This window comes from Artemia sp. Qi Xiang Cuo, chromosome 9, assembly GCF_049724085.1.
Source record: "Artemia sp. Qi Xiang Cuo chromosome 9, ASM4972408v1, whole genome shotgun sequence".
NCBI classification, from domain to species: Eukaryota; Metazoa; Arthropoda; class Branchiopoda; order Anostraca; family Artemiidae; genus Artemia; species Artemia sp. Qi Xiang Cuo.
Window position 1 is genome coordinate 15,298,029 of NC_142802.1, and position 144,179 is coordinate 15,442,207.

General features: G+C 35.9%; 1 protein-coding gene across 1 annotated transcript; it reads left to right on the forward strand.

Moving 5' to 3' along the window:
• Nucleotides 1-10,215: 10,215 nt before the first annotated feature.
• LOC148948355 (uncharacterized) lies at nucleotides 10,216-110,706 on the forward strand. The gene is made up of 9 exons (XM_089094305.1): nucleotides 10,216-10,244; nucleotides 49,392-51,515; nucleotides 58,194-58,375; nucleotides 78,165-81,221; nucleotides 84,741-84,878; nucleotides 94,772-94,980; nucleotides 97,280-97,425; nucleotides 102,137-102,300; nucleotides 107,396-110,706. Exons 1-9 carry the CDS (start codon nucleotides 10,238-10,240, stop codon nucleotides 110,558-110,560), a joined length of 9,192 nt encoding a protein of 3,063 aa, XP_088950431.1. The 5' UTR covers nucleotides 10,216-10,237; the 3' UTR covers nucleotides 110,561-110,706.
• Nucleotides 110,707-144,179: the final 33,473 nt, after the last annotated feature.

The following is a 144,179-nucleotide window of genomic DNA, read 5'->3' on the forward strand; positions in this document are numbered from 1 at the left end:
CATGTAGACAAATAACGCGTCATTCACTAAAGGTTTGAAAACTCTGCAGAAGATTTTTGGAAATCCTCACGAACCATACGTCACGTATAACACATTGTAGAATAAAAACTCCTTCTACTTGACTTCCAAAATCCTTTAGAAAGGATATGGGCTCCTTTTAGTTTAATGATTTGTCCTTTGATTACTGAATATTTTATTTTTTCTTATATGTATCGCAACATTCTTAAGAAAATTGCCGGCTACTGTACTTGTCAGTGCCTTAACCATTTGGATCACAGAGACTTGTCTAGAGTTATAAACTAATGGAATAATGATATATAATTTATTTTTGGTTTGGAATTTTGTTTAATAAAATTATCAACTAATAAATTGAGAAACTTTTAAGCGAAATGAAAACGGAAAATAAATACAATCGAACTATTAAGAAAGAAGACTTGGATCTAGGAGTTGAATACACAACGATAGGAATGAAATGTGTAGAAACTAAATATGGAAATAAACTCGTTATTATTTTTTATTTTAAAGGTGAAATGGTTGACATATTTGCACCGAAAAGTTTTGATTATAAAGCAGCTGATCTTGAAAAGAATTTAAAAAAATCAGATATAGCTATGATTTTAAAGGTTGTTGAAAGAAAAAATTAAGAAAATATACATTATTTAGATATTGATATTGAACTATCCACTAAAGATTAGATTATATTGAATTATTACATTTTATCATTAGTATAGTAAGAAATTCTTATTTCATAAGACCTTTTTTGATCTTAAAGCTCGAGATTCGAAATTGCAAAAATGTCTGAAGTTTTCATTTAAAATGGTGTGAATTCAATTGAAAAGGTGGTAAATTAATGGGGTGATCTCGAAGAGGCAGAAACCCGTGTTCATATTGTGAAAAGTATAAAAATGGGACCAAATTTGATTGCCAAGAACCTGTTTTCATTTTTAATGTAGAGATAGAAAAGGTTCAAAATGAGAAACATTTGATGTTAAAATGATGTAAAATAGACTGAAAATGATGGAAATTGATGGGCGATCTAGATGGTTCAGAACATACATTCTCTATACTACTCACCTTCATAAACTTAGCCTTAATAGTACTAGTATCATAGTAGTAGCAGTGGTAGAAGGAGAAGCAGTAGCAGTAGTAGTGTTGTATTAGTAGTAGTAGTAACAGCAGTAGCAGGTACATGTTGCCTTTTGGTCAGTTTAAACATCTCCCTCATGATGCCTTAAAAGTTTCTTCCTGATACTGTAAGTAGTTCCAAAAATATTACTTATAGGCCTGTATCAATTTGTTAGCAATCAAATCCTTAGCAATCTGTTTGCACGTAGTATGTTTTGGGGAAATGATTTTCCTTGGAGGGGTGGGGGAAGGGGTTGACGGGTGGCCCTAAAGTCACTTCTGACTCTTAGAATTTGCACTAGAACTTCCAATTTCCAACCAAATAAACCCTTTTCTAAGTTTCTACGACAATTTCTTCTATACGCAGTGCCTAGGTCAGAAAAGACAAATAATAAATTATACATTATGCCCCCATCGCTCTTTACTTAGGCAGCACTTTTGCGCTGCCTATGATTTTTATTATAAAATTTTGGGTGGACTTATGGTAAATCTTTCTAATTTAGTTAATTATTAATTGAGTAAAAATATATTAAGACGCAAAAACAAAGTTTCAAAATACCACTTTTTAAGATATAGATACAAATCGTGGAATTTGTGGGCTTGGAGGGAACTTGCTCAATAATTAATTTTTTGGCTAAATGCGTCAATGTACCGGAAGTACGTAGTTGGTTTTTCATACATGTACCCCAATTTTTAAGACTGAAGGCAGACCTTTTGACTTGCCGGGTGAACCTCTACCCATTTATTTTCTCATTAGAAATACCTTGGGATTTTGTCGGATCATTGTAAGTGTCTGTATATTATCATATATTATTGTAGTTTTTTAGACTTGTGGTCTACTTGGGGCAGCCAGTCCCAGTAGCATATTTATATCTGTAATTATTACGTATAAAGTAAATAAAAGTATTGTGTTTTAGACAGCCTCTCTACGATCTACCTTTAGCCCCTCGAATATACCCAGTCGGTACGCCTCATTAGTTCGGTCATAGCCTAAGGCACGCTACCAAAGTTTATCTCCCCTATAAAGGGAGAATAAAGCCATCTAAGACTACAACACCCAAATACCACAAATAACACTTCACAACAACTGGTGGCTTTGCGAGAAAACTGGGTCGAGGAGACTAAATAAGGTTGCAAAATAATAAAAAAAAAATCGAAATGGCTTTATAAGAAGGCGTAAGCAAATTGACATCTTTTTTAGCGGCGCTCGAATTAGCAAAACTTCGAGAAGCTTTACTTGAACTTTGGCTATTAGAAATAGATTTGTGTCCCCCCAAAGAGTTGGGTACAATAGAAAAAATGGAGAAAAGGCTCAATCAAGAATTGTAAAATGAAAAAAATATAGTATTCAGTATTTAGCAAGTAGAAGTATGTGTATTGTTAGTAGTTTTATTAGTGTTAGTAATAACTGCAGTGTAGTAGTGCCGTATATACCTAAATAATAAAGTATTTGTACCGCGAATTGAAAGAACAAAATAAAAAAATAATATGTAAAAAAAAAAATATAACTGGACTGATGAAACGCTGGTATAAATAGAAGAATTTTAGACATAATAGTAGCAAATAGGGTCCTATGTCAGCCTTACTACAGGCAGAGGATATAGACTTATTGTTCAAGGATAACAGTGCTACAATTTAGCAAAGGAAGCACACAAATTGTGGTCCGAACAATCATAGGTTAGAAGCTGCCATTTGCGAGTGTTTTTAGGAGTAGAGACGCTTCAAAAATATGGCATTTTACGACATAGTAAGCATTAGACCTTTATTAAAGCTAACCCGAATACTAGGTTAGCTGTACAACATCACAAGCAAAGGGAAGATAAAGATAGATAAATATATAATTAAAGTGCTTGAGGAAAGGAATGGAAAAAAAACGAGAAAAGTAACCTTATAAGTAAGAAAACAAATGTGGAAGCTTAGAAAAAGTCGCCGAAGGAAGCAAAAAAAAGAGTTGTTTTCCATCTGTGATGGGAACTCTGCATAAGGCGAGAAATTCGGTGAAAGAAACCGTTAATCACAGAAAATGGAGGCATGGGGATAGGTCTTAAAAAGGTTCTCCTTTACCTACACAGATGACCTTCATCTGAATAATGGTGTTAGAAAAAGTTCAAATTCTGAATTAGCTCTGCGAAATGAGTCACAAGAAAGTTCAAATTTGAATTTTAAACCATGGCTGCTTTTGAGCCATGTAGATGAAATACAAGCCAGTGTTCATGCTTGTTTACAAAGAATATAAGCCTACATTAGGACAAACAGAGAAGGCAATGCATCCTTTTGGGATAGCTAATATTGATAACTCTGGTCCGCTATTACGCTTACTCAATGACGAATCATCCTCAAGTCTAGTCTGATTATAAATCAGTAAAGTTTAGTCGAATATCATATAGAGTGTATATCAGATAAAACACGGTCTGATAGTAGAAATCAAATAGAGTGAAGCCAATAGTCTCTTATATTCAAATTAGCCTACAAGTAGATTGTATCCAGGAGCTAAATAGAAATAATATTACAGAAACAATTACACAGGACATTACAGTTTATATTACAATAATTAACGTTCAAATTCCTAACTTTATACGGGTTAAGGTAAACTTAATAAACACTATATATTTAGAATCAGCATTAAAAGACAATTCTTTTGATATATATATTTTAAAAAAAATTGTGGGTTGTGAAAAAAAACGAAGGAGGGTAGTTTACTAAAATGGGGTCATTGGAAGCTAGCAAATTTGGAGCAAGCTCAATCACTGCTGCTCTCTCGTTGTTAAGTACATGCAATGCATCTACTGATCTCTGCCTGAGGTGACACTTCCAGTAGAATTAAAAAAAAATGTTTTGAACAAATTTAAAATAATTATAATGGGAAAAACAGCAAGAGTTTACATTAATTGCGCAATACATGTACAAGCTAGCTGTAGTCTTATTAAAATTAGTTATAGTATAATATAATAATTTTTTTATTAGTTACACTAGGTGAAAAAGAAAAAAAAATTAAAGACAATAATTAAGCGCTATAAAGATTTAAGCGAAACTTAGAATAAGCTTAGAAGGAAAAAAATGGGTGCTAAGTAAAAGGAACCGAAAGCAATATAAAAATAAATTATAACCTAAAAACTTACCAGGAGGTAAAAGCCAAGGACAAAATCCATTAAAAATAAACCAAAAATTAAACCTCATCGTCACAAGCAAACCACAGTAGTTCAAGATAATAATTTTAACTCTAGCGATGCTTTGGATCTGAGAAAACAAACTGGCACAGGAGAATCCTAGTTTAAACAATTGGTTTTCACCTGTGCCAACCCAAACACCCATATCCCAATCCGGAGTAAAAACAAATAATAATTATTATGTGTTTTTAACAATTAAGTTATGTATCAACATAACTTTTGTTAATATATATATATACACATATATATATCCTAAACTATCCATGTAAATAGAGTGAATTAAAAGTTGAGTATTTGTGTTTTTTATTTTTATATCATTCAAGAATTATTCTAAATTAATACTTCATAAACAATTAACAAAACAATAATTGGAATTAATTCCAATGCTTATTTATACCGTGTATTATTTTTTTAATGCTTTAAGTTTTAAACAGTAGTTAAATATCCTATCTAGTTTTGCCAATTAAAAAAAAAATACTTGTGTAAGCTATTACACAATGCTTATATATATATATATATATATATACTATGTTTTTATCAACTTTTAGTTTTAACTAGTGATTTAATGTTATATGTAAATATTTGACCTCGAGTCAGCGTATTAATAATTTTTATTGTGAAATAATCCGTTTAGTATTAAGTTTGAAAGAATAATCCAGGAAGAACCATAATGCTTCGATTTAAGCGCGATATTATTTTTGGAGTAATTAAAAAAGAGGAGAAAGTAATTAAAAGTAATTAACTTTCAAATGCATTTATATATACAGAAATTGAGTGCTTCATTCTACTATATATATCAAAATATATACTTTATATGTATAATAATGTAAATATTTATTTTAGATAAAGTCTTAGCTATTTTTTTTTTTGGAAATCAAATTTTTCATAACATCTTCTTGGATCCATTTCTCAATCATTTCTTTGACGCATTTTTGGAAAGTAGCAAATTTCAAAGCCAGTTCAATTATATCCTGATACCATCAGAAACCAAACCACACTTGATCAGCTGATATACTACAAATTCATCAAAAGTGAGATAAAATCAGAACTTAATTTTGGCCTAGCTATTGTGCTACATAGCCCAGATGGCTTATGTTATTGAAATATGTGAAAATGCTTTGTGCTGGAAAAATATGTGAAAATTTAAAAATCCATAATGTTATATGTAATTTATCCAAGATAATTCTAAAAGGAAAAATAAACGGTATATTAACCACATCACACAGATAAATTAAATTATTATGGGAATTAAATCTAAACTCAAAAAAATTCATAAAACTTTTCTAATATAAATCTAATTTAAGCAAAACCACTAATATAATGTTTAAGCCGCTTGGGGTCAAGTTACAACAGAAGACGCATATGAAGAAGGGTAAAAAAAAGTATTTTTCAGTCCTAGAGACAGAGAAAAAGAGAAACAAGGATAAATTTCGAATTGAAATCCTTCAACAGAAAAGAACATGGCCTATATTGGACCAGAAACATGACCCTAAGGAAACCCATTGAGGGTATATGCACATAATGACCCAAAGATGGCAGCATAATAGCTGTAAACAAAATTAAGTTGTTTTAAAAGTAAAATATTGAGAATTGGGACAATTCTTCTTTTGAATGGGGAGTATTATGGTAAAGCTTTCTAATTTAGTTAATTATTAATCGAATAAAAATATATTAAGACGCAAAAACAAAGTTTCAAAATACCACTTTTTAAGATAAAGATACAAATCGTGGAATGTGTGGGCTTGGAGGTAACTTGCTCAATAACCAATGTCCCGGCTAAATAAGTCAGGGTACTTAAAATACGTGGTTGGTTTTCCAAATATATACCCCGATTTTTGGGACGTAAGGCAGACTTTTTGACTTGCCGGGTGAACTATTGCCCGTTCATTCTATCCTTAGAAATGCCTTTGGATTTTGTCGGATCATTATATGTGTCGGTATCCCTATTATATATTATTTTAGTTTTTGAGACTTGTGGTCTACTTGGGGCAGCCAGTCCCAGTAGCATATTTATATCTGTAATTATTATGTGTAAATTGAATAAAATTATTGTGTTTTAGACAACCTCTCAACGATCTACCGTTAGCCCTCGAACATACCCAGTCGGTACGCCTCATTAGTTTGGTCATAGCCTAAGGCACGCTACCAAAGTTTAATTACCTTAGGGCCAGAGTTTATCTCCCCTATAAAGGGAGAATAAAGGCATCTACGACTACAACCCCCAAATACCATAAATATACACTTCACAACAGACTGAGAAGGGTATTATTGGGTAGAAAATTTAACATGACATGTAATCTTCTTAATCTTCTGTAATCTTCTCAACTTTGAAGTCATCACAACCTCTACAATAGGGTGCTTTGATGTTGAAATACATTATATGCAAATGTTTAAATACATTTTAACTCTGTAGGAAATATTGCCGCTTAAAATTAATAAAAACATATCTTCTGGTAATACTTGCCAGCCCCCACCCCCTCCAAGAAATTTCATCTCGTCTTTTCCATCTCAGTGCCGGTAGGCATGTGAATGTAATATTTGATGCTACATAGAAAAGGTTCCTTGCAATAAGACGGGCACTATTACCCTTCCCCCTCAGTACCAATATTAAAGGCGTAAACAATAATTTTTCTTTCCGGAAATCAAGAGGAATAATATACCAATTTCTATTCCCCCCCCCCAAAAAAAAAATGTATTTATCTAAAAGCTCAATCAGAGTCATGAGACTTTGGCATTAAAATACACTCTCCGAGGCATCTGCCCCCCTTCCCCACCTACAAAATGACCCACTGCCCTCCTTCATTATTGCTGATGTGCACTTATACATCATTGTATTTATTTTTATGAAACATGAAGAAGCAGTTAGTTAAATCATGCTTTATAATAAGCGTCAGAAACTTTTTTCTGCAATAAGAAGAGAGGTATCACCCCGTAGCATCCTTATTCAGGCTTAGTCTAGATGAAAGGAGCTGAATGATTAATTCATATTCCCTCTCTGTACCCTTTTCATGGATATTTGCGCTATTTTAGGTGTCTGGCAGTCCCCCTCCCCTCCTACACAATAAACCAATGCCCCTGTTTCATAATAGTTTGTGCACCAACATGATTTCATAAGAAATCAAGTAAATCAACTTGGTCAAATCAAACAGTTCGTGGTGGCGAACTTTAAGTAAGGAGCACCTCGGCTCAATAGTAACCACAACTCTAAAAATGGGGGGGGGGCCGGCCCCCCCCCCTAGAACTTCAAATTTACACTAGATATGGTCGAAAAACCAGATGGTTAAAAAGCAGTTGATAAAAGGTAGATGGTTGATAAAGCTAGAAATACAAAGCTGGAATGACAGAATAAAAGTCAAACAAGAAGCAATTATCCATAATGTCTTGGAAAGATTTAGCTCTAATTCATGAGGATTAATGCTGAATTTTATTGATGATTTTTGGTGATTACTTATTAATAAAGATTTCATATGTATGATAGAACTTGCTTGCAATGTAAGGTTTTGTGAACTGACAATATAACTTCAGCTTCCCCCCCCCCACCCTTCATCACAGATTCAGCTGCCCCCCCCTAGACAAGAAACTACGTACGCCCAAGGAAGTATACAGACATTTTTCGGGGGTAGGGGGATTTTGTGCTTGGTTTGGATTTTCATAGGGGAAATCTTCTTTGGGGAGAGGAAATTTTCCAGGGAAAGTTTACATTGGGAGGATTTGACAGAATTCTGATACGAAATTCTTTTTAGTTGTCTTTCATTCTCTTTGCCAACTCAATTTTGCATACGGAGATGTTCCGGGGAAATTAACCGGGGGCTATTTTCCGCGTGTTTTGATTTCCATAAAACTGTTTCCGTGGAAGGGGGCATTTCCGGAGAGATCGAAAAACCGATTAGAAATTAAAGTCTTTTTCAAATGAAAGTATGCTAAGGAGAATTTTTCAGACTGAATCGTTCGCAAGAAATTTTACAAGTAGGGGGAGGGGGGGGGGTTCAGAGAGGATGGAACTGTCTGGGGTTGGAGGAATTTGATGGGGGAGAGGTGTACTTTACGTCGGATGAATTTTTTATGAAGGATTTTTCCATGAAGAGGGGGTATATTTCGTCGACAGTTTGCCAGATTCACCGGCATTATCTGAAAAACGGTCAGAATTTATTTTAGAAAAACAAGTTTTTTTTAACTGAAAGTAACGAGCAAACATTAAAACTCAAAACGAACAGAAATTATTCCGTATTTGAAGGGTTACCCTCTCCTCAATACTTAGCTCTTTACGTAAAAGTTTTACTGTTTGTCCCAATTTTTAAGAACGGCTACTGAAACACAGGGGCCGTTTAATTAGAATAGGAAGTTTTTTTTTTAAAGTGTTAACAGCTTTAGCGTAAAGAGCAAAGTATTGAGGAGGGGACAACCCTTCATATACGGAATAATTTCTGTTTTTTTAGTTTTAATGTTGCTCCTTACTTTCAGTTTAAAAAAAAGGTTGTTGTTTTTATTTAGTCAAGCGTTAAGACAAAATTCCATATTAACCATCTATCTTGCATGGATTACGACATTTTCAGGAACGATTGCGCCGCCGTGCTGCATTGCTTCCCCTGCAACTTGGAAGCTCAATTTATAATTTTTTGTACTTATAAATCTATAGGCTATGTCCAAATTTTCAATTTTTAGTGACTTGGTCCTCCATGGGGCAAAATCGTAATTTGGTGCCACAAAATGGTAAAAAACGCAATTTTCCCTTGGCATTTTTTGGGTCACTTTTTAAGGGTCTAAAACTTTTAATTTCTGTTTGAATGAGCCCTATTCCAATCTTCTAGGACCATCGGCTCGGTAAGGTTACAGCCATGGGATAAAAATACAAAATAAACACAAATACATCCGGGATTTTTTCTTGAGGGGAAAAATTCAAGTTTACATTTTTATAGATAGGAGCTTATAACTCCACAATAGGGTTCTTTGATGTGCTGATTCTAGTGGTGTGATTTTATTTAAGATTACTTACTTATGAGGGGGGGAGTGTTTCACTCTTTTTTCAAAAATGAAGCAAATTTTTTCAGGTTCCTAGGTATTGACATCTAAAATTTTGTGGAATTTATAAATTTGGAATCAGCCTGAAAAGCCAATTCTTTTGATGTACTATTTTTTTTTTTTATCAAGATTCCTTTTCTTAGAGTTTCACTTACTTTCCGTGCTACACGGAGTTGATAGCGGGAGATAGAATCGAAAGACAACGAAAGCAGTAGAGCTCTTTCATAACATTATTACAATAATAAGAGAAAGTACTACACGATCTCTTGCAGCTTCAAAAGCAGGAGCTGACTGGGGTCTAGAAATCATTCTGCAGCCTGGGGTAGCTTCTGATTGTTGTAGCCTTTAATCTTATCTTCATAACAAGAGCACAGTTGGGAAATTCTTCAAGAGGGCCAAGTACTACTTCTCTTACGTTTAATGGTGTATGTTATGCTATAGTGAAATACTGTTCAATGATTCGTCACATTCCAATAATAAAAAAAACAGACATGCTTCTACTATTGGCAAGCTTGAAATATTTAGCCAAACAGGTACAAGTTAACGTATTTACGGATGATATGCCAAGTCCTATCTTCATTTGCCTTATTTGAACAAACTCTGCCAAATCGCATCAGTGCTTAATGATTAATCAATGCACGCCTTGACGGATTGAAGCTTCTGATCTAAGTGTACCTTTAATATTTACCCATTTGGAATTACTTGGCCAGCTTTATCTGAAAAAGGTGAAACAAGACAGGGATTGCCAACGTGAACCTAAAAAAGTAAATACATTTGTTGCCTGTGTTGTGTGTTCTGTTTTTGTTGAACAGATTCTGGTCGTAAGTTTGCAGCTTAGTATGGTAGCCTAGAAATATTACCTGCCATCTACTTTTACATACACCCAAACAAATTCAAAAGATATCAGCATTAAAGGTTGAGAGCAAATGCAAGGTAGCCTAGCATATTCATTTGATAATTATTGAGGCTTCTTACTCTGAAAAGCTATTAAAGGGGTAAAATTCTACTTTCCGCTATCTTGGAAAGGGGCTAGCTTAGGAAAATGAAACTTTCAGAGATGGGTCTACAGGCTAAAGTAGGCTATGGCCTGGAAGGTATTTTAAAGTACCTATCTGCACTCCTCCTTCTAGAGGGTCCTGAACTTGGTCAATATCTACGAAATCATATTATTGAGTTAGGACAAAAGTGAATACACCATTTGATGCCTTTTTTTATGCTGATTACGAATATAATAAGTATTTCTATTGGAAATGAGTTTCAGCCCCCTCTTATATAGGCCAGTTCAGGGTTAGGTTATGTTAGGTATAGCCTATATAGGGGGGGACTGAAATTCATTTCCAATAGAAATGCTTATTACATTTGTAATCAGCATAAAAAAAAGGCATCAAATGGTGTATTCACTTTATTCCTAACTCAATAATATGATTTTGTAGATATTGACCATCCAATAAGAGAGTCATGCATACTCCTGCAATTTACCCAGCCCCCCCCCCCCCTAATGTAGAAATATATACCCTGAGTTGGCATATTTAGGGGGGGGCAAAATTCATTTCTGATAGAAATGATTATTATATTTGTAATCAGCATAAAAAAAGGCAGGTAAAGTTCTATGAATTCATATTATTGAGTAAGGACTAAAGTGAATACACCATTCAATGCCTTTTTTTATGCTGATTATAAATAGGCCTATAGCCTAATAAGCATTTCTATTGGAAATGAATTTCAGCCCCTCCCCCCCTATATATACCACTTCCGGGTTAGGTTAGCTTAGGTATCGCCACAAGAGGGGGGGGGCTGAAATTAATTTCCAATATAAATGCTTATATTTAGAATCAGCATAAAAAAGGCATCGAATGGTGTATTCAATTTAGTCCTAACTCAATGGCCTAATATGATTTTGTAGAACTTTACCAAAAGGCATTGAATGGCGTATTCACTTTATTCCTAACTCAATAATATGATTTGATATATATTTACCTAAAAACCTGTATGTTATAAAAGTGAAACCTTACAAAATAAATCTTCTGTTATAAAATTCTGCCTTAGCTACTTTTGGCTATCTTGGAAAGGGGTTAGGTTATGAAAATGAAACTTTCAGGGATGGGTCTATAGACTAAAGTACGTCCTGGGAAGGTATTTTGAAGTTCATATCTCCACTCTTTCTCCCTCTAGAGGGTCCTGAAATTTGCCTAGCCTACATGACCTAAAATTCAAAACCTATTGAAATTTTGACAAAACAACATTTTACCTTAGTTTTCAGTTATCAATTTCTTTTTCTATGGCTTAAAGGGCTAGGCACATGTAGCTGATTTCAGGAACCAATTTCAGCAAGGGTGTATTCCATGCTGAGCCATTATAATTAATGAAGCTAAGAGGTAGGGCTTAGTGACATTTTTTGGTGGTTAATCATCATTAATTACATTCTAGACAAGGAATGTACTAGGGTTTTAAAGCTTTAGGCATGTAATTAATTGTATTGCATGATTATTGTAAATTAATAGTAATTAATGATGATTAATCACCAAGAAACATCCCTAAGCCCGCCTCTTAGCATCATTTATTATAATCACTCAATGTGGAATACACCCTTGCTGAAATTGGTTCCTGAAATCAGCTATGTGTGCCTAGCCCTATAGTTCTGAAAATACAATTCCTGTTATTTTAGCAGAATTTTAAGCCATATTAATGTTTTTTTTTCAAAATTTAGGAAATATATTTTCATATCTTTAAAACCTTATAAATTTGGGATTGAGCAAAGTTGTGAAGCTGAAAACAATTTTGGTATACTTCATTTAAGCAGAAGATCTATTTTGCAAGGTTTCACTTTTATAACACATGCATTTTTAAAGGTAATCAAAGGTCAAGTCCTTTTAGACAGAAAAGGAGTAGAGTTAGGCACTTCAAAATACCTTCCCAGGACATAGTTTAGCCTGTAGACCCACCCCTGAAAGTTTCATTTTCCTAACCTAACCCCTTTCCAAGATAGCCAAGAGTAGCTAAAGTAGAATTTTACTATATAATCCAATTCAGGGTATTTATTTGCAGTTTAGGGGGGTGGGGGGGGGTAAATATGGATTTGTGATAGAAGTAATTAACATATTTGTAAAGAGCATAAAAAAAAGGTATTGAGGGGTATGCTCACTTTATTTGTAAGTCAATGATATGAACTGCCAAAAATTTACCAAATATTGAAATGTTTATATTAGCCTGCTTAGCTAGGAAGAAGATGAACACATCACTTGACACATCTTTTTATACTCTTTCCAAATATAATAATTGCTTCCATCATAAATTCCACTTTTACCCCTTAAAGAGGTCCTAAAAGGTGACTTATTTTGATCATTTCAAAACAAATTACCACCTCTAGAAATGGGTTAAAAAATCAGTTAAAAATATGCCTATTTGTTTATGATCAATTTTTTAAGATAATATACTTCAAAAGTATTGATTTATAGACATTATAAATTCATGAATATATGAATAGCCTAGACCTAGGATTTATAAATTCTAGTTAAAAGTTTCAAATACTTTTCTAATGTCAGTATAAAAGGGCTCATATTCTAAGCAATAATAACATTACAATAGCAAATTGAAAAAGCAAGTGAAAAATTGCACACTACTTTCTTTCCACAAAATTTTGGGTGAAAGTCTGGAATTAGGGCTATGAGAAGGGAACATTTAAGAAAATAATATTTATTTCATACTATGTGGAATAATTGTTGCTAATACATTTTGACTGCAGCTTCACTATACTGTGCCCCCAACTCCCCTAATGTGCAAATATACAACCCAAATTATATATTTCTCATGCATTCTGCCATCTATCACATTTGATTCAATTTACAGGTACATGGATTGAAACAAGAGAGACACATGATAAAATGCATGTGAAATATATAATTTGGCTATATATTTGCACATTAGGGGGGAGAGGTAGAGTATGGCAGTGATGTGGTCAAAATATGTTAGCTAGAAGTATTCTGCATATTGTAAAGTAAGAGTTGTTTTGTTAACATGTTTCTTTCTCAGTATCCCCAATTTTTTTATTATAACCTTTTTCTCACTTTTAGTAGATTTGCTTATTGAGTTTCACAATAGAATGATAAGATTGGTGAATATTTTGAATTTCCCTTGCTTTCTGTAGAAATCTTGATGCAACTTTTTGGAGTTGTGTTCTGTTCTGGTGTATTCACTTTGATTTTGTTTGTTGCTGTTCATCATCTTGAATACTAGAATGATGTCTCCCCTATTTCTACAATATGTTAGGGTAGGGATATCAAGCTTTTCTGGTCATTGATAATAGGGGATGTGTTGTTTGGCACAAGGAAGCTTGGATGCTCTGTACTGAACCATTTCAAATGACTTTGTGTCACACTTGATGTGCAGGCTTGCAATTGAAATACTAAATTCAAGATGAGGACAAGCAAGGACTAGGTAGAGCTTTTTGATGATTCTAGGGTGGAAACTCATCACTAAACACTTGATAAAATCAAGGACCTTGTTTTTCTTTGCAGCTTGTATCCAACAGTGGCTGTGAAATTTGAGCTTGTCATCAGTAATTACCCCAAGGTCAAATTATTCCTAAGTACTCTGAATTGGAGTATCAGTACCTGCGGATATTACCATCTGTTAGCTCTACCAGGGGCTGTTTTGACCAAGATGCAGGATTTTGCATAATCCAGTGACAAACAAACCCATATGCATATGTAAAGTGCTGATGTCTATTTTTTGGCCCTTCAGCCAGGAAGTGCAATAGGGGGAGAGGGCACCCATCCTGTGCTTTCAAACATCCTTCCTGTTTACCTTCCCCAGATTTCTCCAGGTACCTTTTTAGAGCTGGGTCAACTCTGGCTGAGTTTATAGCGACTCTGGCTTTGAGTCCTCACTGACCCCCATCCCAAGCCAAATAACCAGCAGCACCATGACTTGCAACCCTGTCCTTATGAACAAAGTATTTCAAGTCTAGCATGCTAACCACTCTACTAGGAAAGCTAATTAGTAACTATTTTGCCTTAAAAAATGCAGTATTTTCTATTGTGTAGCTTGTTTCCAAGTCCTTGATTTTTCTTAATTCTCCTGTGATTCAGCATTTACAGTTTATTTTTTCATGGTTGACATTGCAGGGTTGCCAGCTATAATTGAAATTTTAGGAAAAATTGTTTTGGAGATTTTTTTTTTTTATCTGAAATCAGCAAAATTGTTCTTAATTTGGTAACAGCCTATGCAGAAGAGAGTGGTAAAAAACAAGAAGAGCTTATGGGAAACCAGAATCATGTAGAAAGATGGCTGACATTCAAATGTTGGTTCAGGATCATCTACAACTTCCCATCTGCCAATGTTTTGATGCCATAGCAATTGGGAAACAACCCACCAAAACCAGGTGACCACCCTATGCCTGTTCTTTCCCTCATAGACAATTACAGGATCAAAAAATAGATTATGATGAAATCAAGAGAGCTAAAGGGGATGTGCAATTTCACTTTGATTGCACCAAGGCAAAAAGACAGAAGTGAAAACAAAATGAAGATGCCAAAAAACAGGGCAGCAATGGATCACTAACTCTCTTGCCCATTGATACAAGCCCAACTGTAAATAGTTATTTTGCCAGTTGTGTCAGTATTGTTGATGATGATAATAGTGATGGTTTTCTTTTGTGCTTGATACATTAGCTACAAAGGTTTACCAAAAGTGAAATGTAATAGTAGCTCATCTAATGGAAAGAAAGTATTAAGAATGTTTTACACAAACAATGATACAATGACAAACAAACTCCCTAAATTGAAACTTGCACTAACCACAGAAGATTACAGTATCCTATGTATTTGTAAATTACCTTAGACCTTAGTTCCTCCAGGGCCAGGTGTGGCGCAGAGGGCGTTTACAAAGCTTCGCCAGACGTCTCAGACCAGAGCTGCAGCAGTGATGTCCTCCCATTGTGGTCAAAGTGGTAGCTCTGTTGTCCTCAAGTCCCAGCAGTACTGTTGTCTCAAGGTTTGTTTTGTTCAACCTCTTCTATGCCTCCCCTCTGGGTGCCACTTGTATACAGTTCTTGGAAGTAAGTCCCCAGGCATTCAAATGACATGACCAAGGTAGATCTATCTCTTTTGCTTCAGGAAATTGGTCATAAGAGGCTGACCAGTTTGTTGACAAACCACTATATTTGTAACCTTCTCCTGCCATGGTATGTTCAGGAGTCTTCTAAGGCACATATTCTCAAATGCTTGGACACACTTTTCCAGCTGTAAATTTCCCCTCTTTTGCTTCAGGAGATTGGTAATAAGAGGCTGACCAGTTTGTTGACAAACTTCTATATTTGTAACCTTCTTCTGCCATGGTATGTTCAGGAGTCTTCTAAGGCACATATTCTGAAACGCTTGGACACCCTTTTCCAGCTGTAAATTTAGTTCCCAGCACTTGCTACCGAAAAGGAGAATGGACATCATGTTATTGTTTAGAAGACATAGCTTTAAGTGTAGTGAGTATTTACTACTACGCCAAACTGGTTTCAGTTTGTTGAAAGATGAAGTTGCTTGTCCTATTTTCCTTTTTATTTCACTTGTGATTTCACCATCATGTTCAATCCAACTCCTGAGATATTTGAATTCCTGGACTTGTTGAATATCTTTATCCTTGCATCTCAGTGTCAGCAGTGAGTTAGATGTGGCCATACTCTTTGATTTATCCATGTTTATGGCCAGTCCCACTTTCTCAGCCTTATCAGTTATGGTGTCAAGTAGTAGCTGCACTTGTTCTTTTGGTTCTTCTAAAAGGACTATGTCATCTGTGAAGTCAAGATCCAACATCTGTCTGCTGCTAATCTATGCTCCACAACCCAATGACTGCCATAGAACGTAGGCCATTATGATTATAAACAGAAACGGAGATAGAATGCATCCCTTTTTAACACCAGACATTATCCTAAAGAACCATGTCTCCCCATTTTTTGTTCAAACACAGCATTTGCTAGGTTCATAAGGAGCTATTATCATTTTGACTAGTTTCTCAGGTACTCCATAATACTTTAAAATCTTCCATAAAATATATCAGTCAATAGAACACTTTCAAAATCAATGAACAGTAGGTAGAACTTTCTGTTGCATTCTCTAGACTCTTCCTCCATTAGCCTGAGGATGAAAATTAGATCAGAACAGGATCTACCAGGCCAGAATGCATGCTGCTTTTCCCTGAGGTGCGAGTCAAGGGCTGCTGTTAGGTATGCAGTATGACTGTGGCTAATAATTTACTAGGAAACAAGGTTAGATTGATACCTCTCCAATTGCCACATATTAGGGCATCTCCCTTCTTGAAAAGTCTAACTAGAATTCCTCTAGTCTAGTCAACTGGAATCTTCTTGCTGTTCCAGATACTCACTAGGAGGGCAGTCCATATAGCTATACATGCTCGAAGGGATACCTTTAGCATTTCTGATGTGATTCCATTGGCTCCTGGTACATGCCCATTTTTCAGCTTTTTTGTAGCTATTATTACTTCTTTGGTGCTGGGAGGGTCAGCACTTGTGTCAATTTGTAAAAACGGTGTGTCAGGTACTATTTGTTGGTCGTCAGGTTGGGGTCTATTCAAGATTTTCTTGAAATATGACACCCATCTCTCATCAACTTTCTGGGGGTCAGAGATTAGTTCTCCATTTTCATCTTTTATTAGAGATGACCGGTTTATTTTCTTACCAACTATCTCATTTGTCAAGCGATAAACCATTTTCAAGTCCCTTTTTTTGGCAGCTTCTTCAGCAAGTGCTGCTTTCTCCTCAATCATTTTTCTCTTGTCTCTTCTTGCACTTCTCTTGACGGCTTTATCTTCCTCATTATAGCAGAGCTGTAACCGTTCTTTTTGATCAGGGCTCAATGAACTCAAGATAGCTGTTTTGGTTTCCTTTTCTTTCCTTATGTATTCCCAAGTTTTATCAGATATCCACTCTTCTTTCTTTGTTTTCTTGAATCCTACGGTTGTCTTGGCCATCTCATGGTATATTGTCTTGATTGAGGCCCAGATACATTCCACGTCTGTGACATAATCAAGTGTGTTTAAGGCTTTGAATCTGTTTTCTAGAGATATGCAGAAACTTCTGTGTATATCCTGATCCTTCAACTTGCTGCTGGCAAATTATTTGGAAATCTTCCTGGCTTTCTGTTTCTGAGCTTTTAGCTTAACTCGCATTTCAGCTACCACAAGGATGTGATCTGAATTCACGTCTGCTCCTCGAAAGCCACGTACATCAAGCAGGCTGCTTCTCTAGCATCTTGATATAAGGAAGTGATTGATTTGATTTCTTGTTTGACCATCTGGGGACATCCATGTGTATTTATGAATTGTCTTGTGCTTGAACAAAGTCCCACCTATTATTAAATCGTTACTCAGTGCATAATCCACAAGAAGTGCACCATTATTGTTTATTTCTCCTATGCTGTGACAGCCTAGTACCTGTGGACAGTACTGGCGGTCCACACCAACTTTGGCATTTAGGTCACCAACAACACACATTATATTGTGACTGGGGACAATTTTAGTAACTGCCTGCAGCATGTTGTAGAAATTGTCCTTTTTGTCATCATCAGCTTCATTTGTTGGTGCATAACATGCGATTATAGTCAGTTTTGTGTGGTTGGAGACAAAGCAAACTGTCAGTAAACGTTCATTGACTGGGTTCCAGCTCGCCATTGCCTCTTGTGTGCTTGGCGACATACTAACTCCCACACCAGCCCAGTGCATCAAGGAGTTTCCCCTATAGGTCATAGTGTATCCATCACTAAACTTCTCTAAACTACTTCCAGTCCACCTTATTTCGCTGAGAATCAGTATGTCAATCAGATACTGTCTCATCTCTTTAATAACTTGTTCTGTTTTCGAAATCTGGCCCATGGTTCTCACATTCCAATAACCCATCTTCAGTGTTTCTTTTGCAGTCAAAAATCGAGTCTGGGGGCAAGCAGGGGTCGTTATCTGAGAGGAGGTTGTATCTGAGGTAGTTGTAGACGTTTCAGTTGCAAGGCTTTTTCCCCTGAGGATTTCCCCTCAAGGTCCAGGATGTGGGTTGCAAGCCCACAGCCCAACCCTCTTCACTTTATCCATGCTTGGGACTGGCTACTGTGCACACCAAAGTACTGTGTGCAATAACCAATTGGAAGACAGCCAAATCAGAATACTGAGATAATGCCCATTATCAAATCTTTCTACTTACCCAAACAGAGACACTGCCATCTAGATAAAAGATAAAATACAGGTTAGAAATCTATCATTAAGTCATGAGTGTTCCCCATGGGTTTGGAGTGTTTTTGTCAATATTATTAATGAGGGGAAATCATTCCTAATAGGTTGCATATACAGAACCCCAAGCTGGCCAGCTGCCCCTGCCTTGTACCAAGCACTAATTCAGTTGGTTGAACAAGCATCCAATCAAGATAGTCAAGATTCTATTCTGCTTTGAGACCTTAATCTACTGGATGTCAAATGGGTTGGCTTAGGGTATAAACAAAGCTCAATTGCCAGTAATCCATTTGTTGAATATTTTGGGAACAATAGCCTGTATCAAGTAATACACCAACTGACCAGTATAATAATAACTAGACCCCATCCCTACTACATTTGACAATGGCTAACAACCCAGGTTTGTTAGTGAACACTAAGTACCTCCTTCCTATTGGTGTCAGCACCCACCTCTGCACCTGTATGATCTGCTGCTAAGTCAACAAACAAAAACTGCACTAAATGAATATATACAGACTGCAGCAGGGTTAAGGAGTTGCTACAGTTCGTAGCATAGAACCAAGTGATTGTCAAGAATGATATCAAGTTAGCCTGGCAAAGTATTAGGGATAATCTGCTTCAAGCTGAGAAGATGTCCACTTCAATTTCATTTGTGAAGGTGCCTAAAACACTGCCTCATCTGGCCATCAAAAGGGCCATAAACCATAAGTAGGAGGGTTTCTGAAAGTGTAAAAAATTCATATGCAAATACCAGTGAGAGTGCTTTGCAAAGGCAAGAAGTAAGATAAGGCAGCTGACTAGACACCGCATAGCAGATTATGAAGACAGTGGGAAATCAAAGGTAACCCAAAGTGGTTCTGGAGATAGTTTATGTGTCTGACAAAGATAAGACTTGACAGATTATGCTATTCCCAATCAACTCTGAAGGCAGAAAGTTGGATGATCCAGAGGACATAGTAAATTTACTGAACAGCATATTTGCATCCAACACCTTAGTAGACCACCTCACTAAGTCACCACGCCCTACCCTAACCCAGTTGAGTACCCAATACCAAAAATTCACATTACCACAGACAAGACTAAGAAAAGGTTGAGCAAACTAGACCCAAAAAAAACTAGGGGGCCAGATGGCTTACATCTCCAGCTCTTTAAAGAACTTGCTGATATAGTAGCTAAGCCACTCTGTTTACTGCTCAAGCTGTCTCCTGAAACTAAGAGCCTACCTGCAGACTGGCAGATGGCCATTATTAGTCCTATATTTAAGAAACAATCGAGATTTCAACCAGAGAACTACTAAATATTGGCCTTACCTTAGTCATGGCTAAGCTTATTGAATTGACAGTCAATGACACCATCATAGAAAATATGACAGAGAATGACCTTTTTATTGGTCAGCATGGTTTCAGGAAAGGCATATCCATTGAAAGAAATCTATTTACAATCCTATGACTCTATAACTGACGTGTTGGAGCAGGGTTTTCCTGTTGATGTATTCTTCCTGAACCAGGTTAAAGCTTTGACAGAATGTCTCATCATTACCTGATGGTGAAGCTGTCTGTATACCAGATGTATGATGATGTTGCCCATTGCATCTATAGTGTTTTATCTGATGGATCTCAATTTGTTCCTGTATATGATGATAGAAGTGACCTCATCTACTTCACACCAGTTTGTATCAAGAGTGGTGTTGCCCAAGAAACCAAACTAGACCCAACGCTGTTTAAATTCTATATAAACGATGGTTTTGAGGTGGTTAAGAATATCTTAGAACTATATGCAGGCTCTTTGGATCCACAGCTTCCGCAAAAAAATTCTCTTTTTGACAAGGAGATCTCATAGACCTCTGTGTATGGGCAAAAACATGAACACTTGATTTTAACCCAAGCAAATGCAAAACATTCTTTGAACTTTGAAAGTTGACTTTGATCAATATAAACACACAAATAAAACACAACTCCAGGAGCTGATCAATAATTCCTTTGAGAGTAATCTCCGAAGAACTCGAATATTGATACAAATACTATCATTAATTATTGACAAGCAACAAATTGAAAAACAAACAAACTTTTAAAAAAAAAGAAGAAGACTTATCAATTATCTCTAGGGCCTAATTGTAATCCCTTAAGAACTCGAATATTAATACAAATACTATAAATAATTATTAACAACCAACAAATTGACAAACAAACAAACTTAAAAAAAAGGAAAGGCACTGGACACTACATAAAAAAGAGAGATTCCTCCTAAAAACTATTTATTTGTACTAGTAGAAAGAAGATGTTTCTTATAATTATATTTAAATGACGGAACTGAAACAGAATCTTTTATTTCCAGCGGAATACTGTTCCATAATTTTACTCCAACGTAAAATTTGACAGTCTTGTTTGTTGGTTCCTTAAAAGAAAACATCTTGATAAAATAAAAGTAGTACTATTTGATTTCTTATTCTGTACTCTTTCTAAATATCATCTTTTCATTTCTGACAACACACCGCCCCCTCCCCCCACTGATGGTCCTAGATATAGCTTTAGAATATATAGAAAACTAAAAGAAAACAGCAAAACTATTAAATTCTTACTGTATAATATACAAAATGTTTCTGTTAATCAGATTATTGTGTTTCCTTCCATTGTTGTCCTGATTTTTAAATCATTTTCAATAATATTTTATCCTCAACTCTATTTCAATCACTTCAAAAAAACTGGATTTCAGGATGTTAGGACTAAAGCTGCCTGTTAAAAAAAGCATCACAAGATGAAAAGCAAATTAAATAAATATATTATTAGAGTTGTGTACAGGACTATAAGAGGGGGGGGGCAGGGTGCATTGTCAGAAATACAAATATGATATTTTTAAAAAGCTTAGAAGAAGGAAACTAGTGGTACTACTTTTATTTAGGCATTTCCATCTGTACAGCCACAAAACTAGAATACTATGGTACCAAAACAATATAATGACGCAATTGTTATTTAAGTTTTATATTAAACAGATTTTTTTGGTTGTTTTTCACTTTTATTCATAATTTGCACTATATCTTTTTTTTATTTCAAATAGCCAAGCCTGATATGAATATTCGGTGTTAATTTCAATACACTTTTAGTGGTTGACCACTTCTAAAGGAAACGTGCTGATAAGGCAAAAGTTGTATCATCAGATTGCTTCCTTTATGCTCATTCCAAATATCATGGTCACTTTTCTGTCAATGTACCCACCCCAACCCACACCCCTATGGTCCTGGATTATGTCCTAAATGATAGATTTCTTCATTGTGTATATCCACTGATACATCATGTCTTCTTTGTTAAAATGAATTTATTATATTCTTGAACCATAAAAACCCTGCTGCTTAAGCGATTTCTGCAGAATTGTTGGCCATGGATATAGTTAAACAATGATTTAAAAATTTGAATAATAATGGAAAAAATATGTTGCCATGATAACCTTATGTAGGCCTACTGAAGCATGTTACATATTATAAAGCTAGAATTTCATTGTTTTTATGTTTTCTTTTACTTTTGTAGGTCTTAGGGCTGTATCTGGAACCATCTTGGGGGGGGGAGGGGGATTGATCCTTCGAAAGTGGTCAACCACTTGAAGTTCACCTTCATTTTTCCTTTTTTTTCCATATTTTTAATATTAAGTGCCATTTATTTCTGTCCCAACCAAGATTCACAAATAACTATTTCAAAGATTTCATAATTTCTGTAACTACATGTTATAAAGATTCTATAATGCTGCAATTTTGTAGGTACAACAATCTAATTATAACCAAAACCTTATTTGGTCATAAATTGCCCATAATTTTACATGGTATTCACATGATGGTAAGACAGCTAACCTTATTGATTATGTTATTATAAACTGAAGACTGGCAGGGTCAATAGAAGATGCTAGGGTATAAAGGAGTGCTTTTATAGATGTTAAAAGTAAAAATTGTCCTCTAGTAGTGTCTAGTGTTTATGCTGAAATTTAGGAAGAGTGACTACCTTCCAGGAAACTATGAAACTTTGAGAGAAACTTTCTAGGAAGAGTTTTATACTAAACTGGGGAATTTAAAATTTGACATTGTAGAAGATGGATGGAACTATTTTAGGAAAACCTTTTTTTTAGTTGCTGATGTTGTCTTAGGGAAGAAAGGTAGAAACACAGCTAGGAATATTTGTGAAAAGGCTTTGTGTTTTAATAGAGAGGAAAAGGGGCTTGCAAAACAATTATTTGAGTGATAAATCATATGAAAATAAGAGGATTGCAAACAAAGTAGGGAAAGTATTAAAATATGAATTAAGGGACTACGGATAAAATTCCTGAAGATCTGGAAGATGCAGTCAAATGGTATAATAGTAAAATATTATTATGGTATTTTAATAAATTGAGAGGAAATTTTCAATCTGGCCTTGTCATAGATAAGGATAGAAACAGGGCTACAATTAGTGATAAGAAAAGAGTTAAAGAGAGATGGGCAGAACATTTTGAGGATGTGCTAAACTGTGATAGAGTTACAGGAGAAGACATTTTTGTGACACTTTAGATTTGAAGAAAGACTTATTTTGTGAAAAAGAATTAGTAACAGCACTAAAAGGATAAAAAAATAATAAGGTTCCAGTTGCTTATAATGGGGTAGCCTAAATGTGTGTTGTTGTTTTTTTTAATTTAGTGGTTATGAAGTTAAAGATAAGCTACTGAAGAGAATGAATATGATTTTTAAACAAGGGAGAATACCTAGTGATTTTAGGAAAAATTTAATTAAACCCCTCCATAAGAAAGGCAACAAGAGAGAGTGTGGTAGGCCTATTATAGAGGTGTTAGCTTGGTTTCTATAGGAAGTAAATTACTTGGTATGATTTTACTTTTTAGACTAACAGATGCTGTAGGCAAAGTTTTAAGAGGAGGACAGTGTGGTTTTACGAAGAGGAGAGGATGTGTTGACCAGATTTACACTCTTAGACTAATAACTGAGAAGTGCTTGAATCATCAGACCCCTTTAGTCCTTAATTTAATAGATTATGAGTGAGCATTTGATACAGCTGATATGAGCTTTAATAAAGGTCCCTATCCTTGTTTGCTATACCAGATAAATACATTAAAGTGATTAGTGTTATGTATGAGATTAACATTATTGCTTTCAAAAAATCTTTTTTGTTACATTTTTATACAAATACCTAAACATGTTTTATATAATTTGTTTTGTAGAAATGAAACAAATATGATATATACAAAACATGAATGAAAGTGGAAGCAACCCAGAAAATCCCTATAACATAAATTTTCTGCATATTATAAACAGCATAAGTCAGTGATTTCTGACCTTTATTTTACCATGGCATCCTAAAAAATATTTGTTCAGATAGTACCTCCCTTCCATTTTATAAAATAACACAAATACAGCAACTTTTAGTACGGAAAAATTTATTAAGACAAACTCTTACAAACAAAGAAAGCAAATACCAATTTTATATTATTGTCACTTAATGAGATGGCTCTGCTTGCATATTATGGCAAAGTTTGTCAAATCTTGGGGCCAGTTGTGAGGTTGTTACACAAAGCTCCTTTTCTACAACCCAACAAACGCTATATTTCTATTTCATTTCAGTTAGTGCAGAAAATCCTGTTTCATGTAAGATGTTGCAAATGGTAGCAATACTTTAGAAGCTTTATTTGATAAAATACTATTGTATTCACTCTGAACATCTAGCCAAAATTGAATTAGGGATTTATTCTGAAACTTATAGTATTCTTTTTTCAGATTTTCTGCTTAAAAATAAAAATAGCTTATTCTAATTTTAATTCTTAAGTCGCATAAGATAATCTGAACATTGGATTTGACTGTATTTAACATAGTTATTGCATAAATCTTGTTCAAGTTGAAATCAAGATTTGGGATGGTTCTTGGACAGAGCATTTGATTCAGCAGCAATATTTAAATAATATACTCAAAAGAATCTTCCTAGGAGAACGGAGGATTCTTGGGGAATGAAAATACAATAAGGGAATAAATATAAACACATATATAAAGTATATGTAAGAGCCATTACTCAGTTCTGTGTATTTGTGACTCTTTAAACTTTTTCATTTGTGACTCTTACGTGAGCGCATACGTGGTGTGATGTGAAAACGAGGTCATTTTGGCAACTTGAATGCAAATAATATCTTTTGGTTCAGTTCAACCCCCCCGAAAGCGTCAACTTAATACCCTTAGCTGTTGTGGGATATTTGAAATTATGAGTTCTGGAAATTATGTCTTTGAGGATGACAAACCCCCCACACCCCTCAGGGCAAGGGTTGTAAGTTATACCCTGGGGGCATATAAGGTTTTTGTAAATAGTGTTCTGGTAGAAACTTCAAAAAGGGCTCAGTCAATTGGAAACTGAAAGGGCTAGTTCACTTTTTAATATTCGAAAGTAATTGGAGGGTAACTTATCCCCCTCTCACGCCCACCATTTCCCCAGACACATCCAAACAAAATTTTGAGATAGCCATTTTGTTCAACGTATTTGAAAGGTCTTGAAATTAGGTCTTTGGGGATGACAACCCGCCCACAGCCCTCAGGGTAAGGGTTGCAAGTTATGCCTTGGGTGCATATACGTTTTTGTAGAAAGGGTAGTCGTAGAAACTTCAAAAAGGGCTCATTTGATTTAAAATTGAAAGGGCTAGTGCCCTTTTTAAAGGGAACACAGTAGAAAATGATTGGAGGGCAACTAACCTCCCTCTCACGCCCACCATTTCCCCAAACACATCCAATCAAAATTTTGAGATAGCCCTTTTGTTCAACGTAGTTAAAAATTCTAGAAATTATGTCTTTGAGGATGAGAACTCCCCCACAGCCCTCAGGACAAAGGTTGTAAGTTATGCGCTGGGGGCATTTAAGGTTTTTATAGAAAGTGTTGTTGTAGAAACTTCAAAAAGGGCTCATTCGATTTAAAATTGAAAGAGCTAGTGCCCTTTTTAATAGTCGAAAGTGATTGGAGGCAACTAACCCTCCTCTCACGCCCACCGTTTCCCCAAACTCATCCAATCAAAATTTTGAGATAGCCATTTTGCTAGTGCCCTTTTTAATAGTCAAAAAGTGATTGGAGGGCAACTAACCCCCTCTCATGCCCACTATGTTTGGCATGTTTGATGAATGTATTTGTTTTATTTTATTTTATTTTTTTGTCTTGTTTCTCCCCTGTTTTTTCCTGGCCATAGAGCCTTACGGGGGAGAATATATTGAAGCATTTGTTATTTTATTTGTAATTTACCGTCGATTTTTGTATTCATTGAATCGATTAACATGCATCTAACTTTCATAAAATGTGTTAATTCGATTTGATATTGATATTCGATTTGATATTAAATGGCCAAATTATTTATGTAGAATTCATAAATTTTCGAAACTTTGGAGCGTGGATTTATAAACTAGTACTTCTTAAATTGACGTTGATTCTAAGTCACATTATCGTTTTATAAGCCAAAAATAATTTTCTTGTCTAAATCTATTTTTTTGTCAGCGTATAGTTCTTTTTCTTTTTTTTTAGTTGTTGCTTATATTGATTTTGTTGTTGATGAATCCCCCTTGTATCCCTGGCCTTGGAGCCTTTTGAGGGGTAATAAGAGTGTTGTATTTCAAATCTATAATAAACTTACTGAATAAACTGGTGAATAATCTTACTTACTTACCATTTCTGCAAACACATCCAATCAAAATTTTGAGATAGCCATTTTGTTGAACGCAGTTGAAAGTTCTGGAAATTATGTCTTTGAAGATGTCAAACCCCTCAAGGCAAGGGTTGTAAGATATACCCTGGGGTCATGTAAGGTTCTTATAGATAGCGTTGTCGTAGGAACTTCAAAAAGAGCTCATTCAATTGGAAATTGAAATGGCTAGTACCCTTTTTAAAAGTCAAAAGTGGTTGGAGGGCAACCATTTCCCCAAACACATCCAATCAAAATTTTGAGATAGCCATTTTTTTCAATGTAGTTGAAAGTTCTGGAAATTATGTCTTTGAGGATGACAAGCCCCCACAACCCTCAGGGCAAGGGTTGTAAGTTATACCCTGAGGGCAAATAAGGTTTTTATTGAAAGGGATGTCATAAAAACTTCAAAAAAGACTCATTCGATTGGAAATTGTAAGGGCTAGTGCCCTTTGTACTAGTAGAAAGTGATGGGAGGGCAACTATCTCCCTTCTTACGCCCACCATTTCCCCAAACACATCCAATCAAAAGTTTGAAATAGTAAATTTGTAATTTACTGAAAAAATTATTTTAAATGTTTTCATTTTATAACTATAAGAAATCAAAAATTAATTAAGATTTTAAGGAATAAATATCAGCATATGTGTATTAAACTGACAATGCACATTTTTTTTCTGTAAATTTATTTGAATTTTTTCATTAAAGTACAAATTATATTCAGGCTTTTAGAAGCATAGGGTTTTAGAACCCTACTCATATTAATTTCTGTTCGTTTTGAGTTTGACTCTGTTATTTATTTTAATTTCTGTTTGTTTTGAGTTTCATTTATTTATTGATACTGGTTTGGAATAGTTGTATGCTTCGTAGATTATTTTATTTTTATTCATTTTTGGTTTAATGGAGTTCTTTACTTTTTTTTGAAAAACTTATTTTGTGGAAAAAGTTATTTTAAATTATTACAAGAGAAGAGCACCCTATAGGGTTTTTACGAATTGGGGATGCTGGTGGCTCTACGCGAGATCGCCTTTATAACCCCACAGCCTAAATTGGAGAAAATTCAAGCTAGAAGACATCTCGGGATATCTTTAGAGCCGTCTGGTTTCCTGGATGATTCATTGTCTAGCTGTCCTGCTGTCTAGATTTTTGTAATTATCTTAATTAGCAGTTGTTCCTTTGAGACGTGAAAGATATTAAAGAAAGGGAAAAAGAATAAACAAGCTGAAAGGGGCTTTAATGAGGAACAAAAAGGGATATTTAGCTAGTAATTAGGACCAGAGGTCAAACAATGAGTTTAAAGAGGAAATAATACAAAGTAACAAAAAGAACATTTATCTGATAAGTTGGGCCAGGGGCCAGACACTACACTTAGCTGTTCTTGGGATATTGCAGATTCGCCCTTTTGGCAAACTGGATACTCATAGTGTCTTTTTGTTTTGTTCAACATGCCCCACTACATTCTCTGGAAATTTTAAGCTGTTCCTGAGACATTCCAGATATGCTCTGTATTTGTGACTCTTTAAACTTTTTCATTTGTGACTCTTACGTGAGCGCATGCGTGGTGTGATGTGAAAACGAGGTCATTTTGGCAACTTGAATGCAAATAATATCTTTTGGTTCAGTTCAACCCTCCCGAAAGCGTCAACTTAATACCCTTAGCTGTTGTGGGATATTTGAAATACGCCCTTATAACAGCTCGGATCCACACAGTATCCTTTGATTTAGTTCAAGATCCCCCTCAAAATTCCCTGAAAGTTCTATCTTATGCCTCTAATCGTTTTCAAATTACTTCAGGTGCGCCATTTTGACAACCAGGATCTACGCAGTGTCTTTTAGGTCACTTCAGCACCTCCTCAACATTCCCTGAATGTTTAAACTTAACACACTTGGTTGTTATTAATAAGTTTCAACTTAGTACCCTTAGCAATTCCTGGGATATTGCAGATATGCCATTTTCTGGATTCAAAAAGCTTCTTTGGCTCAGCTCGTTATCCTCCTCAACATTTCCCGATAGCTTCAACTTAATACGTTTAGCTGTTCCTGAGGTATTGCAGACAGTGTCGTTACTAGCCAAAATGTTGGGGGGGGGGGAGCAAGAGATTTTATCGACTATTTTTTGTCAATATAATTAGCATAATGTCTGTTTCAAATACAATACATAAAATCGCTGCTCGAGTCGGTAAAACCACTGCATTTACCAACCGAGATTTAGGTTTCGGTACATTTCATGTCACTATTTTAATGCTGTTTATTTAACCAAATAGAAAGTTGTGAGTAAAGATGCCTCAGGAGGTCCGAACGGGAGTCCATATATGGGCATAGAGTCATTAGGGAGAATGATTGCGTAATCGGTCAATGACCTCTTTTTTCCAAGGGTGTTGTTGTTTTTGGCCAATTGCCCGGTAGGGGAGAATGTTATGATCCAGAAATAGGAAATAGTATTTGTAGTTGCAAGTGTATGTTCGAGGCAAATGTTATGATCTCGAAATAAGAAATAGTATTTGCTGTTGTTGTTGTTGTAAGTGCCTGCTCAAGACAAATGTTATGAGTTTCCAGAAATAGGAAACAGTGTTTGTTGATGTTGTTGTTGTAACTGTATGCTCGAGGCAAATTTTATGAGTTTCCAGAAATAGGAAACAGTTAGATCACGTGTTTCCTTCTCAGCCAATCAGCGACCCGTTACATAACAATTCACCCTTGAGATTTCGTATATAATGGGCATGCAATGTGATTAAATTATCAGAAAGTATTTTGACATAGTTGATGACACAAGAATGGATTAATTTGACTCTTTAGAAGCCATGCCAACTTCAATTTGCAATGTAAGTTCTGATTTAATACATTTTCATTTTTATTTTCAAAATAAAATTATTTTCCTTGGTCACCCTCCAGTATATAAAAGCCCCCCCTACCCCAAAACATCACTATGCTATTTTTATACTCGATAGAAAACATAAAATATGTTCTTTTTTACTACCTAACCTCCCCTCAAAACCTTCCACTGTTTTTACAAGTATAATTCCCACAATATAAATAATTTTATTCTTTCTGTATCCTAGCTAAAAGCGACCACTTATCCCCGTCAATTCTCAAAGCATTATACCGTTCTGTTTTGACATAATGCTCTGCGCGAGGTTAAAATTAGCTGTCACCCTTTTCCTGTGTGTTTACGAACGCGGCGCCAAGTCAAAAGAACTGTTTCTCCGTCAAAATTAAAACACTTTGAGACATTTGCAATATTTAAGCGCAGACCTATGCAATGCTCTATTTTGGAGAAGTGAAACGTATCTTTTTCAATCTTTCTTTCGATATATTTTCTTTTATATTCCCAGGAGGGGAGCGTGAATCCAGTATTTTTGTTGGGGAGGGGGTTAGCACTTTTAATAGTGACAAAATAGAAATGAAAAGATAATTTTTTTTACCATAATTTTTTTCGAATTCAGTGTCTAACCATATCTCTTTGACAGTTTAGTGATTTTAACTATAACATTTGAATAAAAGGCAGTAAGATATATTCTTTATTGATATGCCTTGCGCTTGAATATATCGCAAGATTAACTCAATGAGAGGGTACACCTAGGGTGGGTTAATTTTCTTAAATTTAGGGGAGGGGCGTGAATCCAGGATTTTTGTTGGGAGGGGGGGGTTAGCACTTTTAATAGTGACAAAATAGAAATGAAAAGATAAGTGTTTTTACCATAATTGTTTTTGACTTCAGTGTCTAACCATTTCTCTTCGACATTTTAGTGATTTTAGCTATAACATTTGAATAAAAGGCAGTAAGATATATTCTTTATTGATATGCCTTTCGCTTGAATAAATCGCAAGATTAACTCAATGAGAGGGTAGACCTAGGGTGGGTTATTTTTCCTAAATTTAGGGGAGGGGGGCGTGAATCCAGGATTTTTGTTAGGGGGGGGGGTTTAGCACTTTTAATAGTGACAAAATAGAAATGAAAAGATAATTGTTTTTGCCATAATTGTTTTCGACTTTAGTGTCTAACCATTTCTCTTCGACATTTTAGTGATTTTAGCTATATCATTTGAATAAAAGGCAGTAAGATATATTCTTTATTGATATGCCTTTCACTTGAATAAATCGCAAGATTAACTCAATGAGAGGGTAGACCTAGGGTGGGTTAATTTTCCTAAGTTCAGGGGGGGGGGGTAGACAAAATTATGGTTAGTGGGGATACTAATTTTCCTTCTTTAAAAAAAGGGGGAAATTATTTATCATACTAACTTTTTCTCTTCTTTAAGGCAAATTGTGAAGAATATCCGTCGCCACCCAGTAAGAGAGCAAGGGATAATGCAAATAGTGAAGAATGCCCGTCGCCTCCGAGTAAGAGAGCTAGGGTCCAAGATAAAACCCATGTGAGGGAGTCAGTTGTTCAATATGGCCGCTGTCCGATGCCCTCTAGCTCTACACTACCGGCCCAAGCTCCATCTGCACAGGCAAATGAAAACCCAAAAGAGAGTGGATGGATACTTTCAATGCCGCAGTTGCGGAAAATTGTGAGGTAGCTTACCCGTCATCCTCTTATCCTACATTGGCGTGGGTCTCAGGAACTATACAAAATAATGAGGTTGCCCTCGAACACACGCTACCTGGACCATCCGGCACCCAAGTGCAGCCAGGATTTGCAAATGCGAGCATTTTTACTACCTATCTTATAGAAATATATATCTATTTCTTCCAATGTTTTTTTAGTCTTTTCTTTTCACTATTTTTCAACACTGTGTAAAAGTGTATCTCAGAGATATTAAAATATTAACCCCTCGCCCCCAACCATTATTTTCTCTGCCCTCCCTCAGAGATATCTAAATGTAATTTTTTTGCTTGTCAAACCGCTCTTTTTTTCTAATCTTTGCTATTTTCTCTGTCCCCACTGTTGCTATCTCTTCACTATCTCATAAGCGAATATTTTTCATGGGTAATTTCTAGTCAATTAATGTTCACCGCCTTTGAAACTCTGTGAATGCTATTTTTTTCACAATTGAATATCACATAGTTTTAAGAGAAGAAGAACAGAGATTATCCCATTTATCTATTGCACATATGGATCTCATAATTTGCGCAAGGATATTTTTAAAATAGCTTGCCAAGATTTTAGCGAGGGGAAACATTGTTGACGGTTCCCGGCATTTAATTGTGTATTTTCCTCGTCTGAAGTTCAGTCTTGGAAATTGGAACACTCGCGCGGTGGCTTACAATAATTGAGAGCTAGTGATGAGTTCATCGAACATGTAGGGAATTAGAGAGAAATAGCGACTTATGCACTCTAAGCGAATATTTCAACTTTTGGCGGACATTATGTAAAGGGGGCTGGGAGCCACGCGGTGGGGGGTCCGAGAAGCGCGGCGGGAAGCGCCGCGGGCCCGAAAAGCTCCGCGGGAAGCGCCGCGGGCCCGAGAAGCGCCGCGAAAAAAAAACCACAGTAGGGCTGATTTGAAATCTTTGAAAATAAACTATTTTTTGAACAAAATCAAATTGCCGCCTTCTACGTAAAGCGATGTTTTAGATTGTAAATATCTTATATTAAGTTGGAAATTGACTGCTTTCAGAATATCAATAGTTGTGGGGGGGGGGACAATGAATTAACCAAATGCTACTATGGGCATACTACTAAGCGCTGACTTTAAATAATAATCCAAATTTTAACAGTAGGGATGATTTGAACACTTTGAAAATAAGCTATTTTTCATTTGTAGGTTGGAGCATTGGTCCCTTATTCCTTGTCACCATCATCATCAGTTAATGAAGGAGAAGAAGAAATCGCGTCTATGGAATTTCATGTTATTCAGAACAATTCACATATCAATGAATAGGATGATATTGTTAATTCCGATGAAACATCTTTTAATATTAATAATTTTCTAAGTAATTATTTCAATGTAGAACCTAGCACAGTTGAGTAAGGTAATGTTCCTAGTTCAGGCGTGGACTTGTCATTGCTAGGTCCAAACACCTTACAAAATTTTAGAGGATTTTACAAACAAATTAATAGGGAACCCTCCTCTATCCCCCACCGATTTCCTACTTCCACTACACACAACTGATGTAGAGCATCGCCCAAATATTTTTGACCAAATGGAGGGTGGAGAACATATCCACGCGGGGGAGGGGGGTACTACTTTCCCAGACTTTCAATTGTCTAATACAATATTAAATAATATAGTTGTTTTCACTGCGACTTTTGGGGATCCTTTTAAGTCACTTATGGGGGGAAATTTTGTGTTTGATCCCTTAGAAATTGTGCGTGCCTATGTAGATAAAATTCGTGCACTACTGAAGAACCAAATTCAGCTGTGGGGAGGTAAGGATTTAATTAAGGTTTCTATTGTTTTGAAGGTTTTTATTTAAATGAGGGGAAAAGGGAAGTTTTAATATCATTATATGCATACCGAGATTCGCGTGATTTATCCAAATTTAGAAAATTTGGAGGGTGTTTTTAGCGAGTGGGTAGGACAAATTATTGCGCATCTCGAGAACTATAACGAAAATGGGAGTGGGTCTGTAGTTTTATTTATTGAAAATTTAAGTGTGAATATCTGTAAATTTAAGAAAGATTTTATGTGAAGAGGAGGGCATATGGATAAGGGTACAGTTTTAAAATATAATCCAAATCTAGTAGGATGTAAAGTTGTATAGTGGCTCTGTTTTGAAAATGATCCAAAATGTTTCAGGTATGCTTTACTCATGTCAGCATTCCAGCCTCTAGTAATTGAGGCTACCAAGACGAATTTAGATGATTGGGCTGTACATGGGAAGGAAGGGTCCGATTTCCCAGTTGTAGATTTTTCTTGTTTAGAAGGAAAATACCCAGTAACGCTTCGATCTATTGATATTTTTGAAAGGGCTAATGCCCATTTAAATATCGGCGTTACTGTGGTTCAGTATGAAACTGAATTTGGAGATGGGGCTCGTTCTAAAAAGAAGGGGGTGGTTTTCCCTGTAAGGGGCCCGACAGTTGATTTGGTCAAACACTGGGTTTGGTTGTTGTATACACCACCTAGTGACCTTACCAATTAAATTGGCCATTTTAACCCGATCACAGACATTAGTAGAGTTCTGGGGGAGGGTAAAAGGGGTACGTTTCTACTGTCCAACATGCCTCTCTAGATTTTGGAGTGAATTAAAGCTGCAAAATCACATGAAGCATTGTAGACGACATGTCTATCAGACAGTGGAAACGGTTTCAGGGGATAGGTCCATTCTACATTTCAAAAATTTCCAGAACACCCTCCTCCAATGCAACAAAATATCTTTAGACTGTGAAGCTAAGCTGGTGGAGGTTAACGATCCACAATTTCAAACCGAATAAAAGAACATCAAGCTATTGCAGTGTCCTATGCTCATGCGCAAAGAGACAGTTCTAACACCATGCGGTTGCTAGAAATAGTAGAAACAATGGATGAGGGGGACGAGTGTATGGTCAAGGCACTGACTAAACTAATTTGCAAGGCTAATGGTGCTATCTCTCGATTGAGAAATACTCATTATCCAATGGAGCTGTCTGCAGAGGATCGTCGCGCGATTAAAAATCAAAAAATATGTTGGGTTTGTAAGGGGGAGTTTGAAGAGGGGGATAAATGGACTAAAGGGAAAAGAGGGGGGAGGGGGAAAGTCAGAGACCATAATCACCTGGGGCAGGAAAGACCATCTGGGGGTAGTAATTTTAGAGGGGTAGCACATCAATCATGTAACTTAAATGTTGGCCAACAGTTTTTTATCCCTGTTTTCATCCACAACTCAAATTACGATTTAAAATTTATTTAACCGGCACTGGTACGGATGCACAGAGAGGGAGGGGGAGTAGACAGTCTATGGGTAAACACTTCATTTACCTATAAATTTATTCCCAAATCGGCCGAAGTTGTTGCTTCTCGAGCTGAAATGGCAGACAGTGGATAATGGGCATACGTGTTGGAATACAATCAGGTTTTTAAATTATTTTAGTTTTTTTTCCAAGGCATTGAGTCAATTGATTCAAGTGCAGAAAAGTGACAATCTTGATAGCTTTCCCTTTCTTAAACAGCACTTTCCAGACAGTGAAATGTATGACCTATTGACCTGTAAAGGTGTATATGCATACGACAATTACTGTTCTGGTGCTCGCTTAAGCAAGGTGAAACTACCGCCAATTGAAGCATTTTACAATTCACTGACCAACAGTGAATGCACAGCCGAGGAGTATGAGTTTGCCAAGAAGGTGTGGGCTAAGGGGAATTATAAAAATGGGTGGGATTATTGTAGACTGTACTTGGCCAGTGACGTTTTAACTCTGTTGGATATAGTCTGTAAGAACACAGACCAAATCTATTCAGAGTTCGGCTTAGATATAGGCTACTATTTTTCCACACCACATTTGGTGATGGATTTGATTTTAAAAATTAGTAGGGAGGAAATAGGCCTAATCACACATGTAGATCAGTATTTTTTTGTAGAGCGTTCAATGAGGGGAGGGTATGTTTTTAACGGGGACCACGTCTTGTCAACCAATCCGAGTGGACAAAGCACCTGTGTAAAGTCATATGCAGTGTTATTGGACATAAGCTCAGTGTACCCCTCGGCAATGTCCCACTACTCTTTGCCGTGTGGGAACTATCAATGGCTTGAGAATCCTTGTGAGTTCCCCGACATTACCACCGTCGAGGACAATGGGCCACAAGGATGGTTCTTTGAAATTGACGGGCACATTCCTCTGGCGCTTCACGACTCTGTCAAAGATTTTGTTTTTCCCTGTATCAATCGACCAGTGACCAGGGACTCGCTGAGCCCCTATATTTGATCATTGTTTGAGGATATGGGGATGCACTGGACTCCCTCTAAACAGAAACTGATTGCTGATTTGGACCCTAAGGAGAATTTCGTTGTTCACCATGACCTTTTGCACCGGATGGTGAACAATAGTTTCAAAATCACCAAAATACATAGGGTCCTACAGTTCAATCAGCGACCATATTTGAAAACGTTTATCGACACCATTGTCGATAAACGCTCTAGGGCAAACTCCAAGGTAGAGAAGGAATTGTACAAACTCATCCTAAAATCAGCGTTTGGCAAAATGTGTGAAAGTTTACGCAACAGATCTCGCTGCCACGTCGTGACTGACCCTCTAGAATGTGCCCGAATTATTACCGATCCCAATTTTACATGCTTCACGAGCATAAAGGCTGGCATGGTGCTTCTACAGTGGAAAAAGTAAAATATGTTACTTAACAAGAATATAGTGGGTAGCTGTTCAGTACTAAAAATTTCCAAAAGGCTCCTGTTGTAATTTTTTTATAATTTTTGTCAGGTGAAATGGCTACGGGAGGGGGAGGTTCAGGTTTACGATTGGGATACGGACCCTATACTGTTAAAGGTAAATGGGACCGAAGATTTATTGGGTGATTTAGAAAAAGGGGAACACATCAGCTCGCGGATGGATTTCACCAACTGGAATCCGTCCCTCTACCCCGAGTTGGTGAAACGTCCCCCCAACCAACTATTAATGTTAAAATCAGAGACGGGGAGTGATTTGATATCCAGGGGGGTGTTCCCGGGTCCCAAAGTTTATTGCGTTAAAACACATAGTGGGGATGAAAAGAAGGCGTGTAAAGGGGTGCCTACACACTTTGTAAAGAGCAATTTCTACATGAGCGTGTACAGAGACTGTGTAGAAAGTAGCCTAGTGCCGAGAGCACAAGTGCTTGCAATTCGCTCTCTACAGTATAGAAATTATACTATAAGAGTGAAAAAAAATGCAATGTCATGTATATCTTACAAAGTCTATGTGCTCGAGAATGGTGTGAGTGTTCTGCCTCATGGCCACTACCGTATTTCAGACCGAGTTGAATGCATAGACTATCGCAATCAACTTGGTCTGGATAAATTAACCTAACCAACTAACCTACTCATAAACAAACTAACCACCAACCCGTTCATAAATTAACAATGACCTCAACTAACCCAACCTAACCTGCAGTGACGACAACTATTGTATTGTTTTTCCAACGCGGCTACCGGGGGGTGGGGGGGGCCCTTCCCGTGGCTGGCTCCGGGGGGGGGGTCCCGCCCGCGGCCGGCTTTCGGCCCCACGGCCCTGGGGGGGGGACCCAACCTTTAAATTCACTGTAATGTTCAACTGTGCTTAGTTCATGTTCCAAGTGTTGTTTTCAAGTGCTCTTGTTTTCAAGTTTTTTCTTGTTGTACAAAAAAGTGTGTGTTTGCTGCATAAAGTGTTGTTGTTGTACAGAAAAGTGTTTAAAGACAATAAGTGTTGCTGTTGATGGACAAAAAGTGTTTTATTTTTGTTGTACATAAAGTGTCATTTTTATCATTGTTCATGTTGAACAAATATTTGTTTTCATGTTGCCGAAATAAATGCTGCCATGAAATATTGTTTTTGTTGGTCTTGAACGTAGATAGATCAATGGGAAAATGATTGCTACTACTTATTCATTGGACACGTATGCTTTACAGTTAGTTGTAGTCCGACTGTTGTCAGCAGCATGTATCAATTTAAAACACCCTTTAGACCGTTTTAGTATGGTCCGTCACTGTCAGTGAAAGCGACACTCTTAACTAGAATAGTTAAAGGGTGTAAGAAAATATTTGTGACGAAAACAAAAAAAATCTACTATTGCCTTAGTATTTATCTTTAGTTATACTATAAAATAAAAGCTATTACCAAATCCTTACCAATACATTTCATACAGGTACTTGATGCTTACAATAGTATTTAATCGAACTCATGGATGATTATCGATGATTTGGCTGAATCCATTGAACAGTTCTCAAAGGAAATGCTACAACTGTTCACCGTTCGCTCCCATCAAGAACACATTTCCATAACCCTAGTTCTACACAATCTGTTTCATTAGAGCAAATGTATGCGTACCATTGCTTTGAATTGCACCATCTATATTATCTATCGAGTTGTTCGTGATTCTAGCTCGCTCATAACTCTCAATAAACAGATATACCCTGGCTCCCCAAAATTTCTGTTGTCAGCGTACACTCAGGCGACTAATAAACCCTATGGTTACATTTTTCTAGATCTTAATCAGAGCACGCCTGAGGACCTACGTGTAGTCACCGACATTTTCAACAATGAAATTACAGTATATCTTCCGGTGAACAGTAGAAAAGACTATTAGTTGCCATTATCACACTGAAGAAACTACACGAACAACGGCATTTATGTTCCGTTTCAAGCACTTCAAACCCCTTGCTTAGGAAGTCTATACTCAAATATGGTGTCGACAATGATTTCATTAATCTATTATCTGAACTTTGTTTAAATTTAACAGAGGGCAATTTTCAACAGCCAGACGGTGTTAGACAACAGAAAAAGCAACATCGTTCCACTGTACGCGATTTGTATTTTAAAAACAAGGGTAACCATATAACACTAACACAGCTCCATCAGGCGGGTAGTAGGTTTTTTACACTTTTATTACCAATAATTGCAGGTCTTGTAAGCAGTTCTCTCGAGATAACAAACCCCTATAAATTCACACCATATGAAATTTACCTCTCACCCGTTGAACATTTTGAAGACAATCTAAGCAAATGCATTAACGATGAGAATATTGCCGATGACAAAAAACTGCTTTTATTCCAAGATGCATTGTGACGTGTGGACAAGCATAAACCTTATCGTGAGAGACCCACCGCCGCCACTGTTACCTATCCCTCTAAACAGAAAACATCTCAAGATTCTGCACAATCAAAGAAGAAGAAATTGAATTCAATTGTATTGAAAATTGGAAACCTATTGCCACTGACCTATCGAGAACAGAGTAAAAGAGTATTATCTTATCTCATGTTGGAAACTGGTGATCAATTTCAAGTCGACAGCACAGGGAAACGAATTATAATTCGGGGAATGATTTATAATCTAGTTGATTTGATTTGTGATGGGGTGACGAATCGTAAAGGACTTTTATCATTTGACAATAATCCATACACCTTTCTAAGTGTATCAAACTTTTCCAAAATTCCTTTTGACAATAAGCAAATTTTTAAAAAGCTAAGAAAATATAGTCCTCCAAAATCACCAACACCATTTAAAAAGAAGAAGATTCGATATTTGAAAGTACTAGCAGCATTGATTTTACAACACTTGTGGCTGCTAGTCAAAAGCGAAGACGAATTGATTCACCCTCCAGTGTGCAAAACGGGAGTGTAAATTACACCACGTGTTTACGTTCAAAAAGGATGAAGTTCTGAAAGTTTTATATGGAAATATTGGTGAATTGGGAAGTTTAAGTTCTCCCAAAACGCTTTCTAGAGTTGTCTCCGGCACCACATTGAAAAATGCAAAAGAGTATCTAGAGAATGAACCGAGTTACACACTGCATCGGAATCACAGGCTTTGTGGTAAACAATATCGACAAACTAAAGCCTTTTTCCCTCTGCATATAATGCAAATGGATCTTTTAATTCTAGACGCAGTTCAATGGTGCCAAAATGCACATAACAAATATATTCCGGTGGTAATCAGTATCTTTAGTCACTATGCATATGTCACTCCATTACGATCAAAGAGACGTGTTGAAGTTGCTCAGGCCATTGAAATTTTTTTCGAACAGGATTCATATAGAAAAATTCAATCAGATCGTTGTAGTGAATTTGTTAATCCTCATGTATAAGAGGTTCTATTGAAATATAATACAACACTTTATCATAGTCACAGTCCGATAAAGGCTGCATTGGCTGAACGATTAATGGCAAAAACAATTATCTTTTCATTTCTATTTTGTCACTATTAAAAGTGCTAACCCCCCCCCCCCAACAAAAATCCTGGATTCACGCCCCCTCCCCTAAATTTAGGAAAATTAACCCACCCTAGGTCTACCCTCTCATTGAGTTAATCTTGCGATTTATTCAAACGCAATACAGATCAATAAAGAATATATCTTACTGCCTTTTATTCAAATGTTATAGCTAAAATCGCTAAATGTCGAAGAGAAATGGTTAGACACTGAAGTCAAAAACAATTATGGCAAAAACAATTATCTTTTCATTTCTATTTTGTCACTATTAAAAGTGCTACCCCCCCCCTCCCAACAAAAATCCTGGATTCACGCCCCCTCCCCTAAATTTAGGAAATTCAACCCACCCTAGGTCTACCCTCTCATTGAGTTAATCTTGCGATTTATTCAAGCGCAAGACAGATCAATAAAGAATATATCTTACTGCCTTTTATTCAAATGTTATAGCAAAAATCACTAAAATGTCAAAGAGAAATGGTTAGACACTGAAGTCGAAAACAATTATGGTAAAAAAAATTATCTTTTCGTTTCTTTTTTTTTACTTTCAAAACTACTAGCCCCCTCTCCATCAAAAATATTGGACTCATGCCCCCCTCCTGGCACTATAAAAGAAACTTTATCGAAAGAAAGCTTGAAAAAGATCCGTTTCACTTCTCCAAAATAGAGCATTGCATAGGTCTGCGCTTAAATATTGCAAATGTCTCAAAGTGTTTTAATTTTGACGGAGAAACAGTTCTTTTGACTTGGCGTTGCGTTCGTAAACACACAGGAAAAGGGTGACAGCTAATTTTAACCTCGCGGAGAGCGTTATGTCAAAACAGAACGGTATAATGCTTTAAGAATTGACGGGGGTAAGTGGTCGCTTTTAGCTAGGATATAGAAAGAATAAAATTATTTCTATTGTGGGAATTATACTTGTAAAAACAGTGGAAGGTTTTGAGGGGAGGGGGGGGGGGTTAGGTAGTAAAAAAGAACATATTTTATGTTTTCTATCGAGTATAAAAATAGTATAGTGATGTTTTGGGGTAGGGGGGGGGCTTTTATATACTGGAGGGTGACCAAGGAAAATAATTTTATTTTGAAAATGAAAATGTATTAAATCGGAACTTACATTGCAAATTGAAGTTGGCATGGCTTCTAAAGAGTCAAATTTATCCATTCTTGTGTCATCAACTATGTCAAAATACTTTCTGATAATTTAATCACATTGCATCCCCGTTATATACGAAATCTCAAGGGTGAATTGTTATGTAACGGGTCGCTGATTGGCTGAGAAGGAAGCACGTGATCTAACTGTTTCCTATTTCTGGAAACTCATAACGTTTGCCTCGAGCATACACTTACAACAACAAATACTGTTTCCTATTTCTGAAAACTCATAACATTTGCCTCGACCATGAACTTACAATAACAACAACAAAAAATACTGTTTCCTATTTCTGAATCATAACATTTGCCTCGAGAATACACTTACAACAACAAATACTGTTTCCTATTCCTGGATCATAACATTCTCCCCTAGCGGGCAATTGGCCAAAAACAACAACACCCTTGGAGAAAGAGGTCATTGACCGATTACGCAATCATTCTCCCTAATGACTCTATGCCCATATATGGACTCCCGTTCGGACCTCCTGAGGCATCTCTACTGTTGTGGCACTATCTGTAAAATCACGGCAGGGGTCGGTAAAACTGCCGCTTTTACCCATCAAGTTCGAAATTTTTGTAGATGACATGTCAGTATTTTCGTGGTCTTTATTGAACTGAACAAATAATTTTAGCGGCGTCAGAAAAATCGTGGCGCCACGGTTTTACCGATTTTTTTTTACTGAGTGACCAAAAACATTGGGTGGAAACGTGAGATATCTCAGGCACGCCTTTTTGACAAGCTGGACAGAAGTAGTATCTTTTAGAGTTCAACATCTCCCTCAACATACCCTGAAAGTTTCAATTTAATACACTATTCGTTCCAAAGATATTGCATATACACCGTTTTTACAGCCAGGACGTACATGGTGGCCCCCTTAAATAACCCCCATGACATTCCCTGAAAGTTTCAACTTAGTACACTTAACCGTTCTTAAGAAGTTTCAACTTAGCTCCCTTAGCTGTTCCTAATATGTTACAGATACGCCATTTTCTGGAGGCACAAAGCATCTTTTGATTCAGTTCATTCCCCCCCCCCCAAAAAAAAATGCTGAAAATTCCAATGAAATACCCATAGCTGTTTCTTAGAGGTTGCAGATGTGCTCTTTCGACAAACTGAATGCAAATAGTGCCTTTTGACTTAGTTCAGCATCCAGCTCAGTTTTCTCTGAAAGTCACAACTTTATAACCTCAGCTGTTCCCGAGATATTGCTTCTGCACCATTTTGACAGCCTAGTTGCACATAGTGTTTTTTATTTACTTCAGTATTCCCCTCATCTTTCCCAGACAGTTTCAAATTAATACCGTTACTTGTTCCTGAGGTACTGCAGATACACCCTTTTGTCAAACTGAATGCAAATAGTGCCCTTTGATTTAGTTCAACATCTTGCTCAATTTTCTCTGAATGTCCTGACTTTATAACATTATTTGTTCCCAAGATATTGCATATGCGTCTTTTTGGCAACCAGGATGCACGTAGTATCTTTTAATTTACTTTAGCATTCTCCTCATCATTTCCTGACAGTTTCAAGTACATATCCTTGGCCGTTCCTGAGATATTCAAGACATACCTTTTTGACAGCCATGATTCATATAGGGTCTCTCGATTCAGTTCAACACCCCCTGAAAATTTCAACTTGACTCGAGATACCCTAGGTTCTTTTTAAGAAATTGCAGTTTTCCCTTTTTGACAAACTGGATCCTTTGATTAAGCGTCCTTTGATTAAGTTCAACATCCCTCCCACCGTTCCCTGAAAGTTCCAACTTAATTATCTTAGCTGTTCTGAGAAATTATAGATAAACCCTTTTAACAAAATGGATGTACATAGTGTCATTTGATTCAGTTCAACATTTTACTCAACATGCCCTGAGAGTTTCAAATTGATACATTCTGAATATTTCTGAAGATATCACAGATTTGCCCCTTTGACAAACTGGATACACATAGTGTCTTTTGATTGAGTTTAATATTCCTCTCAATGTTCCCCGAAAGTTTCAACTTAATACTTTTAGCCGTTCCTGAGTTTTTTAGGTACACCCTTTTGACAGCCTGAATGCACATAGTGTCTTTTGATTTAGTTCCAAATTTCCCGAAAGTTTCAACTCTATACCTTTCGCCGTTCGGGAGATATTAATGATACGCCCTTTTGACAATCTGGAACCACAAGATTATGCGCAACAGAAAATCCTACTGTAGATGTTTCAAGCTCCTATCTGCAAAAATGTGGAATTTTGTATTTTTTGCCAAAAGAAAGATCACGGATGCATGTTTATTTGTTGTTTTTTTGTTGTTTTTTTTGCTCCAACCAAATCATATAGAAAAAAATTTTGTGGAAAACTTGTTAGGGGTCACTCAGTCACAAATTAGAACTTATATTTTTCCTTTTTATGGGTCAAAATCTATTGGCAGACAGCCAACAATGGGGCAGCAAACATTTTTTTTTATGGTTTTTCCCTATTCTGCTTCTTTCCTGTGGTTTCCTTATAATTACTATATAGTCCCGAATTTCCAGGTGGGAACCATGGAACCCCTGTCCCCCCCCTTGCTGGTGCCCATGGCCTCGTTAAGCCAAAAATGAGTAAAAATAAATTTAAATAATTTTACAAGCATACCTAAATCACCATTTTACTACCATAAATCACCATAAGTAAATGAATTGAACCCAAAACGAACAGAAATAAGAATAAATAACCTATTCAAACTCAAAATAGCAACAATTTTAGCATGAGTATGTCTCACAACCCCCACACCTCCTCAAGACCAGAAAGTAGTTTGCACTTTACTGAAAACAAAATACATTTTAAACGTTTTCAATTTTTTGACTTCAACAAATAAAGAAGTATTAAGACTATAAGGAATATATATCGGAATATGTATATCAAACGGACAATACACGGTTTTTTTTGTTTTTTTTTTTATAAGTAAAGTACAAATTATTTTCTGGTCTGAAGAAGACATGGGTGTTGTGTTGTCAGCCATACTCCTTTTACTTTTTGCTCGTTTTGAGTTTGACTAGGATATCTATTGTAATTTCTGTTAGTTTTGGGTTTCATTTATTTGTTAATGGTGATTTGGGGTAGTTTTACACTTGACCATCAGGGCAAGGGTTGTAAATTATGCCCTTGGGGCATATACGGTTTTGATAGAAAGTTTTGTCGCAGAAACGTAAGAAAGGCCTCATTCAATTTGAAATTCAAGGGGCTAGTGCCCTTTTTAATAGTCAAAAGCGATTGGAGGGCAATTATCTCCTCCCTCTCACGCCCACCATTTCCCAAAACAAGTCCAATCAAAATTTTGAGATATACATTTTGTTCAACGTAGTTGAAAGTTCTGAAAATTAAGTCTTTGAGGATAACACCCCCCCCCCCCACAGCTCTCAGGGCAAGGGTTGTTAGCTATGTCCTAGGGGTATACAACGTTTTATAGAGAGCGCTGTCGTAAAAACTTCAAAAAGGTCTCATTCAATTGGAAAATAAAAGGGCTAGTACGCGTTTTAACAATCAAAACCGATTGGAAGTCAACTAACCCCCCTCTCACACCCACCATTTCCCTAAACACACCAAATCATTATTTTGGGATATTCATTTTGTTCAATGTAGTTGAAAGTTCTGGAAATTAGGTCTTTGAGGATGATAACGCCCTCAGAGCCCTCAGGATAAGGGTTGTAAGCTATGAAATGGGGACATATAAGGTTTTTATAGAAAGCGTTATCGTAGAAACTTCAAAAACGGCTCATGTGATTGGAAATTGAAAGGGCTAGTGCCCTTTTTTAATAGTCGAAACTGATTGGAGAGCAACTAACCCCCCTCTGACGCGCAACGTTTCTCCAAAAACACCCAATCCAAATTTTAATAAAGCCATTATGTTCAACGTAATTGAAAGTTTTGGAAATTTTGTCTTTGAGGATTACAAACCCCCTACACCCTTCAGGGCAAGGGTGTTAAGTTATACCCTGGGGGCGTATAAGGTTTTTGTAAATAGTGTTCTGGTAGAAACTTCAAAAAGGGCTCAGTCAATTGGAAACTGAAAGGGCTAGTTCACTTTTTAATATTCGAAAGTAATTGGAGGGTAACTAATCCCCCTCTCACGCCCACCATTTCCCCAGACACATCCAAACAAAATTTTGAGATAGCCATTTTGTTCAACGTATTTGAAAGGTCTTGAAATTAGGTCTTTGGGGATGACAACCCGCCCACAGCCCTCAGGGTAATATACGGTTTTGTAGAAAGGGTAGTCGTAGAAACTTCAAAAAGGGCTCATTTGATTTAAAATTGAAAGGGCTAGTGCCCTTTTTAAAGGGCACACAGTAGAAAATGATTGGAGGGCAACTAACCTCCCTCTCACGCCCACCATTTTCCCAAACACATCCAATCAAAATTTTGAAATTGCCATTTTGTTCAACGTAGTTAAAAGTTCTAGAAATTATGTCTTTGAGGATGAGAACTCCCCCACAGCCCTCAGGACAAAGGTTGTAAGTTATGCGCTGGGGGCATTTAAGGTTTTTATAGAAAGTGTTGTTGTAGAAACTTCAAAAAGGGCTCATTCAATTTAAAATTGAAATGGCTAGTGCCCTTTTTAATAGTCGAAAGTGATTGGAGGCAACTAACCCTCCTCTCACGCCCACCGTTTCCCCAAACACATCCAATCAAAATTTTGAGATAGCCATTTTGCTAGTGCCCTTTTTAATAGTCAAAAAGTGATTGGAGGGCAACTAACCCCCTCGCATGCCCACCATGTTTGGCATGTTTGATGAATGTATTTGTTTTATTTTATTTTATTTTTTTGTCTTGTTTCTCCCCTGTTTTTTCCTGGCCACAGAGCCTTACGGGGGAGAATATATTGAAGCATTTGTTATTTTATTTGTAATTTACCGTCGATTTTGGTATTCATTGAAGCGATTAACAGGCATCTAACTTTCATAAAATGTGTTACTTCGATTTGATATTGATATTCGATTTGATATTAAATGGCCAAATTATTTATGTAGAATTCATAAATTTTCGAAACTTTGGAGCGTGGATTTATAAACTAGTACTTCTTAAATTGACGTTGATTATAAGTCACATTATCGTTTTATAAGCCAAAAATAATTTTCTTGTCTAAATCTATTGTTTTGTCAGCGTATAGTTCTCTTTTTTTTTTTTTTTTTAGTTGTTGCTTATATTGATTTTGTTGTTGATTAATCCCCCTTGTATCCCTGGCCTTGGAGCCTTTTGAGGGGTAATAAGATTGTTTTATTTAAAATCTATAATAAAATTACTGAATAAACTGGTGAATAAACTTACTTACTTACCATTTCTGCAAACACATCCAATCAAAATTTTGAGATAGCCATTTTGTTCAACGCAGTTGAAAGTTCTGGAAATTATGTCTTTGAAGATGTCAAACCCCTCAAGGCAAGGGTTGTAGGATATACCCTGGGGTCATATAAGGTTCTTATAGATAGCGTTGTCGTAGGAACTTCAAAAAGAGCTCATTCAATTGGAAATTGAAATGGCTAGTACCCTTTTGAAAAGTCAAAAGTGGTTGGAGGGCAACCATTTCCCCAAACACATCCAATCAAAATTTTGAGATAGCCATTTTTTTCAACGTAGTTGAAAGTTCTGTACATTAGGCCTTTGAGGATGACAAGCCCCCACACCCCTCAGGGCAAGGGTTGTAAGTTATGCTCTGGGAACATATAAGGTTCTTATTGAAAGCGATGTTATAAAAACTTCAAAAAGGGCTCATTCGATTGGAAATTGAAAGAGCTAGTGCCCTTTGTACTAGTAGAAAGTGATGGGAGGGCAACTAACCCCCCTCTTACGCCCACCATTTCCCCAAACACATCCAATCAAAAGTTTGAAATAGTAAATTTGTAATTTACTGAAAAAATTATTTTAAATGTTTTCATTTTATAACTTTAAGAAATCAAAAATTAATTAAGCTTTTAAGGAATAAATATCAGCATATGTATATTAAACTGAAAATGCACAATTCTTCTCAATAAATTCATTTGAATTTTTTTCAGTAAATTAAAAATTATATTCTGGATTTTAGAAAGCATAGGTTTTTAGAACCCTACTCACATTAATTTCTGCTCGTTTTGTGTTTGACTCTGTTATTTATTTTAATTTCTGTTTGTTTTGAGTTTCTTTTATTTATTGATACTGGTTTGGAATAGTTGTATGCTTCGTAGATTATTTTATTTTATTCATTTTTGGTTTAATGGAGTTCTTTACTTTTTTTTGAAAAACTTATTTTGTGGAAAAAGTTATTTTAAATTATTACAAGAGAAGAGCACCCTATAGGGTTTTTACGAATTGGGGATGCTGGTGGCTCTACGCGAGATCGCCTTTATAACCCCACAGCCTAAATTGGAGAAAATTCAAGCTAGAAGACATCTCGGGATATCTTTAGAGCCGTCTGGTTTCCTGGATGATTCATTGTCTAGCTGTCCTGCTGTCTAGATTTTTGTAATTATCTTAATTAGCAGTTGTTCCTTTGAGACGTGAAAGATATTAAAGAAAGGGAAAAAGAATAAACAAGCTGAAAGGGGCTTTAATGAGGAACAAAAAGGGATATTTAGCTAGTAATTAGGACCAGAGGTCAAACAATGAGTTTAAAGAGGAAATAATACAAAGTAACAAAAAGAACATTTATCTGATAAGTTGGGCCAGGGGCCAGACACTACACTTAGCTGTTCTTGGGATATTACAGATTCGCCCTTTTGGCACACTGGATACTCATAGTGTCTTTTTGTTTTGTTCAACATGCCCCACTACATTCTCTGGAAATTTTAAGCTGTTCCTGAGACATTCCAGATATGCCCTTTTGGCAGCCTGGATGCACGTAGGGTGTTTTGATTTAGTTCAACATCTCCTGAAAGTTTCAACCTGATACATTTATCATTCTACTCCTAAGAAATTACAGATAAGCCCTTATGTCGACCTAGATCCAGACAATGTCTTTTGATTAAGTTTAACATTGCCATACCATTCCCTGAAAGTTTGAACTTAATGCCCTCAAATGTTCTTGAGATATTGCAGACAAACCCTTTTGACAAGATGTATGCACATGATGTCGTTGGATTTAGTCCAACCGTTTTTCTCAGCATAGCCTGAAAGTTTTAAATTAATACCCTGCATTGTTTGTGGTATATCGCAGATACGCCGTTTTAATTTCAATATCCCTGTCAGCATCCCTTGACAGTTTAAAGTTAATATTCTTGGTCGCTCCTGAGAAATTCAAGGTACGCCCTTTTGACAGCCTGAACGCGCTTAGTGCCTTTTGATTTAGTTCAAATGCCCATGCCCCTAAACTTCCCTGAAGGTTTCAACTTAATACCCTTAGCCGTATCTAACATATTGCAGATATTAACTTTTGACAACCCGCAACGCAGATTGTGTCTTTTGACCCAGTTCAATATTTTCTGAAAGTTTCAACTTATTGCCCGTTTAGCCAGTGTAGCTTTGGGTGATAATTATCTCCTAACCAATTGTGGATCCGTTTCTTCTCACTTGAGGCTTGCTTTAAATCCATGGGTGGTATCACTGAGAAACTACCTGTAAAAATCTCCTCGACTTAAGACCTTTCCTTTCGGTTTAGAGGCTTAAAATTTCAAACAGGAACACAGGGCAACCAATTGGGTTTTAAAAGGACGAAACTTTCTTGCTTCTCTTTCTGACATACGCTCATGGGCGTAGGCAGCATATTGTCTAAGGGGGGGGGCAGTCAATAGTGTGATGGTGGGCCTTCTATCAACTGCTTTTCCAACCATCTGCTTTTTCAGCCATATCTAATTTAAATTTGAAGGTCTAGGGGGGCAGCTACCCCCCCCCTCCCTACGCCCATGCATACGCTTAAGGAACAACGTGACTGGCTTATGGAAATACGTCACAATAAAATTAAACACATTTTTACCACGGAATTATAGGAAAGTCATCTCCTTCTTTCTTCGGGGGTAATCTGGCCGCATTTTTCTTCTGTAGATTTGAAGAGTCTAGTAGATTTAACTTTCAATAATGGACCAATCTACAAATAAATTTTGGAAAATTAAGCTTCAAATAGTAATCCGTAGATCCTCTGGTAAAGTCGTGGATTTGAAACCTCTATGATTGACAATTGGGCTTACTGCTTAATACCTCGATCGTTATAAACAAAAGTCGCTGTGGGTAAATTTAAAATTCTAAGACTACACTGGAGGAAAATGACGTAAGAATAAACGCAGAACAAATAAACCAGGAAAAATTTCAGCCTGTGGGATCCAGAAAACAATACAAAATACAATACAATGCCCTCTTTGTTCAACTGTCTAGCCTATTTCCCAAAATATTATGGCGTCTAAAGAAGCTTATAAGTTTATACTTTTTTTCATGTGCAATATTATATCCGTCTTTTCACTTTTAGAAATAATTGCATCTTGAAACTTTCAACATATATGCTTTTCTTCTTTTTTTTTCAGTTTTGGATCCATAAAAAAGAAGCACTTCTTTTTAGGAACTACCCAGATTAATAATGGAAAAATTTCCCGAACCACATTTTTCTTGTTCCCCCCTTCCTCCCCCGTTTAAACTTTATTATGATGCTTTGTCATTGTCAGCATTATTTTTTGCTAGCGTTGTCTTTATGTTAAATCAATGTGTTTTTGGGACTCCTGTATTATTCAGAACACACTTGAAAACTGAATTTAGGTTAATTATAATGAAATATACCAAAACATGATAAAAATATAATACTTTAGTTTATAGAATAATTTAATTAGGGCTATATATTTGCACATTAGGGGGGAGGGGGTAAAGTAACCTAAGGTAACCTAACCTTACCCCCTCCCCCCAATGTGCAAATATATAATTCAAATTATACAAATCCAGTGCATTCGTCACCCGTCATTTGTATTTTTGGCTATGAAACCAGTTTTCATAAATCTTTCATTCAGTAAAATTCTCGAGTGTGTTCTGAATAATAAAGGAGTACCTGTTTTTATTACACCGCAGATCCGTAAAAACAGAAGTCTTTTTTAGGAACGACAGGCCATTTAATAAAGAAAAAAAAAACCTGAGACTATTTTTTTTAGATTCGTCTCTCCTTGTAAGTTTTGTTGTGTAACATAACAACTTTTGAACTGCTGTACACTGTCTGTTCGAACTTATGCTCTGTACAATGATTTTTTTTCATCCTGTTTTGTATAATAAACTACTTTAATGTCTTCTGCCGTTAAGCTCCTTAATGTTTTCATTATTCATATTATTTTCTTAATTTTATTATATTTACAATATTTCTTTTTGTTTGTTTTTTAGGCTTAGAAGACAAGGATATAAGATATTCACCTCAAATTTTTAGAAGGAAAATAGCGCGTAAATCTCGATTCGATCCAAATGTAGATTTTAGTTCTAGAATTATCCCAGAAGCTAATGACGTTAATCCAAGGACAAATTTATCTTCGGAATTTGAACTGGGAGCTGATGAAAGAACTTTGAGAGAAAATCCTTTCCAAAAAGATGCATCTACTCTGACAAATCCTGTATTTGAAGGAGTGCAAGAAGCAACCCAAACAGACCAGATTGATAAAGTTTGTTTGTCTTTAACTTCTTCTACTCAAACTGGGAAAGAAGCTATCTCATCATCAAGGCCATGCACTGTGAATGATGGCAAAGTACAAAGGAGAGGAAGGTCAACAGTAAAAATAGCAGTATCAAAAAAGAAATATGGTCTGAGAGAAAAGAAAGCAAAAACTCTTTCAAATGAAAACCCAAATCGAAAAGAAAAACAAAAAAAAGCTTTGCCAAAATCAGACCAGGGTCCTTATAAATTATGCAGTCCTGAAAAGGCAAAAACCCACAAGAACTCTTCTCTGCGATCATTCGAAGATTGGCTAGAAATCAGACCTAGAGACACGCCCTGGTCAAGAAGTAAATCACGTGAGTATTTGCTTGAGTCTTTGCCAGAACCAAAAATAGGCCATGAAGGAACTGATTCAAGAAAATATGACCACTCAGTTAAAAATTCTGAAGTTTTAAATCAGGCAGAACCCGTACAAAAGGCAGATTTAGTTGATCATGTTGGTAACATTCTTTGTCCTGGTGACAGTTTGACTTCTAAACCTGTGGGAGAAACCTGTATGAAGAAAGATGAGTCCACCATGACTAATTATGTATTTCAAGGGGTACAAAAAATTCCACAAAGAGATAAGAGCGAGCAATGTCCTTTGATTGCAGACTCTTCTACCCAAACTGGGATGAAAGTTGCATCATCGGCTCATCCAATCTTCCAGTTCATCCCAGAAAGTGGAAGATCCGAAATAAAGGAAGAGGAATTTAAAACGAATTATCGTCTTGCAGGAAAGGCACCGAAGCGTGCATTAACAGAAAGATCAGAAAAGAAAGGAAAAAGGTCGAAAGGTTCACAAGAATTATGCTATAATTTTCATAAATCACCCTTGTCTAAATCGTCAAACATTCCGAAAAATTCGTATCTATATTCTTCGGAAAGTTGGCTAGAAAAGAGACCTCGAAACACGCCGTGGTCAAGAAGCAAATCACGTGAGTGTATGCTCAATCTCCCACCACAGCCAAAGTCATCACATGATGAAATGTGTTCCGCCGAATCAAATGAAATGATTGAAAATGGTCATCTGGCCGATCCAGTAGAAAAACCCGGCCTTGTTGATCACGTTCGTTATATTCTTGGCTCTGTTGAAAATTTAACTCCCTCGTGTACTGACCATGTGACAGATAAAATAGGACATAGTCAAATAGGTAAAAATCTGCGTTTGCCTGATGAGATACAAACGGCGGAAGGCCCAGGCTCTTTTGATCAAACTAATAGTGTACTTAGATCTTCTAGAGCTGTGACCAGTTCTTCTGCGCGGAATGTAGCTGAGTCGTCATTAAAATATGGTCAAACATGTGCGGATAATACTGTTTCAAGTCGAGATGAGTCTGTTAAAAAAACAGGTTTCAAGGCTTCTGAAAATTTGACATCAACTCCGACCTCAGATCCAGTGACAAAAGGACTTAAACACCATACTACAGGTGTACCTACAGTAAATGAGCATTGCAGAGCAGACAGTGTTAAGAACTTGTTACTGCCTGATCGCATTCTTCCTAGTGTTCATCCAAATGGGTTGCTATTTTCTAATTCTGCTAAAGACAACAGAGGCTCAGTACATCATCATCAAAGTGTAAAGCTGCTTTCACTTGAGGGGGACAAGAAGCTTCACAAATTAGATACCACAACAGTTTTACCTGATGGTTCCGAATTTAGCATTTGTCCTGATATAGGAGATCCAGTTAAGAGTAATGAAACAAATGCACGAAGAGAAAACGACATTTCATTTATACCAATCAAACCGCCAATTGATGATATTGGGATAAACGAGGGAAAACAAAAGCAACTATCATTTGGTAGCATGACGAAAACAGGCAAGTTTTCAAATTTTTTAATTTTCAAAATTTAGACTTTACTTTTGTTTCCTACTCTTTTTTGGTGCAAGTTGAATCGAAAAACGAAGTGTAAACTGCACCAAGTCGTCTGGCAGCACCAGTAGCTCTATTCATACCGATTTTGATGAGATTCTGGTTTCCGTATTGCCCCAGCTGTATTTGCCAAGAGCTGTAATTTTTAGTTTGCGATCAACCATAAAATATGACCCAGCCATCTTAACTTTTGTTTAATTGTAGCCCTAGACAATGGTATCGAACTGCGTTTTTCCCATGACTGTTTGTTTATTACTCAGTCGTTTAGACAAGTATCTAAAGCAATTCGCAGACAATTCCTCTCGAAAACATCTGCTATATTATCTTGAAATTTTTGAAGTGCCTAATTTACGGAGCTATACTTGATCTTGCTATTCTTTTAAACTATAGTCAACTGTGGAGGAGTAACCTGTGTCTTGGTTCTTCTACTGTATTCTTCTTCACTGTGCCCACCATTCTTACGAATAATGTTACCTTGGTGTAGGAAACTTCCCACTCGATCAATTTACTCGGCACCTAATAACACTGCTTTTTCCTTGTTTATTTATAATTTAAGTTACTTATTAACTTTTAAATCTATTTGTGTGCCGTAAGCTCACAAAACTTCCAGAAGTTGTTAGTTTCACTAACATTTTCATCCAAGACACTCAAATCATCTGCAGAGTCAAAGTGTGGGGGGTATTTATTTTCCCATTTAGTTCCATGTCCTCCCATAGCCTTTACTGTTTTCCTCAGGAACAAATCCATTTACAGTGGTCAGTATAAATGGCGATAAAACACAGTGCCGCTTAACTTCTGATTCCACAAAAAAATGACCACACAAATCATTCTTGCACATTGCAAAAATCACTTTAACGTATTTTTCTACAACGCAAGAATAGTACCTTCAGTAAAGGTAAATGTACCGGAAATAAATGAAGATTTGGACAAATTTACACAGATATGTTACCCCTTGCCCTTGAAGAGGAACTTGCTTTACGATTCATCATACAAGTCACTATTTGAGATAGCTGAACTGCAAAATTTGACAAACGTTTCCTTGGCTTTCGGTACCCTCCCACCAAATTTAAATTAAGAGGGACGCTTAAATGTATTTTTGAGAATCTGGAATGGGCTAAAACTCCCCCCTTCCAATTGACGCCCCTTTGCCTACCTCTCTGCTGGGAAGTTGGTGACGCCAAGCTATCTCGGAGAGCCCAGTTTGTTCCTTTGATTATGCAGATGAATTATTTACGATGAGAGAGGAGGAGGTCTTCAAGAGGTCAAGGGCCCACTTGGTATCGGATATCAAGCTTTGATTTAAACAAGTTGCATCGTGCCTACACTTCTACTGAAAAGTTGTAAGTGGTATAGACTTTGTGCCTTAATCAATTTGGATTGAAAATTCTTACTCGATTCTACTTCAAATAAGGTGCAGTATTTCTACATTTCTTCGTAAAAGTTGGTGGGAAGAAGAGGGTATTGGACGGGCTATGGGCCTATTTTCTGCCTCAAATTATTTAGATTGGAAATCATAGCACGTATTCAAAACAAGTTGTAACATACCTATTTTACTGCTAAAAAGTTGGAAGAGAGGGGAGTGATGGAGGGGCCATGACCACTTTGATCCTCCAGTCACACATGTAAAAAGTTTTTTCTTGATTCTGATTCAAACAGGCTTCAAACGTGCTTACCTTTGTATTAAACAGTTGACAAAGGTGTTTGAGGAGCCCCTTGCTTACTTTAGTTTTGAATCATTACGGTTAATACTCTTGTGTTATTCCGGCACTACTAAGGCGCAACATGCCTATAACTCGGCGAGAAAGTTGGTAGCGGGGAGGATGGGTCACGGGACCAACTTATGCCCTCACTAATATGGATTAAAAATCCTTGCATGATTGCACCCCAAACGAAAGGCAATATGCCTGTCTCTCTGTAAAAAAAAAATGACTGGGAAAGAGGGTCTTGGAATGCTAATGGCTCCTTCATTTTGCCTTCAGTCAAACTGATTTCAAAACCATTGCATACTTCTGGTTCAAGTGAACTAAAGCATGCTCAACTTTATGCTAAAAAATTGACGGAGGGGCGGGGGAGTGTTTTAGAAAGAGGTCCAGCTTTGGACCTCCAATCATTAAGATTAGAGATTATTTTATGATTTCATTCAAACAAGGTGCGCCAAGCCTACATTCGTGCCAAAAGTTAGCAGTGGGAGGGTAAGGGCAACATTGCAAGGCTTTACTCCCACTTTGGTTCTCCAGTTATTTGAATTGATAATCCTTACGGAATACAGGGTGCAACATAACAATCTTTCTACCAAGAGCTTGGTTATGAGAATGCCTGCCTCTCTGCAAAGAAAAGATAATATTTGGGAGGGTGATTATATACTAATAACACTAACTGAGATCCTTATATGGTTTCAGGTCAAACAAGGCGTAGCATGCCTGATTTTTTATTAAAGTGTTGGTGTTGAGGGGATCGTTGAGGGGCCAATGGCCCACTTTCATCGTCCAGTTATACAGATTGATAGTTCCTGCGTGTATCCGCTTCACACAAAATGCAACGTGCCCACAATTGTGCTAAAAGTTAGCAGTGGGGGAGGGGGACGGGTGCCATTAGAATTCTTTGACTCTTCATTCGTACAAATTGAAAATCCTTGTATATTTCTGATCAAAAATGCACAATGTGTCTGCCTTTGTGCCAGAAATTTGGGTTAGGGGAGAGGGTCGAAGAGCTGCGGGTTAAGTTCTTGTCTCCAGATTTTTTTGGTAACTTAGGTCTAAAATTGTTTTTGAGCAGATTCATTATCTTCTCTTCTGGCTCATAACAAAGAACTGACCCTCGAAGTTTTCAAAATCGTACAAAATTCTCTAAATTTCAATAGTTATTTTGTGTCAAAAAATGATGCAATTTATGTTGCTCCGCTTTTCAAGGAATACCGATCAGAGCTAAAAGCAAGATTGTTTCTCTCTTAGTTCCAAAATTGATTTCTTGTCATGGGCCTATTTTCTAATATCTCTATCAAGAAAAGGAGAAACCCCAATTGCTTTATTTGTGAAAGAATTATAAAACTTTAGGAGGCAGATTTAATACCGTTCTTCCACCTGAATCCCATACTCAGAGATGAAATCACAAACTTGACAGAATCACAAACAGAAATGGCTTGTAAAAGTAGATGGCAGTTCCATCGGACTCATGAGAAAAGTCTCCTCTTTTGGATGTAAAGATTCTTCTATTACTATTCTCAGAAAGTGTCTTGGCAATGAGGCCTTGGAATTATTGCACATCTTGGGTGCTTTAGTGTTTTAATCCACCTTTAATTTAAAATTTTGGTTGCTTGGTTAACGGATCTTTAATCTCGAGAGCAGAAACGCGACTCGGAGAAATGAAAGCCTGGTGGAACAACTTCAGATAGGTTTCATTGATATAGACTATGAAATTCCACTTTAATTCACGCGCAGTTCGCTCTGATTCAAGCGAAAACCATCTTTCTCGGCCCTATGTAAGAATTATACGCAGCTTTCCAAAATAGAATGTCACATTCGGCCGCAGGCTCATATTTCCGTAAGAACAGCGGAGGTTGTATTTTTACTAATTTCTCACAATAAACTGAAATTGGTTGCAGAGGGGAAACAAAACCGGACAAAACGAAAGTGTTTCTCCTGCAACACAGCTGTTTTATGGTGTATTTCATGGTCAAATGCCATATTGTTTATAACTAGATTATTGTACAGATCTCTACAACAGTCATCCAAATCACAACTGTCTTCCTTAGTTGGCTCCACTGGAGCATTAACCGCTATCACTAATACCTTGCAATTTTGAGTTATAAATTTTTCAACTAGATTATTATTAATACCTTCCCAACCTGAACAAAACTTGGAAGCTTCCTTATACAGCATACATCAAAGTCTGAATGCTCCTTCTTACGTGAATAATTAAGTCCTATAGTACCTAATTCCATATTTCCTAACCTTTAAAGATTGTTCGGTGCAGTTCCGAAAAATTCTTCTTGAAAACACCTAAATTTGTCTGTCAAAATCTCAGTTCGGTAGCTGCTTTCAAGCGTCATAGTTTTCCGTATTCCAATTTCTATGTTGTTTATATTATTTAAATTATTAGGGCCTCAAGGATGGAAAGCAGCCCTAACTGTAGAAAGCAAAGCCTCTCAAATCATTTTGATTGGTTCGAAATATACTACTACTATATCTACTAATCTGTCGCAGCGTTAAGCTGCCTGAGGAGGACACTTTGGCGGATACTCTTTCCCCATCCCGACCTAGTCTAAGCTTAGTTTTAGCCACCTCTCTAGATATTCCAGCAAAGTTGAAATGATTTTTCATTGTCTCACTCTAAACTTTCGTGGTACCTGTCTCTTAACATTAAATAAAAAAAAAAAGTTTTTTTTAACTGAAAGTAAGGAGTGACATTAAAACTTAAAACGAACTGAAATTATTCCGTATATGAAATCGGCTGTCCCCTCCTCAACGCCTCGCTCTTTACACTAAAGTTTTCTATTGTCTAAAAAATAGAGTTGTGAAAAAGAGTCAAACTTTAGCGTAAAGAGCGAGATTTTGACGAGAGGACAACCCCTTTCGTATACGGAATTACTTCTGTTCGTTTTAAGTTTTAATGTCGCTCCTTACTTTCAGTTAAAAAAACTTGTTTTTTTATTTAATTTTTTAATGTTTTTGAATTAATGCAGGTTTTGATGTTGGCTCACCGTAGATCAATAATTAAAACAAAATTTGCATATTAATTTTACTTTTATTTGGTTAAATGGTTTTCTCGAACGTTGTTTAATTTTATTCATGAACGTTTTTGTTAGTAATAGATATACATAACTTGCGAACTAACTGCCATAAGAAATTTCTGTATTCATATCTTTTCATTACGTATACGATGGGGTTTGCGCCCTAGTCAATACTACAATCTTTACGCTGGATTTCGAATTTTGTTCCGATTCTTTAAAAATGACTCCATGAATCACAAAGGCCGTTAATTAGAATAAATAGCTCTTTTGAAAGTACTAAAACAAAATCTTTGACTTAAAGAGCGATGTATTGACTAGGGGGCGAACCCAATCATATACGTATTAATTTCTGTTCGTGTTGCTCCTTACTTTCAGTTGAAAAACTTTTTTATTTAATTTCTGATCGTTTTTTAAATAATGCTGGGAAATCTGGTGCCCCCTTCATAGCAATGTCCTTCCCCCCATGAAAACTTCCTCCATGGAAAGATCCTCACACATAACCCCCGACCCACCCATCCACTCACCCACCACCAGAAAAAATTCCCCCTGAAAACGTCTGTATACTTCTCAATAACCAATACTATATGTAAACATTGGGTAAAGTTTATAACTTTCAGTCCTCCCCCCGGGGACTTTGGGGGATTCAGTTATCCTAAAAGACATAGTTATTATATTTTCGACCATGCTGAACAAAATTGCTGTCTCAAAATTTCGATTGGGTGACTTTGGGAAAAATATAAGCGTAAGAGGGGGCCTAGTTGCCCTCCATTTTTTTGGTCACTTAAAAAGGGCACTAGAACTTTTAATTTCCGTTCGAATGAGCCCTCCTACGATATTCTAGGACCACTGGGTCGATACGATCACGCCTGGGGAAAAAAAACAAATAAACACGCATCCGTGATCTGTCTTTTGGCAAAAAAAAACAAAATTCTACATTTTTGCAGATAGGAGCTTGACACCTGTAAAGTAGGATTCTCTGATACGCTGAATCTGATAGTGTGATTTTCATTAAGACTCTATAACTTTTAGGGGGTGTTTCCCCCTTCTTTGTAAAATCAGGCAAATTTTCTCAGGCGCGTTACTTTTGACGGGTTGGACTAAACTTGATCAAACTTATATATTTGAAATCAGCATTAAAATCCGATTCTTTTGATGTATCTTATTGGTATCAAAATTCCGTTTTTTTAGAGTTTTGGTTACTATTGAGCCGGGTCGCTCCTTCTTACAGTTCATTGCCACGAACTGTTTTAACATTTTCCTGGATATCTAATAGATCAGTTTTAGGTGTAAATAACCTTCGTTCACCTGTATAACATGACAAAACAACCTAGTCTACTCTATGCATATACTGAACAGGATCGCCCCACCTCGCCTCAGAGTCTTTACATTATATATATATATATATATATATATATATATATATATATATATATATATATATATATATATATATATATATATATATATATATATATATATATATATATATATATATATATATATATATATATATATATATATATATATATATATATATATATATATATATATATATATATATATATATATATATATATATATATATATATATATATATTATATATATATATATATATATATATATATATATATATATATATATATATATATATATATATATATATATATATATATATATATATATATATATATATATATTAAAGACTCTGAAGTTCTTTACGCCAAAATTATCAAAGACAAAGCGCATTTTCAGACGTTAACCTAATTTTCACTTCATTTCTATAAGATCAGTAATTATAGTCATGCTATATTTGTTACGCTGTTAAAATTTTAGAAAACATTCTAACTAAATATATCACCTTCAAATTTTTTTGAAACTAATGCTGTTTCTTTAGGTGACCGTCAAACTGAAGGGCTAAAAGCGTATATGCAGAGAAAGAAACTTGAGACAAAGAAATTGCAGGAAATCGAGAAAAAGCTTGCTGAGGAAGTAAAACTTCGAAAGCAGAAAAACTTGGAAAGACTGGAAGAAAAAAGGAAGAAATTAGCTGAAGTTCCCATCAGGAAATTGGTAAAAGTATGGTTTGCTTAACTGCTTAAGAGGTTTTTTTGTTTAGGAATTCCAATTTATGGTCCCGTGTAAATGAACCCTCGTTTAACTGATTCCCGGGCAAGTGAAGCCATTTAACTGAACTCTCTTACAATTCAACCCCTGTTTAACTCAACCCCCTGTTAAGCACATGTCCCGTTTAGCTGAACCCCCATTCAACTCAACCTCCTCGCGCAACTCAACCCCGTTCAACTGAACCCTCATTTGACTCTATCTTCATATAACTCTCGTTTAACCCAACCCTATTTGGATCAACCCCCATTCAGCTCAACTCTTCAAAGTAACAATATAACTAGAAAATGTAATTCAGGCCTTTTTTTTTAAAGAGTTAAAAGTTGACTGGAATGAAATGGTCTTTATTCATTTTTTCTTTTCATTTATGCTGTTTGACCTATCTCTCCTTCTCCCCTCTAAAAAACAAAAAATCATCCTTCTGTTTTATATATTTGAAATTAGCAAAACATTTCAGGACCAGGGCCTGAACACACTTGAATATTAGGGTTGCGGCAATAGCTGCAATCTTGTACAGAGAAAATCACTGCCCATAATAGCCAAAAACATAAAACATGTTTAAAAGAAAAACTCTGTCTCGCAAGAAAAATTTGCCGTTAATTAATTCAGGAATGATAGCTATTATTTTGATTCATCTTAATAGGAAAAGTTTATTAGGGAATAAATTTATAGGAATTTTCGAAAGAGCTGATATTGCTAGTAAGTCTCCTTTCCTTTTTTTTTCTCTGCTACTAATACGTCACTTGGCCATATGAAAGCTAATACTCACATTTAAGCACTTATTTATAATTTCGTTTCATTCAGCAAATTTTTAGCGTTATTTCTGAAGAGTGATTGCTTGAGAGTTCAGATCATGAAAGGTCTATCATTGAAATCTCCCTTATAATAACCCTTAAAATGGTGTTTAAACCTACTCTTGAGTACTGCCCTTCCTAGTTTCATTTAAAAATTGAAAAAGAGTTTTGAAAAAAACTACCAAGTGAAAAAAAATTCATTCATTCCTGATAGATGCTATTTATATTCATCTCAACACTGAAATTAATTACGAAACAAATTCTTGGGAATTTAGAAAAAGAGCTTGATATCATCTTTTTCTTTCTTTTTTCTTCAGAACTAGCGGGTCATTGGAATGTCGTAGGGATGTTGATGTAGGTTAGGGTTTTGGGTTAGGATTTTGATCTCTGGATTACGGTTTTATCTCCCCCCACCCAATAAAGATGTGCATTAACGGGTGACTGATTTTGATGCTACATAGCATACTTCACCCAAAAGTTTCAAATAAAAAGACAGTTTATTCACTATTCACAGCTGCTTCTAAGTATAACAATTGCTACCATTGCAAACAACTTTTAGAAGGTTTTTTTAGCAGAAATTTTAAGCCTGTAAAACTTTGGTTTCTTCCCTATGCCTCTCAATTTTTCTTCAAATATGTCTTACTATCGTGTATTCCTAGCCTAGAAACTACATCCTATTAGAATTTAAGCTCAACCAGGGAAAAAGCTATTTCTAATTTTGGAACCAAGGCCCAAATTCAACTACTCTCCGTCTTCCCCATTCACACATTTTAAAAGAAGCCGATCAGCGACCGAAGCTTGAAGCAAATTTTGAGCTTCTAATCACCACTAGTTCAAACTTATTCTTAGCCATTGGGTTGGATTGAATCAAACAGGGTTTGATTTAAATGGGGGTTGAGTTCATGGGCGTCCATAGACTGAATTGTAGGGTTGCTTAACTGGTCTAATCAGCACTTCCAATGCTGTATAATAGAAATCTTAAAAAAAATATCATAGGGAGCATCATAGTGCTGCCAAAGTAAAGAGCGACATGGGCACAATATATTACTTACTTTTATTTTTTTTTTTAGATCAAGGCAGTTCTTATTGGAAGAAATTTCATAGAAACTTCAAAAAGAGCTCATGGAGGGCAACCAGTCCCCCTCCACTGCAATAATTTCCCTAAACATATCTAATCTAAATTTTGGGATAGCCATCTTATTCTGCGTAGTTTAAAGGTCCGGACATTATGACTTTGAGGATGACACCCCCCCCACAACCCTCAGGGCAAGGTTTGCAAGTTATGCCCTGGGGGAATATAAGGTTTTTTATATAAAGGGCGTTCGTATAAACCTTGAAGGGGGTTCATTTGATTGGTAATAAGAAGTTTTATTGCCTTTTTAACAGTCAAATGTGATTGGAGGTCAACCACCCCCCCCTCCTTCCTACACCTATCATTTCCCTAAACACATCCAATCAGAATTTTTGAGATAGCCATTTTGTTCAGCGTAGTTGAAAGGTGCAGAAATTGTTTCTTTGAGGATAACTCCCCCCCCCCCCCGATATAGCCCTCAGGTCAAGGATTGTAAGTTACGCCCTGGGGCATATAAAGTTTTTATAGAAATGATGATCGTATAAACTTTGGATTGGGCTCATTGGATTGATAATGAGAAGTTATAGTGCTATTTTTAAGAGTCAAAGTGATCAGAGGTCAGATACCCCTCCCCTCACGAACAAGCACGCACACACGTCGTATTTTCCCGAAACGCATCTAATAGAAATTTTAAGATGGCCATTTGTTGTCGTAGAAACTTCGAAAAGGGCTCATTGGGTTAGGAATTGAAAGGTACCCTCTTTAATAGTCAAAGTGATTGGAGGGCAACCATCCCCCCACGCCCATCATTTCCCCGAATACTTCAAATCTAACTTTCGAGATAGTTAATTTTGTTTGACATAGTTTAAAAGTCCAGAAATTATGTCTTTGAGGATGAGACCCCCCCCCGCCACAGTCCTCAGGACAAGGGGTATAAGTTATGCCCCGAGGGCATATAAGGTTTGTATGGAAATGGTGGTCGTATATACTTCGGATGGGGATAATTGAATTTGAAATCGTCAGTTTAAGTGCCATTTTTAAGAGTCAAATCTATTGCTATACCCACCCCATGTTATATTTTCCCTAAATCCATCCGATAGAAGTTTTGAGATAACTATTTGTTAAAAAATAGTCCAAAAATCTCATAACACGGCATTTGGGATTGACACAACCCCTCAGAGTATTGGGGTAACTGTTGTAAGTTATGCCTCGGGGACATGTAAGGTTTTTACGAAGGGGTGGTCTTGTGAACTTTAGAGGAGACTCATTTGATTGGAAATGTATGGTTCTAGTTCCATTTTAAGAGTCAAGCTTGACGGAGAGAAAATAGCTCCCCCCCCCCTCTACCCATTCCTAATATTCTCTTTTCCCCAAACACATTCAATCAAAATTGTGAGATAGTCATTTTGTAACCAATAGTCCAAAGAGAATATAACAATGTCTTCAGTAACCAAATATAAGAAATATTTAGGCGGAAGTTCAACTAAATCAAAACAAACTATGAGCATGTGGACTTTCAAAAAGGTGACAAAAAGGAGAAGCAATATCTCAAGAAGCCAAGAACAACTTATATTATTAAGTTAGACCTTTAAGATTAAGTTGTGGGGGATTTTGAAATAGCCAGAAGGCACTATGTGTATACTTTTAATACTACTACAACATTAGTAGGAACCCATCTATTGATTCGAGACGAACGTCCATATATGGGCATTGAAGAGATTTAATGTCCTTGGTAAAAACTTGGGACGAGATTTAATATCCTTGGTAAAAGTGTTATTTCTAGACTAATCAGATGCCTAGAATCCCTGTACGTTCAAGACCACACCTCTTTCTAGACCTGTTTGATGGTTATGTGGTTTGAGGTTGTTTCATAGTTCTGTTCTGTTTGTTGATGGTTATGTGGTTTGATGGTTCAATGCCTATTGAATACAGACAGAAGTTTACATCATTGCCAGATAAGAGCGTCTATGGTTATGTTGTTTGATGTTGTTTCTTAGTTCTGTTCTGTTTGATGATGGTTATGTGGTTTGATGTTTCATAGATGTTTCTAAGCCTAATGGATACAGACAGAAGTTTACATCATTGCAAGATAAGAGCGTCTATGAATATTTCGTTTGATGTTGTTTCTTAGTTCTGTTCTGTTTGTTGATGGTTATGTGGTTTGATGTTTCATAGATGTTTCTAAGCCTAATGGATACAGATGGGAGTTTAAATCATTACCAGATAAGAGCGTGTCCAACGGGAACAAGATCACGTCTCTTTGTAGGCCAATCATAGGAGTCGGAAACACTAACGGAACAAGATCGCAGTGAATATAAGGTAGGATTTTTGCTATAGTTGTTATTAGTGTGAGAGTAAAATTCAAGGAGTGAGAACAGTTTGACTCTATTCATTAAGATATATTTGCAATAATGAGTGGAATGTTTACACTATTAGAAGTTGATAGTGGAGTTGGTAGCAGCAGCAATGATACAAGAGCACCAAACATTGCGATAGAAATCACAGGAGGATCACGGCTTTGTCTTGAATGGGATTAAGTATATGCAAGATATGTGTTATCTTTGAGCTAATTTAAAATGGAGAATCAATTATGCTTCGCTGCAAAAGTTGATATAGCACATGTTAATAGACTTCAAAGTGCTTTAAATGCAATAGTGAAGCATATAGAGGACAATGAGTTATATTGCTAATTGTACATGTGTAATATATATTATTGGTGTATTTAAACACGCTGAATAAAACTGTTTCGAAATCAAAAACGTCACCCTTTCTTTATGTTAGAATTTTAAGTTATCGAAAATTCTTGAAGTAGAACAAATGATGGTTAGTCTAGAGTCAGCAGTGAAAGTGATAGTATTGAAAAATGAATAAATTTGAGAAAGAGAGAATTAGGTCGAATCTTGTGATTATGGAAAAACTTTTGATTCTGGATGACGATCTTCTCGAGTTATCCCTTCAACGGAAGATATTCTCACTGGGGACACTTGACAATATAATGGGGAATGACTCTCCCCCATTGGACTATTGTATGAAGCTTTTACGACGTGACTCAAATGCTTTTACTCAATTTATTGATATATTAATTGAAATAAAGCAGAATAATATCGTGGATATACTTTTGAAAACATTGCCTTAGATTATATGTAGATGGCTACCTCTTCAAAAGAGGTTATGTAACGCCTAAGAGATACTCCTCTCCTATCCCCCTCTGAATTTATCGAACAAGGATCAGTTTCTATTTAGCTGTGAGAGAGTTGACAACGGAAACAAAAAATAAATGTTCTATACATGTCCACTATGCATGTACACTCTTGCCAGCTGGTCATTATGTGAGAATTGTACAATTATTGATGAGTGTAATGAAAAGTGCAAATTATGCAATGTAAATTACATTGCAAACCCTATAAATTACATAGAGGATATGCAGTACAAATTAAAGGCTGTAATTCATGTCTTGAAGAGATTTGTGACTCTCACCCTAGAGAACATCTGTGCTCCAATTGCCACTATGACAAATGTGGTCAGTGGGAGAATACTTATCCCGGTATGATTGGAAAGAACCCCAAACGTGATTTTAGTTTATTTCTAGGAGATTGGTATCGTCGTGGCTTTAAATTATTTTGGTGGGAAGAAACAGGTCTACGATTCAACTGTTGGGGTAACAAGACAATATGGTTTCTACGTCATCGTTGTGACGACACCGCCTATTATGACTGTAAACCTAGTGATTTTATTTGGCTGTTACCGAGTGTGATTCACCATTTGAAAACACTGTATGTGATATTGCTTCAAATAGACAGATTGAAACACGTGAATTTCACAATATGAATGCAAATAGTATCATTGACTATACAAAGAGATATGACAAGAGTGATGTTACATTATACTGTAGAAAATATGACCCTGAATTTGCAGCCAATCAAGATCTATATACAGTGAATTCAAATGATCTACCAGTATTAGTAGTTCTCGACAGTTGCCTATACACCGAAGAAGAAATCTAAAGTATAGAATAAAGACATTTTTGTATATATGCATTTTTTCTTTATTAATAAACAAATCCACATACATATTTTAAGCACTTTCCTCGTAGGGCACTAAAATAAATATTATACACGTCTGAGAGAATATTTTCCACCATAAAGTCGTTCAGACGTGGATTTTCTACATAAATGTTGAGAAACTGCTTGTAAGTATAACAGCGACATCTGAACACGAAATAAAGCAGCGCATAGAAACCATAGCTCTTAGTCGTCAGATCCTGCACTTTTCTCCTGATTTTGAATATTAGTTTTCCCACTGCTCTCAATATAGTTACTGATATGTGGGGTGTAGAATGTATATGGTAGGCCGAGAGGATCGAAAAATTCAATCGTCTTCATTGTTTGAAAGATGTACAACTAACGGCCGGTATTTACAGTCGACGGGCTGCTATTAAGAATGATTATGTTATTGATTGTACCTTAAATGTTTTAAAGAAAGTCCGAGGGCAGAGAAAAGAATCTGTATTTGGACATGTAGGGGTCCATATTAACCACATTGATTATTTGACTGGTGTTCTTGGTGCAAGGTCTAGTAGAACACTGCCTTCGGGAGTGATTTCCCAATAGGTTTCAAATTGATTTAGCGAGATTAGTGCAATACTCTCAGCTAATGGGTCGGAAAATGTACACTTTAAACGCACACTCCGTTCGTACTATACTCATATCCTGGTTGCCAGACAGGTCTAGTAAGATGATACCATGTGTTTTAGCGAACAATTCTTCGGTTATACCATTTTCAAATAGTTGGGAAACATGATCTAGGGTTTGCATGGTCAACTCATATAATGCCCCATAGGATTTATCAAAAGATAGATTGTAGAGTGGGATTCCATTTATTTTGCAGACAAGAGATGAAAACCCAAACATTTCAAATTTATGTGGGCATCCAGTCCACGATCCTATTGCACTAGCGCTTTTTACAAATGCCAATGCTAATTTTGACGGAATTTCGCTATTGATAAAGGATGAGTCAGTGAAGGTGCGTGAGCCTGTGGCAATATGTCGTTGATTGGTAATTTTATAAAGAACGAGTAGTTAAATTTTATTTCTACTGGCTCTCAGTTTTTCTACTGCCAAAGTAACAGAACTCATAACTTGTTGTTTGCGTGCATGGATTATTGCCGAGGTGAGGGAGACAGTTACATCAGGACTGGCAGGAAGTTCTTTCGTAAAATGAAATTAGATGGAGAAAACGTCAATTTTATATCCACCTTAATATTTGGTGGTAGCCATTGGGGTATATTAAATATTTCATGATATATTTTTCCAACTAGATGTAATTCACTAGTTGTAGCCTTTTTAAGTGCATCTGTACTATCAGTATTAGTAATATATTGATATCCATTGGAGGTGCCTCTCAATTCCTTGTATGACTTGGGTGTCATCAGCATTAATTGCTTATAGCTTGTATAATTTGAGAGATTCTTGCTTGTGCTCACCAGTGTGCTATTTATGTAGACACTGATTTGACGAAATAAATTATGTAATATACAATTTTCATTGGATATTCCATCGGGAAGAATTGGCAATGTATTGTCGGATTTCCGGACTTTCATTTGTAAATCTACAAATTTCGAAGACATGTCCATAAAGTAGTCTTCATTGGAATAAATTTGAAAGTGGATAATATCGGAGAGGGGTTGTTGTGGATAAAATTGTTCATACTTTCCATGTTTTACACTCAGATCAACATTTTCTGCATTGAATAGATTTAAAGATGAAGGGATTGAAGGTTGGGAATCCTTATGCGGTAAGATATGCCATCTGTGAAAAGAAATCCAGTTTCGATCTAACATTTCTCTACCTGGGGCTTCTTCTTCGACTGTTTACTCTATGTGTCATCTTTTTCTTTCTTTTTTTTGACAGGGGTGATGTCTTTCGTTTCTGACCTGAGTAGAGACTGATGAGTGGTGCACTGTTTCTCGATCTTTTTAAACCTTTTCCATTTTGTTGAAATTTCAATTGTTCGCCAAGGGTTCACTGTTTCTCGACCTTTTTAAACCTTTTCCATTTTGTTGAAATTTCAATTGTTCGCCAAGGGTTCGCGCACTGGACCTAAGATTTTCCGAAGCACTTTTTCTAAAATCCTTGCCAGAGCCCCAATCGTATAGTGTAGAGGATATGCAAAATCTGTCGCAGCCGGTACAATATATTCTCTAGCCAAGGGTAGTGAAGAGCAAAAAGCTTAGCAAACCAACTGTCAAGACCATAGCCAGACATTGATGAACCACCTTTGTAATAGTCCATTCCATTGACCTGTTGTCTTGGGCCAAGAGTATTAACATAGCAGTCAATAACAGGACATATGAATACCACTTTTCTATTAGACATCTTGTTGTTGTTTTTTTGAACACCGACAACGATGAGTCGAAAATAGCATGTAACCACAGCCAAACCTTTTTATATTGCTAGGGGATAACCTAATTCAGTTCTTAATGTTAACTGGCAGAGTTCCAAATAGGAAGTGTTTACGGGGATATACTGAAGATGCTTTAATTGTAATGGTGAATATGTTCTTTATTGGTTTTACGTTCAAGAACTCGTAGGAGGGGTACATTGCTATTGGAAACTCCGAATATTTCAACAAATGAAGCATAGAGAAATATACAAGTGTCGGTTGAGAATTGCAGGAAGGCGGGTAGTCGGCAAAAATTAAATTTGTGTTTCCGGCACTTTTACCATTGATTATATTGAGTTTAAAGCCAAGAACATCTTTTAGATTATAGAGAATAACCTTTTCATCGGCAATGGGTGAAATAATGTAGATCTAGCTCTTCTCCTTTGAATAGTTAAAATGAAAGGCTCCTTTTTTACGAGCGGAAATTCTTTTATTGATAGAACGACATGAATCATTCATACAGTTGAGTTCTTCGTAGGGTAATTCAATATATGGACAATTCATCCAATTGATCATTTGAATTTGTTCTTGATCACCTGGGGTGGCGGCCAATCATAGGGTCTAAATTTTATATCATATTTGCGATCTTTTCTCAGGACGTCATATGTATTTTGAGAATACAGTCGACAAGAGCCGCTTCATACGCTCCATCGAATTTGATGGTGGGTGAGTTTCGTCCAAAAATCACTTGTTCTATTCAAATCATTGTAGAGAGGATCGGAAATATTGGACATGAATGTCACATAGAAATCATTGGGCATTGTTAATGTCTTCAACTGCAACCCAAGAATCAAAATCAGAGTTGTATCCTAGCCAACGAACAAGCAACTGTCTCTTGCCCCTGCTAGTACGGCTCTTCAATATCTTTTCAATTTGATAAATTTCACTACTGTTTCTAACTTTTTGTAGTTCATATTCATAAAAACCGCCGAGAATCTCATCATCTTTGGTGTCTCGTAGCCGATATGCCTTGGGTTCAGTGTCTAGGATTTTAGACACTTTAAAAAGTTCAGTGCTCCATAAATAATTCCCCTTTTCAAAAATATTGGTGGTTCTATTAATTCGAACAGTATCGCCAACATTGAATCTCTTCTTCACAATTTGTTTTCGCTGGAATATTGCTTTAGAAAAGCATCAAATGTATTTTTACTGCAATGAACTTCCTGAGGGCTAACATTGGACAGGGATCGATGTGGTCATTGGTTATATATTTGCATGATTTTATCTAAATCATGAATAAAAGCAACAATATTTTTCAGTGTGCAATATTTTGAAATTTATAGACGAATTGTTCTTATCAATCGTTCTACCAATGCAGCCTTTATCGGGCTGTGAATATAATACAAATTTGTATTACATTTCAATAGAACCTTTTGCACATGAGGATTAACAAATTCGCTACCGCGATCCGATTGAATTTTTTTACAGCAATCTTGTTCAAAAATACTTTCTAAAGCCTGAGCAACTTCAACACCTCGCTTTGATCGAGGTGTTGAATGGCATATGAATAGCGACTAAAGACACTGATTGCCACTAGAATATGTTTGTAGGGTGGGTTGTGACGCCGTTGAATCGCGTCTAGAGTTAAAAGATCAGTTTGTATTATATGCAGAGGGGAAAAGGCTTTAGTTTGTCGATATTGTTTGCCACGAAGCCTACGATTCCGATGCAGAGTGTAACTCGGTTCATTTTCTAGATACTCTTTTACTTTTTTTAATGTGCCACCACCTATGTCAGAGGCAACTTTAGAAAGCGCTGTGGGGGAACTGAGACTTCCTACTTCACCAACATTTTCATAGACATGTTTTAAAACTTCATCCATTTTGAACGCAAACATGTAGTGTAATCTCCACTCCTTTTTTGCGCAATGGAGAGTGGTGCTTGTGACGGTGAGTTGATATCGATACGTCTTCGCTTTTGTCTAGCCGTCGTCATTGGTGTTATCAAATCATTGCTTCTGCTGCTACTAGGAGTTAGTATTTTGAAAGATTGAATTAAAATCTCCTTCCTCTACTTTTTTAAATGTTGTTGGCGTTGTTGGAGGACTAACACATCTACTATATTCTCTTAATTTCTATAGAATTTGCTTATTGCCAATTAGACTTTTGGGGAAGTTTGATGCATTTAGAAAGGTGTATAGATTATTGTCAAATGATAAAACTCCTTTACGATTTGTAACCATATCGCAAATTAAATCAATTAGATTATAACTTTTTCCCTGAATAAAAACTTGTTTCCCAGTGCTATCGACCTGAAATTGATGATAATGATCACCACCACTTTCCAACATGAGATATACTAGCTTTTTTCAAGACTATTCCCGATAGGTCACCGGTAATAGGTTTCCAATTATTATCAAAGTGGAAATCAATTCCTTCTTCTTTGATTGTGCTGCTGCATTAACTTGAGTAGATATTTTCTGTTTAGCGGGATCTGTGAAGGCGACGGCGACGGGTCTCTAACGATAAGCTCAATGAATATCCACACGACGCAATGTATCTTGAAGTAAAACCAGGTTTTTATCATCGGCAATATTTTCATCATTAATGAATTTGCATAGATTGTCTTCAAAGTGTTCCACGGGTGAGATGACAAGTTCTATTGGAGTCAACTTAAAGGGTTTAGCCATCTAGAGAAAACTGTTTACAAGTCCTGCGATTATTGTCAGTAAAAGTAAAAAAGCTACTGCCCGCTCTAAGGAGACATTTTCTTTTAAATTTTTTTTCCTTTGTTTTTGCAAGCCAAGGCACGTACCGTGGAACGCTGTTGCTTTGTCTATTTTCTAGCACCTTCTGGCAAGTGTACATTGCCCTCAGTTAAATATAAACAAAGTTCAGATATTAGATTAATAAATTCTTTGTCAACACCATGTTTGAGTATAGCCTTCCTGAGTGGGGGTTTTTAAGTGCCTAGAACGGAAAATAAATGTCTATTTTCGTGTAGTTTCTTCAGTGTCATGATGGCAACTAATAGCCTTTGCTACTGTTCACAGGAAGATATACAGTAATTTCTTTGTCAAAAATATCTGTGACAACACGTAGATCCTTGGGTGTATTCTGATTAAGATCTAGCAAAATGTACCCATAGGGCTTATTTGTCGCCTGACTGTACGCTGAAAGTAGAAATTTGGGGGCACCTGGATATATTTGTTTATTGAGAGTTATTAGAGAACTAGGGTAACGAACAACTCGGTAAATAATTTAGATGATGCAATTCAAAGCAAGGGTTCTCATTCACTTGCTCTGATGAAACAGATTGTGTTGAACTAAGGTCATGGAAGTGTGTTCATAATGAGAGTGAACGGTAAACAGTTGTAATATTTCCTGTGAGAACTGTTCAATTGATTAAGCTAGATCATGAATAATCAGCCATGAGTTTGGTTCTATACTATTGTAAAAATCAAATCCCCGTATGAATTGTATTGGCATGGACGTGGCAGTGGCAATAGCTTTTATTTGATCGTATGACTCTTGCCAAATACTATAGTAATAGTAAATTTTCTTTGGTTTTTCCAAAAACATTTTATTACAATTTTGAATTATTTTAGCTAAAAGTGTCGTTTTCCCTGACATTGACGGGCCACACAGAAACGATCTGAATGGTGTTTTAAATTGATACATACTGCTGTTGACAACAGTCGGACTACAACTAACTGTAAACCATACTTGTCTAATAAATAAGTAATAATAATTTCCCATAGATCTATCTAGTACGTTAAAAAGAACAACAAAAACATATTTTTTTCTTTATTGACAAAAACAACTTAAAATACAGCACGAATAGCAATATTTTTCATTTATTACCAAAAAACTTAAAATGCAACAATAGCACACACTATTTTGCACTTATTGACAAAAAAAAACTTAAAATATATCATGATCAATAGCAGCACAGTTGAACAAATTTCTAGACTAAGAAACAAGACCCAGTGTTGCACCGATTCAATCGACGGGCCCCTTACTTAGAATATTACACCCTTTTTATTAGAACGCATACCCTCTTGAAATTATGTTTCGTATTGGAGTACAGTAACACCGATATTTAAATGAGCGTTGGCCCGTTCAAAAATATCTATTGACCTGAATGTTACCCGGAAATTTTCCCTCTAAACAAGAGAAATCTATAGGGGGAAAATCAGACCCCTCTTTCCCATTCAAGGCCCAGTAGTCTAAATTTTTCTTTGTAGCGTCATGTGTTAGAGGTTTGAAAGCCGATATGAGGAAAGCGTACATGAAGCCTTTTTGGACTGTTTTGAAACAGATTCGTTGAACGCCTTTACATCAATCTAAATTAGTATTATATTTTAAAACTATAGATCCTCTATCCCACCCCGCCCCCTCGTAAAATAAAATCTTTTTTAAATTTACATTAGTTTACACTTAAATTTTCAATAAATAAAACCACTGACCCAATCCCATTCTCCTTATATTTATCGAGATGAGTAATAATACTGTCAATTCATTGCATAAAGACTATCTCGTAATTCTTCAAATGAGAGTGCAATACTAACATTTCGGTGTGTAAATAATGGTCGTTCACTTCACTATGTCCCTCATTCAAATAAAATATTTTTAAAACAATTGAGACCTTAATGGAGTCTCTACCCCCCGACACCTGAATCTGGTTTTCTAAAAGTGCATGAATTTTCTTTACATATTCATGAACGATATAAATGGGTTCGGTTATAAAATTTCCCCCCATGGGTTAATTAAACGGATCCCCAAAAGTTGCAGCATAAAAGACTAATGTATTCAATATCGAATTTGTTTGTTGAAATTCTGGTAGTGTCGTGAATTGTATATCATTACCCCCTCCTTCTCCTTGTATATCCTCATCATCATTAGCCAAACCCTCCCCCTCTTGTATATTATCATCATCACCCCCTCCCCCACTTTGTTCAGCAATAGGGCTCGTCCGTGTACTAAAATCCATCGAAGCCATTTCATTTTCAATTAAATTTGATTGAATTGGGACGAATTTTATTAAATCAGTGGGGGGAGGGCTCTCATTTAACTCTTTGGTAAAATTATCTAAAATTTGTATTTTATTCGGGATTAACCATGGTAAGTTGCCCTCTGAACTAACTGCATTGCCTTGTTCAAGTGTACTATCGTCTACATCTAAATAATTACTCAATAAATTATCTTCCTATTACGTATCAATGGGATAAGTATCATTTAAATTAACATTACCGTCACCAAAACACGCCTCTAAGAATTTACTACGCCTTTCATTATCGTCGATAGCCGGTATTTAAGTGACCTGATTGTCTCGAAACTCCATTTGCGGTTCAATTTGGATCATTTCGTTACTTGTTTCTTCAGATGGGTTAGAAGGTAGTGTGTGAATCCGATGTAGCCTATAAAGAAATTAGCTTATTTCCAAAGTGTCTAAATCACCCTATTTTTAAAATTGGATTATTATTTTCTAATTGTTTAAAACATGTGCTTAAAAAAAACGCTTAGTAGTAGCAATATTACTATCTGTGCACACATAGTGTCATTTGGTTAATTCATTTTTCCCCACTCTATATATCCGGAAAGTTCCAATTTAATACTCACCCTATATGCATTAGTGATATAACATATTTACAATCTAAACGATACAATGAGATTTTGATTTTGTTCAAACAACCCCCAAAAATTTCATATTAATACTCTTTATCTGCCTTGAAAAAAAAACGGGGTCTTTACTTGGTAGTGTGACTCATTCATGTCATATCCTGAAAATAGCTTATTTTCAATGTGTATAAACGGATATCTTACATCCGTTAATGCAAGTCTGTTATTTTCAAGATTTTCCGGAACAATGATAAAATGGAGACCGTTAAATCTCGCATCTCTTATCGAAGTCTTTATTACACAATTTGACATCCATATGTCTAAATGATAATGGATACAATCTCTATCCTTCAAATTGGCTTGGGAGAAAAATCATTAGCGGACATAAAATTTAAAAACTTACATTAAGATTTGCAGCTTGCATGTTGAGGGCTGAAGGAGGCTCATTCTCGCCTTGTATAGAGGGCGTTGGTCTTGAAGGCCCCATTAACGCTTGATAGGGGGTGGACGGAGCAGCAACGTCACAGCCATGTATATGCGGGGTGCATTGAGCTGAAGGTCTTGGCCAACGGCCATACTGGACAACTGATGCCCTCACCGGGGTTTTATCAGTGGTTCTGGACTTCTTGTCTGGTGTGGGACATTTCTCAAAATTTCCCTTGAAAAGAAAGAAAGTTTATTTTTTCATGTAATAACTCCACCCATCTTAATGGAGGGGTCCGAGACATATGAAAAAAATACCAAATTTCGAAATTCGATGCGCAACTCCTTTGGTCTAAAAAGGAACTTTCTTAACCATAGTAAGATTGAACGATTTGGAGTGGTGAATATCATAGATCCCTTTTTTACTATAATATACCTATAAATGTTTTATATAAGTGTGTTTAAAACACACCTTTCTTTATCATTGTCAGAAACCATCCCTCTCTTGCTTAACTTTTTTTTATATTTTAAGCTTTTAAAAAATACTATTATTTATCTAAAGAATAGATAAATTGGTCCCTCCCTCCTTTCCCGGAAAGCAAAACTAGAATTTTTTTGATAAAAAGCAAGTAGCAAGAGTTTTACTATAAAACTCACCTAAGGTGACGTCTAGGTTCTGGATAGAACCCCTCCACTTAGGAATAATGGTATAGCATCAACTAATAACTCGAGTTCGATGAAAAAGGGAATATTTCATCCATCCTATAATAGACAATAGTAAAGCGAGAAATGTTTTAAATGCACTAGAACAAGAATAAATCAAACTTTAATAGCCCGTAAATAAACGGAAAAATAGGTCTCATTTTCCCTCAACTTAAGCCATTTCAACATGAAAAAAGTACCTAAAGTATTCAAATTTCTTATAAAAAATTGCGCACTCAAAGGAAAAATTCTAGACACAAAAATTAATCTATAGCCTAGGCTTGCATGTGACCCTAAAGGGGGATGGAACGATACATAATGTCCCTGTTTTCACCATATAGAAAAATCTTCTCGCCTCCCAGCTCCGCGTCTATTTTAAATATAACACTATTTTTTACTTAAGTATTTTACGCAGAGATTTAACTAAAGCCGCTATTTGCTTCCATCAAAACCCTTTGAAAATAGAACACTCCTCTCATAAGGTATAATTGTCTGCAAAAGCATCCTTTTTCCGTTCTGTTAATAAAAGATGTCTTTGTTTAGAGTGCAAGAGACATAGGTCTAATTTTACCAACCCTTCCCCTAAATTAAAGACTTTGCTTTCTAGTGTAATACTATCAAAGTTAAAAACCATAGTTTCACACTCCCGTCCCCTGAGAATATAAAAGAAAGGTATAGAGTTTAATAATATCCACTCTAAATGCTGTTAGCATCCGCCTTTTACATAATTTCTATGTCCTAAAAATATCTCTTTTAATTTTGCAAATAATTCATTTCCCTTTTCCATACAGGTTAGAATTATGTGAACCCGTAAGCTTAATCCTTTCCATGTGGTGCTACCACCCTTGTTTTTGTTAATTTATACAAGGCGCATGTGAAAAGACTTGTTTACGAAATCACCCCCCTTGAGACATAATCACACACGGTTTTTGTTTAAATCGGAAGTGTGAAGATTTTGATGGTTTTAAATGTATGTGAAAATGACACTTTGAGTAATAGCTTCAATTGAAAGAATTAATTGGTGACGAATGGTGGGAGGGGGAGGAGGGGTTTACATTGTGGAAAAAAGAGTATATTTTGAAACATAGTATAAAGATATTTTTTTGGGGGGGGCTGTACCCTGAATTTGAATATATTGGGGGGGGACTACAAAAAATGATTTTATTTGGAAAAGCCAAAGAAAATTTACTAAACAGGACTCACATTATATATTTGTGTAGCTAAAACTTCTAAATCCACAGTATTCGATGTTTGTTCCATTGTGTCGTGAAACGATATGTTAGTTTAACCACAAAGCGTGTTCATTATAAACAAAATCGCAAGGTTGGATTGCGATGTAAGAGAAACCTTACGTTAATCCATTGACCTAGAAATAGGTGTCAATGATCCTGTCTCGTTAGACGCTCTTATCTGGCAATGATGTAAACTTCTGTCTGTAGGCAATAGGCATAGAAACATCAAACAAGTTGACCAACAAACAGAACAGAACTATGAAACAACATCAAACCACATAACCAAAAAACAATATAACCATCAAACCATACAACCATCAACAAACAGAACAGAACTATGAAACAACATCAAACCACATAAACATCAAACCATATAACCATCAAACAATATAACCATCAAACAGGTCTAGAAAGAGGTGTGGTCTTGTACGTACAAGGATTCTAGGCATCTGATTGGTCTAGAAAAAACACTTTTACCAAGGACATTAAATCTCGTCCTGGCTTTTACCAAGGACATTAAATCTCTTCAATGCCCATATATGGATGTTCGACCAGAAATTAGAGATGGGTTCCTACTAACAGTTAGTATAACTAATGACGCTTAGAATATTAAGGTGAAACTTTTAGGAAGTGTTTAGAGGAGTTTCAATTAAACGAAAAAACTGTATGCATGCAACTTTTCAAAAAGGCATAAAAGCAATATCTTAGACAGCACCACCTTATACTAACTAGAAACATCATCGAAACGTTTAAAGGAGCTAATTTGATTCAAGATTAAAAGTTCTAGAGTCCTTTCTAAGAGTAATCAGCCCGTCTGTCAATCTGATTTATTTCTCAAACACATCCAGTCAAAATTTTGAGACAACTATTTTTTTCAGCATAGTAGAACGGTCCACCAACTATGTCTTTAGGATTGATCACGTCAACCCCCCACAATTTTGCAACTGACTTATTATGCTATGTAGCTAAATGGTACTTTAAAACTAAATCAAAAGGCATTGTGGTTGCGGTTGCCAATAAGACACTTCAGCAATATATCGAGAACGACTGGCGGTATTAAGTTGAAGCTTTCGGGGTTACTAATATTACTACTTCTGCTCTTACAGTTAAAATATATAAATAGAGTGTAAGTGTATCCACGTTGTCAAAGAGCATAGATAGAATCTTTTTGGAATGATATTAAGTTCTGTTTTTTCAGGTAACTTGAGGAGGTATAAAATTAAATTAAAAAATATTATTTGTGTCAGGATAAAAAAGTGTTGAAAAAGTTTCTCCCTGCATACAAATAGCACGCCAAACTATGGATTCTTATAGAAAAAAAAACCCGAAAAGATATAATTATTTTCATGAAAATGACTATGTCAATAAAAAACGAACAGAAATTAATTAAAATAAAAGTTTTTCCACAAGACAAGTTTTCAAAGAAAAGTAAAGAGCTCGACTAAGCCAAAAATGGGCAGAAATGAAGTCAAATAATCGTCCAAGCGCAAAACTACTACAAATCACTATCAACAAATAAATGAAACTAAAAACGAACAGAAATTAGAATAGCTAGCCGAGTCAAACTCGAAACGAGAAAAAATAACATTAGTAGGGCTGATAACCCCCATGCCATCTCAAGACCAGGACATAATTTGTGCTTTACTGAAAACAAAATACGTTCAAATTTTTTTCACTTTTTTTACTTAAATAAATACAAAAAATTTTAAGACTTTAAGGAATAAACATCCGTATAAGTATATTAAACTGACAGACCATGGTCATTTTTTTTTTTTAGTAAAGTCTAAAGTATGTTCTGGTCTTGAGAAGGCATGGGGGTTGCCAGCCCTAGCGATGTGAATTTTGCTCGTTTTGAGTTTGACTCGGCTATTTATTGTAATTTCTTTTTGAGTTTCATTTATTTGTTGGTAGTGATTGTGGTAGTTTTGCGCTTGGAAGATTATTCGACTTTATTTCTACCCATTTTTGGCTTAATTGAGCTCTTTACCTCTCTTTTAAAAACCTATTCTGTGGAAAATATTTTTAAACAATATAAATATAATGCAGCGTCCTTCAAACAGGGGGGAGGGGGAGCTGGAGCTCAGTCTCCGTTTAACGAAGTTTCAATCTCCGCTGAAACCTCGTTGATCGAGCTTTCAGTTGAACAAGGTTGAGTTGCACGCGGGTTGAGCTGAAATGGTTGAGTTAAATGGGGGTTCAGTTGAACAAGGGCTCAGTTAAATGGGTTTAGTTGCAATTTTATAGCTAGCTACTCTTCAGTTCTTGATAATGGAACTGTTACTCGAGTCTCTACAAAGTGCTGTGGCTAGCGAATCCTCCCCCAGTAAGGCTTCCACTAAAGGACCTTATTTTATATTCAAATGTTTTTTTTTCTGTCTGTTTAAAGTGTTATCCAACAATTTGAATTTGCTTTTCTTTGAAAAAAAAGGTAGCAAAATTTGTAAAACCTACGTTTAATGCACAAATTGGGAAAAGCGTATATATTTCGGACAAAACCTCCCATAAGCTGTAATTAGAGTAAAGAGAAGTATAAAAAATAGCGAAAACCCGAGAAAGATACACTACGAAAGACTACGAGGAAAAAAACCTGAATAAACAAAGCGAATAAAATAACCATCGAAGTAATATCCAAAGGGGGAGTGGGCGGGGGTTGCCAACACGCCAAGAAAAGTCTGTTTTCGGGCCGCTATTTATAATATTTTTTCGAAACGAGTATTTCAGACCAAATCGTGGATGGTGGGGGGTCGTTGAATTAGGCCAACCCGTAGTTTGCAGGTAAAGTGACATTTGTCAAGGACTTATTCCATATCTAGGTTTCACCTGCTACTGTAATCTGTAATTTTTTTTTTTTTTTTTTTTTTTTTTTTTTTTTTTTTTTTTTGTAACTTGCGTCTTGTAAAACTAGGAAAATACCAAAGAATGTTTTTATAAGAGTCATGAGAATTATCTGTCCCCCTATATCACCTCCTTTTCATGATCTCAGCTTGTGAACTCCTCCTCCACCTTTCTTACCTTCTCTCTCTATCTCTTTTTTTCTCTCTATCATTCTTGTCACTAATTAAAAACAATTCCCATCCAGAAACAATTTGCAGATCTATTTATTGCACCTTTTAAAAATTAATACATCTTGGATGCTCAGAATCCCACTTGTGCGATAGTTTCAAGGGATATATGATGTAATTCTTTTCAATGAGTTTTTTTTTCTGTTTTTTTTTTTGTGTGTGTGTGTGTGTGTCTGGTAATACTGAATGGTATGGGATATTTTCTGTATTCATTTTGAGTTTTTTTCCTTTGCTGTTTTCATTGAAGTTGGAAGCCAAAACAAAATATTCTGTTTTCTACTTAAGCTAATTTCTTTTAAAATAATAGAACAACCGTAGTAATGCTTGTCACCAATTTTTTTTTTCTTTTATTCTTTTCAGTCCCTTCACTTTTATCAACATTTGTCTATAATATATTAATTTATTTGTCATATTTTATTGTGATCTTTTTCAAGTTTATTTTTCCATGGTACTGTAGGCTGACCGACTAAAAAGCACATCAAAGAGGCCTCTGGCAACTGACACTTTCAAGAAAAGACCCCAAAAAACTTGTCTTCAAGTAGTATCCTTGCCCAAGCTGAAGACTTTGTCTCCTCGAAAGACATCTCCTCAAAAGGCTACGTCTATGTCTGCTTTTCATACCACACCCACAAAACTCCACCTTCCTGTGACCACAAACAGAAACAGAGTGCCTATTCAAGCAGAAGAATTGATTTTCACTAAAAGCTTGCGCTCTTATACCCCAAATAAGAAGCATGTTTCTTTATCTTCTACCCCGAAGCAGAAGCTGGAAAGTATTCCGAGAGTAAAACCGAATGTATTCATGCTTGAAATGCCTACTCAGTCTACTAAAGAGCTGTACAACATTTTTCACTGTGATGCAACAAAAAATCCTCTAGTTTTGGGTCGTAGTGATGGCTTTCTTGCTACTTCTAGTCAGAAAGAGTTAAATCAAGAGCCCTGTCGACCTCGTCATGAGTCCAATGGATTATCTACCAATGAATACCTTCGTCGTGACGAAGAGATCCAAAAACTGCAATCCGAAAATCAAGAATCTGGCTATAGTCGTATTCATAGCATAGTAGAAGAAAAAGTTTGTGTGCAAGTTTCTTCCATTACGGTTAGTAAAACAGGAAGTAAAAATGTAGATAGTGATAGTAACTTTTCTGTTGAGATCAAAAAGATGGAAAAAGTGCTTCATGCTTTCAAGCAAAAGTTTGTGCAAAAACAGAAATTTCACAAAAACAGACAAGTAAACCCAAAAGATATTTGTGACGAGAAAGAATTATTTCAAGCGAATAATGACATAGAAAGGGTTAAAGATATAAACCACCCGTTTTTCTGCACTGAGCTCTGTACAGAAATGGGCGACCCAGATAAAAAGGACATAGATGTGAAACTAAACGACTATGTACAGCCTTCTCTAAGTTTACAAGAAGAAGATGTAAATGCACCCGAATCAGGTAGAGATATTGTTGACCAAAAGAGTGAAATAAAATTACTAAAGATCCAAGAAACAAAGAATCAGAATGCTTCAAGTGAAAATATTGCGTGTAAGGCTGCTACAGAAAAAAGCTCAGTCATCAACGATATTAACAATATCCTAGATGCAATAAAACGCTCATCTTCTTCTTTAGATATGTCTACTGATGCAGAAAATACTCTTCCTGAGGACAACATATCTGCAAAAGTTTCGCTCCTTAAAAGGGACCTCAAATCGTTTAGTTCAATTGATTGCTCTGTCAACACTGAAAAATTCAAATTAAACGATCAAAGAAAGTCAGAGGATAGTGTATTGTTGGACAATGTTGTGAACTCAAATGATTACCCCCAAATTTCAAAAGATTTTTGTACTCCATATTCATTATGTGGAATACGAAGTGATACGGCTGGCAAACAAGTGGCTAAAGAGAATCTTGTGACAAACATTTCTCCAAGACGTAAATTAGAAACCACTCTCAATAGACCTAGTTCGGTAGACTTAGTTGCTGAAGAAGTTGAATTAAACAATATTAGCAATCAGCGTCCCGAGAATAGTATTTTACTGGACAGTGTTACTGTACCTAATGGCTATCTCCAAGTGTCAAAAGAATTTCGTGTTTCTGATTCACCAAATACATCCAAAAGTAGTGTTATTGACCAGCAAGCAGCCCAAGGGAATTTCATTAATAAACTATCTCAAATAAACGAAAGAGAAAGCAGTACCAAGCCACTTACTTCGGTGGATGGCTCTTTAACCATTAAAAAAACTGGATCCAACAGCGTCAGTAATAAAGAGCGACCAGAGGATGATGTTTCATTCGACAAGACTCAAATACCGAATAATTATTCCCGATTTCCTGCTTCATGTTCATCAAACGAATTAAAAAATAGTTTAGTTGACCAGGAAGCAGCTGAACAGAAAATAATTATAAGTCAGTCCCTAGTAAATGAAGAACAAATTGTTATGGATAATATGTTGGATGTGAATTTTGACAGTTGTAGTTTATCTATTGAAGAAGAAGACGAAAAACAAAAAGAAGCAGAACAAAAAAGAAAGATCGTCACTCTTGACAAAACGCTTTCAACTGTACGTAAAAATTCATTACTATTTAATGATGAAAGTACAAAATTATCAATAGGGACTACAATATCTGAAGGCCCATTGGAAAGCATTATTCAAAATTATACAAATACGTTCTTTGATGTACAACCTATTTATTCAAATAGAGATGACAGTTATTCGTCAGATTTTGACGAAAATACAAGTAGAGGGTTAAGTAGCTTGTCACTTTCCACAATTTCACAAGTTGATACAGAAAGACTTCCAGTAAGCAGATCGACATCACCCGATTTAGCACCGTCTAGCATTAAATCTGGGTCTTGCTCAAGAAAAACGATTTTAGTATCTTCTCCTATGAAGGATTTGACCTCTGGATCTAGAAGAAAAAGAAATTTGAGTCGTAGAAGTTTGACGGCGAAAAGAAATCAAAATAATATATCTTGCAGTGTAAGTGATTTCGATGCAATAAACGCAGCTCATGAGCTAAAAACTACATCTTTGAAACTTCCCACTCAAGAAGATGTTTCAAGGGTAGGAAATACTGCTGCAAGCTCTCAATCTAACCACGCTGTTACATATTTAAAGAATAAGGATCTCCAGGATAGAGTTAAAAATAATAAATTGTCTTCGATCACTAAAGGCAGTGAGAAGTTTGCCATCAGCAATGAGAGGAGTCGTTTTTCTGTCAATTCTTCTGACACAAAACACATAAAAGGTGCAGATGACGTTTGTGGATTAGTGCCCAACCAACCTCAAATCAACTATGTTGCGGTTCAAAATTATTCTCCTTTAGTTATCGGCCGTTCCAGATTACATAGTGATTATAATCAAAATTGGAGTAACGTCTTGCAAGATATCGCAACGCAAATGCCATCTAGAAGAAACAGTTCAACGAATGTTGCAGTTCAAGCGGATATGCAAGAGGATTGCAGGCTTAATTTTGCAGTTAAACAAATACTAGATGCGTCACAGAGGGTCGAAAAAGCTGCTAGAGTAAGTGCTCTTTTTTTTTCAATGTATGTTTACATGCTTATAGACTAACTCTTTGTTGAAAAACAAGCGTATGATATTTCCTTCTTAAATTTATTATGGCTGCGTGTCACTTTTTTACTGCCCTTGGGTTTCTGATTTAACTCTAGTTCGAAGCCCCCTTTTCATTAAAAAAAAAAACTGGAATGATTGCAAAATTATAGCCTCATTAATATTGTTTTCGATAGGGGGAATCCCCCAAAATTTTCAGATAGACATGATTCTCTCCTCCCCTCCCAAAAAACCTTTCAGAAAATATGGGAAAAATCCCACCTAACAATCCACGTTTTGTATTTTCAGCACATGGTCAAATCTTCCAATAACCGTTGGATACTTCAATAATGTTCGACAGTATTATTGTTCGAAAGCTAGCAGACCCTTTTATATAAGTTGAGAGAATTATTAATTTTAATAATTAATTGAGAGAATTAATCTGGCATAAAATGGTGAAATTCAAACTGAATTTGTAATCAATAAATGGTCAAGTTGCAATTTTGGTTGCTTCAGTGTTCAAGTCCTAAATTCAGTGTTGTAAAGTAGACTAACCGCAGGCACTTCAGGGGGAGGATAATTTCGTTTGTATTTCCTCCTAGACTCTTGAGTATATGATGACATCCCAGTCCACGCTATAAGTAGTGTCCAGGGCCACGCAATCAACAAATGGCATTATATATTCTTCACTCTTTACAAAATAGAGATAGTAGTGTGTAGTTCTTTTTTTCACTATGGCACCGTATTTTAAATGAGCCTCTGTTCTGTTCATCCTAAAAACTAATCGTTACACATACCTTAGCCCTCCAAACTATGGATCTGTTCGGTTTCAATTGAGTACAGTATGTTAAGAACTTAAAGGAGCTTGAGAAAGAAGTTGATCATAAGATTTATAACATTAAAGAAAAGTTTAACGCAAATAACTGTTGTTTTCTTAATTATGTTTTGGGTAATGTTTTTCTTTCTGTCCATGTTTCGTGTGTAAAGCCCAGCTGGCTTTCGCTAAGAGTGCTGGATATAAGTCTGAGTTAGGTGTAAAGCGTCAGTTGATGCCTTTTGGGTTACCATAATCGAATTGCTGGTAATATCTTCATTATACTATGGAATAACATTAATTTTATATTTAATAAAATCCATCATTTGAAACATCTTTAATATACGACTAAAGATGTTAAAAAAATTAGCGCATCATCTGTTTTTGTGTATTTATATTCTTTGTGTATACCGGTCGAACAAAACTAATCTACATTTCCACTTTTTTTTTAATCAACAAAATATTCATATATACTAAACGCTCTCTTGGAGCTTAATCCTTTCCCCCTGGAAAAATTCCTCGGATCCATCACTCCTTTAGGGTTGGGACGGTGTCCACCTTTGGCTTGATTATACTAACTTATTTTTTTTCTTCTAGACAATGCAATAACCTGCAGTAGTTCATCTCCTGCTAGGCAGTCATTGAAAAGAAACCAATACAGGTGGTTTTCTAGGCCTAGTTTGTCAAGTCTAATTATACCTGTTTATCTGTTTAAAACGTGACTTACGATAGTAGCATTGGATACTGATGTTAATTTGCCGAAAGGGAAGAGATAACAGGATAATCACCCATTATGGGGTACTAGAATCCTTAAAAAAATCCAACAATAACCCTTCTAAAATCTTAAATGTAGGAAAAGAAGTCTTTTTTTTTGCCCAATGTTCGTCTTGGGTGAAAATGCTTTCCAAAATGAAAAAGCATCAATAGTGGTACACCTTTTATGAAGATGTATCTGTTTTTGTTTGTATTTATGCTTTTTTTTTTTTTTTTTTTTTTTTTTTTTTTTTTTTTTTTTTAGTTCTCCAGCATAAATGCAAAATCAGTACTACTGGATGTATAAATATTACACAAAAAGGTTTATTCAAGGTAGGGAAAGGATTTTGTGTAATTGTAATTGCACTGTTCAAGGAGAAATATGTTTGATACATTTGGCATATAACTCTGGTGCAAAAATAAATAAAAATAAAATACCACACACACATAACCACAATGTAAGCACAAAAAAGACATGAAAACACTCGTAATTCATAAACCTATAGGCTGTTTCGCTTTTACAATCGAGGAAGTCTCGCTGACAGAAATAAATGCGATCCCCCATACCCTTATTCATATAATAAAAAATCTTTACGCATAGTTTCTCTAGATTTAATTTAAAACCTATCAGGGGTCAGTGGTGCTAATTCGCTTAAATATAAGGGGAGGGAAAGAGTATTTTCCCTTTTTTTAAAATGAAGATACAAGAAGGAAGGTATTTTCCAATTATAGCGGTCAATTCCCCTCCAATTGGCATCCCTGATAAGTACAAAGGTTGAAAGATTTTATTCTAATGCTGGGCTGCTTATAATAAGTTTCAATAGGTTTTACGAATGACAAAAATAGAACCAAGCACAAAATAACATATCCACATATGTTGAACGACCTCTATAAAAATCACAAGATGCATCCCAAGACGTGTTCAGAGTAGCTTATCTTATATACAAAACTCAGAATTTTGGTAAAAAAAAAAGTGCTTACTCTTTTCTTTGGCTGGTTTGTCAATGAAAAAATATAGACTTATTAATGGTTAGTTAGGCTCATACGAAGGGCGATATCAGGGTTGTGGCCTCCCAAAAATGTTGATATTTCTGTAATATTCCCTCTAATATCCACCATTTTCCGTATGATCTATATTTTATGAAGTTGTGTCTCGCTCCTAAATACGTGCCACCTCGAGGCTAAAATCTTGCGTACGTACCTTGTGGGGGTTCTGGATTTTTTTTATACCAAAACAAGTTCAAAGCTTGATTGTGATATATCATCACCGTAAGAGATCAATTCAGTGAAAAATGCCTTGCCTCTAAACTCCCTAAAATTAGAATCCCCTAAATTGTTGTGAATCGGTGCCTCTGAACTAAGCAAAGGAAAAATAAAATTACTATAATTCAATTCCAGCCCAGGATAATAACATGTTGAGTTGAATACTATCACTCTTGGCATTGTCCTTCTTATTTCAATTGGCACGTTCTGTTAAATGGCGTTAAGCAAGGTGGTTAATTAATAACATCAAGAAAGGTGTCTAATTAATTTAGCAATCGCTTCATACAAATTTGATTAGCTCAGTCACTTATCAGTACACCCAATTTTCTCAAAGAAACCACTTTCTTTTTTGGTTATGGCCTAATTACCATCTAAATACCATCTGTTCCAAGTATTTTGTGTTCACGGGTCTTTAATTTTAGTCAACAGACGAATTAGGACAAATATATTAAGGTGGCTGGAACGGGGAAACGAATATTCTCAAAGGCATTACCTATTTAGATTTTTTTTTTTTTTTACACCGGAAAATGGTAGTATGCTAATTTTCAAAAAAAAAATTACAGTGCCGTTTTCGAGAAAAATGTATATAGATATACATACTTATATATAATATATATGTAATATATGTATAAATATAACATACATATATTCAATTCTTGCAGGGCCTATTTCTTCTGCCTGATTTTCAGAGTAGCTGCACCTCTCTGCCATCTGTAACTGATGTTTCAGTTGAGTCTTCTGAAACCGGTTTGTTTGCTACAAAGCTTGAGATGCTTTTGGATCATCTCCCTTTAGAGCATGTAAGTTATGCCACTTCTCTATGAATGCGAGTAGTTATGATCCGTTGTATATAAAATGTGTCAAATAGAATGCCTGTGAGAACATATTAAAGCTCAATCATAAAATTGGTTCCATAAGATGATCCGTGTATATCTATCCTCTTTTTATCAGTATGAATATGTTAATTTGGGTTCACACAGGAGCAATACTCATTTTATCAAATTTAGTTGTTGATTTGAGAAATTTAATTAGTTTATTAAGCAATGTATTCAGTGTTTGTCGAGCAATAAATTTTACTTAATTTCTGGCAACTGTATAATTTTTCCTCAATTTTTTCACACAATAGCAACAACCATCTATATTGTTATTTATATTTTATGTAGCACGACATAAAAAATTATGGAACAGGCAATGCTTCTTGGACATACCAGCAATTAAAATTTCTCATTACTGTAATTCATATATATTACCAATCACAGCAATTTTTTCTGATTATGAACTTTAAATCCTGTGGAACTTGATTTAAAGTTCATTTAGTAAAAATAGCCCGTATTACTAAGCCAAATTTAAATTGTTGACCCATACAGTTACGCCGATTCCAAATATATGATTTGGACCAGGGTTGGAGGTAGATGCAAAAGTAAAACGGCATAAGAAAGTTCGTTTGCTTTTGCGATTAAGGGAAACTCTGGAGTGTTGGTAAAATCATACCATTGAATCCATCATACTGGTAAACCCTAACTCCAGGTTCAAATCGGGAAAAATCGCGATAGGTGATTTTCATGGTTAGCGTCAATAGGCAATTTCAACTGCTGCTATATTCTCATAAGTTTGCTTCTTAAGATTGTTACTGTTATAAAAAAAATAAACTATTCAACAATTGGCATGGCCGGTGCTGAGGTAAATTGCTAGAAAATTTGCTAATGAAAACAAACTTTTCCTGAACACGATAAATTGCTTGAGAACGAAGCTCAGAATTTCTTGGTGGGAAACTAAACTGCCTTAACAAGTGAATGTTGATTATGTGTGAACGCCTGTGTGAACCAAGAGTAACTCTGGATTACTTTATATCACAGTAAAAGTAGAGTTTATCACTAATATCACACTAGAGTTATCACGAATATCATAGGCAGTGCAATAGCGCTGCCTAAGTAAAGAACGACGTTGGCACAACGTGTTATTTTTTTTCTCCATGCCTGGACACTTCGTATCGAAGGAGTTGTCGTAGAAACTTCAAAAAGGGCTCATTCGATTGGAGATTTCAGTGGCTAGTGCCCTTTTTAATAGTCGAAAGTGATTGGAGGGCAACTAGCCCCCATCCCCCCCCACGCCCATCATTCCCCCAAACACATCCAATCAAGATTTTGAGATAGCCATTTTGTTCAGCGTAGTTGATTTTAAGAAAGAAAATATGTTTTTGAGGAGGATATTACCTCACACCCTCAGTAAACCGATTTTGAGTTCTGTCCTGGGGGTATACAAAAGCGATGTTGACACAATTGTCCATGTATTATTTTTTTCCTTAAGAACTGGGCACTTTGTATCGAAAAAGTTATAATAGAAACTTCAAAAAGAGTTCATTAAATTGGAAATTGGAGTGGCTTGTGCCCTTTTTAATAGTCAAAAGTGATTGGAAGGCAACTAACACCCCTTCCACGCCCATCATTTCCCGAAACACATCCAATCAAAATTTTAAGATAGCCATTTTGTTCAGCATAGTTGATTTCCAGATAGAAATTATGTTCTTGAGGAGGACACTCCCCCACAGCCTTCAGGGCAAGGGTTGTAAAATATGCCCTGTGGACATATAAGGTTTTTATAGAAGGCGTTGTCGTAAAAACTTCAAAAAAGGCTCGTTCGATTGGAAATTCAAAAGGCTAGTGCCCTTTTAATAGTCGAAAGTGATTAGAAGGCAACTAACACCCCTTCCACGCCCACCATTTCCCCAAACAATCCAATAAAAATTTTGAGATAGCCATTTTATTCACCGTAGTTTTAGGTTATGGAAATTTGGTCTTTGAGGATGACAACCCCCCCCCCCCCACAGCCCTCAGGGCAGGGATTGTAAGTTATGCCCTAGGGGCATATAAGGTTTTAATAGAACACTTTGTCGTAGAAACTTCAAATAGGGCTCATTCGATTGGAAATTGAAATGGCTTGTGCCCTTTTTAATAGTCGAAAGTAATTGGGAGGCAACTAACACCCTTTCCACGCCCACCATTTCCCCAAACACATCCAATCAAAATTTTGAGATAGCCATTTTGTTCCACGCAGTTTAAAGTTCAGGAAATTATACCTTTGAGCAGGACACTCCCCCCGGAGTCTTCAGGGCAAGGGTTATAAGTTATGCCCTGGGGGCATATATGTTTCTATTGAAATCTTTGTCGTAGAAACTTCAAAAAGGGCTCATTCGATTGGAAATTCAAACCTCTACTGCTCTTTTTAATAGTCGAAACTGATTTGAGGGCAACTAACCCCCCTCTCACTTCCATCTTTTCCCCAAACACATCCAATTAAAATTTTGAGATAGCCATTTTGTTACACGCAGTTAAAAGTTCAGGAAATTAAACCTTTGAGCAGGACACTCCCACCACAGTCTTCAGGGCAAGGGTTATAGCTCATGCCCTGGGGGCATATAAGGTTTTTATTGAAATCTTTGTCATAGAAACTTGAAAAAGGGCTCATTCGATTGGAAATTCAAAGGCATTTTTAATAGTCGAAAGTTATTGGAGGGCAACTAACCACCCTCTCACGCCCACCTTTTCCCCAAACACATCCAATCAAAATTTTTAGATAGCCATTTTGTTTCACGCAGTTTAAAGTTCAGGTAATTATACCTTTGAGCAGAACACTCCCCCCATAGGCAAGGGTCATAAGTTATGCCCTGGGGGCATATAAGTTTTATTGAAATCTTTGTCGTAGAAACTTGAAAAAGAGCTCTTTCAATTGGAAATTCAAAGGGCTAGTGCCCTTTTTAATAGTCAAACGTGATTTGAGGGCAACTAACCCCCCTCTCACGCCCACCTTTTCCCCAAACACATCAAATAAAAATTTTTAGATAGCCATTTTATTCAATGTAGTTGAAAATTTTGTAAATTAGGTCTTTAAGGATGACAACTCCTCCCCCCCCCCCCACAAACCGCTGGGAAAGGGTTGTAAGTTATGCCCTGGGGGCATGTAAGGTTTTATAGAAAGCGATGTTGTAAAAACATCAAAAAGGGCTCATTCAATTGTAAATTGAAAGGACTGGTGCCTTTTTAATAGTCGAAAGTGATCGAAGGGTAACTAAACCCACTCTCACGCCCACCATTTCCCCAAACACATCCAATCAAAATTTTGAGATATCCATTTTGTTCAACGTAGTCGAAAGTTCTGGAAGTTAGGTATTTTAGGATGATAACCCCCTCAGAGCCCTCAGTGCAAGGGTTATAAGTTATGCCGTGGGGGCATATAAGGTTTATATAGAAGGTTGTTGTAGAAATTTCAAAAAGGGCTCATTTTTTGGAAATTGAAATTGCCCTTTATTAATAGTTGAAAGTGAGTGGAGAGTAATTGACCCCCCTCCCGCGCACACCATTTCCCAAAACATATTCAATCAAAGTTTAGAGATAGCCAATTTGTTCAACGTAGTTGAAAGTTCTGGAAATTATTTATTTAAGGATGACAAACCCCCAGAGCCCCCAGGGCAAATGTTGTAAGTTATGTCCTGGGGGCATATAAGGTTTTTATACTTATATTTGTTGTAAAAACTTCAGAAGGGGCTCATTCAATTGAGAATTGAGAAGGCTAGTGCCCTTTTTCATAGTCGAAAGTGATTGGAGGGCAACTAACCCCCTCTCACGCCCACCTTTTCCCCAAACACATCCAATCAAAATTTTTAGATAGCCATTTCGTTCCACGCAGTTTAAAGTTCAGGTAATTATACCTTTGAGCAGAACACTCCCCCCATAGGCAAGGGTCATAAGTTATGCCCTGGGGGCATATAAGTTTTATTGAAATCTTTGTCATAGAAACTTGAAAAAGAGCTCATTCAATTGGAAATTCAAAGGGCTAGTGCCCTTTTTAATAATCGAACGTGATTTGAGGGCAACTAACCCCCTCTCATGCCTACCATTTCCCGAAACACATCCAATAAAAATTTTTATATAGCCATTTTATTCAATATAGTTGAAAATTTTGGAAATTAGGTCTTTAAGGATGACACCCCCTCCCCCCCCCCCCCCCCACAAACCTCAGGGCAAGGGTTGTAAGTTATGCCCTGGGGGCATGTAAGGTTTTTATAGAAAGCGATGTTGTAAAAACATCAAAGAGGGCTAATTCAATTGGAAATTGAAAGGACTGGTGCTCTTTTAATAGTCGAAAGTGATCGAAGGGTAACTAACCCCCCTCTCATGCCCACCATTTCCCCAAACACATCCAATCAAAATTTTGAGATATCCATTTTGTTCAACGTAGTCGAAAGTTCTGGAAGTTAGGTATTTTAGGATGATAACCCCCTCAGAGCCCTCAGTGCAAGGGTTATAAGTTATGCCGTGGGGGCATATAAGGTTTATATAGAAGGTTGTTGTAGAAATTTCAAAAAGGGCTCATTTTTTGGAAATTGAAATTGCCCTTTATTAATAGTTGAAAGTGAGTGGAGAGTAATTGACCCCCCTCCCGCGCCCACCATTTCCTAAAACATATTCAATCAAAGTTTAGAGATAGCCAATTTGTTCAACGTAGTTGAAAGTTCTGGAAATTATTTATTTAAGGATGACAAACCCCCAGAGCCCCCAGGGCAAATGTTGTAAGTTATGTCCTGGGGGCATATAAGGTTTTTATACTTATATTTGTTGTAAAAACTTCAGAAGGGGCTCATTCAATTGAGAATTGAGAGGGCTAGTGCCCTTTTAATAGTCAAAAGTGATGGGAGGGTAAATAACCACCCTCTCACGCGCACCATTTCCCTAAACACATCCAATGAAAATTTTCAGATATCCATTGTGTTCAACGTAGTGGAAAGTTCTGGAAATTATATCTTTGAGTTTGATAACCCCCCCCCCAGCCCTCAGGGCAAGGGTTGTAAGTTAGGCCCTGGGGGCATATAAGGTTTTCTTGGAATCGTTGTCGTAGAAACTTCAAAAGGGCTCATTTGCTTGGAAATTGAAAGGGTTAATGTCTTTTTTAATAGTTGAAAGTGATGGGAGAGTGACTAACGCCCCTCTCACGCCCACCATTTTCCCAAAAACATCCAATAAAAATTTTGAGATAGCCATTTTGTTTAACGTAGCTGAAAGTTCTGGAATTTATGTCTTAGAGGATGACAACCACCCTCACAGCCCTTATGGTAAGGGTTGTAATTTATGCCCTGGGGGCATTTAAGGTGTTTATCGAAAGTGTTGTCGTAGAAACTCAAAAAGGGCATTTTCGATTGGAAATAGAAAGACCTAGTGCCCTTTTTAATCGTGTAAAGTGATTGGAAGGCTTGAAATTTTTGTAGTAAAGATCGGTGTTGGTATAATGTATGATTTGTTGTTGTTGTTGTTGTTTAGACCAGGACACTTCGTATCGAAGGAGTTGTCGTAGGAACTTTGAAAAGGGTTTATTCGATTGAAAATAGAAACGGCTGATGCCCTTTTTAATAGTCGAAAGTGATTGGTGGGCAACTAATCCCCTTCCCACGCCCACCCTCCCAATTTGCCGTTATTTTTAAAAACCAAATGTTGCCTTAAGATTAAATCAAAATGCACTGTGTTAATGCTAATTCCCAATTTAAAATTTAACCAAGTCAAAATAGAGTGAGTGTATCAAACCTATCAAAGAAAGTAAGTAGTTTTTTTCACGAATGGTGTCAATTTTTCCATTTCAGGTCAACTAGAGGAGGTAGGAAACGAAATTAAACACTACTATTTGTGTCCAGGTTTTTAAAAGGGTGTATGTTGTTAAAAATTGCTGAAAATTTCTCTCCAGCATACCAATAGCAAGTCAAATTATAAAGTTTTAAAAAAACGAAAAGATTTAAAGTATTATTTTCTTTTTCCCTGAAACGACTATGTCAATATAAAACGAACAGGAATTAATTAAAAAAAACTTTTTGCACAAAATAAGTTTTTCAAAGAAAAGTAAAGAACTCCATTAAACAAAACATGAGCAAAAATAAAATCAATTAATCTACGAAGCGTGAAACTACCGCAGATCAGCATCGATAAATAAATGAAACCCAAAACAAACAGAAATTACAATAAATAACCGATTCGAACTCAAAACGAGCAGAAATTAACAAAAGTTGGGTTCAAAACCCCTATGCCTTTCCAAGGCCAGAACATAATTTGCACTTCAGTGAAAAAAATAAAAATGAATGTGCATTGTCAGTTTAATATACATATACTGATATTTAGTAATCGAAATGGTAATATTATTTGATTTATTAAAGTTATAAAAGTAAGAACATTTATATTTTTTTTTTCAGTAAAGTGCAAATTATGTCTTGCCCCCTCCTCTATATTTTTGTAAATTGGCTTCCCTGAATTCGAAAGCTTAATTTGATGGGCTAGAGACTTGATACTATACAGCGTGGCTTATTAAGTTTGTTGTGCCGTGTTTAACAAAAAATGGATAAAATAATATTCTTCGGTGGAGTCAGCTAATGCATCTTTCAAGTGATTTGACGCTGCTAAGGATTTTGGTTTGCGCTGTTTTTTTTTTTTTTTTTTTTTAAGTTTCCTTCAGTCATTCAAGATAAAATTTGATGTATTACCTCAATCTCAATGTCGTATCCAGGGGGAGATGTTACGCCCCCCCCCCCCTGAAATTTCGTCCAACCTGTAAAAACGTAGCGAAATTGTAGATAAAATAATTTATGATGAATTTTTTTTAATTGTAAATCATCCCCCCGAACGAAAATCCTGGACACCCTTGCTCAGTCATGAGTCATTTTTTAAGCTGCCATATGGAATTTTCCATATCGTATACATGGGTTTTATATATAAGGTGTAGCGGAAGCTTCTCTGAAAAATTACGCATAGTTTCTGGCATTGGTTTGAATCTGAATCTTAAGAAAAGAAAAAAAAAAAAAAAAAAACAAACAAACACGAAAGAAACCGTACCTACTGTATCTGCTGTGAAATTTCTTCTTTTTTTGAAAGAAAAACACCGGTCTTTGCTTACCAGTCATTACTGTAATATCTAATCGATGTGTTAAAGTGTGCTAAGATAAGTTAACCTAGATATTCACTCTGGGTCAAAAGTTATCAGCAGAGAAAATATTAATTGTCAATACTGCTTCTTTATACTGTGATTACTTATAATGAGCGACTTATAGCTTACGATGCATGAAGTTCAAATCTTTTTAGGCTGACAGTGTGATTATACAGTAGATGGGATGAGGCTATATTTTTTCTAAAAAAATTTTGTTTTTGGGCCAAATTATCTGTATATGGGGTGTTTTATCATAATACTTCTCTCTGTGATTTCACCCTGGAGGGTGAAAATTACTTTGACTGTGTGCACCACTCTTAGAAAATCGCCACTCTTTGCTTATCAGTCTTCATGGCAACATCAATTATTGTGCTTAAAGTGTGTTCATAGGAGTAAATCTAGAAATCCACTCTGTGTCCAAAGTTATCAACAGAGGAAATATTAGTTGTCAATACTCCACCGTTGTACTGTGATAACTTATAACGAATTACTTATGGCATTTGATGCATACAATTCAAACTCTTTTAGGGTAACAGGATGATTATATGGTTGAGTTTGTTGAGTTATGGTTATATGGTTGTTATATGGTTGAGTTTTGTCAGGTGGGTTGAGTTTATAGTCCTTTGAAAATTGTTTTTTTATGGGACAGTAAAGAAGGAGCATAAGACTTAAGGCAAGAAGAAGTGAATCCTCTGTAAATACACAAGTATAGTTCAGCTTTAATGGAAGCACGTGGTGCTTGGACAAATAACATTTATTGCATGGTTCAAATCCAGTTTTGGTTTCCAACCTTTAGTGAATTAAGCAAATGTATATGTTTCACACTCAAAGGTCCCGCCATCTTGCAGGGGATCGTATAACAATAAAAAAGAAAATAAAATTTTCAGAATATTACCATGCATCTGTAGACTAAAGAACAGATTTGGACATTTTTTCGGAAACATAATCTATCCGTTTCCTTCAAAAATGAAACGCAATGAAAAGTTTACCCCCCCCCCCAAAAAAAATGATTTTTTGACTCGTAAAAACGTTACAAAAATGGATAGAAACAAATTTTGTATGTGTTTTTTGAGTTTTTTGTGTACCCTCAACCAGTGGGTTGAGTTTACAGTCCTTCAAAAAATCGTTGTTTTATGGGACAAATTATTTGTATTTAGGGGGTTTCATCATAATACTTCTCTCTGTGATCATCTCCATCGATTGTAAAAATTACATTGACTCGAAACAATAATGGCTAATTCTTTTAAATATTAAATAGACTCTTTGAATATTTAAATATATGAAAATTAAATATTTAAATATTAAATATATTTTAAATATTTAAATAGACTCTCACAAAGACTTTATGTTTCTAAACTCTAACTGTGTGTAAAATTACATTGTTGTTTTTTTTTCTTGTTTCTTTCTATACCATTTACATACCTTTCCTTTTTAGATTTTTTAATTTTTGCATTATCCTTTTATATTAAGGTGTATGAAGGTTGACTAAAGCTGTGTTATTTCGAATCTATATTGTTCTAAGGTCTCCGGATTCTCCCCTCCCGTTGTGGAACCCTTAATTCAGCCCGGGTAGTCACCCGTTCTTTTTGACATGTTTTTAGTGGCATTATAGTGTTTGTCATATTATTTTTAAGCAAAATGCAACACAATTAAGAAAGAACAGATGTAATTCTTGGCGTTTTTTTTTTTTGTTTTATCTTTGTATACCCTTCCTTTCTTTTCTAGATTTTTTAATTTTTGTATTGTCCTTTTATATTAAGGTGTATGAAGGTTTACTAAAGCTGTGTTATTTCGACTCTATATTATTCTAAAGTCTCTGGATTCTGCCCTCCCGGTATGAAACCCTAATCTCAGCCCTGGTAGTCATCCCTGATTGGGGATAGGGTTTTAGCGGCATTATAGTCTATGTTATGATATTTGTATGTCCACCACAACATAGTTAGCACAGAATAGATATAGTTTTTAGTGTTTTATTTGTTCTTTTTATGTTATTCCTTTCCTATTTAGATTTTTTTTTTCCTTTTTGTATTATGTTTTTATTTTAAGGTGTCTGAAGATTGGCTAAAATGTTGTTATTTGGGATATTCTAAGGTCGCTGGATTCTCCCTTCCCGGTGTTAAACTCTTACCTTGACCCTGGCAGTCAAACCTGCTTGTGGATATGGTTTTAACGGCATTAGGGTCTATATTATGATATTTATGTGTACAGTGCAATGCAACTAAGAAAGAACATATGTAAACTTTCATTTCATTACTTATTAGACTTCTTATGCGACATATCATTCAGTGTAAAAATCGCTTTTTAGACATATTTTCTTTGATATTTGAAGAAAGTCAGTGAGATAGGTCGATGGAACTTAATGAAATTATCTGGAAATGACCTTGATTCGACCTTGACATCGATTGTAGAAAATTGCATTCACCGGGGTCTACTACTTCCTTCAAAATGTTGAAGAAAGTTCGTCCAAAAAGGGAATTTTTTTTTACCCTACTTATTATTTATGATTTTAATTGCTTATTGCGCTATTAGTTATTTACTTACTATTAGTTTTTAACATGTTGTATGTTATTCATTATTTACTTATATTTCCTTCAATTAAAAATGGATAGTTTTTCTACGAATTATTCAGTAACTATTATATTGTTGATTTACTATATTATTTAGTATATTTCATATTATTTACTGTGTATTATAATATCTAGTTATTGTATTATTTATTTTCTTGTTGTACTTTAAGGGTCAGCTGATTCGTGAAGAGATCCGACAGCATTTACTATTGCTTCAGTATGAATGGTCAACCAAAAAGAATTTGGCCAAAGATGAGTTGAAGTCGATCAAAATGGATATGGCAAGAGTACGAAATAATTTAGAATCAGCGAATGAGTTGCAAAGTCGTCGAAAGTCAATTTTATTAGAATTGCAGAACGAGAAGGATAATTTAAAAAGGTGAATTTATTTACGTTGCTTAAATCTGACCAAATCTGGATTCAAATCCAAGAAAACTGAATAAGAAATTGGTTACTTTTTGACGGATATCTAATATTAGTATTTTTTTTTTACGTCAACACAGACACGTCAAAATTAAAACAATTAAAAATTAACAATTAACAAAATTTAAAGTTTTAAAATCTGGAAACACCTCCATATTAGCTAAAAATAAAAGTAGAAAGCAAACCCCTTATACAATTATTAATAGAAATAAAAAGGGAGTCAATAACTTGAAAATAATTTATTCTGGAAGATGCACTTATGTCATAAGCAAGTCTTGTACCGATGTTTTTACTGGATTTTCAAGAGCCACGAACCAGTCGGTCAAAAACACGTAGGGCTCACTTCGTCATGCCAGTTCTTTATTTCTGCAGTTCCAGTTCCTTCTTTCTACAGTTCCAGTTCTTTATTTCTGCAGTTCCAGTTCCTTCTTTCTACAGTTCCAGTTCTTTATTTCTGCAGTTCCAGTTCCTTCTTTCTACAGTTCCAGTTCTTTATTTCTGCAGTTCCAGTTCCTTCTTTCTACAGTTCCAGTTCTTTATTTCTCCACCCCGAAAAGCATCGAAGTGGTATCTATTGTCCTTTGTTTTTTACTGTGTGAAATACTACAATAAGGAACTTCTTAAAAATGCTGCGTAAAGTTTTGACAATTTATTTTTGTATTTATCCATTTTATTGTGTATTTCATTTTCTTGTCGGGTGACGTCCGCTGCTAGCTGTAGGCTATTAAGACAATAAAAGAATTTTATTACTATTATTATTAAGAGTTCTTTATTATCTACATAAAATCTCATGCTGGTGTCGAGGGCTACAAACTTTATTTCCCATATCAAAAACTTTGTTATAGCCTATATTTGAATATGGGCTAAGAGTAGGTTAAAGTGATAGCATGCATTGATGTCATAAAGGTGCAAGAAGGCAGGTTTGGTGCCAAGATCATGCCAAAGCAACAAAATTCGCAAGAATAGCACAAAAAAAAACAGTGACAAAAAAAACAAGTGAATAATATAATGTAATATAATATAAATAATAAGTGAAACGCTTAAAATAAAACTGAGTAAGTCCAATATCTTTAGAGAGTGAGGGAGTAGGATACAGAGCCCTTTAGACTATTCATTTCACTTCGTAAATATTGATTACGCACCTATATCCGTGAAAGGCTACCCCTCAAATATCATAATTTTCACCGGCTGTGGAAAATCTTCTTAGCCTCATTTAGAAATTAGAAGGAAAGGTGGGGTATTCCTGGTTTTGGCAAAACAGTAAAAAGAAAAGAATAGGCGAAACACTAAAGAATAGACGAAACATAAGAAACAAAACATAAAAATACATAAGAAACAGAAGAAGAGACGAAACATAGACAAAAGAATAGGCGATTATTTCAAATACATCCAAAGTACTAGGGACAAAATGTAGATTAGAGTAGAAATTGTCATGGAAAGCCAATTCATAGAAATGTAAACGTAGCGTCGAAAAACATTTGCTTTATTTGTTATACTACTACAACTACTACTTACTACTACTAACGACTCATTACAGAATCAAGCAGCTTGAGACCAACATAGCTTCGCGCACTCCTCGTTCACCCCAATCTGTTCAAACCTTGACTCTTTACTCCCTCTCATGAAGTGCCAATTTCCTCTAAATCTTTTTATGCCCTTTTGCAACCCCATTTGGAGACAGCCTCTTTCTCGTTTGGCACCTGATGGATAGGAAATCCATTTTCCCTCGTCCATAAAACATGACCTAGCCATCTTAACCTTTCTTTTGTTTTAACCATATTATTATCACTTCAAACTATCACTTTTGTTGCTGCAACCTCCTATGAGTGATTCTTTTTTAGGCAACACTGTCAAGTGTTACTGGTTAATATCTAAATTAGTTGAAATTAAGCATTGGCTTATTTGATAATATGCTTAATGTATAGATACTTATATACTTAATTAAATAAAAAAAATGGATGCAACTATCTAATAGTTATAATTTAAACTCGTTACACTTGGCATTATCAATTCCGTCTACCACTTTTGTTGTTGCTACCTCCTATGAGTGATTCTTTTTTAGGCAACACTGCCACGTGTTACTGGCTAATATCTAACTTAGCTGAAGTTAAGCATTGGCTTAGCTGAATATATGCTTAATAGTTATAATTTGTACTCGTTACACGTGGCAGTTGCTTAAAAGCATGTTTTTAATTATCTTGTTTGTTACCCAATCACTTCTACTTTTGTTACCATCTACGGATAACTCTTTTTAGGCAACACTGTAAGGTGATCGAGAGGATTAGACAGCTGGTTGTGAATCAATTGAGTAAAAAACGCAACAGTGACCTTGATGCATTTACTCGAAAATCTCAGTCTCTCAAATCTCACAACAGCACACTCGAATCCAATAAGCCTAATGGTAAGGTTTTGCAATTTATAAAGGTGGAACAAACTTTTGTTGGATTTTGAAAAATAGATTTACGACTGTAGTTGGCTACGTTTAAAGCGCTTAATTCCGGGCTTTCGAAGCTGAAGGCCGAAGTCAAAGTCTTAAGTATAGATGAGATTGACTGTCATAATTTGGTAATAGGAAGAAAGACTGGCTTTTCAGAAAAATTGTGATCTTGTTTTTGCAGGTCAGGGAAAATTTCATTATTAGATATATGCCCCGGGGTATGCCCTTAGAATATTCTTAGAACTTTTACCTCCACCCCTTCCCTACTTGGTAATTTCAAATATTCCGTAGACGCTTTTTCACATTGTAGCTTAACAAAAAAGAATCAAACTTTGCTTAGATCTTGCTTCTCCTGGACCGCAAGCCGTGGCAAAGGCTCAAGACTTAGCCTCATCCTGATCCAAACTATTCTTAAAAATCAAGATCGTTAAATTATGCAGGCAAGTAAAGAATTATAATATCTTATAACTTTGATCTTGGCATTTAGCTTCCTTTCGTAAGACTATATAGTGTTTAAAATAAAACTGCAGCTTTTTTTTTTGATAATAAGTAGCAGAGACGAAACATTTCTTCTGCTTTAGCTGTGAACGTGGTTGTAAATTCACCTCAAACTAGAAATCATTGTCATTTTTCTCATACTCGGGTGTCTACTGTTAAAGGCGTATGCGATTTATTGCTTTTTTTATGTGTTAACTATCAATCTAAATTCACTACAACCTATACCAACCATTCTTCTATCAGCAGCCGAGAGAATCATGCATGTTATTTCTTGCAACTGTAAGCAGTGTTCTGACTGCTGTGAGTGCACGAGCAGGTATCCGAGATTGTAGAAATTAAAAAATTCAAAAATTTTCAAGTATTAACAACTCTTCTACCTTATTACTTAAAAATGTTCATAAATAAATGGAAACAAAGAAATATTTGTATTGCCATAATACCTATGCCTAGATTCCAAGCCTTAAAGAATAATTTAGGTGTTAAATTAAATTCCCTACATCCCCTGCAGAAATTTGAACAGGATTCAAGTTTTGTCATTACTAATTTGAATTTCTTCTTAATAATCGTTAGAGGTAAGACAAAGGTTATAAGGATTAAAAAGTTTTTTTTTGTGTTCATTAACTTATTTTTGAAACTTTTCTTTGTATTTTCAATGGCTAGTGAAATATGGTCAAAGGAATGAAAATCGGTGTCACATTAAAGTATGTTCTGTTTATTAGGAAAAGTAGCGCAGGCCATGGCAACGTCTAAGACCAACTAGTGCCTTTAAAGGGAAGATATAACGTAATGGCATTGACGTCACAGTCACTTAGTCAAACACCTAGTCACCTGACTTACTCTAAATACCTGAAGGAAGAAACACACAGGATACAGTACCTGAAAAACTGCTTTATTTAGCGCTACATATCCATTTAGAACCACCTTCCTGTGGAGTTAATGTCTGTTTTCTTTAAAGGATAGGAATGAAATCAGAAATCATTTATTTAAAGACAGCTTTCATAGTCATAGATAAAAATCCCAAACTGAATGTCGCTGTCATTTACAAACCTAGTCCTAAGGCCTTTTGTTATAGGCACTGGTAAAAACGACACAAATGAATTTTTAAATCGATTAGTTCTGCAAGGCGCTGGCGCTAATTGTTCTTCTTTCTGGTATTAACTACTGAGTTGGCAGCAGGGGGTGGAAAAAGTCGGTGCTTTGGGCTAGCAAGGAGAAATTGCCCAAAACGCATTACCAACTGAAACTTGCGATCTCTAAGAGATTTAATCTTTAAAGATTCAAGAGCAGACTTATAATCTACAAATTTTTCTCCAAGGATGACTTTAACTGGTCTTTTTTGGACTCCTACCAGCACATCATCACTTAGATATTCAATATTATGAATCTGAGGCCCCCAAACGGGACATGCATTTTCTAATATGGGACGAATGTATGTTAGATATGCCGTTTCAGCTGATTTACTGTGAAACCCAAGCGGTGCATTGAAATCAAAGGACGTAATGCACAATTGCCTTTGTGGGCTAGCCCTCGGCATGAGCATTAAAGGAGCAATCGGCGCTGAAATTAACTCACAGGACTGTAGCTGACAATACAGGCAGAAACCAGGGAGCTGTGCAAACAAGATCTCGTTTCAGCGGATTAAATCTTACAATTTTGGTTGTGTTTTCATTGATCTGCAGACTATTTGTATTACATTCTCCTTTGAATTCTGTTGAAAGATCAGGGCTGAATTGGGGTATATCTTGGGTTGTATCTATTATAAACTTAAGAAGCTCAGATGGATCGTCTACGTATTTGAATCGGTCATCCATGTTTTCTATTACATAATTAATTACCGTAAGGAAAAAATAGAGCGGGCAATTTGGTGCCTTGAGGGGCTCCACATGTAATCTCTTTCCATTCAGAGTCAAGATCATCGGAAAAGAGAGCGTAGATTTGCTGGTATTGGGAACGTAGGAAATCAATAACAAGCTGTAAGATATGTTTACGTGTGCCCATTCTTTTATGATTCGTTGCAGCCGCCAGGTGCTTAATCAAATCAAATGCTTTCCTGTAATCAACGAGTAGCAAATCAACGAAATCGTCTCCAGGTTCGAGCCATTTTTCGAGCATGAGATAAAGCCTAACTAAATACAATGTGGTACTACACCCTGCTAAACAACCATATTGGTACGGGTCAAGTGAATCTGCAGCTTGCGACATAAGTTCACGGTAAATAAGGGACTCAGTGACTTTGGCAAGGTTTGGCGTGATTGAAATGGGTCTTAACTGATCTCAGCTTTTGGGATGCTTCACCTTTGGAATGACACATACATAAGCTTGTTTCCAAGGCTGGGGGAATGGCTGATCTTTGAAGCACTGATTAATGATCGAAGTTAGACGTTTCATATGGGGGTGTCGAACAAGCCACAATTATGATGTGAAACACGTAGTTATATGGCTAACTTTAGGTACCTCAAGGACGGAACTCCTAGTAGACAGTACGTTTGAACTCCCACTAAGAACGCCACAGTCGTTATCACATGGTTCACTGTGAATACCTAAAGGAGGAGACACCTGGGAAACAGCACTGTAAAAACAGCTATGTTTGGTGTTGTACACCAATGTAGAGCCATCTTCCTATGGGACTCATTCTTTCAACACCAACTGCTATTTTATTCAATAATAGGTTTAACAGGTTTCTTAATTGAGAAATGATATCTAGCATTTTTATATACTTCTCGCCGCAAAATGTGCTACAGAAGAGTATCATCACGTGTGCTTGTGTTGTATTTATTTTTTTTTTTTTTTTTTTGCATTAGTTTAACTGCCATGCGTTTTTGATTGCTCAGAGGTATGTTCAATAGTTTATTTGATCTCTGCTTTATGAATGATGTGCTACGTTTTACTCCTTCATCTTAAATGTTTTCCTTATTTTTATTTTGATTTAAGCGGCTTTCAGACTACGTATATAATTTTCTATGCTTTGTGGCTAAGTTGTTTTACATTAACTATACAATTTCACACTGAAACAAGTTTTTGTTTACATTAGGCTAAAGTAAAATTTTAATAAACTATCAGGATTGTCATCTAAAATCAGGGCAATCATCGTAAGCAAATTATTTAAAAATTAAAATGTGGAGTGAAGGTGGAGATTTAATTTTTTCACAGAAACTGTCGCAAGTATTTCTTTTCTTCAAAGAACTTTGGTACTTAGCATCCTTTTTGTTGTAAAAGAATGTGAGCTCTCTAACGAAATTTATTAATTGTTCATACAGAAATTCCACTTTGTTGCTACTATGTTGACTTTCCCCGCAACATACATAAACTGAAATTCTATGTTGAGCAGAAGTCAGCGTGCCACCTCCTTCGTTACTGGTAAAGTTTGCTCTGTCAGATTGAATAGCGTAAAGCCTTATTTTATGCTAGTGTGAAAAGTTCTACGGTGCAGTGTGGACGACCCATTATTTGTTAATTTTTTGTTTATTTATCTTTAAAGTAGCCTTTTATCCGATTCGTCTGACTACGAAAGCTTCTCTAATTGCACTAAGGGAATATCAAACTGCAACATATGTTTTTTCTACAATTTTTAGTGTTAGTTTAACTGCTATGCGTTTTTGATTGCTCAGAAACATAGTTGATAGTTGACAGGATTGTGGCTTATGAATGGAATGCAATCTGTTACTCTTTCATCTATTCTCACCTTGAACGTTTACCTATTTTTATTTCTGACTTGCTTATGATCTTAGTATTAATCTGGTGGTTGGCCTCCTCAGAAGGAAATACTGTAAATATCTGAAAATAACTTTAAAAAATTATAAAATACTTACTTATATCACCCCTAGAAGTTTTTCAATTTAATTTTATCAGCCCCCTCCCCCTAATGGTCAAACATATAACCCAAATTATATATTATCCATGAATTGTCCCTGCGTGACTTGTATTTAAAATCATTTAACGGAAAAGAAGCTACGTCGACGAAATCAACCGATGGGAAAATTTTTGGACAGTATATAATTTGGGTTGTGTATTTGACCATCAGGTGGGGGGAGGGTAAAGAAAATTGAAAGGTTTTTAGGAATAACAAAAGTAAGCATTTTAGAATTTTTTCAAGTTGTTTTAGAATTTTTAGGGTTTCCTTCTAATGAGACTAACCATTACAAGTACCATGACCTTTTCTATCTATTATTTCTTTTAGACTCAGTTTTGTCCGATTCAACTGAAAACGAAAGTCGCCTCATTGCATTGAGTGAAATGTTTAAGAAGCAGAAGGCAAACCTGGAGAAACTCAAAGGGGAGCGGATAGTACTAGATGGTGACATTGTGAAAAGCAGAGAGGAAGCAAAGCTGAAACAATTAAAAGTTAGTATTTCATTTCTGGGGCTTCAGGACTCGAAAGTCAGGCTCCAAGTCTCGGTTGGTCCAAGCAAGACCCTTGACCGTAGGAGTCCTGCTTGTGTTTACTTGGAGTTTTGGAGTCAGTAATACCTCTCTGAAATTTTGTAAAAGTTGAAAACTCAATAGGTAAACATCTCCTTTTTCAGAAATTTGTACTCTGCTGTGGTGAATTAACAATTAAATAATGAATTTTCGGGTAATTGGAAAAAAAGAAAAAACGCGACAGCGACAAATGATCTTCAACCATTCAAGAATTTGAGCGTTATTGGTGAGATTGGCTAAAATCAGGTGATTTGAGAAATGGCTCAAAATCAGAGAGTTTAATAAAGAATTTATAAAATGAAGCCACTATTTTTGGGGAATGTAGTATCGTAGGATAGTCAGCAATAACATCAACAACAACAAAAAATTGAGATTTTGGTTTTGGTGTTTTTGAAAAAAAATTATATTTCATGAAAATTTACAGAAATTCAACAGAGTAGTCCTTAAAATGATCTAAAATGTGAGTGCCTTTTTTAAATCAGTATGGATGAATTAATCGATTCAACAGCGTAAGTAAGAAAAGACAGAATTTTTTCGGTTAAACAATAGAAATACAATTTAGGGAGCTTAAATTTTGTATATTTCGTCAAAATAGAAAAATAAATAAAAAATGATAGAGATCCTCCAGAATCAGTACTGGTGCAAAGGGCGTCGAATCGACGTTTTAGTTGTTGGGTCTTTTTACAGGGACAAGTAGCATGCTTGTCGTCCAACCTAGCTGTGGCGGGGATCGAACCCTGGGTGCCGTATTGCGAAGTAGAGCAACAATCCACTGTGTTACAACAGGGTAGAAAAATAAACAATTTTTAATTCTGGAGCTTTCTAAGAAACAGGGATTACCAACAAGTTGGAGATCCTGCCTTGTTTATGGGATTGCAATTCAGATGGTAGTTTGACAATAAATGGTCAAAATTTGGCAGGATTTGATCATTTTGACAGGTTTTCTGCCTTATTTCAATACATAATATTTCTATTTAAAGCCTAGCAACAATTTAGAGCTGTAATTCAGCTTACCTCAGTTATTCGAGCTAAAAAATATTTTTAGACCCTGAATAAAGGCCAGTTTCTGCCAAATATTGTGGTCAGATTTTGCCTTTAAATCAGAGTCATGCTGATTTTTATATTGAGTTAAATAATAAAACCTAGCAAGTGTTGACCTTCATTGTTTTCTGCACTGAAGATAACTTCTGCACTGAAGCTACTTCAAAATGGCTTTATGGACAACCTGGAACGGAGCCTTAAGTCTATAAGCTTTGATCTCCTGTAGCTGTTATCAAAGATTATGCCTTCTATTAATTTAAAAGTTATGAAGCATTGGTTGTGATTTCGCTCCACTAAGCAGAGGGTGATAAGGGAGGTGATCGTGTGATAGCTCTCCCCAGTCCCTTGTTATAAAATGAGGGAACAATTCTTAAAAGTACATGTTCCCTCTGAGACAAGAGATATTGCAACAAACCTACAGCCGTAACTTGCACCAAGAGGACAAAGCACTCACATTATTGGACACGTTAATTACGCCATTCACTGAACCAGAATTATGGTAATACTGAGACTTTTCTTAGAAAATGGTCTAAACTTGCTTAAAAAATAGGAAAACGCTCCCTGTTTCAACAATTTTCGTCGTATTTTTAATCTAAAAAAGCCTGTAAACCAAATTTCGAGCATTGGATGCGCAGGAGGATAGAACCGGATCGTAGCTGTGCAATGATAGTCAAATTTTTTATCTTTCGTTGATATATTCCAAGCACAGTTGAGCAGAAAAATTACATACCAAAACTTGCACTGTGAACATAAATATTAAGTAACGAAGAAGGAGAACAGAGATATTACCCAACAGGTAATACCACTGAACCTACAGGGATATTATCATAACACAGATAAACCGAATTAGACCTTTGCCTAAAATTCCTTCTTTATCCAAAAGAAATCCCTCGCTTTACCCAAAGCTAGGTTGAATGCATTGAAATCATTACAACAGTTTAAGCTTTATAAAATACAGGTGTAACTAGGGCGATTGAGAAGTAATATTTCCTTTAATTACTAAACGGGCATTCTGTACTAGAACAACTTTTTTAACAATTAAAACAGTTCCTTAACTAAAAAAACGTCTTAGCTAAAATATTAGCGTGCTAATCTTGAAATCCTTTGTCCGTGAGGATAGGGTTTCGAGTCCTGGTATCGCTGGCTATTTGGAACGGGGGTCCGTGGCTGACTGTAAGCTCAGCCAGAGTCGACTCAGCTCTAAATGGGTGTCTGGAGAAATCTAGGGAACGTAAACAAGAAGGGTTTGAGAAAGCACCGGATGGATGCCCCCCCCCCATTTCACTTCCTGGCTGAAGGGCCATGAAACAGAGATCAGCTTCACCAATAAGGACTATAAGGTCCAATGCCGTATTCTTTACCTTTTTATTCTTTACCTTAAATCAAACAAGGGAATAGTGCCCAACAGTTAGGACCCAAACTTCAAATCACCGAAATGTCTAAAACCAGACACTGGCTTGGATGGAACGGTTGACAGCATGGCCCTTTTGCTTTTATGGTTTAGTTCTTGCTAGGATTCATTTTTAATTGATAGCTGATTGGAGAATCAGTTTAATATGATGTGAGATTTCGCTTCCGAGATATGAAAAAAAAAAAGTCTTAGGATTTGAAAACATGTTACCTTCAGTCTTTTGGAAAGTTCTGTTTCACATCGGAGATGCCTGCACAGCCCTAGATTTCACCAAATGTCTTGGTTTATGTTTCGTCTTTGTGCACTAACTTACCCCAGTGCAAGCGCAAGAAGACGCTTCTCTGAGTTGGCTAACGTAAAAACCAAACTCAGGAATTGCCAGGATACTTACAGGAATCGCCATCTAGGAGTATCTAATAAAACCACAAATGTAGTGATTAAACCCAAATAAATAATTACCATGCCTTTCTACTGTTTCTGTTTTTTTTTTGTTTTTTTTTTTTACAACCACTTTTGCCGAAAGAATACAATAATTATATTTGTGTATGTTTTGTTGCTATTCTGATTTCTTATTTCTAATCCAAATATAAATATTCTAAAATCAATGATTAGGAGTCTAAAAAGAAAAATGCTTACCTTTGATTAATGTTCAGACTGAATCTAAATGAACTTCAACTTTTAATTAATACCCAAATTTTCATTAGTCAAAATAATTTATTTTTTTTGTAATTTATTGTGTTGTTTATCATTGCACTGTTAGTGGCGCTAGACGTTTTAGTTCCTAATAAACTAAGATAAAGTGCCAAAATATCCTCTATTATAAGTTTACAATGCTCTTTGATCTGTTTCTTTGGAATTCTTTGGAAGAGAAAGGAAAGCTCTTGTTCTCTTTTTACAAAAAAAATATATATTTATTAGTTCTTTGCTAAAATTCAGACTATTTAATGTACCAATCCTTTAAGCCTCAATTGACAACACGGTTTCTAGCAGTTTTAAAAATAGGTCTACACAACCCCAACTTCACGCTTTTATATTTTGGATGTAACTACAAAAGAAAAAGAAGAAAAAGTTTCAGCAAAAAAAAAAAATAATAACAATAATGATTGAACAGGAAAATATAAATAAAAATAAAACATGGCAATCACGTCTGCGTACAGTCAGTGTCTAAGTAAGAATTTCCTTCTACCTCTGGGATTGGTTCAAAGAACCTCCACATAGAAAAGTGTAAAAAAAACAGTGGTGTAAACTATTCATTTCCCCTGGTTTTAATCCCCCATCCCCCTCCTTGGGAAAAAGATCAAATTTAATAGTCGTCTTAAATAGTTTTAAACATAATTGCTTTATTTTCTTATGCTGCTCATTTTAGACAAAACGAGTTTATACAGATTTGTGCGATTATTTTTCAAGAATAGGACAAATGGGAAGGGGGATTACGAGGTGGTCGTCATCGATGGTTGAGAATCCTATGCATTAAAACATCACAAAAATATTGCTTTCATTTGTGAGAGAAAAATAAATTTTGATATGTGATCATTTACCTATAAAATTCAAAACTACCTTTTAATCTTTAGATATATTTATAAACAAAATATTTTCATTATTAATTTTTTTGCGTAACCATTTTGTCGCTTGTTAAAGATAGGCTTTGCATGCCTGCAAAAATTACAAGTAGTGGTTGAAATGGTCCTAGAATCATCATAATTAAAATTTTCTAAAACATGTCTTCAGTCCTCGAGAAAAAATTGTTTGATGGGGGAACAAGTATCTTCGAAGGATGATGGAATGGTTGGAAGGAATGATGGAATGGTTTAAAAAGTTCTTTTGGGGGAATGAGGTAGACATTTTTGAAAACTTTTTCTTTTCTTTTTCTTTACCTGAATAGGGGCAGACGTTATCTTGGATGATTTAAAATTTTACATTCATTGAATATTTTTGGATCTCCTTAGATAGAGGTGGGGGTGTGAATGGGTGCCCCCTCCTTCCGTTGTTACCCCTGAATTAATTTTAGAGTGGCAACGAAAAATAAACATTCGCTTGAAACTTTGAGGATTTCAGATTTAAAATTGTATTTATAAGAAGTAAAGCGTTATATCGTTTACAGGCAAGGTTGCCATTTTCCTATCTCTATTAAGTGTTTCGAAAAACCGCATAAGAAACTATACATTTAGTTTTTGGGTCTTTAAAAGGAATGTTTATTTCCCATGGAGTTCAAATTTGATCTTTATGCATTCATCGGATTAATTTTGAGTGTCTAGATTCCACTTAGACCTTTTTTTAAATACCACTTTAAAAAAACGTAACTTGTATATGTCCTAAACTGAATTTGAAGCCTCTGAGAAGTTTCATAACCAAGAATATTGTCCAAGTGACAACCTTATTTTAGGTTGTTATTAGTTTTCTGTCAGGCTTTGATTTTGAGCATGCCTATAAAACCGAACCGAAAATTACCAAAATTACCGAAAAGTGCACTTATAACCGAAAATTACCCTGAATTCAGGCTTTCGCAATAAAGTATATTTTGTGTACTTAGATGCAAGTTTTATTTATATTGACATCATTTTCCAGGCCGTCACTGAAGATTTGAGACAGCTTGAATGTGAAATCAAAGTGATTGCTGAAAATCCAAACAATTCCTTGGTCAAACCAATAATTGGCAAACCGAGGCTGCGGAATCGCTCAACATCTAAAGACAATCAAATAGTATCGGGTAGCTTTTCAGAGAGCAGTGAAATTCAAAGAAGCTGTAATGACACAACAGCAATTGGCAATTCTATTGAAACGACAAAACACTCAACTGACTCTACATCCGCTAATAAAAAAGATGAAAACGTTGATTACAGTTTGCAAAATATCAATTATGATACTGCTGAAGTCCCAACACTGGACGCAGTAAAGAAGACTGCATTTTCCAGGAAAAGTGCTTCTGAAGTTTCAAATAATATAGAAACTTCTGAAGAATCTAAAACAAAATCATTGAACATCATTAATAGTTCCATTTCAGAGTCTGTCAAGCTCAATGTTGACATTCCGGTGGAAACTGCAACTACAGTAGAACACTTGCCTGATTTCCAAGAAGAGCAGCTAGACTCAAATGAGAGGAATGTTGTGAGCTCATCTTATAGCTCTGAATTGAAACATAAGAGGCTACTTACTAGTGGGCAAGAATTGTCCAATATTGTGTCCATTCGTCGACCACAGCCCATTGGTGCAGAAGCTGCAAGTAATCCTGCCGTATTCTCTTCGAAAACCTTTTCTTGTACGGAAGAAAAGGAAGAAGATAAGCGCTCAAATAGTATTTCTACTCCCATTCCTACCTCCCACGATACTTTGTTGGATGAAAATACAAATTTTGGTAAAGCTCTTTCCCACGATGATGAAGAAAAGGAGAAAGATAGGTCGTCCAATCTTGAGATCGAAAGTAACAGCTCTTGCATCCCTGAAATATATTTTCAGCCGGATTTAAAATCATCAGTAAGCAGCTCAATCCCAACAATTGAAAGTTTACAGTCTACTTTAACTAGCGAAAGCGATGAATCCTGCGAAAAAGAAATGAATGACAGTGCTATCGTATATGACGTAGAAACAAGTCAACGTCTTCCAAAGCTTGAACATGGTGATGCTCAGGGGGACGAGCAATCTTTAAATGATTCATTTCAAACAAACGTAAACTCTGAAGGAAACATTGGTGGATGTGTAGTCGATTTTATAGAGTTTCATGACAACAAGGAGTCATTTGGAATTCCTGATGAGGAACGTTTCCTGTTCAGTGAGCCTCTGCACACCGATCTGGTGAAACTAGAACCAGGAAAAGATTTAGAATCTTCTTGGTCCAATAAATTGAAATACGAAGTCGTAAATCCTCTTGAGCTTGAGGATAACAGCATGTACCAGAAACCAGAGCCTTTGTGTCCAGAAATAACCTCTGATTTGACCAGCTATGAATCAAAGTTTACATCAGACTCAGTGGGGGATACTAGTAAGTGTAGTACCGGCTTTAGTGTTTCAGCACTAGAAACAAGTCAAGCTGACAAACAATTTAAAGACTCTTCTTCTATTTTAAAACCTTTGGCTGGGACTTTTGGAAACGTTTTAGTTGCATGCAGTGTTGAGAAAAGACTGAATAGTGATGAATTTGATATTGTGCGCAACAGTGATCCATCCATGGGAAATGAACACATCCCCGATGAAATTTTTACAGATGGCTTGGACTTAAATTCTTTACCAATAACGTCCGATGCCAGCATTGATACAAACAGTACCGAAACAAAGGATCTGAGAAATTCGAAGTCTTCTTCGCCAATACCAGAAATATATTTCATGCCAGACGAGCATTTTCTCGAAACTGAAGAGACTGATATGAACTTTAACGATGAACAGAGCTCAGAAAGTTATGGACTACACGATACTAACAGTAAAGTCACACTAAAAAACTCTAGTAGTAGAACCATTTCTTCTAAGCATGATACTCATTTAGAATCTTTTCACATTGATAGCCAGGATGATGGGAAAGAGTTTGCCTCTGATTGCAATGACTTTTCTTTGTCGTTAAATAAAAGTAATGGGGAAGGTAAGTTTAATCAGGGTAGTGGAACAACTAAAAAGAAGGTCTGCGCTGAAGACCCAGATTTTAAGAACAATGAAGACAGAGATTCAGAAGCTAATGATTCGGAGATTTCAAATTATAAAGAATCAGAGTTAAAAGGCTATTTTATGTTGAACGAAACCTATGAAATAGCTGCTGAACATGACGTACGAAAGTTCAAAAATGACCTTTTTTTGACTGATGAACGTATTAAAGAGAACAGAAGATCTTCTGACTATGAACAGTCAAGTCAGAAAAAGCTAGAAAATGATATTTTACCGGACACAGAAGGGCCAGCTCAAAATCTAATAACAAGCTGCTCCAAAGATCCAGCATATGTCTGTGGAGAAGTCTCAAGTGATTCCTCTAATGCTAGAAATCGTGAGCAGGCTGAATCTCTTGAAAGTAATAAAACTCCAGAACGATGTAATGATACCGTAAATTTTGAAGAAATGAACTACGGTGTCCCAAAACGGGAAGAATTAGAAACACCTCAAACATCTGCCAATATATATATTATTCCTGAATGCATGCTTCAGGAAAATACATTAACAGAGTCTACTAAAAAGCTAGAGGAACAAGAGGAAAAACAAGTTGAAAAGTCAGAAGTCTTAGAATTTCAGCAAATAGAAAATATAGGAACTTCGTCCGATATTTGGGATTCTTCGTTTAAAACAGTTCTGCAAAGAGAATCAGTCAAGAACGAAGAGGAACGAAGACACAAACTAGAAGATCAAGTATCAAAACCGGTGGAGTTGGAACTGGAGCGAGTCGAAAGCCTGGAAACTTTGTCATCCAAGCAGCAAAAGGATGATCTAGATCAATTAAAACGAATTGATAAACCTGAAAAATTGGAAGATGAGAAAGAAGAGAAGGTGTGGGCTTGTTCAGATACATTTATAATTTACAATTCCTTGGGTAGAGACATATCACAAAAGGCTCTGTCTGAGAAACATGAGGAACAAGAACTAGAAGAAGAAGCAGAAAAACTGAGTATGTTAGAAAATGAGCAAGCAGAAACGAAACAAGCTTTTAAAGATACGTTTGTTATTCAAGATTCCCCGGTTAGTGACACTTCTAAAAAAATCATCCGAAAAATTCGAGGAACAAAGACAAGAACTAGAAGAAGAAGAAGAAGAAAAGTTTAAAAATTTAGAAGAGGGGCAAATAGAAAAGACACAAACTTTTTCAAATACATTTATTTACGATTCCTCGTTCGATGGCGTTTTACAAAAATTCCCGTCTGAGGAGCAAGAACTGGACAGAGAAGTAGAAAAGCTGAACAAATTAGAAGATGAACAAACAGAAAAGCTAGACACTTCTTCAGATACATTCATTATTAATGACTCATCGTCTAAAGAAATTTCACCCACTGAATCACCCAACAAGCAGGAAATTGTATCGCTTGTAAGTCACGTTCTAGCATCTGATGACTCGACAGTGGCAAGGATGGTAAATGATAGAATGTCGGCGGCCTATTTTACTACAAGCTATGATGTGGCGACTTCTGGCAATTCTTCCGAAGGTAAGCCCTATTTTCTAGTTTTCTACCTATTTTCAAATTTATGTAATGCACATACACTTAATGAGCCTACCCCATCCCCCAACCCTCCGATTCTTGAGATGTATGCAGTAGTGACGTTAAAATCAGGTCCGGCTGACACTCTATGAGGGTTTTTACAAAAATCATGAATTCTTGGGCTTGGGATCTTGGGGGATAATATATTCGTTAAGCATTGCCAACAGAAGTTTTTTAGCTTAAATATTACTATTGTTTAATATCTTGAGATTTTTATTTAAGCTTCGGGATTTTTGGATTTTTCAGTGGTAGACATGGTTTAAAGGTACACCTAGTGTGAGGTAAAAAACATATTTGCACTAAGCTGGGATTGGTAATTTGCGAAACAATCACAGAACCCTGAAAATGGTTATTAACTGTATAAATGACCTAAATATTTCATACACACATACACAAAAATAAAGAATAAGATATCGAGAAACCATGATTATGAAAGTAAACTTGAATTCGGTTATATTTCCTTCTTGAATGTTAAATTCCAAGTTTATATTAACTGTTAAACCTATTGAATGTGCTGCAGTTACCAGAAAAGAACTCGAAATTTTAGTTTATTCAAATTAAATCTCATTATTGTTAAGTACCATTGGTAGCTATGTATCTTACGTACTTAAAAAAAGGAAACGACATTTTTTGTTTCTTAAACTGAAAAAGAATGCTGTTCATGCACCTCATGAATGTTCATGCTCCTCAACAATAAAGAGTAAGACTTAAAGATACATAAACCGAGCTGGCTGCCAATAGAGCATCTTAAAAAAAGGAGACATTTTTTTGTTTCTTAAACTGAAAAAGAATGCTGTTCATGCACCTCAACAATAAAGAGCAAGACTTAAAGATACACAAACCGAGCTGCCAATAGAGCAGCTTAAAAAAAGGAGACATTTTTTTGTTTCTTAAACTGAAAAAGAATGCTGTTCATGCTCCTCAACAATAAAGAGTAAGACTTAAAGATACATAAACCGAGCTGCCAATAGAGCAGCTTAAAAAAAGGAGACATTTTTTTGTTTCTTAAACTGAAAAAGAATGCTGTTCATGCTCCTCAACAATAAAGAGTAAGACTTAAAGATACATAAACCGAGCTGCCAATAGAGCAGCTTAAAAAAAGGAGACATTTTTTTGTTTCTTAAACTGAAAAAGAATGCTGTTCATGCACCTCAACAATAAAGAGCAAGACTTAAAGATACATAAACCGAGCTGCCAATAGAGCAGCTTAAAAAAAGGAGACATTTTTTTGTTTCTTAAACTGAAAAAGAATGCTGTTCATGCACCTCAACAATAAAGAGCAAGACTTAAAGATACACAAACCGAGCTGCCAATAGAGCAGCTTAAAAAAGGAGACATTTTTTTGTTTCTTAAACTGAAAAAGAATGCTGTTCATGCTCCTCAACAATAAAGAGTAAGACTTAAAGATACATAAACCGAGCTGCCAATAGAGCAGCTTAAAAAAAGGAGACATTTTTTTGTTTCTTAAACTGAAACAGAATGATGTTCATGCACCTCAACAATAAAGAGCAAGACTTAAAGATACACAAACCGAGCTGCCAATAGAGCAGCTTAAAAAAAGGAGACATTTTTTTGTTTCTTAAACTGAAAAAGAATGCTGTTCATGCTCCTCAACAATAAAGAGCAAGACTTAAAGATACATAAACCGAGCTGGCTGCCAATAGAGCAAGTTATGGTGAAGGAGCTCAAATAATTTCTGGGCAGGTAGTCTTCTGAATACTTAATACTAAAAAATCAAGGGTTAACTCTTAATTATACTAATATATCCTTACATAGAATACCAAGCAATCCTAGCTCTTAACCTTAGCCATGTCTTTATTTAATGAATGGTGAAGCTCATTAAATAGATCGACAGAAAGAGGGTGACGATGAAGAGTGCCTGGTCTCTAAATGAAGTTCGAGGTGTACCTTATCAGTGAGGACAGATTGGATGAACTCTTAGACTATCAACATTTGCATTCCGACCCTGCGGATTCTGTATCTGAGGAGCAATCAGACTATGATGAAGAAAGGACAACATCGAGGGACTTGTGCAGAATTGTTACTAACAGAGGGAGAGGAATATATTGAACTTGGAACAAATTACCGAAAAATCACCCGTGTTCTACTTATAGGGATGGTTCCCCTGATTGATATTCATCAGCGTATCGGAGTTATGTTCGCATGGCATATCGTCATAGTTTTCCAGCTTTTTGTGGATTGAATTTCAGACTAAGGTTCATAGATTATGAATTCAGAATTCTTATTTTCTACGATACGAAACGACATTGGTAAGTAATTAGAATTGATATTGCAAAGAAATCACAACACCTTGAGCATTCATCTAAATATTTGTTCCTGCAGTTTCCCCTTTGAGGAGGTATCACGAGATTTCCTCTTGTGGGATGTCAGAATTAGTTCATTTTTAGCCATAATGTTCATGGAGAAAAGGGAGTTTCATCTCCAACATGAAAAGGTACATTTCTATACAACAATCTCCAAGGGAAAGAGGAGGAGGGGTCTTCGAACCAAATCAAGTAGAGAAGCCATCGTTTACCGGTGTGTAACTATGAGGTAATGGATTATTTGTATCCAGCATCTCTTTTGGCAAGAACACTTTCTATTTGTTCATTTTTGATAAATATAGATATGGTAAAGGTGCATACAGGTCAGACCTTTCGAAGAGACTTATTGCACGGGATATTTGACCCGCTTGGGATGAGGATCAATCACTGTTGCTTGTCGACATAATCAGAAGATTTTCTGATATTTTTGAAATGAATAAAAGACTAATTAGCACAAGAATGTAACTCATTAATCAACGATGCAAAGTCCGTGAGCTCCTCTGGTGTATGTACCTGGCTATCAAATTTCAAGCGAATCCGAGTTATTTAGTGAGACAGGCTGGTGAGATCAAAAAGTGGCATATGTCTTTTAAAATACATCCCCTCTATTCCGTTTTACTAAGGTACTGGTTAAAGTGAAGCATTCTTTTTGCCACTGAATTATAGGAAAATAATCTTTTGTTCTCTTTGGATCGTTCAGTTATTTTTTTTTTGTTTCGTTTTCCAAAGTTCCCTGGCCATGGCTGGTAAAACTATAAAATTCGGATAAAAAAGCATGGAGGTGCTACGTCATGATAATAGGCGTATGAGGGCTGAGGGTGCAAACTTGTTCCTGAGTCAGAAGTATATATGTCAAATTGAATTCTTGTATTAAGAGTAAACGCTTTTTCTGAACCCCACTGCTACTGTGTCCACCAAGGTTTTGAAAATTAAAAGCAGTCTTGCTACCCCCCCCCCTCCCCCTTAGCTATTGGTTCTCTTGGCCAACTGGTGACAACTTAAAAGATCCGGTGTGCTAGCCAGAAGAAGATTGTGGGTTATAGTGCCCGATGTCGAAATATGTGCGTAAATATGCACTTTTTGATATTATAATTGATATTTAGTGGGATCTTGGGATAAACATGATTTTTTTTATATATATATAATATGATAATAGCTAAAGGGTTTTTATATCTCGTTGCGCCCATCTTCTTGTTCTTCCACCGAAGTTATATGGGAATAAAGTTGTCACCCTCTTAGAAAATTTTATCTTTATTCGTTGATCAAAGATACATTCCATCGTAAGTTCAGGATGAATCCTTCCTTTTGGTGCTTAGAAGGCATTTCACTAAAGTTTTTATTGCCTCTATTGTTGCTCAATAATATTGAGAGACAATTTGAAATATATTACGAAGTATAGACTGTATCCTGTGGTCAGGGTCTTTACTAGCCAAAATGTTGGGGGGGGGGAGGGGGAGAAAGAGATTTTATCGACTGGCTGGTCATTTTAACCGACTGTTTTTTGTCAGTAATTAATATAATGTTTTCGAATACAATACGTAAAATCACTGCACGAGTCGGTAAAACCGCTGCATTTACCAACCGCGATTCAGATTTTGGTGCATATCAAGTCACTATTTTAATGTTGTTTATTTAACCAAATGGAAAATTGTGGCACCATCTGTAAAATCACGGTAGGAGTCGGTAAAACTGCTGTGTTTACCAAACAAAGAATTTTAACGGCGTCGGAAAAATCGTGGCGCGAAGTAAAATCGCCACAATTTTACCGATTTTTTTACCGAGTGACCAAAAAAATTTGGGGCGCCCCCCCCCCCCTCATACTGTGACGGCCCTGCCTGTGATTACCGTTAAAAGTCATTTCCATTTACTTGAAAAATAAGCTTATTCGATGCATGCGGGTAAAATTATACCCGTTAATAAGATTTGTGAGAAAGCAATGCTGAGTAGATGTTTATTTTTTATGCCAACAGTGGCAATAATTTGGCTCTCATTCTATTTTGAGTTGAGCTTGCCTGCCCTAGGGGAAGTTATTTGTATATTAGATAATCTTTTAGTTTTTGCTTTAGAGGTATACAATGTGATAGTGATCGTTTGTAAAGAAACAGAGGGATTACTTTTAAAATTCCTGTAGCTCAACAAAAAATTTCTTTTTACTTGCTAAAAATTTAATACAGGAGACCCAATCATGTGGAATTTAACTTTTGGTCCGTTTTTCTGGTTCCTCGCACACGAAGGGACCGATCAGACTTTTAAACGGCGGGGCTATTTATCTCTCCAGAAGTCTACCTTTCGGACATTTTCTTACAGAATAATGCAGTAGGCTCACGTAAATGCATCACACAGGAAAACTAATTAATTATAATACATTTTTCACCAGAAATTAATCTCTCTTTTTCTCTTCGGTTTGTTCTATTACTTTAATGTTTTATTTTCCAAGGCTCTCCTGACCATGGCGAGTATAACCCACAGAAAGAAGAAGTTCAGTTTCTAGACTCTAAGGAACTAATATCGAAGCTCAGCAAACTTGAAAACTTAAACCGAGACTTTGATTTTGAGTCGCAATGGATGGATGACGATCTGCTACAATCGCCAATAGCTTCAGCGGAAGAAGAAGCGGTTGCTATACAAAAAAGACAACACAAAATTGACTTAGAGGTATCACATAGGATTTTATTTAGTTCATTTTTGTAAGAATATTTATTGGTCTAATTTTCATGAGCAGTTTGTGCGATCCTCTAGTTCTAATTCTTTAAAAGTGCCAAAAATATCTAATTGTTTGAATTGGTTAAGTGAAACTTACGCAGCGATATATCTAAACAAATTAGAAAAAATTGGGAATGCGATTTTTTTACGAAAAAAGACATGTATGCGCATTTATCCAGTCTTTTGGTAGCATTTGGTCGCCAAGTTTGAAAAAAGAAACGAGCTAGAAAATTCAGCTAAAAACATATTGCACGAAACAGCGTAATGGTGTATTTACACATTGCGGAAATCTGTCTGGATTTATCAATCCGGGCAGGAATTTTTTCCATTTTCACGCTTCAAAAACTCTCTAACTTTCCGCAACGATTTTGTCAAATCAGGACGGATTCTTGGCAAGATTTTAAATGAATAAAACCACGACTATGGATCATCAAAAACTTCATGATTTTGTAACATTGGTTCAAGGCAACCCCAGCTTGTATGATACTACTCACCCAGGTCATGAGAAAACGAAGGAAAATGATGTCATTCGCCTCTCTATTGCTCAACAGCTTTCAGAGGAGGGTCATGCTGATGCATTTATTTAAAAATTTTGCCTTAAAACATGGTGTTTTCTGGGCCATCGTTCGAAAAGATACAGACGGAATTCTGCATGGATTTCCGCAATGTGTAAGTGAACCATGAGATGTTAATTTCCTTTGAAGGTGTAGTTGTCTTTGGGAATCAACACATTGTTAATGTTTGACTGTTTACGGACCAAAAGGCTTGTCACATTTAACTAGTTACTTTTGCTTATTTGTTTTCATATTTCAACGTTACAACACTGACGAGCTGGCGATACTGCTTGTTGTTAATAATTTTGACCCCCCCCCCCCCCCCAAGAAAACAAATTAGACAGTCGCGCTTTTCGGGTATGAATTGACTTAATAGGGGGTCCAGGGGTGGGACAGTGTTTTATTTATGTTTACTAGGTATTTTAAGATACTTTATGCTCAAAGCGAAAATATGCATGACAATAGCGTAAGATAGTGTTTTTGCAGCCTATAATATTATAAGGTCTTTGTTTTCTACCTAAAATGGCTATTGCACACATGTTAAATCTAAAGATTCATTTTTATTCAGTTTTCAATTTGTTGTCTTTATTCTTAGCTTCCTGCTTTTTGAGTTCCTAAATCTTGTTCAGATTTACTTTTTTACTTTTCTGCTTGGAACATAGGGAAACTGAAGGGTCTTTTTGCCCTTTAGTAGGGATCTTAATAGAATTAAGTTTGTCCCTTTAAAATGGTTATTATCAGAGATAGAAGATGCTTATACAAATACTGGCTTAATTGGGTTTAAAAGCTTAGAAGTTTTAAAAGCTTAAAACGCAATCGGTAAAGCTGAAACTCAGTGTTACTAGCAAATTAATTTGAATACAAGTTCCCTCATTTCGTCACCATCATCAGAAATTGCAAAATACTTGTAATTGAATCTTGAAATTTACAGCAGCTACTGAGAAGGAAAATTCCCTCTTCTAAAATAAATTTTGATTGTTTATATGTCAATTTCATCCCCGCTCACATTATTTAATTGTTAAGGTTGCGCAACCATTGATGATGGTGAGGAAAAGAGGGATTATTAGGATTTAATCCGCATGATAATGCTGAACTAGAGTATGGTCAATTCTGAAAGCATAGGTAGCGAAAATTACCACTGTTAGATGACATTCGTGTCTGTTTAAAGCAGGCTTCTGTCATATAAAATAATGCGTATGGTATATATCTGCTAATACTTCACAAAGGGGCTGCTATTTTTCTTCTAATCCCTTTTAAGTACTTTTTAGAGAAATTTCACTTTATGCAAAATAAGAAAAAATCGACTTTAAAACATTACAAAGAATATTTTCTCTCAGAATTACTGGAAGCCGCTACTCCTGTTTCAAAAAATCTTTTCACATTTAGGTCATACCCTTTGCAGTAATTGTAAGCGCTAGAAACGGAGGGGGAGGGGCTAACTTCACCGCCGAAGATTTTCTGAGGGCTTAACATCGTCCAATATTTTGGTGGAAAACCTGCTGGAAATCGCAAAATAGAGATTTTGTGCCTAACCTATTTAGGACCTTTTTTTATTTTTAGACCCACTGCCCCTTATAAAAACCTCTGCTGAACCCAGCTTGAAACATTCGGCTTTGTGCCTGTGTATTCTAGTCTTGGAGCAAGGATGGAATTTCTTAGTGTATTCTGGCACCTAGTCCTTGAAGCTCTTAATACATTCTGAAATTCTTGTTCGACAAAGTCCGAAAAAGAACTACATTCTTCATTGCTAGGTCATTCTCAAAAGAAAATGAAATTTATAATTTTAGCAAAACTATTTAAAAAGCGAACAATTATCAGAACCCCAAAATCTAAGCTTTTTAGGGTATACTGAAAAAATAGTAACAATAAAAATGGAAAAATAGTAGTAATTTTTAAGTTATTCCAAGAGATAAAAATTAGGTAAGTGAAATCATGTATCAAATGAAACACAAACAAACAAACGGATACACAGCAACATATTTCGTGACCCAGAACAGTAGCGAAGTTTCTTTATTGACTTTTTTTAAAGCAAGTAAGTATACTTCAATTCGACAAAACATGAAAAGAAAACTAAATTGTGTAAAACTACTAATTCAATATTTAAATTCAATCGCATCAGGGACCCTCAGAGCATATGAGATTGATTCTACCCTGCGAAGCAAGCGGCAATTCAAGCTCGCTGTCTGCTGACCGCTTGATCTTTTTTTTCAGGTTTCTTGTTTTATACCGGATTTTTATCATTTCAAAAGATTTGAAAGATTCCTAATAAACCACCACCATCTTATGCACCTTCTTTTAAAGTTATTAACCTTACATTTTTCAGTGTTCCTTTTGTATCAAATAGCTATCTAGATCTTTCAAGTTAACCAAACTGTTGAATTCTAAAATATGTATCATTTTTCGTAGGTTCTAGGAGGGGCTTTGGTCTCATAAGCCTGTGCCACTATTTATAATTTGAATATATATATATATGTGTGTGTGTGTGTGTATATATATATATATATATTCTTTGTAGATTCAACAGCTTCAGGGACTCTCAGAAACCACAAGACCAACAGTACCCAGCGAAGCAACCGACAATTCATGTTCGCCGTCTGTTTATCGTTTGAACGGATTTTTTTATCGAGAAATACCTAACAAACCCCCGCCACCCTATACACCACCTTTGAAAGCCACTAATCTTACGTTTTCATGCACTTCCGAAATTATTCCCAATAGCCTTGAAGATGTTCAATCATTTGTAAAAATGTATTGTGCTCGTCTAATGGAGAACAATGTGAGTGAAAATACTGGAATTGAAATTATGCAGTGCTTATTTGAAATCAATGATGAATTTCTCACTGAGGACGAACTAATTAGCCGAAATAGTTATGCTGAATTCCTTTGTCATCTTGTTGATGAAGCAATTTATGAAATAAGAAACCCAGCAGAATATCACCCTAAATACAGTTACTACAAGTATTTATTAACAGACAATAGTGCTATGCTAAAGGAGGCTGAACGTGTGGTTTTCTCTGAATTAGGGTTGGTTCAAAAGTGTGAAAAAGAAAGCAGGGCTGTAAGATGGTCTCTAAAGACACGTGATAAAGTGGATGAAATCCTAGTTAGAGAATTGCAGAGTGAAGGAGATGAGTGGAATGACTTGTCGCACGCTTTGACAAAAGTTCAAAATCAGCTAGCGGATGATTTACTGAATGAATTACTCGTGGAAATTGTTGCTGAAATGAACGATAGTGACACTTCAAGCAGTAAATCCGTCCATGTATAGTATATATGTAGTCTTTTCGTATTTTTAGTTTAGTAATTTTTGTCACTTTCAGCCGAAGTTGTTTTTTGTGACTTTATTTGGGTCTTCAATTGTATTTACCCCAGATATTGGCCTGGCTTTCGCGGTTTGTGCCTAATCTTATACTTTTGTATCTTCATGAATAGGCATGAGATTGTTGTCTCAATGAAAACCATTTTATATGCACTATTTCTCCTCTATTTTTTACAATATTTTATGTTTAGTTATCAAAATATTACCTATCAAGGCTGGAAATATAGAAGAAAAAGATCGGAAGTCAGTGTTTTGTGATCCGGTTTCCGTATGATTTCCCAAAAATCTATAAGAGGTACGGAATTTCGCTTTGATAATTTAATAGATAACATAAAGCTCCACTAATAAAGAAAATATTTCAAAGTTACTATATATCGTAATGGCGCAACAAAAATGCTGGCTTTGAGTATCCTTTGTGGCTAATGTGATTAGTAAATGGTGTGTATGAAGCCTTAAGTTCGTGTCTGATAATTTTCACATATCTAAGGTAATTGCCGTTTGTTAAAAAGCATAAACAGATACGACGTCTAGCTTTGGTTGAAACACAAAAATTTGTACAGTTCTAGGCTCAATTTACTCCTGGCTTAAAAATACTCTTCTTGGCTCAGAATTTCATTGGCTAAAAAAAGGGAACTTTTGATTAAAATTTTTCGGGGAAATGCTGTTTTAAAGACCCCAAAAGTTTTTTTTTTTTTTTTTTTTTTTTTTTTTTTTTTTTTTTTTTTAACCTGAATTCTACCTCCTGCAAAATCAAAAACCATTGACACCAAAAAACAACATTTTAATTTTGGAAAAATTTGTTCCATCCTTCCAATAAAAAATGATAGAAGAAGCCACGAATTATCTTTTAAACTTTCCCCCTCTATACTCCTTCCTCTAGAAAGAAGGAAACCGCTTGGGCAGAACTTTTTCTGGAAAACGAAGAAACCAAGTTTTTGTTATATCTTGAAAGTCAAACTATAGTTTTACCTCGATATGACGTTAATCTATAGTTTTATCAAGAAACTATTCGATGAGATTCAGCTTTGCATTGTCTTGGACTACATTTAATTAATTACCTCTCTTTTTTATGCGAATAATCGACTTTCTTCGAAACAGCCAAGTTAGTCTGGCCAATCCAAAATGAAAAAGATTTTTACTTTTGTAATTATTTGAGCAGTGTTTTCCCCGATTTTTTGCAAACAGTGCTTTAAAATTTCATGTTTTATATGAATCAAATAAAATATTCTTAGTGTAATTCTTAAAATCTGTTTTTAATCATCCCCGCATTCTTTAAAAATCATCAGAATTCAGCCAAGTCAGATCTTTAAACCATTAATACCTGAGCCACATCGCCGCATCATAGTCACATCTGTCGATAAGATCAAAATTACGCACGACTACAGCGCCAATTATGTTCACCATTCGTAATTTCTTGAACTCAACTTTCAAGCATAAATTTCTTGGCTGACCAATCAGAGTCAAGATTTAAGGCCTACTTTTTATAAAACAAGAAAGTATGGAAACTTAGAACAGTGGTTTTTCTACCTGTGACAGGAATCTGACAGAAGTTAAGAAGACGTAGTATTAGTAGAGAATAGTGTGATACAAATTAGTGTTGGTGCAAACTCGTTAAACTAATTTCTTGCAATTTTAATTTTCTGCTTTTTAAATAAAAGTATGACACTAAAATCAAGAAAAATAACATGTCATTCATGAAATTTGGCTTCTTTTTTTATCGACAAATGTGACTATGATGTGGTTCGGGCATAAGAAAATGAAAGTTTAATGTTTCTTAAATCTGCTTGATTTGAAAAATGTATGAGAACATAATTGTAGAAAAATTTCTTTTTAAGATCTGTTTCTCATTTCTATTATCAACATATTTGCGGTACTGGTATCCATCAACTTGACATATAGTATGTTCGCACATACAGGGAACTGGATATAAAAAAAAGGTTGGACTAGAATGCACATCTTACATTACCTTCTTAATCGGCCTTATGCCAACTTAAGCTAACCTAATTAATTACGCAGCTGGGACGTCAAATTCATTTTTTGCAAAGGCCGTGTCATTGTCAGCGCAATACCCTACCTTAGACCTTAGATCCTCTTGTGCCACCAGAGGCACCCAGGGCATCCACGAAGAGCCGCCATTCGTTTCGCATGTGCGCTGCCGCCAAAACATCTTCCCATTGGGGGTGTATCGTCGTGTGAATGTTGGAAAGGTCCTGTCTATATCTGCAACGCAAGGTGTCAGCGCAATAGTGTTGACTGATTAAAGAGCAATATATTCCCCGTTTTTTATGTCATCATGAAAAAGGCTCGGAAAAGGGCTCATTCGATCGCAAAATAAAGTAATTTCTAGTGCTTTTTAAAAGGCACCGATCCTGACTAAAGGTTAACATGGTGTCATACAACACCCTCTTTGCCTGGACACCCTTTATTGCTCAACCGGCATTTGATCAAAATTTCATAATAGCCATATTAACCAAAGCGGTCGAGGGATCCAAAAACGTGCGTTCAGGGTGATAAAGAACATATGGTCCAATAAACAAAAACCCCATAGAGCTTCCAATCTGTAACGTATTGACTTCTCCCTCCTGAGTAATTTCTTCTGGGCTTTATCTTGTTATTAATTAAAAAAAACTTTTTCCACAAAATAAGTTTCTCAAAGAAAAGTAAAGAACTCCATTAAACAAAAAATTAGCAAAAATAAAATAAAATAATGCATTCCAACCGTGAAACTACCACAAATCAGCATCGATAAATAAATGAAACCCTAAACGAACAGAAATTACAATAAATAGCCGAGTCAAACTCAAAACGATCAGAAATTAACATAAGTTGGGCTCAAAACCCCTATGCCTTCCCAAGGCCAGAACATAATTTGCACTTTACTGAAAAAGATATAAATGTTTTTACTTTTATAATTTTAATAAATCAAATAATATTAACATTTTGATTACTAAATATCAGTATATGTATATTAAACTGACAATGCACATTCATTTGTATTTTCGTCAGTAAAGTGCAAATTATGTTCTGGCCTTGGGAAGGCATATGGGTTTTGAGCCCAACTTATGTTAATTTCTGCTCGTTTTGAGTTTGACTCGGTTATTTATTGTAATTTCTATTCGTATTGGGTTTCATTTATTCATCGATGCTGATTTGTGGTAGTTTCACGCTTGGTAGATTATTTGATTTTATTTTTGCTCATTATTTGTTTAATGGAGTTCTTTACTTATCTTTGAAAAATTTATTTTGTGGAAAAAGTTTTTTTCATTAATTTCTGTTTGTTTTATATTGAAATAATCTTTTCAGAGAAAAAGAAAATAATGCTTTAAATCTTTTCGTTTTTTTAAGAATTTATAGTTTGGCTTGCTATTTGTATGCTGGAGAAAAATTTTCAGCAATTTTTAAAAACATACACCCTCTTAAAAATCTGGACACAAATAGTAGTGTTTAATTTAGTTTCAAACCTCGTAACTCCTTTGATACAAAGTGCCCTGGTCTTAACAACAACAACAAAAATAATACATTATACCCACATAGATCCTTGCTATAAAAATGTAAAGCCTTCCAATTACTTTCGACTATTAAAAAGGGCACTAGGCCTTTCGATTTCCAATCGAATGAGCCCTTTTTGAGTTTCTACGACAACACTTCCTATAAACACCTTTTATGCCCCCAGGGCATAAATTACAACTCTTACCCCAAGGGCTGTGAGGGTGGTTGTCATCCTCTAAGACCTAATTTCTAGAACTTTCTTCTATGTTACACAAAATGGCTATATCAAAATTTTGATTGGTTGTATCTGAGAAAATGGTGGGCGTGAGAGGGGCGTTAGTCTTTCTCCAATCATTTTCAACTATTAAAAAAGGCACTAGCCCTTTCAATTTCCAATCAAATGAGCCATTTTGAAATTTCTACGACAAAACTTTCAATAAAAACCTTATATGCCCCCAGGGGATAACTTACAACCCTCGCCCTGAGGGCTCGGTGGGGGGTTGTCATCCTCACAGACCTAATTTCGGAACTTTCTACTACGTTGAACAAAATGGCTATCAAAAATTTTGATTGGATGTGTTTGGGGGAATGGTGGGCGTGAAAGAGGGGTTAGTTACCATCCAATCACTTTCAACTATCAAAAAGGGCACTAGCCCTCTCAATTTCCAATTGAATGAGCCCCTTTTGAAGTTTTTACGACAACTCTGTCATTAAAAACCTTATATGCCCCCAGGGCATAACGTACAACCTTTGCCCCCGGGGACTCTGGGGGGTATGACATCATTAAATACATAATTTCCAGAACTTTCAACTATGTTGAACAAAATAGCTATCTATAAGCTTCGAATGAATGTGTTTGGGGAAATGGAGGGGTAAGAGGGGGGTTAACTACTCTCCACTCACTTTCAACTATTAAAAAGGGCATTTTCAATTTCCAATCAAATGAGCCCCTTTTGAAATTTCTACAACAGCTTTCTATATAAACCTTATATGTCCCCAGGGCATAACTTACAACCCTTACAGTGAAAGCTCTGATGGGGTTATCAGCCGAAAAGACCTAATTTCCAGAACTTTCGACTACGTTGAACAAAATGGCTCTCTCTAATCTTTGATTGGATATGCTTGGGGAAATGGTGGGCGTGAGAGGGGGGGGGTAGTTGCCCTCCAATCACTTCCGACTATTAAAAAGGGCACTAGCCCTTTCAACTTCCAATCTAATGAGCCCTTTTTGAAGTTTCTACAACATCGCTTTCAATAAAAACCTTACATGCTCCCAGGGCATAACTTAAAACCCTTGCCCTGAGGGTTGTGGGGGGATCGGTTGTTATCCTCAAAGAACTAATTTCCAAAACTCTCAACTGCATTGAATGAAATGACTATCTAAAAATTTTGATTGGATGTGTTTGGAGAAAAGGTGGGTGTCTGAGGGGGGTTAGTTGCCCCCAAATCACTTTCGACTATTAAAAAGGGCACTAGACCTTTGAATTTCCAATCGAATGAGCCATTTCTCAAGTTTCTACGACAAACATTTCAATACAAACCTTATATGCCCCCAGGGTATAACTTATAACCCTTGCCCTGAAGACTGTGGAGGTGTGTCCTGCTCAAAGGTATAATTTCCTGAACTTTAAACCTCGTGGAACAATATGGCTATCAAAAAATTTTGATTGGATATGTTTGGGGAAATGATGGGCGTGAAAGGGGTGTTAGTTGCCTTCCAATCGCTTTCGACTATGAAAAATGGCACTAGCCATTTCAATTTCCAATCGAATGAGCCCGTTTTGAAGTTTCTACGACGACGCGTTCAGTAAAAACCTTATATGCCTCCAGGGCATAACTTAAAACCCTTGCCCCGAGGGCTTTGGGGGAATGTCCTCCTCAAAAACATAATTTCTATCTGGAAATCCACAACACTGAACAAAATGGCTATCTCAAAATAGTGATTGGATGTATTTGGGGAAAAGTTGGGCGAGAGAGGGGGGCTAGTTGCCCTCAATTCACTTTCGATTATTAAAAAGGGCACTAGACCTTTGAATTTCCAATCGAATAAGCCCTTTTTCAAGTTTCTACGACAAAAATTTCAATAAAAACTTATATGCCCCCAGGGCATAACTTATAACCTTTGCCCTGGAGACTGGGGAGGGGGAGTGTTCTGATCAAAGGTATAATTTCCTGAACTTTAACTGCGTGGAACAAAATGGCTATCTCAGAATTTTGATTGGATGTGTTTGAGGAAATGGTGGGCGTGGAAGGGGTGTTAGTTGCCTTCTAATTACTTTCGACTATTAAAAAGAGCACAAGCCATTTCAATTTCTAATCGAATGATTCCTTTTTGAAGTTTCTACGACAACGCGTTCTATAAAAACTTTATATGCCCCCAGGGCATAACTTATAAGCCTTGTCCTGAGGGCTGTGAGGGGGTTCTCATCCTCAAAGACCGACTTTCCAGAACTTAAAACTACGTTGAATAAAATGGCCGTCTCAAAATTTTGATTGGATGTGTTTGGGGAAAAGGTGGGCGTGAGAGGGGGGCTACTTACCCTCCAATCACTTTCAGATATTAAAAAGGGCACTAGCCCTTTGAATTTCCAATCGAATGAGGCTTTATTGAAGTTTCTACGACAACGCCTTCTATAAAAACCTTATATGCCCCCAGGGCATAACTTACAACCCTTGCCACGAGGGCTGTGTGGGAGTGTCCTCCTCAAAAACATAATTTTTATCTGGAAATCAACTACGCTGAACAAAATGGCTGTCTCAAAATTTTGATTGGATGTGTTTTGGGAAATGATGGGCGTGGGGGACCAGTTGCCCTCCAATCACTTTCAACGATTAAAATGGGCATTAGCCCTTTGAATTCCCGAACGAATGAGCCTTTGTTGAAGTTTGTACGACAACGCCTTCTATAAAAACCTACGACAACACCTTCTATAAAAAACCTTATATTCCTCCAGGGTATAACTTACACCCCTTGCCCTAAGGACAGAGGAGAAGTTTCCTCCTCAAAAAGATAATTTCTATCGGCAAATCAACTACTTTGAACAAAAATGGCTATATGGATACTTTGATTAGATGTGTTTGGGGGAATGATGCTCGTGGGGGGGGGCCTATTTTCCCACTAATAACTTTGGACAATTAAAAAGTATCCTAGCCACTCCAGCTTCCAACCAAATGATCCTTTTTTGAAGTTTCTACGACAGCTCCTTCGATACGGTCCCTGGGGATGGAGAAAAAAAAACACATTGTGCCAACATCGTTCTTTACTTAGGCAGCGCTAGCGCGTTGCCTATGATAATAGTCTCGTAAATGCTGTACCCTGACTTAAATATCAACAGAATTCTTATTTTTAGGAATAAAGGATTTTACCTTGATAATTCCTTTGCCAGGGCTATATTAGTTTGGACCTTTATAACCTATTTTCTGCAAATCATAAAATTTATCCTTTCTAATTTCAATTAGCGGGGAAGTCTCTGTATCTGACCACTTCTGAGTTGCTTTTAATCTGTTTTGATGAACCTCTTGCCTTCTTTTTCAAATATATTGCTTGATAAAACTCCCTGAAAAGGGAATGACCGGTATCCACTGTTGGTTTATCTAATTGCGTAATTGATTTTTGCCTTAATATATAAATTACCAATTTTTCTTTCTACTTAGTAACAATAGAAATTCAACATCTCGTCTTCTTTAACATAAGGTAATGGTATTTTTTTTTTTTTTTTTTTATGCCTGTGATTTTCATGTATTTTTGTGGGGGTTTTTTCTGTTGTTCGAATTGCGCTATTCGACAAATCTCAGCATGTAGGAATTCAGAGTATGAGATACTACTACTACTAAAAACTCACCGCAGCACCAAGCCGCCTGAGGCCCACACAGCTACACACGCTCCTCCTCCACCCCAATCTATTCAAAGCCTCCCTTTTTACACCCACCCACGAAGTTCCCATTTCCTTTAAATCTTTCTTTATGAAAGAGTATGAGATAGGAAAATTTCAATTAAATAGTTTGAAAATAATGTATATAGAACGTCCAAAACTTTTGTCTTTCGCTATGTAAAATTTTGCGAATCCGGAGTTCCTTTGTAGCCTACTGTTCACACAGACATGTGCGTTGCGGAAAACGCAACGCGGTGCGTTTTCTGAACCGCAGCGGCGAAACCACAGATTCTGTCCACATCCAAATTTGCATTTCTTAGCTATCTCATTATGGTCCTATATTCCAAATTTATGGTTCATTTACACATTGCGGAAATTCATGCGGCTTTAGCAATCTGTGCGGAAATTCCGTCCGTTTTTGTGCTAGAAAAAATCTCTAGCTTTCCGCAACGTTTTGGTCAAATCAGGACGGAATCTTGGCAAGACTTTTAAATGAATAAAATCATGAGTATGGATTATCAAAAACTAGACGACCTTAAAAATTTGGTTCAAGGCTACACTCAGCTTCTATGATCCTACACACCCAGGCTATAAGAAAACTAAACAAAACGATGTCATTTGGGTCACTACTGTTCAACAGCTTTTAGAAGAGGGTAAGAACATAGGTCGTGCAGTAGCAATAATTTGAAATCTTTTCCTTAAAACGCAGCGCTATTTTAGCCATAGTTCGAACAGATACGGACGGATTTCCGCAATGTGTAAACGAACCATTACCAGGATTCTTGCAGTTTGTCACTTGTTCTGCATCTGAGTCAATAAATTCAATTTTTTAAACAAATTTGCCTTGCGTGATCCCAGACATAGGATATTGCATCTTCCCCATGACTATGGCCCAGCTACAATTCACAGTCTAGATCTACATAGCCTATACTGGGCTATTAGAGTAAAATTAGTAAATCAAAATGTGCATTTATAAAAAAAAAAATGGTGAGAACACTGAATAGTAAAACTGATATCTCCCCCATTCCTTTTAGTGGATTGTGAACTTTGGTCACACTTTGGTGGATAGTTTGCTCTTAAAACTGTCCAGTATACTGTTCACCACATCCTATCTGGCATACTCATCTCTCTAGAGATTTCCTCCCGAGCCTTTTGAATTAAATAAGATCTTTTATGCTTGATATTTTATGAAATTTAAAAGCTGGAATTTGCCTTTCAAATTTGCTTTCTTTTCTTCCACAATCTGCAAGCGTTTTAACCGCATGCATTGGATTTTTTCAACACAGGCGTCTTGCAGCAAACCGCAAGGATGAGCGGCAAGAGGCGCATGCGTTCCTCCGCAAAACGCAATCCGCAGCGGTTTTCCGTAGATCCGTGTTCTGTGTGAATAGTAGATAATGTGTCTACATTCGGCGTTTTCTGAAAAACTAGATAAACCGCCTCTATTGCCTTATATTTTTTTCATACGTGGCATGAAAAGGTGCCACCAAATCGACCGGCACACCGGGAAATCAACAGTGACGGCGGGTTGTTCCATTTTCTGGGAGTTTTATCAAGCAATAAATTTGAAAAGGAAGCCATGGTTTTTACCAAAATATACTAAAAATAAAGAAACTCAGGAGCAGTCAAACACTGATATTTCCTCGCTAATGAAGTTAGGAAAGATAAGCTTGATTACCTGTACAAAATAGGATATAAAGCTCAAACTCATATAGCCATAGCAAGAGAATTATCAAGGCAAAATTTGTTGTTCCCAAAATTCATGCTGTTGGAATTTAAGTCCGGTTGCAGTATTTGAGGGACTACCATAATAAAATAAAATGCATTTTGACCTTCTACTACCTTCTAATTTTATTCCGATTACATATAATGTAGACTGCTGCCAGTCCCTAAATGTCCATCCCAGTTTTACAGAAAAGACTGAACGTAGACGCAGCTTGACTGCTTGAATCCCACATGGCTTGTTCGATTTACCTTATTAGTTAACTAATAAGCAGATTTGGCCAGTTTTTTTTTGTAATTCCTAGTTAACTTTGAATGTTTTATTAGAACGAACGGATTCTTCGTTAACTAAAAAGTTGACTACGAAACTACTATTAAGATTTCTTCGTTATTAGACATCTACAAAGAATTTCTGGCAAAAAATCGAACTCGACGGCTCTATGGTAAAAAGTTTGGGAAATATGATGACTCATTTAGGGTTTCCCAGATTGAATAATGCAGCTCTATTAAAAGCACTTACTCACAGGCTGTATTTTTAATGCTGGAGTTTACTTTTCTTCTTGTAAAAGGAAAAAAGAAATGTAAAATTTTCACAAAATGATTGATTTCTTGTTAGCCTAATTGATTTCAGCCTTCTTCATTGCTTTGACTTTTTCAGGCTTCACCTTCCTGAACCTGATGGTCTGTTCCTTAATTTTTGTGTACGGCTCATACTATAGCAACTTCAAATTTTCTGCCTAACTTCCGTTCTATTTGTAAAAAGCTCTAGGTGAAAGTCATAACATCAGGCATTGGTGTTCACCAATAGCTGCTTTAGGCTAGTTTTTCTCTTACTTAGCTAAGGAGAATATGAACACCACTTTATGCATCTTTTGTTGTTCTTTCCAAAAATACTAATTGCTTATTTATATTATTGTATTTTTGAACCCTTAAAAGGAGCCTTGGTAAAATTCTACTTTTGCTACTTTTGGCTATCTTGGAAAGGGCTTAGGTTAGGAAAATGAAAATTTCAGGGATGGGTCTAAAGGCTAAAGTATGCCCTGGAAAGGTATTTTGAAGTAGGGCCTACCTATCTCCACTCCTCCCTCTAGAGGGTCCCAAAATTTGCCTAGCATACATGACAGGTCTATACCTATTGAAGTTTTGACGAAACAATATTTTAACTTAATTTTCAGTTATCAGTTTCTTTTTCTATGACTTTAGTTCTGAAAATGCAATTCCTGTTATTTCTGTAGATTTTTTAGCCATTTTAATGTTTTTTTCCAAATTTTGGAAATGTATTTGCATATCTTCAAAATCTTATACATTAGGATTGAGCAAAGTTGTGAAGCTGAAAACAATTGTGTTGTACTTCATTTAAGCAGAAGATCTATTTTGCAAGGTTTCACTTTCATAACACACATATTTTTAAAGGGCATCAAAGGTCAGGACCCTCTAGAGAGAGAAGGAGCAGAGGTAAGTGCTTCAAAATACCTTCCTGGGACATATTTTAGCCTGTAAACCCATCCCTGAAAGTTTTATTTTCCTAACCTTACCCCTTTCCAAGATAACCAAAAGTACCCAGAATAGAACTTTACTGGAGCCTTAAAGTAGCACCTTGGATAACTACTTTAAACCATTCCAAATAGGCTACTTAATTATAATTCCTGAATGTGTTTTGCTTCACTTTACATCACTCAGCACCTAATTACCTTAAATTGTAGCTTGGAGGAAAATTAAGGATTTTCCTCCATGTAATGCTCTGTTATGACTTCTGTGGGTTGTTTTCTAAATTTGGGTTGAGGACTCAGCAGCTTCCCAGTTGTACAGGAACTCTTGTTGTAGCCATTCGTTTTCTAGATTTTTCTTGAATCCACCTGTTGAATCAGCAGCCACTGTATCTTCAGAGAGTAGATTCCACAAGTTTGCTACTTGTTGGCTGAAAAAATGGCTTCTTTCATGGACTAAGGAGCATTTCTTGAAGATCTTTTTGGAATGACCTCTAGTCACAGAATGTTCTGGGGGGGGGGGGGTAAGGAGATTAGGCAGAACATTTTTGGAAATAATTTTGTGCGTCATTATCATGTCACCATGTTTCCTCTGATATGCAAGAGTAGGAAGCTTCAAGTAATGTAAACACTCTTTGTATGGCATTTATTTAAGGCCTTCAACCATTTTGGTTGCTCTTTGTTGAGCTCTTTCTAGAATTTCTTTGTCCTTCTTGAAATAAGGTGACACCATGGACATTGCAACCTCTAGGCATAGGCAAACTAGTGCCTTGTAGAGCTTCATAAACACACTTGGGTGTCTGCTAGAGATAGTTCTTTTGATCATTCCAAGAGATTGGAGGGCAGATAATGATACAGATTTTGCATGGGTGCTGAATTTTTGATGACAATCAACAATGACTCCAAGATCTTTCTTCAGAGACTGCAAAAAGGGGATTATCTTGGAGATGGTATTGCTGATGTGTATTATGATTGTCAAAGTGGATTACTTGGTATTTGTCAGCATTGAACAAGAGGACTCATGTATCAGCCCAAGTCCCAAGAATAAATATAGTCCTAATGGAAAAATAGAGTTTATATATATAGCCTAGATTGTGTTTCCAAAAGCAGGACTCTTTTCTCCTTAATTTAATGGCAACTGGTAAACAATCAGCAGGAGGAAAAAAATGGCACTACTGAAAATTCAACAAGTATATCATTAATTGGGTTCAAAAGGTCATATCTCAATAATTGTAAATTTTCAGAAGAGCAAACAAAAAACCTCACAACTTTTTTATTTCCCCTCTAATAACTATAAAAAACAAAACAGATTAATATGCATTGATTTTATATATTAATAATAATAATGATAATACCTTTATTTTCCCTCAGGATACACTATGAGGAGTACATTCAATAAATATAAAGACACAACTTACAATTAAAAAGACCAGAACTACTGATTAATACAACCATCTATGTCAATTGGTTAACATTGGTTAGATTTTTTCAAAAAACGGGAATAAATTTCTATATTCAAGATAATTTTGAGTCTTTTGAACTAAAAGCTCACACTTAATCTTTATTACATCAAGCAGGTGCTTTATTCCATACATATATTTTAAAGAAGTATTACGAGCACTTAGCGGAAAAACTAGTAGAAATTGAAGATATCTAAAATGCGAAACTTTAATTTGAAATGAAGTAGAAGATGGAAAAGTTTTCAAAATCACTGTTTCAAATCTAATCAAAGGTAAAACTATTGACTGATACAGTCTAGCTAATATACCCCTTCTCATATTACCCCGCAGATGAATGAGGGGACCAAACATCTTTCTTATCTTAACTTCTAGATGGCTTATTATTAAAAGAGATGATAGTCTTTTTTCAGAAGAATATGGGACACCAAGGTATATCACCGAGTCCAAAGCATGAAAAATCCGACCATTACCGCAATCAGGTGGAGGAGAGCCAAGAGGGTCATTAATCACAAAATACTGGCATTTCGCGAGGTTATTTTCTCGTTCTTTTTTATTCAACTCATTCGCTAAAATTTTAAAATTTCAATCAAAACAGTCTTTGACCGACTAAGTAAAATAATGTCATAAGTATAAGCCAAATAACTAATTTCAACTGCTAAGTAAATCAGAGAGGTTTTTAATGGAGCAAAACAATCTTTTAGACACAAATTGAAAATAGACGACGATAATATCCCCCCCCCTGTCTAACCCCCCTCCTAACTACTACTTCATCAGCAGAAATTCTAGATCCCAAGGCAATGTGAACTTTAAGTCCAGAATACCACAAATGAAAAACATTAACCAGGTTATGTGGTAAACCATATTTTAGTAAGCTAAGTAGAGTAGATGCATGAGAAAGATTATCGAAAGTTTCTTCAATATCTATTAATAAACAACATAACAGGTCTCCTTTAAGTCATAAAGAATTTCAAATTTGAAAAAAGTAGTATATGCGTGATCACAAACTTGTACCCTAGTGAACCCCGATGGATTCGAACCGAAACCAAGCGAAACAAAAAGAGATTTAACACTAAGTTCAAACGTCTTACTTAATTGAGAGCGCATAGCATTAGGCCGAAAAGAATCGCATGTCTGGTACTTGCTTTTTCCATGCTTTGGGACCGGCGTAATTATCCCTGTTTTAAAAGAAGTTGGCACTTGCCCAGACAAAAGAATCAGATTAAAAAAAACACAAAAGCTTAGCAAAAAATGAAGCCAGGGCAAGTTTCAAATGATTGAAAAAAATTCCATCATGGTCTGGAGCACTTTTATTTTTAAGACTCTTCATAGCTACACTCAGATCATAACTAGTAAGAAAAAACTGAGGATCTCGACAACAAAGAAGTTGATCAAGCTCTCGGACCTCTTCAGGATTATCATTACATAAAGACACTACATTCGAAAAATGGTCCACCCATATTTTCTCTGTTGGGGCTTTGTGAGAGAATTTATTTGAACCCGCTCTTTTCTTATTTTATAAAGTTCTCCACAATGACTGCTGATCATCATCAACTTTGCCTGAAGCAAGTTTTATCAGATTATCTTTTTGCTGCCAGAATTCTCTTTGGAATGCCACCTTTCTTGCTTTCATCTAAAAAAATGCAGGGTGATCTGGGGGCTTACCAATGTCTCGCCAACGGAGATAATTAAGCTTAGCTAAATTGTTTGCCACTACCAAATCTGTGTTATTAGACCAACAAGGTATCTCAGTTCCTACTTTATATCTTTTCTTCTCAAAAACTAAATCTGCACTAAATTTAAGACAATGGACAAGCTTGTGAAATGTACAATCTATATCTAATAATGTAGACTCTGCAGGTTTAAGACTTGAATAATCAGGTACAACAACTTTCGAAACTTCAGAATCTACAGAGACCCTATAAGAATCAACAAGATATTGATCCCAAATCAACTTAGTTCTCCAAGGTTAATTTTTTCTTTCATTTCTTTTGCTGAGGAATTCCTACAATTGAAAGCAAAAACTTTAAAGGTCTATGATCACTAATTAGGAAATCTACAACCACTTCAATCAAACCAGAAACCAAACTAGAAGTAAGAACAAGAACGTGATCAAGATTACTAGTTGACCCAGAATTATGAAAATAAGTATAATTATCCATTTTATTTACAATTTTGGGAGTGACAGATTTGGGAGTGAAGAAAGGAAAAGAGAAGAACACACACAGCTTGAATTGAGCAGATCGCAGTTCAGATCACCCGCTATGCAAATATCGTAATTAGCTGAGCAAATATCATAATTAACTTTTGTGCAAAAGCACTCAGTTTACCACACGCATCTTGGAATAAATAATCAGACAGGTCAGTCCGGTAATCTGTTGGAAAATAACAATTAATCAAAATACATTCAGAAATATGGCATGCACGAAAATAATTATTATAAAATATCAGACGAGAATCAAATGTATCGAGTATAAGAGTAACAAGCCCTCCCGACGGGCGTCCCCCAGTAGGTATAGCAGGAATGAAGTAATGTTTATTACCAGGACGAAACGTATCAAAAAACGGCAAAGCGAAATCAAGGAGGTGATGTTCCTGTAAACATAGTATCCCATTAGTAGGCAAAAGCAGCCCTAACACTTCAGTGTTACCCAAAACTCCGTTCGAGTTATAATACACTACGGGAACGAGCAATCGATCAGGTAAATTGTTACTTTGCATTTATACGCTTACGAATCTGAGGACACCTGAAACTGAAAGACAGATGGTCTTTTCAGCCACAATTCACACACTGAACCGGAAGAGAGCAAGGCTTGTCTCTGGAGATTTCGTGGTCACCCGAACAGCGTGCTCATTTCATAGCACTTGATTCGCACTTCTTAGTATCGTGGGTTATAACATATTTCTAGAGACGCCTTAATGTAACCCTCAGCAAAATTTGGATAATATAGTAGCAAGGATTGGCAGTTTGGAGTTAGTCTTATTAGAGTCCTACTATAGTCTTACTAGAGCCTAATTAGAGTTCTACTATAGTCTTACTAGTGTCTTGCTACAGTCTTATTGCAGTTTTTAACCAGTCTAGAGGAGTCTTATTGGCCTTTTGACCAGTCTTCTACAAGTTTTCGGGGAGCCTATTATCATACTTCAGTTAGTCTTAAGTGGGCTCTTTCGTAGTCCTATACCATGTTTCAGTTGAACATTGTACTGTAGTTCAGATAGACCCACACTCTAACATGTCCCTTGGCGTATGACATACCATAGTGCCCATACCAGTATATTGAAGTGCTGTTTAACGTGATATTCCTGAAAGCTTTGTACGGCAAATGTGAGTAGAAAATAAACACATTACTTCCTTATTCATGTCTTTTCGTGTTGGTATTTCTCAAGATAATTAGTCCTTCTGTCTCCAACCGCTCCCTAAGGAACCTGAAACTGTATAATCTGATTTTGACTCAGTAATGGTCACTGACGTGTGCTCCCTATTTGACCCACTTTTTTAGTCCCTCGTCACCCAGAATCCCCCTCGATTTGCGGTCCAAACCCAACAACTATCCACCTAAGATTCCCCCCCCCCCACTGGAATCGACACCTAAAATCCCTCCATTTGATAAGGAAAAATATGTTCCTATTGAAGTATAATTGAAACTTTAAACCAACAGAAACTATATAAAAAATCAATGCAAACAAACATACAATAGATATTAATGTAAATTAATAAATAAATCTTAAAACGAGTGAAACTTAAATTAAATTTGCAAATCAAGCTTGAAACGAACAAAAATCACCACAAACAAAAGTTTGGATATGACCTTCTCTCACTGTAAAAGTCTCAAACCTACTGCGTCATTGGCGCTTTACTGAAAACTACATGCGTCTTGAACAGTCTTGGAAAGTATAAGCACCATCAAATTGAATATTTGATGTATTATGATATTAATTGTTGAAAGATCCATCAGCTGAAGAATTTATTTCACTATAATTGTGTTTTTATTCTCAATGCTGTAAGAACTGGGAAAGAAAATATTTGTAATATAATCCGTTTTCATTTAAGCGCCAATGACGCAGTAGGCTTTTGGTTTTTGTTTACAGTTAGGAAAGGAGGCAGTATCCAAACACTTGTAAGTAGGGAAACTATATTCGTCTTTAACAACTTTAAAAAGAGCTAATAAATTAAACTGAATATTTGATGTATAATGATATTAATTGCTGAAAGCTCCTCAGTTCAAAATGTTACTATAATTTTAATGTTTATTTTCAATATTAAGTACAAAAGAAAGTATTTGTCATAAAATTGATTTTCATATCATATCAAGATTGATATGGAGAGAAATTGATACAGGGTACAAGTAAGGACGCATAAAACAAGGTTCAATATGACAGAAAAGGAAGAGGAAGATCGAAAAAAGAGACATAGAAAAGGGCTCTCTACAGACATACATAAAATATACTATAAACGACAATGGTGAAAACTCAAAGAAAATATGCATAATGCAAGATGTAACAGTGAATATTGTGATGAATATGATCTAAGAGAAGAGAAAAAGTCGCCCTTCAAGAGAGAACATAGAAGATTGTTATACGGAATGGATTTTAAACATCGAAAATCGTTCTGGAAGAGCTCTCATGTAGCATTTTACGACACATCTCATTATTGATAAGTTTTGTACCATAATCTTACAATAAATTTACATTTCGATATTAATTTTGTATTACTCATTAGGCCTAGGGTAAGGATACAAGTAGGGACTTCTCTACATGAATAGTTTGGAATCGAATAGACCACCTCTTGCGGTGTCAAACCCTCCCCCTTGTCGTCCATAACTCGCACTGAGATCCCGAACGGTCCGAAGGATTCTCCAACGTTTGGGTGGGGAGCTGCAGGAGAGTTCAGTCAGTATCTACTCGTTCCAGGGAGGGGATCCAGGCTTCGACTAGGCGACAAAAGGAGGTTAAAAATGGCCTTACTCGGGATATTTAACAAGTATCAATAATAGGGAATTAGCATGGGAAATCAGATAATTGGAGCTCCTAGTCCCTCTGATCTGTGCAACGCGTTTTCTGTTTCTATGTGTTCCAACGCAGTTGTTGTTCAGTATTTTTATAGGAGTAATCGGCGTGTGGTTGGGATAATACATAAGTAGCAATAATAGGGGTTACAGAGCACGGCAGACACGTAAGTGCTGCGTAATAACGGCGCTCTTTTTTCGCAATAACAGCAAATGAGAGAGCCTGGAAGATAAATAGATCATCTTGCGAGAAGAGTAGGAACCCAAACTGTTAAAAAGTATAATCATGGGCCAGAGCAGAATGGCACTGCAATACTGTTTTCAAACACATCTTAGGGCAATTTGGACTAGCATATATGCTAGCACTTTAGAACTTAAATAAATGATTTGCCATATTTTAGGAGTTAGACACGGCCTATTGGAAGCGCCAGGAATTACAGTTGAAAACGGTTATAAATTACAAATCTAGTCAAAAGAACCTTTAAAACATGACTAAGGAACTTGAGTTTTACGGCTGCCCCCTATCCCTTAACAATCATTTCCAGAGGGCAAGGTTGATATTAGATGAAAATTTGTTGGCACTATTGAGCTATTTCCGAGACTTATTAACGAAATACAGCACGGGACTACAATACACAAAACTTAATTCCATATTTTATCGATTTTTTTCTTGATATTATATTCTCCCAGCTTCAAGTCAATGATACGTGATAGAAACGAACGCACCTCATATGGCATTGCTGTCTCTGAAATAGGAGATCCAATATGGCTATAGATTCTCAAATAGATCAATTAACTCAAAATTTTCACAAAATAGCTTCTTATAGCTAAATATAAATATATAAGTTAAAGCTCATTTTATAGGACTATCTGCACCCTTAGAAAGAAACGCGCCTCCAACGGCATTGCCACCTCTGAAACAGGAGGTTCAATATGGATATAGATTTTTGAATAGATTAACTATCCCAGAATTTTCACGTAATAGTCTTTTGAGTTTTTTTTTGGCTTGATTTGTTGTTTCATGCCACAAATCGCCTGAAAACATCGCTTTGCTGAGGAACAGACTTTTTGACTAAAAATAAATGTATATGTTAACTCTCATTTTATAGGGACTACCAGCTTTAGAAAGGAATGTGCAAGCGTACGGTATTACTTCCTCTGAAAATCGATACAATATTTTCTACGCTTTTGTCATGATCTCTCCGGATTGGCCTGGAATCTTTAGGATGATCTTGATTTTTTTTTTTTTTGGTAAATTTGTGGGGATACCCACACAACACTTACGATTTTTATTAATTCTTCCGGATTTCTATATATTGGCTATGACTTTTATGAATTTGTAAAGATTTCTAAATAATCATAATTTTTTTTAGAGATTGGCCTTAACTTTTGAATTTTGCTATTGATTTCTACCCTTTGGTCCGGTTTTTATGATTTAATGTGGATTTCTAGGACCGGGCCCTGATTTCTACACTTTACTTTTGATTTTTATGAATTTGTCAGGGAATATTATTTTTGGTAATGATTTTTAAAGGGTGACCTTAATTTCTACACTATGATTATGATTTCGATGGCATGGTCTGGATTTCTATGGTTTGGTCTGGAGTTCCAGGGATGACTGTCTTGTATATTAGCACCTTATAATTTTTCTTTGAACGACCTACTTTTCTTCACTTTAATATTTCATGGCGATAAGACATAATTGTAGGTAAAAGAAGACTAAAACATATATTCTATCCATGAGTTGCCTTTGTTTCCTCTTTCTTTGTATGAACGTCAGGGATTATGAATTTTTTTCTGGAACACGAACCTTTCTTGAGTTTAATATTTCTTGAAAATACAGCATAATCACGTTTATGGAGGTAAAGGAAAACGAAAACTTATATTTTTTAAACGAACTGTTTTCCGAAAGATGCAGCAACTTTTTCTTAACACTAACAAATTTTCTCTTCGAAGTAACAACTTTTTTCCTTGATACTAACAAATTTTTACTTAATAAGATCAAATTTCTCTCGGATGTAACAACTTTTTCTTAATAGAAACAATTTTTTCTAATAGCAGCAAGTTTTCCGTCAAAGATTACAAATTTATCTTAGCAGTAACAATTTTCTGTTAATGCCACTAAGTTTTCTGTTAGAAGTAGCAAGTTTCTCTTAACACTAGCAAATTTTCTCATCGAAATAACAACTTTTTCTTTAATACTAACAAGCTTTCAATTAATATTATCACATGTCTTTGGAAGTAAAAGCTTTTTCTCAATATTGACAATTTTTTCTAATAGCAGCAAGTTTTAGGCCAAAGATAACAAATTTCTCTTAGGAGTAAAAATTTTCTGTTAATGATACCAATTTAACTGTTAGAAGTAGCAAGTTCCTCTTAACACAAATTTTGTCATTGAAGTAACAACTTTTTATTTAATACTAACAAATTTTTATTTAATAAGATCAAACGTCTTTGGAAATAACAGGTTTTTCTTAATAGTAACAAATTCTATTTTCTAATACCAGCAAGTTTTCCGTCAAAGATAACAAATTTTTCCTAGAAGTAACAATTTTCTGATTATGCTACCAAGATTTCTGTTTGAAGAAGTAAGTTTTTCTTAATACTAGCAAATTTTCTCTTCGAAGTCATAACTAGTTTTTGTAATAGCAACAAGTTTTCCGTCAAAGTTAACAAATTTCTCTTAGAAGTAACAATTTTTTGTTAATACTACTAAGTTTTCTGTTAGAAGTAGCAACCTGTTTCCTTAATACTAACAAATTTTTAATTAACACGATCAAATTTCTCATGCATTCTTAGACCACACTGGCTATACATGACAAATGAAACTCAGAGAGGAGAGAAAACTAACAAAATGAAAAATAAAATCAAAAAGGGTGAAAAAACGAGGATTTTGTCAGCAAGTGGCGAACCATGAAGAAGACAAAATATAAGCAAATATTTCGACAAGAACCTCCAAGTCGTCCTCAGTGCTAAACAAAAAAGAAGACAAAGAAAAAAAACGAAAATCTAACCTTTCGAAGTTTATTCAAAATTCGTATGGACTAGCTCCTTGTATAAACATACCGACAAGGATTTTTAACCAGTCAGCAACACTCAGTGACAAAATTTTTTCATCATTACTCTCCATTAAGAACGAAGTACTGCTTTCTGATACTTGCAACCATTTGCCATTTGTAGCCTTGTTTCAAATCGTCCGTAATCCACAAGGATTAGTCCCCCAGGATAAACCTAGATTCTGTTGCTCACCAGAGGAGCTGGATAGACTGAAAGAAGATCTGGGTACATCTTCATGGGACTTTTCTTTACCAGAAAATCTTAATTTGGGCAATTATAACGATATATTTGGCCGGTTTTATGACACTTAAGGAAAAATTCACGTCTTATTGTCTAAAAGCTCCTTTAAGGAATCCTTAATAAAAAAAATCAATACTCATAGCTCCTTGGTTAACATTTGGAGTCCTCAGGTCAATAAATAAGAAGCAAAACCTTTGGAAAGAGTACAAAAACAGATTAAACGATACTAAATTAGAAGCACTTAAGTTGTAGTGTAATATGCTGAAGTCAATTATTCGGAGAGCTAAAACAGTATATTTTACAAAAGGATTTGTTGATTGCGGTAAAAATTTAAAGAAGACGTGAGATGTGATTAAGGAAGTTAGTCGGCTATCCAGAAAATTAGAAGGTCTCCCTATGTCTCATGTTAAATGATCAACTTATCACAGAAAAAGGTAAAGTAAGACATCATATGAACAAAGTCTTTTCGGAGATACGGAAAAAACTGCTAATAGCATTTCTTACCGCTCTCCGTCACAGTTATGGAAGCAGTTCCTAGGCCCCGTGCTTGAAATCAATGGTTCTTGATGACGTTACGGTGGAGGAAATTACAAATATTGTTTTGTCTTTAAAGAATTCTTCAGCAGGTTTTGACAAAATTTCTGCTAAAGTAATTACACCTATCCTTCCATCGATTATCACCTCCCTTTGCCATTTGATTAATAGTTCATTTCAACTAAGAGTATTTCCCCAACGTCTTAAATTGGCGCGTGTGATAGCTCTTTTTAAAGGAGGTGATCGTGAGGATCCTGGGAACTATAGGCCGATCTCTCTTTTGTCAGTGTTCGCTAAGATATTTGAAAGGCCAATGCTCAAACGTCTGGTGGGATTTCCTGAAGCAAACTTTTTTCTATCAGCATCAGTTTGGGTTTCTCACAAAGTATTCTACAGAACATGTTTGTAATAAACTTCTTCAGTTTATAGACAATCTTTAGATTCTAATCTTATTCCTGCAGCCATTTTTCTTGATGTAAAAAAAGCTTTTGACAGCTTTATACACAAGATCCTCAACTTTCTAATCATGGTGTGCGTGGGAAAGCATTCTTGGTTCTCTTCATACCTCACTGACAGATTTGTTGAAACGGAAGAGGCAGACGAACAAGTTCCAATTGAATATGGAGGACCCCAAGGTTCTATTCTTGGGCCAATCCTCTTCCTGATCTATGTGAACGACCTCTACCAACTTTTTAATACCACAATTAACAATGTTTGCTTTGTATTGAGTCACACATTTTACTCTCAGACTACGTCGGCGTTCACATCTGATAGTCGAAAAGAATTTGCTAGCATTTGCAGACTACACTACTCTCGGTGCTTCGGCTCAGGATGAATCATCCCTTATTCTAAAGCTTCAAGCAATGACTGAAAAGATACTCAATTGGTTTGACATAAATCAACTAGCTTTTAATTTACAAAAGTCATACCTTCTTATTTTTTGTCGTACAGGTGTGAGCTGCCCCACAATTACTGAGCTTCCTTCATCAAGAGGTTCCATAAGTCGCCCCTGGATCGATATATGCGATTTTTGGGAGTTCCTTTGGATGAAAATTTAGCGTTTAAGTGGTGTGTTCAAACAATAAGAGTGAAATTTTCCCGTGGATTTGGAGTCATCTGAAAATCAATGCGTTTATTTCCTTTTCCTGTACTCCATCTTTTATATTTCTCTCTCATCTTTGCTTGTGTATGCTACTGTTCGTTTGTGTGGATGTCTTCATTTCCTTCTGTACATGCTGCTGTTCACGTTCTTAATGAGAAAGCGGTAAGAGTTTTCAAGTCGACTGCGCGCACTCCTGTTGATCTCCTTAAGATTAAAGATATTTATGTTATGTCTCTATCTTTGTTGGCTTATCAATTCTTCCACGGAGATCTCCCATGTTGTTTTTCTGGACTACTTAAACTAGTAGGGGAAGTACACTGACTTGTACACTGTTCGAAACTGGGAGGATGTGATGATTCCGGCTACTCCCTCGGTTTGTTCTGACTTTGGTCTGGTCGTGACTGTGGGGCGTGCTTGGAACTTGGTTCCTGCTGGATCCGGCAGTCACGATCACTTGGCTCCTTTAAGAGAAAGGTGAAAAATTCTTATTAAAGGTAAAATTTAAATAATTTTTAGTTGCTTTATGGTTTCATTTTTTTGGGGGTGGTGGTTTTGTTGGCGTTGGATCCTCGTTATGTAGAGAATTTTCAATTGTTTTTTGTTGTCGGGTGATAGGAGGGTCGGTGTTTCGTGTGGACTGTCGGTGACTTGATTTCTCTTCCTTATAGATTTATACTTAGACGTTGTTTAGTATGTTTATGCCAAGTTTTAACATTAGTCATTTATTCTATGTCGTTTCCCAGATAACGGGCTATTAAGCCATTTGGAATATTTTTTTGGTTATTTCATGCAAATAAATGGAACTTGAACTTAAAATCGGTTATAAATTACAAATCTAGTTAAAAGAACCTTTAAAACAGGACTAAGGAGTTTGAGTTTTACAGCTGCCCCCTCCCCCTTAGCAATCGTTTCTAGAGGGTAGGGTTGATATTAAATGCAAATTTGTAGGCACTATTGAACCATTTCCGAGAGCTATTAACGAAATTCGGTGTGGGACTACAATACATATGATTTAATTCCATATTTTATCGATTTTCTTTTCTTGATATTATATTCTCCCTGCTTCAAGTCAATGACAAATTTTAGATATGAACGCGCCTTATACGGCATTGCCGCCCCTGAAACAAGAAGTTCAATGTGGCTATAGATTTTCGAATAGATTAACTATCACAGAATTTTCAAGCAATAGCTTTTAAACCTTTTTTTATGGCTAAAAATATACATGTTAACGCTCATTTTATAGCACTAACTGCACCCTTAGAAACAAACGCGTTTCCTATGGCATTGCCACCTCTGAAACAGGAGGCTCAGTATGGATATAGATTTTTGAATAGATTATCCATCTCAAAATTTTCATGTAATAGCTTTTAAGCGTTTTTTGGCTAGATTTGTTGTTTTTATGCCACAAATCGCCTGAAAACAACGCTTTTCTGAGGAACAGACTTTTTGGCTACAAATAAATGGATATGTTAACTCATTGTATGGGACTACCTGCACCCTTAGAAATGAATGTGCAAGTGTGCGGCATTACTGCCTCTGAAAGTCGATGCAATATTTTCTACGGTATTGTCATGATGTCTCCGGATTGGTCTGGATTCTTTGGGATGATCTTGATTTTTTGTGAACTTGTGAGGATTTCCAGAAATCACTTACGATTTCTATTAATTCTTTCACATTCCTATGTATTGGCTATGGTTTTTATGAATTCGTAAAGATTTTTGTATATTAAACAGGATTTTTGAGAAATTTGCCTTGATTTGTAAAGTTTGCTATTGATTTCTAACCTTTGGTCCTGTTTTTTTGTGGTTTGATGTAGATTTCTAGGATCGGGTCCTGATTTTTATGAATTTATCAGAGTTTCTTTGTTATGGTAATGATTTTTAAAGATTGACCATGATTTCTACACTACGATCATGATTTCGATGACATGGCCTTGATTTCTATGGTTTGTTCAGGATTTCCAGGGATGACACTGTCTTGCAGATAAGCACATTGTAATTTTTCTTGGAATACACTGCCTTTCTTGGCTTTAACATTTCACGGCGATAAGGCTTATCTGGAGGTAAAAGAAGACTAAAACATATATTCTATACATAACTTGCCTTTGTCTCTTCTTGCTTTGTAACAACGTGAGGGATTATGATTTTTTTTTCCTGGAACACCAACCTTTCTTGAGTTCAATATTTCCTGAAAATCAGGCATAATAAAGTTTGTGGAGGTAAAGGGAAGCTAAAACTTATATTCTATAAGCGAGCCCTTTGCTGACTGAAGTAGCAACTTTTTCTTAACAATCACAAATTTTCTCTTCGAAGTAACAATCTT

What these genes read in the sequence shown, in the direction of transcription:
- LOC148948355 (XM_089094305.1), top strand. An exon ending in ATCATCTCCCTTTAGAGCAT is followed by an intron (nt 84,879 to 94,771) that starts GTAAGTTATGCC and finishes TTGTACTTTAAG; the next exon opens with GGTCAGCTGATTCGTGAAGA. An exon ending in CAAAGCTGAAACAATTAAAA is followed by an intron (nt 102,301 to 107,395) that starts GTTAGTATTTCA and finishes ATCATTTTCCAG; the next exon opens with GCCGTCACTGAAGATTTGAG.